At 40.6% G+C, this 144,179-nt stretch overlaps 4 protein-coding genes across 8 annotated transcripts in view; 1 reads left to right on the plus strand and 3 right to left on the minus strand.

The window, feature by feature from the left end:
• elovl6 (ELOVL fatty acid elongase 6) overlaps window positions 1-12,268 on the minus strand; it is a 557,878-nt gene extending 545,610 nt beyond the window's left edge. The window contains exon 1 of the mRNA XM_072435223.1: window positions 12,061-12,268. Within this exon, the coding sequence (XP_072291324.1) occupies window positions 12,061-12,143 (83 nt within the window). The 5' untranslated portion in view covers window positions 12,144-12,268. The remainder of the gene's footprint in view (window positions 1-12,060) is intronic.
• Window positions 12,269-41,285: 29,017 nt separating this feature from the next.
• Window positions 41,286-101,567, minus strand: fam13b (family with sequence similarity 13 member B). 5 transcript variants are annotated; one of them, XM_072435255.1, is made up of 25 exons: window positions 101,312-101,533; window positions 96,733-96,818; window positions 90,163-90,308; window positions 89,266-89,475; window positions 85,936-86,148; window positions 84,592-84,769; window positions 83,499-83,643; window positions 72,189-72,310; window positions 60,804-60,848; window positions 54,658-54,753; window positions 54,116-54,236; window positions 53,086-53,153; window positions 52,479-52,530; window positions 52,068-52,200; window positions 51,106-51,177; window positions 50,359-50,626; window positions 49,787-49,928; window positions 49,599-49,680; window positions 48,829-48,984; window positions 47,774-47,991; window positions 47,608-47,691; window positions 47,286-47,381; window positions 45,899-46,254; window positions 44,864-44,965; window positions 41,286-44,429 (listed from the first exon to the last, which is right to left on the minus strand). In XM_072435255.1, exons 4-25 carry the CDS (start codon window positions 89,429-89,431, stop codon window positions 44,306-44,308), a joined length of 3,039 nt encoding a protein of 1,012 aa, XP_072291356.1. In that variant the 5' UTR covers window positions 89,432-89,475; window positions 90,163-90,308; window positions 96,733-96,818; window positions 101,312-101,533; the 3' UTR covers window positions 41,286-44,305. The 5 variants fall into 5 exon arrangements, with proteins under 5 accessions (XP_072291356.1, XP_072291346.1, XP_072291364.1 ...); XM_072435245.1 differs by lacking the exon at window positions 96,733-96,818 and having other exon boundaries at window positions 101,312-101,567; XM_072435263.1 differs by lacking the exons at window positions 60,804-60,848; window positions 96,733-96,818 and having other exon boundaries at window positions 101,312-101,567.
• Window positions 101,568-102,476: 909 nt separating this feature from the next.
• Window positions 102,477-114,319, minus strand: cxcl14 (chemokine (C-X-C motif) ligand 14). Its single transcript, XM_072435235.1, has 4 exons — window positions 114,123-114,319; window positions 107,655-107,760; window positions 104,666-104,779; window positions 102,477-103,557 (listed from the first exon to the last, which is right to left on the minus strand). The coding sequence occupies exons 1-4, from the start codon at window positions 114,181-114,183 to the stop codon at window positions 103,542-103,544; spliced, it is 297 nt and encodes a 98-aa protein (XP_072291336.1). The 5' UTR covers window positions 114,184-114,319; the 3' UTR covers window positions 102,477-103,541.
• A 26,758-nt stretch (window positions 114,320-141,077) lies between these two features.
• The window catches only part of LOC140347613 (B-cell receptor CD22-like), a 3,237-nt gene continuing 135 nt past the window's right edge, over window positions 141,078-144,179 (plus strand). Inside the window, exons 1-7 of the mRNA XM_072434152.1 lie at window positions 141,078-141,117; window positions 141,201-141,587; window positions 142,048-142,347; window positions 142,602-142,862; window positions 142,932-143,022; window positions 143,809-143,848; window positions 143,922-144,179. The exon at window positions 143,922-144,179 is cut by the window's right edge and continues 135 nt beyond it. Of these exons, the coding sequence (XP_072290253.1) occupies window positions 141,078-141,117; window positions 141,201-141,587; window positions 142,048-142,347; window positions 142,602-142,862; window positions 142,932-143,022; window positions 143,809-143,848; window positions 143,922-144,137 (1,335 nt within the window). The 3' untranslated portion in view covers window positions 144,138-144,179. The remainder of the gene's footprint in view (window positions 141,118-141,200; window positions 141,588-142,047; window positions 142,348-142,601; window positions 142,863-142,931; window positions 143,023-143,808; window positions 143,849-143,921) is intronic.

Here is a 144,179-nt window from a genome sequence, read left to right on the forward strand (position 1 = left end):
CCTGAAGAGCCGAGGTAGTCTCATGCCATGGCCCCTTCACAGGACAGGGTAGTGATGCTGCCCCAGGACCACATTACATCACACAACTCACCCGTCTGGAAAGGTCAAAAGGTCACGCATGCTCACCCTTCTTGCATTGCACTCGGGGCTGGAGCACAGCAGCCAGAAAAGTGCAAGAATTAAATGAAAAGGAGTGGGAAAATAGTAAATTAGCAGTTTAATTATTCAAAAACAAAAATTATTTGGGAGAAATATACATTATCTCAATATATTAACCAATCGTTCAATTATATATGGAATAATAATGAGGTTCAACATTTATTGTCTATAGTCTTTTTTTTTGAGCAGTTGATTGCTAAGTGACTCATGCCCAAGTTTCACTTCATTAAATTTGTATTTGTTGCAGCTCGTGCTTTGTAACGACGCTGTATCCTGCTTTATGTGATAAGGACGTTCAATATTTGTACTTCAAAATGTGGTATTGTGACAGGCCCAGCAGTGACGGCGATCCAGTCTGATTACTTCAAAAATGGTATCATCCAAAAGTACCAAAAATGTCCTCAATATCCAAAATATCCTGAAACTGAAATGTATTCTGCACAAAAACAGCTGCTCTGAAATACAACATTTTTTGGTCAATTCTGAAACCTATTAAAACAATCGCAAATGTAATCACAATTGCAATTAGATATTTTTCTCAAATCATGCAGCTCTACAACATAAGTAAAAGAATACAAACATTTTCTCCACCAAATTCCTCGTTTATTCCTTATATCACTACTTAAAGTGTTATTGAGAGCACAACTCTTCTGCAGCAGAGATCCACGGGCCTGTCCGAAGCTGCTGCTGGGAGGGGCCCAGCCGCAATGTCCAGGAATCCATCTGAGACCTGGGTGTGAATTCACAGAACTCCACACAGATCATCTCCTGACACGTGAAAGGGTTTGGATCACCTCCAGCGCTCGCTACAGTCGGAAAATGGCTATGTCCTGCCATTATCTGCAGCAAATAACTGTGCTGTGACATACATTAGCTAGTGCCATAGTCTGCAAGGTACAAGCAGCAGTGGTCACAAGAAATCATTCTGAAATGTTGATAACCAGAAAACGACTTAACGCTAACCATTCTTTTATAAATTTGTAGTATTGTAGTGTCGTTTTATCCTGGGGCAGATTCTACCACCACACCAGGCAGTACACACACAGGGAGGAGGCATGACTTCAGAAGGGCCACACGTGGTATGGGTGGATCCCTTATTATCATACAGGCCCTGTACCATAGGACACGCCTACTCACCGGAGCAAAATAATCCCATTGGCTGCTGGACACATGACCTGGATTTACAGGCTTATAGTTTAGTATCTAGTGGCAAAAATCAAATCAATTTATTTTTGTAAGGCCCAAAATCACAACAGTTGCCTCTGAGGGCCACAGGGAGAAATGAATCAACAATGTCTGTGGTGGCGAGGGACAATGTCCCAGGGTCCTCGGTCCTTAGACTCTCCTTCTCGGCCAGGAAAAACTACAAAAAAAAACCTCTTTGGGAAAAAAGCGTAGAAACCTGGAGGAGTTCCAGTGAAGGAGAGATCCGACTCTCACAGAAGGACAGACGGACACAAGGAGACTGGAGCTGGACCCACTCTTCAGGCAGATGAGGGACCGTCGGAGTCGATAAATACTATGTAGTATGAGCAGAATTATGATGAGGTATAATTATGCAACATGACATCACAACGTACATACGCGTGTTGAAAGGAATTATGCCGATATAGAATTATTGTTTGCACAATTTAAAGATTTTTTTGTTAAATGGCACTGCAGAAAAAAGGGGGACAAGTTTCATGAATGTTTCAGAAATGTAACCTTGATGCTTTAAAATACATGAGTTAGGAAAATTGCCCAGCTCCATCATGTCATGTACTGAAATGACTTGCATCTTATCTCTTTCCATCTCCTGTCCTTCCGACTGATGCCTTGCACTAATAAAATAAAGCTCCTCTAACATAATAGAATCAGTGTGAAATGACATTAGTGCAAGTGGGTGAAGGCCCACTCACTCACAGACTTATCAGACTGGATTTACTCCCAAACTTCTGCTTATCCTGTGAAAAACCAAACAAAAGCCTCCGCTCCTAACGTCAACCGCAAACATTGCCCGACGTTACTGCCGTGCCCATCACTCGTATCGCATGTAGGATGTAGGGCACCCGGCCACACCCTCCCCCGCTGATAATGGGAGTATTTGCATTAGCCGCTCCTCTCCTCTAGAGCTCTACCTGTTACGCAACGGTGAGGATGAGTCTGCAAAGCTGTGCATTAACAAATTAATTAAGGTTGATATATGGTGACGGAAAGTTTCTAAAAGAGATTTATGTAAAGTGTGTTATGATGAATTGAATTTTGTGTTTACATTTTGATTAGATAATGTTGCAGTGTCGGTTATAAAAAATTATTTACCGTACTTGTGTTTTAAAGTCTGTATTGTCCAGATATTAAAATGAGACAAACATTTTTAGTTTCAGATCAAAATTTTTTTTTTTTTTTTTTAAATCAAATGTTTATTTTTTTTTTTGTACAATTAGTTAATCGTTGCAGCCCTAGTCTTCAACATAAATCGTTTTGAAATTTGTGATTGTGTACACAGCCAGATTATAAAGGCAAATGCCACATAAAAGTTGAGAAATATGACCATAAACTCTTGGAACTGCAGGTTTTATACATGGTTTAGTCTGGGATCAAGCCATTTGTGGGAGGTTGGCCGCAATTAAGGTCAATTACGGTAATTTGACTCATTTCTCTACAGATTATTGGAGTTTTAAGAATCACAAAATGCTACAGCCTGTATTTACACGGCATTAAGCATGAATGTAAACAGTAGAACAATGGGGAAGTACTGTGTTTAAGGCAGGCAAAGGCCCTCGACACAATGTTCTGATCCAAGCAGGCACTGACCGACAACAAGCCGTCTCCACGTGTGACCCATGCAACTGTCCAACTGTCTCAGCATCTACAAATAAGGACACTAAGAGAAAACAAGAGAGGCAGCAGCAAGTCAACCCTTTACATTAGGGATGAAGGAGTTTTCTTTCATATAATCAATCGGTTAAATCGATTAACGCATCGTTTTGTTTTTTTAGCCCAATGACGAGTTGTGTCATTGTAAGAATAATCACATAGCAGTGGAAAAGCACAACACAAATGTATTAAAGTAAGATATAAACACTGTTTAAACGTGGTGTTTAAGCATAGTTATGAATAAACCAATCTTAAATAAAGAGTGGGTGTAAAGTTGCTAGTGTTAGCTGCTTACCTTAGCTTGAGCTGTTAAAGATGGACAGATTCAAAGAGCTGAATTTGGTTTTCTTCACTACCATGAGATCCAAGTTAAATAAACCATGTAGGATTAATGTTGGTCCAGAAACATTGCAGAATCAAATCAGTTTTTCTGAGATAAATCCATCCAGCACAGGAGGCATCAGGCCCTTGCACGCTCTCTGGTGGAGGAATTGTGTATTGCAAGAAAATGTGCAAATTAGCTAATCAAAATGTTATGCTTAAGCTTTTAATGAATACATTGGTTAACCATAAAACTAATCTACATTTAAGTATTTTAGATTTACAAAGGGGCAGATATCAGAAAGATCCGTAGTGTTTCCATGAAGATGCCTGGAATGTTCCACAGTGACATTAAACGTATTGATCTTCATGGAGAAAAGTAATCCAGCAACGTTTTTTTTGCTTTTCCAATAAAAAAAAAGCCTGCAATTGAATAAATATAACAAACATTTGATATATGCGTGAAAATAATATTTTGTGAGTCCCACAGTAATCAAACAGAAATGTGCTAAAATATGTCTTTAAAAGCATTAGTTGAGACATACGATACGTAAAATTTGCCTCACAAGTGCAGAAATATTACTTTATACTCAGATTACAAAGTTTAAAGTCATTTTATCCATTTAAACAAAAATGTATCAGCTCTTTTTGCAGTATCACACAAAATATACTCTATTACACATTTGGCACATCTTCAAAACATCAAAAGTCACCACACCTCGTCAGCAAATGAAGCCATTAAAGTCTATCATCACAAACGATGCAATTAAAGCTTGGACAGGAAACGTTCTCATTTCTACAGCCCTGGCCCACATCCTGCTTTGTAGCCTCACCAGTCTTGACAATAGGAACAAGAGGAGCGTTCTAGAAAAGAAACATTTGGCCTGAGGAGGGTTGGCCTGGTCAGGAACGATTAGCATCACAATGAACGAGACGGCCCAGAGATCCAATCACTTCACTCTCCTGTGCCACATTTGCAAAAGACTATGCGATAATATCAAAACGCAAACATGATATTTTTTGGATCAATCAGGCCGTGTGTCTGGTCAGAACTCAGAAGATTATGCCACAGTTTGCCCAGCGATGAGGCAGCCTGGTTGCTTAATTTTGATATCAGATCTGTCCTGAAACCCAATTAAGTAACATGAAACTTGGCGTGGACTTATCTTTCGATTGATTAAATCTAGTAGTGGAATCGGATCTTCCACGCTGCACAATTACAGTCCACACGAGAGAGAAGTTGGCGGCTTTTCTTAAGGACAACAATAATGTGATGCGGGGGCAAATGAGCGGAGAGTGGGACCGCAGTCCGGGGGGACGGCATTCACCTCCGAGGCCGCTCAGCTCGTTCTGGACACCCTGCACAGCAAAGAGCATCGCTGACGTCGGCCTGAGCCTACGCCATGAGTCAGCTCCCATTAGGGGTGACCGGTGACATTTGTCAAAAAACATGCATAGAGCCCAAATCCAGTCAAAGGCAATGACTAGGGCTGAACAACTATAAAACAAATGTGCTAGTTTTAGTTTTCGATCACGTATTATATAAAATAGACTTGCTTGAATAGATAGTGGGCTTTCAATCACGTTAGAAGATTGTTCCCTCATCAAAAACACTCTTGTTTTTCTTGCTTCATTCATGCCTGTTTGTAAGTAGTCTCCTTAAACCCACAAAAACATTCCTCTTGTGCTGTTTGAAGTCCATAAATCATCGCTAGACTCCTCCTGAACATTTTGTCACCAAACTGCATTCATTACAACTGCATGTCTGCATTAGCAGAAATGCAAACATCCTCACCTTAGTTTGGTTTACAGAGAAGGGAAACATGGCAGACAGTGGCTCAAGTGGCAGAGCCGTCGTCTTGGGAGATTGGCAGTAGAAGTGCTGCAGTCGACTAAAGAAATGCCATGTGCCTCGATTAGACGACTACAAAGGGCGTGGAGCTGGAGCTCTCAAAACTATGAATTAGCTCTCTGATCTGACAAAGTATATGACCAATGTTTACAGAATAGTACTACACTAGGCAATGATGTGTGAAAAAGGCAGCATAAGATCCAATTTACTTCCAAATCCTTTTAATCCCTGTAAAATGAGTTGACGAACACAAATGTTGGTCTAAACGGGCTGTGTACAGTGGCACTCGGGCCAATTCTGTTACCTCACTGTGCAGTAAGAGACTTCCACTCCCGTCTGAACTCTGAGAGTCATTCATTTAAGAGTGACTTGGCAAAAACCTCAATTGTTTTGCAACTCGATTAGTCCAGCAATTCTTATTTTGGTTAATCGTTAGTTGTTCAGACTTATTATGGCCCGTCGAGTTTGAGATTTAGACTAAATTAGACTACGATTAAGCTTAAGTATTGAAAATTCAGGACATTCTGAATGTATTTTATACCTCAAACCACTAAAAATATGATTCCAGTGAGATTCTGTTCTCTCAGCTCATATTTTGGAGTCTGCAAAGGCTTGATAACAATTATTTGGTTACTCAATTAGTTTACAATCATCTCAATAATCAATTAGTTGCGATTAAATCAATCAATTTGTTTCAGCCCTAGTTACGATGACACACCTAAAGTAGCCAGCGTGCCATTGTGCACAGAGCTCATTAAAAAGGTGCTGGAAGCAAAGCCATTTTTAGTCTTAAAAACATGAAAACCAGAACTCGATCATATGAAACCATTTGCTAAAATGTATTGTTGCTCGGTTACCAAATGTATTCCTCACAAGAAAGCATTTCCACATGAAGCCTACACTTGAGTTGAAATTAGCAGGTTAGACTACTCCTTTCACGAAAACCAGTTCCACCAGTTTCCAGTGTACCCAGTTTGACACTTTGAGGTTTATCATTTTCTTTCCTAGTTGGATATAGATAGCGGTTTAAAGTTAACGGGCTAAAGACTGAAGATTGTAATAGTTTCCCTTTTTCCTCTCCAACATTTATCCACAGACTGCCTCTTGTCTGGTGTGAATCTAACTTATCCCTCTCACAAATGAAGCAAAAACTTCTTCACTTACTTTGAAATGTGGATAATGTAGTCTGGGCACTTCGCTTGTACAATTAAACATTTTCTTTTCCCCAAAGAGAACGGAACAAGACATTTGAGGAAATCATGTTGTATTTCTGGATATTTACTGACCGGAAAGGCTTGCACAGCTCCCCCTCACACTTGCACCATAAACAAACCCTGTGCTGGCCAGGCTGTGGTGCTGGCCAGGCTGTGGTGTCCAGCTCTGAGACAAACACGTGTTCAGTTCATTCTCTAGCGTCGCTCCTGGCACCCTCGTTAAAAGGCACTAATTATAATGTCACTCAACAATTTCAGCAAGACTTTCACCACCTCACATCACTTGTTTGTTTAGCCCTAAATGGCCCCAGGAGTAGGGTGGCAGCCTCAGAGGAAAGGAAATCTGTTTTCAGCTTAGACTGGCCTAAGAAATATGGCAAAAGTGTTCCTGCCAATAGGTTCCTGCGGCGGTCAGTTCTGTCTTGGTAAACGTACGACTCCGTGTATTCTTTAATGGCCGGGGCTGATTTACAATGAGCCGTTTGCAGTGTGCATTGTCAGGGGAAGACGTTAGATGTACCAGTCTGCGCTCGAGCTGAACACAATGCCACACAACATGGCCACAGAACACTTTGATCTGCTGGAAATACACTAATGAGTCAACCTTTATGTGTTTGACTACAGTGGTTTTCTCTTCTAACATCAACTATTTGGACCTTGAAGGAACCATTTGAAAAGAAAGATGTTTAGACTAACTTTTCACGAGTGGCACTGGTACGGTGCGTTTTATTTAATCACACTCAATATTCTACTACTAGTACACAAGTGGGTCTATTGTGTGCAAGTTAAAATGTTAAAAAGGTTTATAAACATTCAGGAATGTTTTACAGTCAGCATTATTTAGTCAATTCTGATTCATCAGGTCACAGTATAATCGTGACTACTTTATTCCAATGTATAATTCACAGTCTAAAAGTAAAGTACTGTTCTTGCCACATCACATTTACTTTGGTATTCAAGTTTGTGACCAGTTTTATGAACTTTCTGAATGACAATGTGTGGAAATTAAAGTAAATTAAATATTTGATTGATGTTTGGTCACCAATTGTGAATAAAAAAATTTAAGATTTGGTTAATCGATAAACGTGATTTAGATCACAATATCATTGGAATACACAATAAAATAATTGGGACTATTTTAGAAGCAAATATAACCATTTATCACTTCAATCTAGTCCAAAAGAAATACACCTAAATGTGATATACTTTTTTTCCCCATTAACTTCCTTCAGAAAGTTACATTTCTGTGACAGACGGATTCCACTCCAGTTCTAACATTTGCTTAATTTAGTCCACATTTTGCTTATTCCTTCTTTAAAACTAGTAAGACAAATGCCTAGACATCTTAGATCTACTTTAGAACTGGGATAATCATTTCATAGACCTGGTTTGGATCTGGTTCTACTCAGAAGGCCATGTCTGTGTGTTAAGAGGATGGGAATTAAAGAAAATTAATGTTTGGCCTCAGTAATCATGAATACGCTTCTCACAATAACAGTTGCACTAAAGTTTCCCAAGATGCATAATAATTGCAGTAAAATGCAAAGAGACAATGGAGAGAGCGGGAGACGGTTATCCATTACACAGACCCCTAATATCTATCTATATAGATATCGATCACTATAAAGTCTGATTAAAGTCTGAACTTGGCTCTGACCCCTTCTTTTGGCCGTTGGTTGCCCCTCTGCCCTGGGCCCAGTCTGCCATATGCTGCGGTCCACTGCTAACACAGGGAGAGTCAGCACAGATCTGCTGGCCTCTGATTGGCTGGTGCTCCGTCAGCAGACATCAGAACATGAATATAATTGGCTGCTTGTCAGAACTAGGGAATGGACAGCTCCTACACACCAAGGCTTTGCCCCTTTCCAACTCGCTGTGAAAATAAAATTGTGACTCTTTTAGAAAGAAAAACATATTAAATTCAGCAGTAAAACTACTCCTGTGACTGTCCAGGAGACTTACAATGTCAAGAAAATGTGGAATTCTAAAGAAATAAGTTGTGGCAGTATAAGATTTCTGGAGTTAAGATTAAAATGTAAATGTAAACAGCACGGACAGATGAGTAATGTGTAGCACATATAACCCAGGATACAAAAGGGATTTCTTTCTGATCATGGTCGCTCATATTTTAATGTTCATGTTAATAATGGTTGACCTTCAGAGGACGTGCAGAAGGATGCTGGCGCCTGCCTCTGACCTACATTCACACAGCAGCAGCACACAGCGTTAACCAGAGCCATGTTAGCTGCTCATCACAGCCGCGATACAGAAGCCTCAGAGGGGCTAATCTGAACCACTTGTGCAATGCCCCGAGGAAACCTGCCTTTGGTAAACACGCTCAGATGCCATGCCGTTTGACTGTAGACACAACCAACACAACCAGTGGCATTTATGGAAGGCGATTACATGACAATGTGCTGGCAGCAACTGACTCTGTGATCCATCAGTCTATATTTAGTTTAAATACAAATCTGGACTGATCAAAGTGAACACAAAAGTGGGATGAGGCCGTGTGTGATAAACAGGTTTGAATGCGTTTCTTTTTCTTAGTATTGAACGGTAAATATAAGTAGATCATCATTTTACAGTTTGATCATTTATCTAAAACAGCAGCTTAGTAACAGAAACAGGTCCATCTACATCCTGTTCAAAACTGCAGAACTGATAAGATTGAGTCATTTAAGTGTAACAAACAGTGTCATTTACATGTTGAAAGGTTATGTTAAAAATGTGGCTACGTGACATTTCACAACTCCATGTGTCACTTGTCAAACACAAGTAATTTTTCAAATAATCCAACCAAGTACAGGGATGTGGGCGGGGATAGGGGGGTAGTTGAAAACAGGAATTTTTTGAGCACTGGAGCCTCATTCGCAGGACAAAACAGGATTTACTGAAACATGCAGGAATCAATCACAAAACAAGCTCATTAAAGCTCATTTTTAATAATAGGTCTACTTTAACTTTCATACATAAGGGATGCAACAAACCCAAAATATCAAATCATTTAAGACTACCCTCACAATAAAATACATAAAGACAAGGCTAAAAAACAAACTACAACACAGGCTTAGCTTTCATATGTATGAGAACATGTGCATCATAAGCCCTGACGGAGTACACGTTTCCTCCATGGCACAATGATACCCTGTATGCAGTAACGGGAAACTTCTGGAAGCATTTCCCATGGGAAGTTAGAAAAATTAGGAGCTTTTCTAAAAGGGCAAATAGCGTCGAACACATCATATTTGTGCAGACTTTGGTTGAATGTCCATCACAGACCTTTTAAAGAACCATTTCAAACTAGCTCGAACAATTAAACACAAAGACAACATCACATTCCAACTCGCTCATACCATGAATACATCCGTGTGAATCTGTACAAACCGAAGCACAGAAGCATTTTAAAGCTTGAGAATGTTTCGTGTTAGAATGTTGTCAGCCCGGAGTGACATTAGTGGCTGTACCTGATTTGTTGTTTTGTGTGTAATAGTGAAATCGGTTTTGTCCAAGCACAGAGATACAGTAAAAGCATCTAATTCTACATCTTATGCATCTAATGTTAGCTTTAATGTGACTGCAAACCGCTTGCACACTCATGGCGGTGAATAACTAGGATGCAAGGAATACGCAAGGGAAGTGAACAATACATGTGGACTGCTGCAAACTGGTTTTCACATTTTTAAGACAGGGTGCAGCATCTTGTTTGACGATACCAAACTGTCATTCGTTTTGTGTGCGATCCCAAGGAAATGACCCCGTGTCCTCAGTTTGAGAATGTTTGACACCTGGGACACATCCATCACAGCAGGTGGCGTTTAGACACTTGGAAGAACACGTCTGTCCTCTTAAATTGTTGTTGGCCTGGAGGACTAAAATGTCTTTGTCGATGCTGCGATGATGAAAGATATTCTTCGGTTTGTGTTGCTCAGAGACTTTGACAACATTCTGCAACCTCAGGTCGATACATTTTAAAATCCTCGCACAGGTGTGGCAGACAGTTTTCTTTTCTCAGAAGTGAGCGCTTCGCATTGAAGTGGCGTTATGGCAGATATTGAATAAAATAGTTCTCTACATCTAAACTAGTCCAACCACAGGTAAAGATCCATTAGCAGACAACCTTTTAGCCATTACCGCTCTGTTGCGGCCCCCGTGCCGTGGTCATTGGAAAAATGTCTTACAGACTTCTACGTTCACTATTTTTCTTATTGTCACTTGATGTGAGCACTTTGAGAGTCACGCCAAATAACTTCACCCTGAAACACCGAGCGTGCATGTCGCCCCCCGCCATGGCTGCCAGTCTGCACACTGACCACATAGAGCATCTGCGCAGACGGGCCCAAACATGGATGCGCCCGTCAGAAGTGCAGCAACTTTCATGTCTTACAATCCCCACAGATGATTTTGGATTCGCTCTCACAATTTGACATTCTCGAAACGTACGGTCAGTAAATATGCACAAAAAATATATTTTGAAATCCAGGTCGGTCGGGTTACCGGAAACACACTTTTTTTTTTACTTCTTGGCCAGTGATGGGAAGAATACTTTGAAAATGTATGAAGTTACAGAATACACGCATTAAAATGTGTTTTGTAGCGCATTACGTAACCAGGTCTAATCAGAGTAGTGGATCCTGAATACTTACATGTTGAGTTATAATCATAATGTGAAAGCACGACATAGGATGAAACTGCTGTTTGTTTCAGATGCACAGTTTGTTATGCATCAATTCAGAAGATAAAAGAACATGATCAGAAATTAGAGAAAGAAAAAATCCCACATGCACTCATGCTCAAACACTGATGTTCCTCTGATTTTAGGAAATCAACTGGATCACCAAAGCAAAGCGTACTCTAAATTAGTATTCTGAATATGCATATTGGATCCCTTGATTCAGTTACTTATGGCTTAAATAGAGAAATGCTTCTGACAAGTAGGTCTGAGTAGCCACATGGCACCTGTAACTAGACCTGGGACACGCGTGTAGTAGAACCACTACAGGAGTTAATTTAAACAAAGAATCTGGTCACATTCTTTTTCTATTTGCACAGAAGTGTGTTTGGATGATGCAGCCGGTGGTCGAGTGCTTTAGGCCACGCTCAAAGTGTCGCGAGTACAAATCCTGACTCCAACAATTGACTGCATGTCCTCCTCTCTTCACCACACTTTCCTCACCTGCCTAATAAAGCCCTAAGGGAAGTCTGGATGACATCAATCCCGTTTAAAAAGGAGTTTGTGAAATCAGACCATCCTAAACGTGATTCAGCACAACGGAACGTGATACTAGGATTTCTCCTTCTAAAGCAGCAGGTGGTGCCTATAGTTTAAACTTGTGACGGGTCAATCAGCTGGACCTGTTCAATTAAGGAGGGGAAAAAAATGAAGAACTGTAAAAGTCAAAGTGCTGTAATCGGCCGTACAACCTCGCACAGGACCGTCAGAGCTACACGGGCCTACGCAACGTGTCCCGATCAGTGTCAGACGGGGACATTTAGCGATGATGCCGCGGAGGACGAGATAATGGGATCGCGGCAGCATTAACCCCGCCGGCGGCCGCTGCTACATGTGCGAGCCGAGTCACCGCGAGGTCCCCCCCGCCGCACATGGGCTCTCTCTCTCCCGGGGCACAGACGCGAGGGTGTCGGCGTGTGTCTCACCAGTTCTCCTGCATCCATCGGATAGCCTCGTCCTCGTTGAACTGCCGCTCGAACTCGTACTCCTGGAGGGCGAGCACCGACATGGCTGCGTCGCTGAGGCGGGCGGCGGTGAGTGGAGGAGGAGACGGGGCTGCCGAGGCTGGGGTACACGCACACGGGGCAGTGGAGGGGTCGTGTCCGGGCTGTGGTGGTTGAGTTCAGGCGGGTTTCCTCTCGCTCAGCGTCCCGGTCCTGCTCGCATCGCTTGTGCAGCCGCTCTGTTCGGGAGGAGCTCGCGGGGGATGTGATGTGGGCGCGCGCCGGTGCACAGAGCAGGCGCAAGCTTCCTCTTCTACCGGCGCGCGCGAGACTACGCCCTCCACCCGGCCCCGGGTCCTAGCGCCGCCGTGTTAAGGCGCACACCACTTGGTTCGGTAGTTCAAACAAAACAAAACCGAATGTTTTAATTTAATTGTGCCATAATTTTCTTTTTGTATTTTTATTTTTATTCTTTGGTCGTGTTCTGTTTGTTTTTGTGTTTTATGTTTAATTTAAAAAATAAAATGAAATAAAATGAAATAAAATGAAATTAAATAAAATTAAATAAAATTAAACAAAATTAAATAAAATACATACATACAAAATCAAATAAAGTTTAATTAAAAATAATTGACAATTAGGTTTGGTTGTTGGTCTAAGTGAGAGAAGCGCTCTGAGCAGCCTGTACCCAGAGCACATCAGGGCAAAATGTCAGTCAGCTTCAGTCTTTGGTAATATCTTGAATTGATTGTGCATAAGGATAGTGCAGTACGACCCTTATATGTTGGCTTGTGTAATGTTGAGTGCGGCCCAGACAGATGATGTATACTCAAAATATAATATTGCGCTTATATAATATATAGCACTGATCGGTGACAGAGAGAGAGTGTCTTCACAGGAGAAATATTTGAGATTCCACCTTTGTGTACGCATGCATGGTCCACTTGTTTGTCAAACTTGAGATTGTTGGTTATGCAGAAGCCGGAATGAAGATGTTCTTTGACAATTTCAATGGGAGAGTCTTTAAACCTGATATTGATATTTGGATATTTGATCAATCTCATCTCCAATAAATTTTCCCCCTAGACTTTCCAAAATGAAAGAGCATACGACAGGCTCTCATATTTTTTTAATTGTCACTATGTTTGGTGGGATTTATCACAGTTTTAAGTCAGTCAAGTCAGAGTTTGGGAAGAAAAAGTAAAAGTGAAATTACGTGTGAGGAATGAATGAGGAAGTGTGCTTTACAACAGATTTTTCAGCCAGTTTCAAATATGTCTGTGTTTTCAACAATTGCTTTGCCAAAATAAAGGTGCTGTATCAGGTATTGTTTGTAAAATCATAACTATACTGGAATTTATATGAATTATGGCCCTTGTTAGCAATACAGTTACTAAGTTGCGGTTGTGTCACATCTGCTGCTCATATCTAACCAGGAAGTACAATTATAAACGTCCAAGCCGTCCAGTTTAACATTTTGCAGAATCTTAAGTTTTAAATGTGTTTCATGAATCAATGCATTGCTGGTTAGTGTCCGTTTTCCTTTAAACTATTACTGTAAAAGGCCTTTTGAATTGTATCCAAAAGTCAATGGGGAAAAAATGAATGGGAAATATACGTGACAGCAGAAATAATTAGCTGCAGTTGTGATCACTGTGACAACCAGGTGAAAGGACAAACCGCGGCCTACGTGTTCGTATCTGTAGGTAAAAGTTCAGTAACATTGGCTTTTTATTGATATTACTTCATTGAACAAATAGATGTTAAAAATCTGTTCAAGTTCAAGCAACAAAAGGTCATCATCTGCACTAAATATAAGACTATACATCACATTTGAACATTCGAGTGTGCTAAAACTCATATAGGCTATTATGTCATTGTCTATTTTTTTAACATTCATATTTTCCCTGACCAATACGTCCACCTTAGTGTAATGGTCACTGAAATACTGGCTCCTCCCATCTGAGAGAGGGCCAATATCAGCAAAGACAAATCTTTTGCCACACTTACTGTACACAACACTTTTAGCATTTTTGATGAACAAACTATTTGATTTATCAGGACGACCTCGAGCAGTGTCATCTTAACTTGATCAGAGTCCAATTTAGTCCAATCTGATATTTACAAGCATTTCACATTCAAACAACTGCCGGTAATAGAGTAATTGAAAAGAATAATCCTAAGACGAATCCATTTGCAAATTGATTGCTTTAGCTGCAGCCCTACATAGCACGTTTCCACTGGTTCACTTTGAAAAAGCTTGGTACGGTCCAAAAGTGTCTCCACTGTCTTAAGTTAACAATACCGGCCCGTTTAGCCGATCTAAAGTGGGCCGTGAGAGGTCTGGATTCCAAAGAGGCCTGGATTTACTTTGGCTCCTGGAACACTTTTGAGTGAGATGATTGGACAAGAGAGAACGCAGCTTCAAGTGAAAACAAGACGACAAAAAGCAGATGTACAGTGAACAGAAAATAATAATTTATCACCAAACACTGACATGACGTGATAATGCTCATGTCAAGACCCAAAATATTATATTTCCAGTACATAATGCATCTAATACTATCCAAACCCAATGCTATACATAAAGAGATATACATTCAGAAAATGCTGACATTAAAACAGAATTTTTAGTTTCTTGTTTACCCTTATCATTAAAAGTATAATTCAGGCATAAAAAGAAAAACAGATACTAATCAAAACTAAAACAAGAATACATGGGTTTCGGCGATGTTTATAAAAAACATTGTGAGTTTTTCAAACTTTTTTCTGTTCAAATATTTTACGTTTTCATCATTTTAAAACCCGTGGATTGAAACATGATACTAATTTCAACACTGATAATGACTGAGAGCAGGCGGTAGTATCAAACACACTACTATTATTTGTGTTTGAAGATGACTTTCGATTGTGTTCAGCTTCTTCTGCCACGCCCAGTCTGACTCCCGCTCGCCTGCACTGCTGCTGTGATTCACATTCAGGTTAAGCAGGAATTACATTCAAGTCAGCCCTGTTTCTTTCTCTCAGTGTTTTTCGAGCGTGTTGTGTCGAGACCGCCCTGAGTAAGACCTTACAGCTGGGGAGCCCGGGATGATAATGATGAGCGCCCACGACATCTGGAATGAACTGGAATGTAAGTTGTATATGTTTAAATGGTTTTATTTTAATATTTTCATCACTGTGTTATTAAAATCTGTATTGTGTGCTGCCAAGTCTAACAGTTTGCTGCATGTCCTCCCTTCTCTCTCATCCCCATTTCACGCTTAAGATGTACTGTTTAATAAAGCCTACGAGCATAAAAATCAATCAAAACAAAAAAGCTGTATCTGTTCTGTTAAAATTAAAATCAAGTTAGAAATATTTGTATTGTGACAGTACAGGCCTGCTTTTTCTATTTTTTCTCACATTTTTCTGTCATTTTTAGGGATAAAAGAAAAGCGATCTAGCAGCCATTTGGAACTATTTTGAAGGAAGTCAAATCTAAGTGATCTATTTGATCTAAACAGATACTCTTCTTTTGCGGTGTTCCGTAAACAAAGTTACAAAAGCTGAAAGATTTGACAAGTTGGATAATGCTTGGCGTCAAAACATTCGGCTGTTATCAGACAGTGTGGTCGGCATGAGACCTTTATTACCTTCAATAACCTTCAATAATGTTTGGCCTGACAAATCATTTCACCTTGAGCAGAACATTGTTTAGATTTTAACCTGGATATGTTATTTTATTGGCTGCAATGACAACTGCATAATAAAGTTACCCTTTTTCCCCATAAAAATTAGGTGCCAAAAATGATTTAAAAGTATTGCCGCGTCAGACTTTAAACAAATACTAGTAAAATGAATACAGATAAGTTGGAGAAAGTAGTAGTAAAGTAATTGATTATGAAAGTCTAGAATAGTTTAGAATAACATTAAAAAGTTTGAAAATCCCTTGCTACACATCACAGATTAGAGAACGTAATATTGTGTTATATGAAGTTTTTTTTTCCTGAAATCTAATCTAGAGGGTCAAAGGCCCATGGGTGCACGGCCGTCCCACATCAGTGCTTTATCAATATTTGTAATCGTACGACTGTTATTTATCTGTTTGCAGAAGAGGGCTGATGCTGATCCAAACATGACACAGACAAAGCGTCACCAGTGAACACGAGGACGGAGATGAAGATGTGCTCTTTATGAAAGTATTCTCTATCCATGGGGTTCAGTCATGTGACCTACCGGTATTTGTCAATGTGTGACAATCAGGTATGGTGACTTCAAATACTCAAGGAGCTCTTAAAATACCAGTCAGGGTTACAAGCAGAACATTAGGGTCAAGGCTTCAACCTGCTCAACACTCTATTGCACCTATGTAAATGGGAAAGGACTCAAGTGACATTTTTGTAGGGAATAATACATGGAAAAGAGACAAAACAGACTGAAAAAACTACATATCATAATTAATCAACATTAAACCTACTAAAAGCCCATAATGTTCTAAACACTAAACACTGACTTAAATATATCAACATTTAAATTAAAAAAGGTCTTTGAATTATTCACATGAATGTGCAAAGTCTTCAATCAAAAATAGACTTTATTAGTGTGGGAAAAACAAGCAAATCCTGATATGTTTGTATTTTCTGAAACATGGTTCCAGGATGGGGGGTGCACGGTGTTGGCCACTGTCCAGGGTGTACCCCGCCTAAGGCCCGAAGTCACTGGGATAGGCTCCAGTCACCCGCGACCCCAAAAAGGGAACAAGTAGATGAGGTAGATGGATGGTTCCAGGATCATGGCTGCTAACATTTCATTGGATTCCAAAGTCTCCAAGTCAAAAAGTTTCGAATGCATACTAGAAGTGGGTTTGGGTCACTCATTGTTGACTCCTGTTGACAACAGCAGCGCGAAGCGCTGCATTCCTCCAAAAACCCTCCTGGCATCGTCCTGTACGCGAGAATCCATGCCGCAGGCATGGGCCATGCTTGTATCTGCTCAAATCAATGGAAGTCTATGGGGAGTGGGCGGGGCATCCCGACGGAATGGGGAGTGACGAGCGCGTAAGCGCTCGTAATGATGATTCCACCCCATGGCGGCATGGGGAAGGCTTAGAGCTTTCAAACGATGTATAATTTGTTGTTATAGTGGAAACGGCTATATTGTTTTTGCTAAAAATATTATTATTTTTATTTTTATTTTTCTTGTTCTTCTGCTTTTTGAGCTCTAATTTGACCCCCTGAACATGCTCAAAAACTCACCAAACTTTGCCCAAAATTCAGAATCGGCGAAAAATTTGATTTTTTCTGGGCCATTTTTTTTTTCGTTAAAAAATGGCACGACAGCGCCACCGACAAAAGTCAAAATACATTGCGCCTATGGGAGACGCCCCGAGGTCAACTTTGTCGTAAAGCTACGAAATTCGGGACACGCATTCCTCTCGTGAGGACAAAAAAAAAATATTATTGTGGCCACGCCCCCAGACTTACCCTATGGCCGCCATCTTCCTTTGAAAATGAAAACAAGCTGAGTTAGCCATTTTGTTTACGTCAAACTTTGACGAACTCCTCCTAGGGCGTTTTGCCCACCGACTTCAAAATCGGCGTACGTCCTCTGGACAAGTGGGACATCTAAAGTTATCCAATTTTTTGAGATACCTTTTACGGTCTGTGTGCGGCGCAGCCGCAAAGTTGGACAACTTATTTTGGAATATTGCAGATCTAAAAATTGCTCCCATTTGATCAAAACCAGTCCGATTAGGACCAAATTTGAATCAGTTGTTAAACTTTCTAGTTTGGACCAGTTTAGGCTGACAAAATTGAAATGGCAGTGATAGCGCCCCCTACAGAGTGACCTTTAAATTAACATTGAAGGTCAAAAATTAGTTTTACCAAAATTGTCTAAACTTTACCCAAAATTCTACTTTGCCGTCCCAATCACAAAAGCCAATCACAAAAATGCCTAATTTTTTACGGCGTAGTCGTAGCGATGACAGAAACCTCCCATGTTATCCCTATGGGAAAACCACAAAATCTCTCAAATTACCACATTTTTATGTTTTACACTTTAACGAAGTCCTCCTAGTGCGTTTTGCCCACCAACCTCAAAATTGGTGTACGTCCTCTAGACAAGTGGGGCATCTAAAGTTATCCAAATTTTAAGGATAACTTTTACGGTCTCTGTGCGACGGAGCCGCAAACGTTTCCCAGAATTCTGACTATTTGGCCTTCAGAGTGGTCTATAAACAATAGAGTTTTTCCAAATGACATGATATTTTGAACAAAATTCTAATTTGCCATCCTGATCATAAAAGTATGAGAGCCAAAGTCATATTTTGTACGGCGTAACCGTAGCGTTGACAGAAACATCCCATGTTATCCTTATGGGAAAATCGTAGAATAGCTCAAATCACCACATTTTTACGCTTCACACTTTAATGAACTCCTCCTAGGGCGATAGTCCGATCAAGTTCATATTTGGAGAATATCATCTACACAAGCGGGGCATCAAAACTTATCCATATTTTGATTCTAAGTGCTACGGTCTCTGTGTGGCGGACCCGCAAATATATGTCAGAAATGGGAAAACAGCGAAATCTCTAAAATGACCACATTTTTACGCTTCACACTTTAACGAACTCCTCCTAGGGCGATTGCCCGATCAAGCTCATATTTGGGGAAAATCATCTACACAAACGGGGCATCAAAACTTATCCATATTTTGATTTTAAGTGGTACGGTCTCTGTGCCGTGGAGCTGCAAATATACTGTCACAAATGGGAAAAACGCCAAATCCTTGAAATGTTCACATTTACGCTTCACACTTTAACAAACTCCTCCGTGGGCAATAGCTCGATCAAGCTTTACTTTGGGAAATATCATCTCCACAAGCGGGGCATCAAAAGTTATCCATATTTTTATTCCAAGTGCTACGGTCTCTGTGCGGCGGCGCAGCAAATTTGACTGACACTTGTGTTGATTTGCACTGGATTGGCCATGTCCAATGTGTCCCCGTCTGTCAAGTTCTTTTTTAATTCAACACACAATAAGGGCGCCATCTTTATCAAGTCGAAAGCGCAGAGTCGGAAGGCCGGCGGCCCGCGAGGGCCGTTGGATGCCGCTTGCGGCTTTAATTTTTATTATTTTTCTTGTTCTTCTGCTTTTTGAGCTCTAATTTGACCCCCTGAACATGCTCAAAAACTCACCAAACTTTACCCAAAATTCAAAATCGGCGAAAAATTTTGTTTTTTCTGGGCCATTTTTTTTTTCGTTAAAAAATGGCGCGACAGCGCCACCACCAAAAGTCAAAATACATTGCGCCTATGGGAGACGCCCCGAGGTCAACTTTGTCGTAGAGCTACGAAATTCGGAACACGCATTCCTCTTGTGAGGACAAAAAACAAATATTATTGTGGCCACGCCCCCAGAATTACCCTATGCCCGCCATCTTCCTTTGAAAATGAAAACACGCTGTGTTAGCCATTTTGTTCACGTCAAACTTTGACGAACTCCTCCTAGGGCGTTTTGCCCACCGACTTCAAAATCGGCGGACGTCCTCTGGACAAGTGGGGCATCTAAAGTTATCCAATTTTTTGAGATACCTTTTACGGTCTGTGTGCGGCGCAGCCGCAAAGTTGGACAACTTATTTTGGGATATTGCAGATCTAAAAATTTTTCCCATTTGATCAAAACAAGTCCGATTAGGACCAAATTTGAATCAGTTGTTCAACTTTCTAGTTTGGACCAGTTTATGATGACAAAATTGAAATGGGCGCGATAGCGCTCCCTACAGAGTGACCTTTAAATTAACATTGAAGGTCAAAAATTAGTTTTACCAAAATTTTCTAAACTTTACCCAAAATTCTATTTTGGCGTCGCGATCAAAAAAGCCAATCAGACAAATGCCTTAATTTTTACGGCGTAGTCGTAGCGATGACATAAACCTCCCATGTTATCCCTATGGGAAAACCGCTAAATCTCTCGAATATCCACATTTTTATGTTTTACACTTTAACGAAGTCCTCCTAGTGCGTTTTGCCCACCGACCTCAAAATCGGTGTACGTCCTCTAGACAAGTGGGGCATCTAAAGTTATCCAAATTTTAAGGATAGCTTTTACGGTCTCTGTGCGACGGAGCCGCAAACGTTTCCCAGAATTCTGACTATTTGGCCTTCAGAGTGGCCTATAAACAATAGAGTTTTTCCAAATGACAAGATATTTTGAACAAAATTCTAATTTGCCATCCTGATCACAAAAGTATGAGAGCCAAAGTCATATTTTGTACGGCGTAACCGTAGCGATGACAGAAACATCCCATGTTATCGTTATGGGAAAATCATAGAATTGCTCAAATCACCACATTTTTACGCTTCACACTTTAACGAACTCCTCCTAGGGCGATTGTCCGATCAAGTTCATATTTGGAGAATATCATCTACACAAGCGGGGCATCAAAACTTATCCATATTTTGATTCTAAGTGCTACGGTCTCTGTGTGGCGGACCCGCAAAAATATGTCAGAAATGGGAAAACAGCGAAATCTCTGAAATGTTCACATTTACGCTTCACACTTTAATGAACTCCTCTGTGGGCAATAGCTCGATCAAGCTCATATTTGGGGAAAATCATCTACACAAGCGGGGCATCAAAAGTTATCCATATTTATATTCTAAGTGCTACGGTCTCTGTGCGGCGGCGCAGCAAATTTGACTGACACTTGTGTTCATTTGCACTGGATTGGCCATGTCCAATGTGTCGCCGTCTGTCAAGTTATTTTTTTATTCAACACACAATAAGGGCGCCATCTTTATCAAGTCGAAAGCGGAGAGTCGGAAGGCCGGCGGCCCGCGAGGGCCGTTGGATGCCGCTTGCGGCTTTAATTATTTTTATTTTTCTTGTTCTTCTGCTTTTTGAGCTCTAATTTGACCCCCTGAACATGCTCAAAAACTCACCAAACTTTGCCCAAAATTCAGAATCGGCGAAAAATTTTATTTTTTCTGGGCCATTTATTTTTTCGTTAAAAAATGGCGCGACAGCGCCACCGACAAAAGTCAAAATACATTGCGCCTATGGTAGACGCCCCGAGGTCAACTTTGGCGTAAAGCTACGAAATTCGGGACACGCATTCCTCTCTTGAAGACAAAAAAAAAATATTATTGTGGCCACGCCCCCAGACTTACCCTATGGCCGCCATCTTCCTTTGAAAATGAAAACACGCTGTGTTAGCCATTTTGTTCACGTCAAACTTTGACGAACTCCTCCTAGGGCGTTTTGCCCACCAACTTCAAAATCGGCGTACGTCCTCTGGACAAGTGGGGCATCTAAAGTTATCCAATTTTTTGAGATACCTTTTACGGTCTGTGTGCGGCGCAGCCGCAAAGTTGGACAACTTATTTTGGAATATTGCAGATCTAAAAATTGCTCCCATTTGATCAAAACGAGTCCGATTAGGACCAAATTTGAATCAGTTGTTAAACTTTCAAGTTTGGACCAGTTTAGGATGACACAATTGAAATGGGCGCGATAGCGCCCCCTACAGAGTTGCCTTTGAGTGAACATTGATGGACAAAAACTGGTTTTACACAAATGTTCTAAACTTTGCCCAAAATTCTATTTTGGGGTCCCGAGCAAAAGGCCAATCAAACTTATGCCTTAATTTTTACGGCGTAGCCGTAGCCATGACAGAAACCTCCCATGTTATCCCTATGGGAAAACCGCTAAATCTCTCGAATATCCACATTTTTCTGTTTCACACTTTAACGAACTCCTCCTAGTGCGTTTTGCCCACCAACCTCAAAATCGGTGTACGTCCCCTAGACAAGTGGGGCATCTAAAGTTATCCAAATTTTAAGGATAACTTTTACGGTCTCTGTGCGACGGAGCCGCAAACTTTTCCCTGAATTCTGACTATATGGCCTTCAGAGTGGCCTATAAACAATAGAGTTTTTCCAAATGACATTATATTTTGCACAAAATTCTAATTTGCCATCCTGATCATAAAAGTATGAGAGCCAAAGTCATATTTTGTACGGCGTAACCGTAACGATGACAGAAACATCCCATGATATCCTTATGGGAAAATCGCGAAATTGCTCAAATCACCACATTTTTACGCTTCACACTTTAACGAACTCCTCCTAGGGCGATTGTCTGATCAAACTCATATTTGGGGAAAATCATCTACACAAGCGGGGCATCAAAAGTTATCCATATTTTGATTCTAAGTGCTACGGTCTCTGTGTGGCTGACCCGCAAATATATGTCACAAATGGGAAAACAGCGGAATCTCTAAAATGACCACATTTTTACGCTTCACACTTTAACGAACTCCTCCTAGGGCGATTGTCCGATCAAGTTCATATTTGGGGAAAATCATCTACACAAGCGAGGCATCAAAAGTTATCCATATTTTGATTCTAAGTGCTACGGTCTCTGTGTGGCTGACCCGCAAATATATGTCACAAATGGGAAAACAGCAAAATCTCTCAAATTACCATATTTTTATGTTTTACACTTTAACAAACTCCTCCTAGTGCGTTTTGCCCACCAACCTCAAAATCGGTGTACGTCCTCTAGACAAGTGGGGCATCTAAAGTTATCCAAATTTTAAGGATAACTTTTACGGTCTCTGTGCGACGGAGCCACAAACTTTACCCAGAATTTGGACTATTTGGCCTTCAGAGTGGCCTATAAACAATAAAGTTTTTCCAAATAACATGACATTTTGCACTAAATTCTAATTTGCCATCCTGATCATAAAAGTATGACAGCCAAAGTCATATTTTGTACGGCGTAACCGTAGCGATGACAGAAACATCCCATGATATCCTTATGGGAAAATCGTTGAATTGCTCAAATCACCACATTTTTACGCTTCAAACTTTAACAAACTCCTCCGTGGGCAATAGCTCGATCAAGCTTTACTTTGGGAAATATCATCTACACAAGCGGGGCATCAAAAGTTATCCATATTTATATTCCAAGTGCTAAGGTCTCTGTGCGGCGGCGCAGCAAATTTGACTGACACTTGTGTTGATTTGCACTGGATTGGCCATGTCCAATGTGTCGCCGTCTGTCAAGTTCTTTTTTAATTCAACACACAATAAGGGCGCCATCTTTATCAAGTCGAAAGCGCAGAGTCGGAAGGCCGGCGGCCCGCGAGGGCCGTTGGATGCCGCTTGCGGCTTTAATTCTGAATTACTTCTTTTAGGTGACATGAACATCGATTGGTTGCCCAAAACTAAAACTATCGTAATGAATAAAACCTCACACAGCTTTATATCTTCATAAGCCTCAGAACGATCAATGTAGTGGTGTCTTTCCATTTGATTTTAGTGACCACTGTCCTATTGGGTGTGTGCGGAACACAAAATGAATTAAATCCAAATCAAGTATAACGGTTAAAAGGTCCTATAAGCACTTTAAAGAACAAGCCTTTCTGTCTGATCTGTTCTATAGTAACACTGGTTATACCACTATTATTACAGAACTTTTCATTAAAACATTTTATGATAAAACTGATAAACATGGCCCACTTAAAAGAGTCAGGGTCAAAAATAAGAATAATCCCTGATTTTGTCCAGGCATCGCAGCATTATCTGGAGAGCGGGATAAAGCCTGGGCAGAAGCCAAAGCAACCAAATCAGCAGCAGATTAGCAATAGTTTCATCAAACACAATAAATATGTTTCTGCCTTTTGGTGTTTATAAGGTTCTACTTGGCATTTTGCCTGAAGATTTTCCAAGTTTATTGCACACCAGTTCAGGTATTTAACGTTTGAAGTCTCGGGATTGTAAGATAAAAATGTCCCATCATATCAACACAGAGACAGGAAAAAAGGCCTTCAACAACTTTGCTCCTGTGAAACAAAAGAGACTTTTAATTATTTTAAAGCACTGGTCAAGGACGACCTGCAGTGCCAATGCACTTTTTGGATATAATTTGATCTCATATTGTATGTATAAATGTGTTTTGGTTAATTGGATGGTGTTCTAGAATCATGTGTGTTTCTGGTTTATTTTGTGTTGTCTTTTCACAGGGTGCACATGAAAAAGAGAACTTCCTCTGAATGAATATTCACCTTGAATTTGTCATGTGTTCCGCCATTACCGGTATTTGTGTTCTTTCTTTTTTTTTTATGATTTATATTGAGCAGCAAATATAAGTAATTATACATAAACTACAACCCTGTTTTCAAGCCAGAGAATGGGTGCATTGTTGACTTGCTGTTGATGTTGATACACATGATCATGAGGTGAATATTTTAGTATTTTGAGGGCGGATTTAGTCCCATTAAAGAGCTATGCTAGCTTTGTGAGGAAGCAACATGTGTAATGACTTGAGCATTGGGCAAATCAGACTGAACATACTGCATATTTACTAGACTCATTCTATTTAACTTTACACACTGATGAAAAATTCCATAAAGTATGTTTAACATCTGGTGTGTCTCGCAGTGTCTGAAGTGAGCAGGTCCACGTGTGTTTGAAGCGGGGGTGGCTCTCACGGCACTGGGCTGGTCTTCAGTGTTCTGTTCACCAGGTCGCCGGACAGGTCCACCCGTTTGATCGTTTGATGGAGAACTCGTAGAAGCAGTCTGGGGTCAGGTTTTTTAGAGTACAGAACAGGTCCTGGACGACATTCCGCACATACTGGCCTTGTTCCCCCACAGAAGGGTGGAGAATCTTGGTCTGGATTTCCTAGAACAGGTTGGGTTCATCACTCTGTCCACCAGGGAGAGACCAGACAAGATGAACTGTGGTGGTCTTGGCTGCCGCTGGTCCACCAAAGGCAACACCAGCTTCTCCTGATGAAACGAGCTCCTGTGGTAGAGCTTTAGCTTCTCCTGCATCACCTGAGCACGCAGCATACAACGCAGCATCCAGAAGTGTGTGAAGTCTGCTCAAAGACGTAACCCATCACATCGCACAGTGTGTAAAAAAGTACTACACTACAACCACAGCAATCAGTTCGTTAAAGCTAAGTTACTTCATATAACATTAGTTTCAGACTTGACTCATGTACAGTACAATAACATTGCCAAACTCTTATCCACTCGAGTCATTTCAGTGCACACAAAACTGACCTGAATGTTGATCAATTATGTTGTACTTTATTTGATAAAAAAATAGGATCATTGTTCTTTACATGAAACAAAACCACAATTACTCTGGGTTTGTTTTTGGAGCCTTTCAGCAACATTATTATAATATCTATATTAAATCATATATTGTATTACATTACATTATATCATATTAGGGCTGCAGCCAACTATTATTTTAGAAGTTGACTAGTCCGCAATATATATATTTTTTCCAAATAGTAGCCCTAGTCAAACAAGTATTATATATAATAGTATATAATAGTATTGAGATTTTTTAAATACATTTTTTTACCAAATAAAAAAAAACAATACTGAAGGCTACTAAATAAAGTGTGTTATTGACGACATTCTGATTTATTGAATTATTTTCATAATGTCTTATTGCATGTGTGGATGGAAAGCCATTATCATAACACAAGTGCCTGTTTTACAAGTAGATTAGTCACAATCATTCAATTAGTCATTTAGGCCCAAAGGCAAGTTTATTTGTAGAGTAGACTTCACAAGGCAATTCAAAGTTCACACAAGAAAATCTTTTCAGTCATATGCACAGCTAAACTAAACTGTTTTTAGCTTGGTTTTGAACATTGTCAGAGTAGAACCTGTTTCATCTTCAGGAAGAATGTTCCAGATTTTAGCTGCACAAAACTGAAACGCAGATTTCCCATGTTTAGTCTTGACTCTTGCACCAGCAGGAGGCCGGACCATGTTTAGTCCTGACTCTGGCACCAGCAGGAGGCCGGACCATGTTTAGTCCTGACTCTGGCAGCAGCAGGAGGCCGGTCCATGTTTAGTCCTGACTCTGGCACCAGTAGGAGGCCGGTCCATGTTTAGTCCTGACTCTGGCACCAGCAGGAGACCGGCCCATGTTTAGTCCTGACTCTGGCACCAGCAGGAGGCCGGTCCATGTTTAGTCCTGACTCTGGCACCAGCAGGAGGCCGGTCCATGTTTAGTCCTGACTCTGGCACCAGCAGGAGGCCGGTCCATGTTTAGTCTTGACTCTGGCACCAGCAGGAGGCCGGTCCATGTTTAGTCCTGACTCTGGCACCAGCAGGAGGCCGGTCCATGTTTAGTCCTGACTCTGCCAACAGCAGGAGGCCAGTTCATGTTTAGTCCTGACTCTGGCACCAGTAAGAGGCCGGTCCATGTTTAGTCCTGACTCTGGCACCAGCAGGAGGCCGGTTCATGTTTAGTCCTGACTCTGGCACTAGCAAGAGGCCGGTCCATGTTTAGTCCTGACTCTGGCACCAGTAGGAGGCCGGTCCATGTTTTGTCCTGACTCTGGCACCAGCAGGAGGCCGGTCCATGTTTTGTCCTGACTCTGGCACCAGCAGGAGGCCGGTCCATGTTTAGTCCTGACTCTGGCACCAGCAGGAGGCCGGTCCATTTTTAGTCCTGACTCTGCCACCAGCAGGAGGCTGGTTCATGTTTAGTCCTGACTCTGGCACCAGCAGGAGGCCGGTCCATTTTTAGTCCTGATTCTGCCACTAGCAGGAGGCCGGTCCATGTTTAGTCCTGACTCTGGCACCAGCAGGAGGCCGGCCCATGTTTAGTCCTGACTCTGGCACCAGCAGGAGGCCGGTCCATGTTTAGTCCTGACTCTGGCACCAGCAGGAGGCCGGTCCATGTTTAGTCCTGACTCTGCCACCAGCAGGAGGCCGGTTCATGTTTAGTCCTGACTCTGGCACCAGTAAGAGGCCGGTCCATGTTTAGTCCTGACTCTGGCACCAGCAGGAGGCCGGTCCATGTTTAGTCCTGACTCTGGCACCAGCAGGAGGCCGGTTCATGTTTAGTCCTGACTCTGGCACTAGCAAGAGGCCGGTCCATGTTTAGTCCTGACTCTGGCACCAGTAGGAGGCCGGTCCATGTTTAGTCCTGACTCTGGCACCAACAGGAGGCCGGTCCATGTTTAGTCCTGACTCTGGGCACCAGCACGAGGCCGGTCCATGTTTTGTCCTGACTCTGGCACCAGTAGGAGGCCAGTCCATGTTTAGTCCTGACTCTGGGCACCAGCAGGAGGCCGGTCCATGTTTAGTCCTGACTCTGGGCACCAGCAGGAGGCCGGTCCATGTTTAGTCCTGACTCTGGCACCAGCAGGAGGCCGGTCCATGTTTAGTCCTGACTCTGGGCACAGCAGGAGGACCAGGTGAAAGGGGATGGGGGGTAGGTGGGGTGGGGGGGCTTTTATTGGTGTTGCAGGAGAGTTGGAATTCTTGTGGGACACAGTTTTGGACGGGGAAGAGTTGATCAGTGTTGACATCAGAACTCTTGATCTTGCTGTATTGGGCGTAAGTGGAGCCTTAAGGCCTGATTTGATCAGACTTTCAAGATGGCTGAAGGCCCCTGGGTGAAAGTGGAGATGGGAAAGAGAGTGAGGAATCTGTAGTGGGAGTAGATATTGTAGGGGGGGCCCAGGGCTGCTCTGAGGGCAGGGGCGATGACAGGGGCGATGACAGGGATGCTGTCGGGCCTGTCACAGATGGGTCAAAGGCCTTTGATGAAGACCCTGTGGGAGAAGGAACTGATGTTGGGCCTGAATCCTTCGACAGCGGCAGTGAAGGTTGTTGTGGTGCTGTTGCTGATGAGTCCTTCGCTGGAGGTGGTGGAGGTGATTGTGGAGCAGCTGGAGCTGAATCCTTTGCTGGTGGTGGTGGAGCGCCTGCTGATGAATCCTTTGGTGGAGGCTGAGGTTGTGGTGCTGTTGATGCTGAAACATTGGCTCGGTCTCTGGCTGAGGGAGCAGGAATTCTTCTCTCATTCCTCTCTTCTCTAACTATCTGCTCAGGACCCTGTCCAGGCCCAGTCCAATGCCTCAGAGCGTGGAGCAGGTTCTCTGTCAGCACCCTCACTCCACCTCTGCACCCTCACTCCACCTCTGCACCCACTCTCCACCTCTGCACCCTCACTCTACCTCTGCACCCTCACTCCACCTCTGCACCCTCACTCCACCTCTGCACCCACTCTCCACCTCTGCACCCTCACTCCACCTCTGCACCCTCACTCCACCTCTGTACCCACTCTCCACCTCTGCACCCTCACTCCACCTCTGCACCCACTCCCACCTCTGCACACACTCTCCACCCTCACTCCACCTCTGCGCCCTCACTCCACCTCTGCGCCCTCACTCCACCTCTGCACCCTCACTCCACCTTTGCACCCACTCTCCACCTCTGCGCCCTCACTCCACCTCTGCACCCTCACTCCACCTCTGCACTCTCACTCCACCTCTGCACCCGCACCGTCACTCCACCTCTGCACCGTCACTCCACCTCTGCACCCTCACTCCACCTCTGCACCCACTCTCCACCTCTGCACCCACTCTCCACCTCTGCACCCTCACTCCACCTCTGCACACTCACTCTACCTCTGCACCCACTCTCCACCTCTGTACCCACTCTCCACCTCTGCACCCTCACTCCACCTCTGCACCCACTCTCCACCTCTGCACCCTCACTCCACCTCTGCACCCACTCTCCACCTCTGCACCCTCACTCCACCTCTGCACCCTCACTCCCACCTCTGCACACACTCTCCACACTCACTCCACCTCTGCACCCACTCTCCACCTCTGCACCCTCACTCCACCTCTGCACCCACTCTCCACCTCTGCACCCACTCTCCACCTCTGCATAGGTGGGGGCCATTTCTCTTAAACAGGTCCTCTCGTTTCCAGAATAGATAGAAGTTCTCTCACTCTTTGGACAGCCATGTGTTTCTCCTCCTGTCGATGTTTGGAAGAGGTCCACTTCTGAATGTTTGATTTCCATTTGATCAACTTCACGTTGAATAACTTCAAGAAGTCTCTTTTCAAAACTTCAGTCTGTTCTCCACTGCACCATGTGCACAATCAGCTGTTTAACTCCTCCATGTTTAGCCAAAACATTAGGAAGTGATGTTATCTCAGAGACATTCCTCGTTCCTCACACTGATAGCTCATTCTCCAATCAGAAGCTCTAGTCTGACCGTCACATATTTTCTCTTTGTTCATGTATTTTGGTCTCTGAAAGTGGTCAAAGTTGTCTGTAGCTGTATTTTAGGTGACTTTACATTAGCTTTGTATTGCTTTGGCTTTGCACCGACTTTGTTCCAAAATGCAGCTGACTGATCTTCACACCGTTTTGGGAATGACACTAAGGCGACGTTCACACTGCAGGTCTTGGAGCTCAATTCAGATTCTTTCCAAATATTATCCATCCATCCATCCATCTTCTGCCGCTTTATCCGGGGCCGGGTCGCGGGGGCAGCAGTCTGAGCAGGGACTCCCAGACTTCCTTCTCCCCAGACACTTCCTCCAACTCCTCCGGGGGGATCCCGAGGCGTTCCCAGGCCAGCCGAGAGACATTGTCTCTCCAGCGTGTCCTGGGTCTTCCCCGGGGCCTCTTCCCGGTGGGACATGCCTGAAACACCTTGCGTCCAGGCCGGAACAGATGCCCGAGCCACCTCAGCTGGCTCCTCTCGACGTGGAGGAGCAGCGGCTCTACTCCGAGCTCCCCCCGTGTGACCGAGCTCCTCACCTTATCTCTAAGGGAGCGCCCAGCCACACGGCGGAGAAAACTCATTTCAACCGCTTGTATCCGCGATCTTGTTCTTTCGGTCACTACCCAAAGCTCATGACCATAGGTGAGGGTAGGAACGTAGACCGACCGGTAAATAGAGAGCTTTGCCTTTAGGCTCAGCTCCCTCTTCGCCACAACGGTCCGATGCAGCGACTGCATCACTGCAGCCGCTGCACTGATCCACCTGTCAATCTCACGCTCCATCCTTCCGTCACTCGTGAACAAGACCCCGAGATACTTGAACTCCTCCACTTGGGGCAAGGACTCCCCACCCACCTGAAGAGGGCAAGCCACCTTTTACCGGTCGAGAACCATGGCCTCGGATTTGGAGGTGCTGATTCTCATCCCAGCCGCTTCACAATCGACTGCAAACCGTCCCAGTGCATGTTGCATGTCCGGGTTTGATGGAGCCATCAGGACAACATCGTCTGCAAACAGCAGAGATGGAATCCTGTGGTCCCCAAACCGGACACCCTCCGACCCCTGACTGCGCCTATAAATTCTGTCCATAAAAATTATGAACAGAACCGGTGACAAAGGGCAGCCCTGGCGCAGTCCAACATGCACTGGGAACAGGTCTGACTTACTGCCGGCAATGCGAACACAGCTCCTGCTCCGGTCATACAGGGACCGGACAGCCCTGAGCAAAGGGCCCTAGACCCCGTACTCCCGGAGCACCCCCCAAAGGACACCCCGAGGGACACGGTCGAAAGCCTTCTCCAGATCCACAAAGCACATGTGGACTGGTTGGGCAAACTCCCATGAACCCTCGAGCACCCGATGGAGGGTATAGAGCTGGTCCAGTGTTCCACGAATGGGACGAAAACCACTCTGCTCCTCCTGAATCCGAGGTTCGACTATCGGTCGGATTCTCCTCTCCAGTACCTTGGAATAGACCTTACCCGGGAGGCTGAGGAGTGTGATCCCTCTGTAGTTGGAACACACCCTCCGGTCCCCCTTCTTGAACAGAGGGACCACCACTCCGGTCTGCCAGTCCAGAGGCACGGTCCCCGACCGCCAAGCGATGTTGCAGAGACGTGTCAACCAAGACAGTCCTACAACATCCAGATACTTTAGGTCCTCAGGGCGGATCTCATCCACGTCCGGAGCCCTGCCACCGAGGAGTTTGCGAACAACCTCAGTGACTTCAGCTTGGGTGATGGATGAGCCAGCCTCTGAGTCCCCGGTCTCTACTTCCTCTTCGGAAGACGTGACTGAGGGATTAAGGAGATCCTCAAAGTATTCCTTCCACCGTCCGATGACATCCCCGGTCGAGGTCAGCAGGCCTCCACCCGCACCGTAAACGGTGTTGGTGAGGCACTGCTTCCCCCTCCTGAGGCGCCGGACGGTTTGCCAGAATTTCTTTGGTGCCGACAGATAGTCCTCCTCCATGGCCTCCCCAAACTCCTTCCAGGCCCGGGTTTTTGCCTCTGCGACAGCACGAGCCGCGGCTCGCCTGGCCTGCCGATACCTGTCGATGACCTCCGGAGACCTACAAGCCAGAGAGGCCTGATAGGCCTCCTTCTTCAGTCTGACGGCATCCCTTACTTCCGGTGTCCACCACCGGGTTCGGGGGTTGCCGCCACGACAGGCACCGGAGACCTTGCGACCACAGCTCCGAGCAGCCGCATAAACAATGGAGGCGGAGAACATGGTCCAGTCGGACTCAATGTCCCCAACCTCCCCCGGGACATGGGAGAAGCTCTCCCGGAGATGCGAGTTGAACACCCTACTGACAGAGGGCTCCACAAGACGTTCCCAACAGACCCTCACAATGCGCTTGTGTCTGCCAAGTCTGTCCGGCTTCCTCCTCCGCCAGCGGATCCAACTCACCACCAGGTGGTGATCGGTTGACAACTCTGCCCCTCTCTTCACCCGAGTGTCCAAGACACGCGGCCGGAGGTCTGATGACACGACAACAAAGTCGATCATTGACCTCCGGCCAAGGGTGTCCTGGTGCCATGTGCACTGATGTGCTTGAACATGGTGTTCGTTATGGACAATCCGTGGCTAGCACAGAAGTCCAATAACTGAACATCGCTCGGGTTCAGATTGGGGAAGCCGTTCTTCCCGATCACCCCTCCCCAGGTGTCACTGTCATTGCCCACGTGGGCGTTGAAGTCCCCCAGTAGAACAACGGAGTCCCCGGTCGGTGCACTGTGGAGTACCCCTCCCAAGGACTCCAAGAAGGCCGGGTACTCTGCACTGCTGTTCGGCCTGTAGGCCGCCACAACAGTGAGAGACCTGTCCCCCACCCGAAGGCGGAGGGACGCGGCCCACACCAGCCCGCCGCCTCTCCCCGCGGGCAACACCAGAGAAGTGGAGCGTCCAGCCCCTCTCGGGGAGATGGGTTCCAGAGCCCAAACTGTGCGTTGAGGTGAGGCTGACTATATCTAGTCGGTATCGCTCAACCTCCCGCACAAGCTCAGGCTCTTTCCCCCCCAGCGAGGTGACATTCCATGTGCCCAGAGTTAGTCTCTGTGTCTGGAGATCTGGTCGCCAAGGCCCCTGCCGTCGACTGCCGCCCAGATCTCTCTGCACCGGCCCCTTATGGATCCTCCTGCGGATGGTGGGCCCACGGGAGGGCGACCCCATTGCCGCTCTTTCGGGCTGTGCCCGGCCAGGCCCCGTGGGGTAAGACCCGGCCACCAGGCGCTCGCCATCGAGCCCCCATCCCAGGCCTGGCTCCAGGATGGGGCCCCGGTGACGCCGATCCGTGCGACGTAAACGGCCTTGTTTTAGTTGTCATCATAAGAGGCTTCTGAACCGATCTTTGTCTGACCCGTCACCTAGGACCTGTTTGCCTTGGGAGACCCTACCAGGGGCTTGAAGCCCCCGACAACATAGCTCCCGGTATCATTCGGGCGCTCAAACCCCTCCACCACGTTAAGGTGTCGGTTCAAGGAGACTTATCACTTTGCAAATCAAATGTGTCTTAAATCATTTTTTTTTTATTGTGTGAACGCAAAAGCCCTAAAGTGTCTGATGTGGAGAAGAAACTGGACCAAACCAGAGTTGTTCTGTTGTCACATCATGAGAGACAATATTGAGGAAGCACCATTCGTCAATACAAACCTGTTCATCTTTTGTCTTATATAGGTAAAAGTTATGTTTTATTTCACAAAAGCAATTATGTTTAAAACGTGGTTGTTTGCACTTTCTAGCTTTGTTGCTGATGTCTGGCAGGTGTTTGAAGATTTAATCAGTTTAATTTCCGTCTTTTCTCATTTAAAAAAGTGTCTCTTATTTCATTTCAGTGGAAGTCAGATTCGTGTGTGTGTTCAGAATGCAGTCACTTTGCAGAAGATCAGATTCAGTAGATTTAGTACCACATATGAAAGTTTCCTGGGTTGCGTTTGAAAAAAGAAAATCGGGATGAAAAAATCCCATCCAAGTCACATTCGAGCAAATAAAATAAAATAAAATCAGATTCAACCTGCAGTGTAAACGAAGCCAGAGTCACTCTGGTTTGAGTTGAAAGTAGCAGGGTTTCTTGTAAAAATTGTGGACTTCTCACCACTGGATAACATTGAAATTGTATTGTGGAGTCCTTTTTTAGATTCCAAAGTGAATATCCGTACTTTTAACTTTGGAATTTCTTGTTGATGTTTCCGACAGCGTTCACTAGTTTGTTTCCCTTCTTCTCCCGGACATGTCGCTAGCTCGTCAGACAGATTGTTAAAACTATTAAAAAGCTAAATAAATAAGGAAGCAGCTGTAGAGCAAGCAAGGAAACATCAACACATAAATATATATTGTATTGTATTATATTTATAGCTCACTAAACATTTCAAGAAACCTAAAAACTTTAGGCCTACTTATTTCAACAATGCAATTTCTATCGTCCATCCATCCATCCATATATCCATCCATCTATCGTTCTCCTTTGAACTCCTTTTCCTATTTGAGCCCGAATGGGTCACGTCCTGTCACTGTGAAGGCTTTTAATGGCACACTGGATGGGCAGGTTCATCATTGGTCAGTTTGCTTGTGCTGCTGGAGTGTCAGATGGAGTAGAAAGCTTACAGCGCTCTCTAGTGACTGATCCCAGGACAGCAGGCGGTTTCAAAGCTGTATCTAAAAGAATGAAAGGGTTAATGATCCGCTCGTTGGTAATAGTTTTGAGATAAACATGGTCTTTTTAGTTACAACCTTTGACCACGGAAACACCAAACATTTAACGGGAACTAAATGCATTGCTTGATTGGGAGTAAAGTGTTCCAAGGGAGTTTAACCTATATGTGGAATAGTAACATGGTTGAATCTTTTGTTTGGAGAGTATTTTGTAGATATATGATAAATCCTTTTAATTCTGCAAAGACAATTACCAATCAATCAATCAATCAATCAATCAATCAATCCTTTTTTGAGTTAGAAAACTGATTTAATTGTAGAACCAGAATATATGTAAACAAGAGTTGCTGGGTGGAGAGGGTCAGGACCACCATGTGTGGAGGCAGGGCCGGCCCAGCCTATAAGCGAACTAAGCAGCCGCGTAGGGCCCCGAGGCGTTAATATCTGGCAACCCGTCTTATGAGAAGCGCAAGCGCAGCGTGCGCCACTAGTGTAGTAGCGCTGCTGGCGCGGCAGCGCACACAGCGGTAACATAACGCACAAACCGCATTTATTTGTAATGACAATCTGGCAACCGAGACATCAAACCTGCGCTGATTGGTCAACTTCATTGTGCACGAGCAGAACGAGAGCAAAACATAAACACAACACAACATGGTCCCTGCGTGGTCCTCATGTCCAGAGGAATATATCCCCCCGATGCCGAAAAACGAAAGAAGAAACTTCTTGACGATGTAAAGAAACTGCAAACTCAACAACACTCTCCAGGTATTGAACTTATCTCACAAAGAGACGGTTAATGCTGCTGTTTGAAACAACACGATTCTGTCACGTTAGTTCGCTCAGACTGGAGGCGACGAGAGCTCTGCCCCGCGCACAATAATATGTCTGAATGAAAGATAATAAGCTTAACATTGACACCAGCCCGTGTGAGCTGCGGAGGTGGCGTCTATGCCCGGGTCACTAAGAGGCGGAGATCCGGTCCGGACGAGCGCCGTCTCGTCCAGAACCTCTGACGTGAGACTTTGGAGTGAACAGTGTGCGGCCCCTGTCCCGGGCCCCTGTGCAGGGCCCCTGTGCAGCCTCAGTTAGAGATGAGCGGGTTTGAGTTTGCGTCCCTCTCTCTCACATCACCATGTGTGAGATCAATCGTGACTCGTGATGTCTGTTTTACTTTGACTTCTTAACGTGCAATAAGAGGAACGTAAAGGTTCATGCACGTAAGGTCCATCAGCCAATCACATCGCAGCATTGTTTCATGCAGGAGTTTTCTGAGGCTCAGAGAGAGAGGACTTACTAAACAGGATTCATGAATGAAGTGAAATACAACTCCAGGTATGTATTTAAAGAGGGAACAATGTTATAACATTTCTGTAGAACATTCGATTAGATTTAGTCCTTCATCACAAAGGCCAGATATAAGACACAGAAACAGCAGTGACAACCACAAAGTTAGAATTGCATCACTTCTGATCTTTCACTTCTGATGTGGAGGTCCTGCTCTGAAACCTCTGAGTCCAGCAACCAACAGACTCAATTTAATCCAGAAGATCTGCCAATGGTTGCAGTCAATACTTAATTAATAACACATTTCCCAATCTTTTCTGACCCAGATTTAAACTTTATACACAGATAACTGTTATTTTGTTGTATCTATCTTTGTGATAGTTCAAGCCACACGTAGACCCTTCATTTGTCATACCAGTTTATTGCTCAGCTTCTGTTTGGCTCTTGCTGGAGAAATGAGACAATGGGGGGTCGCTGTGGTCTTTTCTATGAATGAAACTTTGTAGACTGTGATCTGATCTCTATATTCTGTCGAAAAGGTTTTTACACATAATACATTGTTTTTCTTCTGTAGTTCCTTCCAAAAAACTAGCACACAGCCACAAGTAGATGATACAGCGGAGGCATCTGCAAGATGAGAGACACAACGCTTAGTTACAACTCATAAAAACATTAAACGAGAGCTTTTCATAGTTAGTTCTACCTGCAGCCGTTCTCGTTCCTGACATTCCCTATACTTCCTGCATGGGGGGATTGAGGCAAGTAACGCGAGATTTGGGTTAGTACGGTGAGATTACGGCTACCATGGTAACGGGGGGAAAACAATATTGAACTGAACTAATTCAGGGTAATGCACTTCATCAGCTGGGTTACAGGTACATAGTGTTACCCACAAACGTAATAAATCCCTACAAACCTTATACCAATTATGTTTGTGGAAAATTTGAATATTAAATTTTTGCTAGGAAATTAGATTACCTTTGTTGGAAATTCTTACGGGTGTGGATGTATTACAAAACATTTTATTACATTTGTTGGAGTTATGATGGGATTTGGATGAATATTTTAGTTTAAGACTTGCAGACCTCGTTCTGGTGTTGTTTTTTTCTATCAAAGATGTAAAATGTTATTTTATGTTCTTAATACTTATTTAAATTTTATAACGCTTATTTTTATTTTTATTCATTTTTGTCTTCCTATTTTTGAATTATATTATATACAAACCAAACTGCTATTTGCAAGCTGATTGGTCACAGAGCCGTGCGATGTCATAAAGCCTGTGATGTCATAAAGCCAGAGCAGCAGTTAAATAGCAGCTTGAACAACTTCTTTGCAGAATCACTTGAAGCGACTGCCACAAACTACAGGAGCAGAAACTCATCCTCAACAAGAGAAAATCAACTGGATCTCAGTAAGATGTCTTCAGTCCATCAGCGGAGACACCTGGGAGAAGAGAAGAAGCTGTACTCCAAACCAACAGTGAGGAATGGTACAGGCGTGACGGCTCCCAAACCTGCGCTCACTCCCGCTCAACCTGCTCTGTCCACCAAAAAGCAGACGATGGAGGAATTGATGTCTGTGACGGAACGGCTCACTATCCCTGAAGACACCAGTCTAAAGAGCAGCGTCAAGGGCTACTGGCCGAGCTGCCCAAAGATGGAGCGGAAAACAGCAGCACAAAAACCTGACTGGTTCATGGAGTCCCTGATCCATCAAGGCTACATCAAAGGCAGGCAGGATCATATGCAGGAAAATCAAGCCCTCAAGAGACCTGACCAGCAGCTGAGGACGGAGCCAAAGCAGGTTCAACCAGAGAAGAGCCCTATTGAGCAGCTGAGGACGGAGCCAAGGCAGGTTCAACCAGAGAAGAGCCCTTTTGAGTGGTTGGAGACTGAGCAAAGACAGGTTCAACCACAGAAGAGACCTGTTTATTCCAAAGATACCGTCATCAAGATTCAGTGCGGGCAGCAGGAAGTGAGAATCCAGCCCACATATGGACAAGCTTTCCAAGGTCGCAAAAGAAGTGGAAAGAGGATAAACAGTTTTGAGCAAAATTCCTTCCACAAGAACCACCAACAGAAGGTAGATGTGTGGCAGCGGCTCGGTTACAGTTTTGAGCGAAGTTCCTTTCACAAGAAGCACCAACCGATGGGAGATGTGTGGCAGCGGCTCGGTTACAGTTTTGAGCGAAGTTCCTTTCACAAGAAGCACCAACCGATGGGAGATGTGTGGCAGCGGCTCGGTTATAACCAGGGCAACGCCTGGGCATTCAGGGAGGAGGAGGAGACTGGTGTGACCCAGAAGAGACACTTCAAGACATACTACTAACTCTATTTTGTCATGTAAAAATTATTACTGCAACTGTAAATAAAATATTTTGATGTTTTTTAAAACAAATAACGAGTCAAATATTACTAATTAAAAAAAATAATTTAAATGTCATACATGTCATGTTCCATGTAGCGCTGCAGTGTTTTTAAAATGTTTTCCTCAATTGTTCTACTAAACATATAATCCTTATCATTATTCATCAGTATGATAGTGTATCAGTTTGTATCATAGTGATAGAAAAAGCAAGTAAGCTGCATCAGAGGAACACATGTACAGAAAAGTTCTGATGCCCTGACCCCTCGGGTCTCAGGCACACTCAGGCAGCACAATGGACATTCAACTTTTAGGGTCCTCTAGAGTGAGTCCTCTATATTGTGACATCTCTAGTTCTGATACTGATAACACTCCTGACAATACATCTTTATATACTTTTTATTATTTCTTTTCACACTTCAATGCATCAGCAAACCAAACTGATAAAGGCAGCGCATTCACTGAATCAAAAGTTGTTCAATACTTAGAAGTTTATGTTAAACTCAGAGGAAGAGAGAGAGTTCTTAAATTACATTGACCACAACAAAATGCATGTTGATTTGTGTATTATAGCAATACAAAACTAAAATATTTACAACATATTTACAGCCTCCACACTATGTGCATACGATGAAGATCCACAGTCCCAAAACTCAATATAGTCCACAATATAGTCCAATGCGCTTCGATTAAGACCACTTCAACAGACGGGAAACAGATGAGGGGAGCAGTTTGAGTGTGGAAACGTCCAGAATGCCGTTGGATGAGTGCGGTGAGGGTTGGCTGCAGAACTTCCTCCTTCACCAGCAGTACAACGTGGTGGACCTCTAGGAACCCATATGTTGTGGTCCTTTCTCCATCAGGTTCAGACGAGAGAATGAGCATGTGAATGAACCTGGCCGCCATAAAACAGTCACAAGTCAATATTTTGTGTACACATATCAAACACTATTTATCAAACACTATTACAATAAATTACAGTGGTACCATATTACATTAATGCATAATAGTAATACATTTCAGGTAAGGCTCAATTCGTTCAGAATTAATCAGCAATCAAAAAGACAATAGCCAAACCAAAGAATTCCACAATGAATGAATTGTAGCAGCTAATCAAAAACAATCACAATGTGGCAATAAGTATGTGCATCAACCAGGTTAAAACCACTGTGCCCATTTGCTTAGGAGTGAGTTAACTAGTCGGGACGCTAGTTAAGCGCAGTCAAATCCAAAGTTCTCTGACGACTCTGCCATCGTCGGACTCATCACGGACGACGATGACGCGGAGTACGGGGGACTGGCACAGGACTTTGTGGACTGGTGTCAGCGGAACCACCTCCTCATCAACACGGGGAAGACCAAGGAGATGGTGGTGGATTTCCGCAGACGTCACCCCACTGCCCCCTCACCAGTGAACATCCAGGGACGGGACATTGAGAGAGTGGACTCATACAAGTACCTGGTACCTCATACAAGTGTTCATCTGAACCACAAACTGGACTGGACTCATAACACAGACGCACTGTACAGGAAGAGCCAGAGTCGGCTCTACCTCCTGAGGAGACTCAGGTCTTTTGGAGTGACAGGGCCACTCCTGAAGACCTTCTACGACTCTGTGGTGGCATCAGCCCTCCTGTACGGTGTGGCCTGCTGGAGCAGCAGCATCACAGAGAGGGAGAGGAGGAAGCTGGACAGAGTCATCAAGAAGTCCAGCTCCGTCCTGGGCTGTGCTCTGGACTCGGTGCAGGAGGTGGGGGACAGAAGGGTCCTGGCTAGATTCACATCTATGCTGGACCATGAGTGTCACCCCCTGCAGGACACTCTGTCCGCTCTGGAGAGCAGCTTCAGTGAGAGACTGATCCACCCTCGCTGTGGGAGGGACAGGTTTCGTAGGTCTTTCCTTTCTGCTGCTGTCAGACTTTATAACAAACACTGTTAGTCCTGAACACTTGCAATACTGACCATGTGCAATTCCGTCATATGTGCAATTACTGTGAAATTCATGTGCAATCCATGTGCCGTCGTGACACATATTCATGTGCAATTACTGTCGTGATCACATGCAATGGTATTTATGTATTTATTTTTATCTTTATTATTTTTTCCCCTCCATCCCTTGTTGGGTTTTGTCTATGGGAGTTTTTGTTTATAGGAGATCTTCTACTGGGAGTGTTTTTCAAACTTCCTTTAAGTGATCTGTTCTTTTCTTCTGTATCTGCCTGCGTTGCATCAATGAAATTTCCCCATGTGGGACAATAAAGGAATATCTTATCTTATCTTACATACCAGAACCATACAATCGTTTGTGTTAGCATTTAGCATTATCGGCGGCTAGCGCCAGTTAGCATTAGGATAAACACTCACCTAGTTCCAGTGGCGGCTGGTGATTTTTTTTTTAGGTGGGGCTATTTAAACTTTTTAATTTCGTAGATCATTTCCTGCATTCTGGTGCATTTTAGGCATAGTTCTCAACCTATTTGTCATCCCAGGGGGAGATAACGCGTAGTAAAGTGGGAGATTCCCCCCCAGAGCGACCGCGGTAAAGTGGCCCGCACGAGAAAATCTGCTGCGCGATGTGGCTGTTAATTACGGTAATCGTAAAAAGCACGGCAGTGGTGTTTGGTAAAACCACACATAACTACTAATTTACCACAACAGTGTGTCATCCCAAACAAAAAAACGTATCAGCCATGCAATAGCATAGCGCTCAGTTAAAACTAGTGTGCTCACATTAAAGCTAGCTCGCTAGCCGGCATCACTTTCTTTAATCGTGTCACTCCGCTATTAACGGAAAATACCTTTCAAACTCGGTGATTGTATTCACAACTAATGTGTCCTTCATCCTACCAAATATAAAGAAACGGTATGTAGTATTGCACCCGTGAGCCAAGCGGGAGTAGAGTTTTGTTCGGTTATCCTTCAATCTACTCTATGTAAACAATGAAATCATGAATCCACATGGCTGAGCACAATACTAGAACTTCCTATAAATATCACAATTTCATCACCACAAAAAAAAAAAAAAATGATAGCCTACCTGATGTATGCTGTGAGTGAACCTCTGGGTGATCCTGCCATGAAGACAGAGTCCAACTATCACACGCACAATCTCGGGAAAAGGTTCTGGTGTATGTTTTCCCCTTTTCGCTCGTCTGTTGGGTCATGTTCACTTCTGGCTTGTCAGGTCCGAGTTGTTTTACAATGAGCTTTTCCTCAAAAGTTCTTCTTCAAAGTGAAGCAGATGTAAGGATTTGACTGAATTTGCGGCAAATTCATCCGACGTCGCCATTTTACACACTTTGCTGCTGGAATGAAAACATGTGTAAACAAGCAGCTGCAGCGGTGCATCTTGGTACTTTGGGGCGCTAGTCTTCAGCGCCCCAAACCCATAAAATTCCTCGACGATGATTGGCGGATATGTATTATTTTTTGCCTAGCAACAGGGGAGCCATTGGCTTAAATCAACATAATGGGGCTGAGCGAACAAGCGGCCCGGCAAGATAGCCTATTGGCTACTACACCAAACATGATAAGCGTTCACGTTTTAAACGTGGAACTTGAAAGTTAATGTAAATATAATTCTGGAGAGTTCTAAACCAATAAAGCAAAATCAATAGCATCTAATTAACACAGATTATTTTTTCAAAATGAGATTTAAAAAATAAAATAAAAACAGGTGGTCACGTAAGGTAGGGCGGCGCCCCCTATGGGCGAGCCGCCACTGCTGTACTATTAGAATACCACCACTTTTATAGTCAAGAGGTAAAACACAATGGATCTCAGTTAATTCTTAAAACAAATGTCTAGTGGTGTCATGTTTATCCAGGATGAAATCAACGCAACAACTGTCAGGGTTAAATCTTTTATTTTCATGTGTAAATGATTTTTTTTTTTTTTTCTCATCCTTGGTTAAACTGAAAAAAGCATTCACAAAATCAAATCATTTCTCTTGTAGATACACACACGGACAGTCATCACGTGTAAATGACCAGGTTCTAGTTGAAAATATTACAGAGTAGTTGACAGAGCACAGTGTTTGAAATGGAAAGAACAGAAATTATGAAAATATTCTGGATCAATAAAGAAATACTAGTTTACGTACAATCTGAAAGAGGTTTTTGATCATGGCTACGGAGACTACACGTTGATTAAAAATAGAATAGAAAGATAGATGTCGATTTTACCATTGTAATACAAGCATAATGACAATGCGCTGACAAAATATAAACTGGAATGTTTTTCACTGTCCTAATCGCTTTAAAAATGAATTTAGTTGTAGTTCCGAGCACCACCACACGAGGCATTATGCTTGTCACGGTGGTAAAACGCAACATAGCGACTTATACACACCAGGTTTATAAAGGTCCAAACAATACATGCTAAAAATGTTGTTATTGCTGCTTTTCATGGCACAAATGATAGAAACAATACATTGATATTTATATTTTAATGTCGCCATGCAAGCTCACTACGGTACTGTTTCTAGCTTATTTTATACAACGCAATCGACAAAAAAGGAACAAACGCATGGATTAGCGGCGTAGCGCTAATGCTAACTACAGTCAGTGAGTACAAATACAAAAAAAAAAAAAAAAGAGCACGTCAACAATGAGAGACACAGTAATAGCAGTATTTATAACAGTTAGAATAATAAAAACCACATTGTCGGTATCACATATGAACCAAAATGGACGATATTTGAAATAATTTAAACATTTTGTGACATTCATTCCTTCGGGTGGACTTATTTACAGTATATATATTTCAATAGGAGTAGTGCTTCTTTTTGGAAATGCCACAAAACCTCACGCAGGCTGCATTCTTCGGCGAACGCTGTGCAAGTAACGCCTTTAACATAGATCTGCCTCTGCGCCGACACGTTACCTCCCACTAGTACTGCAGGATATGGGTCTGAACTAGTATTTTATCAGTCAAGCTTTTCAACTGCTTGTCTAAAGTTAGCCCCAAAAATTACCCAAAAATGACACAAATAGACTTTGATATCAGATGCATGTGGACATATAGTTTAAAGTGGGATTAAACACTAAGATACAAATCATGTTTTGCCACTCTGTGCGTGGTGCTTTACTAGAGTAGTCTGCTGAGCCTAGTTTGTTTGTTTTTCTCCTATTTTAGATCAACTTAAGTTGATTTGCGTTCGCGGCCTCCCGTGTCAGGACGCCGGTGAGATCACCATTAGAAACACTGCAGGGAGCGGATTACTAAGTGTTTCCGCCCCCTTTAATAGCTATAGTTTTGGTGTCCAGTCCCACTTTCAACCAGGGAAATATTAAAAACTTGTGATTGAATTGTGATTTGATTTGACTCAGATTTCAAAAACGGTAAAAGCCTTGGAAATTCTAACCACGCATTAGTCAGACTTTGTATGTGGATACGAGTGGATATAGAAAATGTCAGAACAATTTCTCATTCTGGTACAAATGAACATCCATCGACTTAAAAGTGGGATTATTGGCATTGACCAAAGCGTACCCCGCCAGCAGGACATGACAACTGCAAACGGCTTCAGATTTTGAAACGTCAATTCATTCCATCATCTGAACCGCAAAGAATAAAAATAGCTCCTAGGGGTGGGCGATACACAGTATTTATATATATTATAATAATTAGAAATGTGTTAAAACCTGTAAATGTCTTGGCTCAAACAATTATGAATGGACTGCAAATTAAACATCTTTTATTTTTGCAGCTTTTAGACAGTTTTATATAGATTAACTACATTTTCTACTTCAACATATCTTCAAAACAAATATATTGATATAATGATGTAGACGATATATTGCCCACCTCTGGAAGCACAAAAGAGGAGAAAGACTATATTGGTGTTCTGAATCCATATCCACCTTTTGGATATCCATTTTGATCAGAACAAAAAAAAGCTATACTGTATTTTCTAAACTGAGCTCGAGTGTCATTTCATTCTGATTCGATTAAAAAACTGCTTGGTCTTGAAACCGTCTTTTCTTGGAGAATAAACAACGTTACCACTAAAGTTCGTCTCTTAAAACCTGTAGTGAAGACACAGAGAAGTACAAAGTCTTGCTGCCATGAAGTGAATTGCTTCAATCCCAAATGTTCAATAGTAATCAATAATGTGTTTTTCTGATTATTTTCAACAGTAAAAATACTACTACAAACCGACAAATGCAACCGTCAAAAAGCCCAAAATGCAACACCGTGTGATGAGAGTCTGCTTTGTGATTCTTCCACGTGTTCTTTGGACGTGAGTGAACGAGCGCAGCACCACACGCACAAGGAGAACACGGAAAAAAAGTCCCGATATTTCAGAGTTTATGAGAAAACAATAACAGTCAATGGGTCACAGTCTTTAAGAAAACCCAGTCTTTGAGCGGTCCATAAGATTCCTCAGTATGAAGAATAATGCAACTAAATCCCAAAGAGTTTTTCTTCTCAAAGAAATAAATCCACAGTTTTCAGTCGTGGGGAGTTTTATGAAAAAATAAATAAGTTGTGTGTGGGTAAAGAGGCAAACGTAGGATATGCAGAGTATTCAAAAATGGGCAGAAAACATCTTTGGAACTATGTCTTTTGGCAAAAGATTCCAAACAAAACACCACTTGTCAATCATAATAGGAGTTCGCGTTTAGCTTATAATCGATCATCAAGACTACATGGCAGATTTTGGCATATGATAGTACTCCAAATACTTCTATTAGCAAGTCTGAGGGATTGTATCGCTAGTTAAATTTCCAAGAGCATTTAGGTTTTATATTCATTTGAAGATTAAAAGGTTTCGTGACGAGACACTTGCCTCGTCTAAAGTGAGCTCAGTCTTATGTTGGTGTTGTGTTTGGGGGCTGACAGTAGAGAGAGGTGTGGACGCGGGTCAGATGGATTTGGACGAGTCCTGTTTGCTGATTAGGACCTCCAGCAGGCGCAGTTTGGCCTTGATCCTCTTGTACTCCCTGTACTCGTCCAGCATAGGAAGCCGGTCCTCCTTCTGCACGTTTCTGCAACACAAATAAAACTCCTTTAGTGGCTACTTTTCTATGAACAATTGTGCATCCTCCAGGGGACAATTTAGTTCCACAATAACCAAGCTTTGCAACTAAAATCCTTATTAAAACTGTTAAAGTTGGGAGCAGCAGATGGTGTACAGGGAGAAGAGTGGGGGGGGGGGGAGCTCCTGTGTGGGATGGTCTGAATGAGATATTCTTCACATGCCGCTTCAGTCAGAAACCGTTACAAATGTTGTCCTTATTTAGCCTTGTTTTAGCGCAAATTTAAACATATTTGACTTTAGATCTGGTTAAACATTTCATTTTTGAGTTTATGGTGTACAAAGTGTAATCAATTTATGTTTGCAGGATTTTATTTAAACATACATTTAATATTCACAACAGTCATCAAATGTGGCATTGTTCTCGCTGTACGCAACACCAACCTTCCATTTTGTTGATAGAAATCTTCCTCAAACTCTCGGATGGTCTTCCTCATCTGCTTCTTCTCTGCCCTGGTCTTCCACAGCTGTTCCAGCAGCTCAGGCCTGGAATGAGTAAATACAGTTAATATTCATTTACAAAATGATACATAAACTACATTTAGTATGATGGAGTCAAAGGGGACAAATACTGGAATAGCCTTTGCACTATTCCAGAGCTGTTTAGGGACACCAGATTGTTGGGGGAGTTCAGGGACAAGAGATTAAACAGGTCAGCCACTTTTAGTGTTCAGACTGATGCTGCCCTCTAGTGGTAGAAGAATGATGAACTAGGACCAACATTTAGAAATCATTTAGTTGTTCATCTATGTAAATCAATATAGGATATCGCCTGAATAAGACCCTGATTACACGGCAACTGTGATCAGGAAAACGCATCTTTCACGCATAATTTAATCTGAAGTTGGACATAAACCATGAGGAATTCTTTTAGATGTGAAAAGCTGCAGTGCATGTATTTGTCTGACACTGCAGAAATAGTAATAGTAATTTTCTGACAGTTTCTTGTGTAGATAAACATACAAGGCATACAGCTGTTCTATTTTGCAATCACAATTCACTTCCATGCTGCAACCAGACAGCCAATCACTGCACGGATGAGGGCTGTGCACTTCTTTCTCTGAAACCGGTTTGTCCGGTGTTCATGAGCTCAGAATGCCCTCCTGTCCCCAAAGAAACTACCTCTTACGACGTTAGCTGCGGAGCAGACTGAACGCGATTATTATGAACATGTAGCTAACAGATGAACAACGACATTATTCTACAAAGGCAAGATTAATATTCTTAGTTTGTATTTTTTGCAAAGCTGTAGTGCAGAAAATGCATTCAAATTATTGTATGAATAATTGATTTAACAATATTTCTAAAGATTAATTTTAAATGTTCACTTTTCCCTCTTACAATATTAAATATCAGGTGTTTTTATGGCTGAAAGACCTTGAAAACATTCTAAATGCATTATCCCTGTGTTGTGCTCACATAGACGAGGCGTTGGAGCTGGACAGCCGCAGGTCCATGGCCAGCTTTCCTGAACCCTCCTCTAGCTTGCTTCTGATTGGCTCGGATCGGCTCAGGCTCTGGTCTGATTGGCTCATGGGGTGTGTGAGCATGATGACGTCAGGGCTGGGCGTCTCTCCTCCGCTGCTCTCGCCGTCCTCCTCCTCGTCCTCCTCTTCCTCCTCCTCTCTCTCTTCCTCCCTCTGTTCTTCCTCTGTGGCCCCGCCTGCTTTCTGCTCCTCTTCCTCCTCATCTCTGATCTCCTCCCAGAAGTGGGCCGTTTCTCCCTCGATGATTGGCTGCAGGGTCTGACTTCGCCTCTTGCTGGAGGGGGAAACCTGCAGGAGACATGACCACTCGGTTAAGTCCCCTTTGACTCAAACTATTGTGATTTAGAAGTTATGAGGTCATAGCAATGATTTAAAAGACACATATTATGCATTGTTTAAATTGTTTTTGACCTTTAAACATTATCTCTTTGTTTTAGAACTTAAAATAAGAACTAAACTATTTTTATGTTGGTACTTATAAAAGGAAATACTATCTTTAAATCATCGTCATTTTAATATATATATAATGTTCCATCAGTGTTGCCTCATCAAAAAGATAACTTGAGAAGCATTTAGCTTCATTCACACTAGTTTGATGAATCCTAGTTAGAAAGTCCTCTTCCCTCCGAGTGTCAACAACACTCCATTTTGAATTTCCTCGGTGTGTGATGTGGCTTTGCTGTTTTTAAGTCCATAAATCATTGCCCGACTCGTTCTGAATCAGATTCATTATAACTGTGTGCTCACACCAGGAAGTTGGCAGACTGTCCAGGAAGTCAGTTTGGAATGTGAGTTTGAAACCTGTGTAATTCTCTCTGCAGCCAGTAGATGGACCCAAAGCTCAGTTACTCTGGAGTCTCCCAAGGCTGTGACAAAGTTATGGTTTTTTGTTGTTGTTCTAGAACAGGGGTGGGCAAACTAAGGCCCGCGGGCCACATGTGGCACGTTTGTCTTTATAATCCGGCCCGCCAAACATGCCTTAGGCATCTGTCTGCACTTGTATCCTTAATAAATATGACGTGAAATTAATTAAATAATAGATTCAATAGCCTATTTGACAGAAAAGTGATATTTTATTTCACAAATGTATTATTTTTTCCACACCAATGATCGCGGAATATGGCCCTCGGAGGAAAATAATTGCCCAACCCTGTTCTAGAACATTAAATGCAAAAGTAACGGTATTCAAGAGCATGTTTAAAGGCCAATGATGACACAAATAATACATAATATTTGTCCTTTAATGTAACCTGAAAATATATATGTCAATAGTTGTGATACTAAAACAGGATTGTCTTGAGTGTGTGAAGCAGACTTACTGTGATGGGTGTGATGCTGACTCTGGTGAGCATCTGTTTGACCAGTCTGTAGCGCTCGTAAAGGGGCTTCATCACCAAACGCTCTTCTCTGGTCACCTGCACGGCAACAAAAACATCAACATGGATCAAATACATCCATGTACTTTTAGTTCATTTTCAAATCCATGCTGTATAAAGAACACTTATGCTGTAAAAAAGCAGATTAAGAAAAATCAGTATGATGACCATTGGGATGTGTGTGTTTCTTGAATTCTGGTGGTTTTAGATGATGGAAGCTGTCAAACCAAAGCTATATATTTGATCAGGAAACCTCGGTACGTACAGGTCGCCCGTGGATTCCTTCATAGTGCAGCAGGTTCTTCTGTAGGACCGTTTTCTCACATGACAGCTGCTCCTTTGTCATTTTCTATAAACAAAAAACATGTATAGAATGAAAAACACTTCTACATATTCCAGACATGCACATGTGCTGGTGGCCTGGTACAGACCTTGATATCCTCAGGCCAGCAATCGTCCTCTCTTTTCCCCCGGACACTTCTCTGGATGAGCTCCATAGTCTCCTCTCTGGTGGGACGGGGGCTCTCCTCCACGATGATGCTGCTGGTGTGAGGGGCCTGGTCCAGGGTGGAGCCGAAGCTCTTGGGGAGAGTGTTGCTCCGTGGACGGGTCTGGGGGCCAAGCTCACTCTCTGCTCGCTGTTTGGCTTCTGAAAACACATCCAACAGAGGAGCACCAGGGGGGAAGCAGAGCAAAGGGGCCGTGAAAGAGGGGACAGGGGAAAAGGAGACAGTGGACCAAGGATTAATATGAATACAGATATTTCACAGTTTGGGATATTTAACTTTAGATATATTCAGGAACTATGTAAGGCCATAAAATAGTATTGTTTCCTAAAAGAAAACCGTTTATGTTTAAGCTATATAATATAATGTTTCAATACACCACAACCCTCTTTCGTTGAAACGCTTTTGTCCTAATATTCATTCCTGTCTGACCAATATTAAAAAGGGATGAAACCTTCCGCACATGGTCTTATTTGCATCAGCAGTGATTTAATTTACAGAGCCAAAAGGTTGCTGTAAATAAAATGACTAGCTGTACAACGTTTTCCTCATGTAAATGAGCAAAATGATTTAAAATATGATTCGGTCTCAAAAAGCAGTATACCTTTAACATATCACATGCCGTAAAAGACCAAGATTACTAACAAGAGACTAGCAAAAACATGCAGCAAGTGCAAAATGCCAGCCACATAGAAGCAGATGCACAGCTCTGTTATAAAGCGGTGTGGAGCTCAACAGTGCCACCTCCTGTTCTGGAAGTAAACTTACCATTCACTTTTCCATAAACATTAAAGACAGAGGCTAATGAGCTATGGAAATGAATGACGATAGTTTAATAGTCATTGATGATCCTGTAGCTGATTAGTCCCCATCAATCCTCAGTCTATGGGAATAAAATGGTGCATTCACTTTCTAGACCAGAGGGGGCCACCCACTTGGGAGCTCCATTTGTGTGTGGTGCACAGAGGGGTGGTACTTACTGAGGCCGAGCGCTCTGGGGCTGGGGGTAGGGCCGGAGTGACACAGGGGGGTGAGTGTGTGAAGGGGGGAGGAGGGGGGAGGGGGCTGACGTCTGTGTGAGTGCAGCAAAGCCTGATGCCGCAACGAGCTTCTGGGGAAAAGGTGGTGCTGGCGTCCTGGTGGCGGTTGCCCGTTTGGGTCAGTCAATCAATCGGCCGAGGGGAGGAGGAGGGAGCACAGTGTTATTGTTGATTTTTGGAAATTTTTTGGACTTGAAACAGAGAAATGTAGTTTTGGCCACGGAGGAGGTGAGACGTGTTGGTGGGGTTGGTTTCAGTGAGTTGAAAGAATCTCAAGAGTAAACAAACTGATGCTAAACTAAACTAATGAGACTTGTAAAAAATGACTTTTATCCGTAAACAGTGGAGTAGTGAAGAGCTCTAATAATTTGAGGTTATAGCTTGGTTTTTATTGACCTTGTTCAGCCAGTCAGCAATTAAGATACTTGTCTAAAAAGCTAAATTTCTAATTCAATTGCACACTTCAAATCACTAGTATCTAAAAATGGAAACCAATGCCTTTTATTTTAGATTCTGTTTTACGTGTGCTTTGCATGGCAGAGTAAAGAACTGTTCTTTCCCCTCACTGGAGCCGCCCAAACGTGGTGGATGTGGACAAGGACGCACCAGCACACTGGAGGCGAGTTAGACCAGCACATGCAGACTATGGTCACAGATGTGGGAGCTCGAGCTGTCCGGCAGAACAGCCTAAGAAACACTGCACTGTGTACCTTTAATCTGCCGCCGGATCTTGGTCAAGTCTGTCATCCATTTGAGGACTTTGGGGTTAGCTGCTTTATCTCCATGGGAGGGCTGCACAGACACAGGCAGGCTCATCAGGAAAATACATAACCACATAAAATATAGCTTATTTAACAGTAGAAAAATATAACATATATGCAAAGACTATTGCTCGTACCTTATAGTTTCGTTCCTTCTCAAAATGCTCTTCAAATTGTTTGATTTTCTTCTTCAGATGCTGGAGCTTCTTGGTGAGCTGGTGTGTGACAGAGTCTCCTTTCATGGCCTCTTTAGAACCAAATGATGCCCGCCGGGGTTTGCTAAACAGAACCATAGTGTAATAAACACACAAATCCATCACTTTTACAGACTACTTCAAAACAATGACCTGTTGTATTGCAGTGTTTGTGGTCTGAGGTAAATCCTGTGTCCTGTATTACCTGCCATGGTCGCTAAACTTTTACTGACACAATCAAACCTGCCTCTGAGCTCCAGTTGCATTTCCTGTTCGAGCTGTCCTGCTCTGCTTATGCTAAACTGACTAATGTCTGTGTGGCTTTTGACTATTTGTGCTTTGCTCCGTTTTCTGGCTCATCTGTTCAACCTGCCTTTGGATTACAAATGGAAATGAATCTTTGTGGCTAAATCTGACATATTTACATGGGATGATCATGTTAATGAATATGTACCGTTAATTTTAAATAAACAAATTAAAAAATGTCAAAGACAATGACCACTCTCCTCTCTCACCTGTGTGTTTTGGTGGGCGAGATGCTGTCAGGGTCCTGCTGGAGAAACCTCTGGGTGCTGTGAGCTCCAAAGTCCAGGAACCTTCTGGCCAGTACGTGTGGGTGTGAGCGGGCAGAGGAAGGAGACAGGTCCTGGCCAGTGCTCTCCTCCTCTCCCTCCTCGGCCAGCAGCAGGGGGGGCAGTGGCACCATGCGACCCGCCAGAGGGGACAGCTGGGCCTCGCCGCTCTCACTCTCCCCGTGCCACGACTTGAACGCCGGGACGGGATCTGCGCAGAGGACACAGCAGCAAGGTCAACTCAAAAGGCTGAGTCCTGTTTCTCCTTTAAAGACTTTCAGACACTTTGTGCTACTGTCAGCAGAAAGACAAAAACAGGAGGAAGGACAAGGTTGGACCGAACAGGCCCAAAGAGAGGCGATGACGGATCAATATTGAGGTTATTTGTGTGTGTTTTCTTTTTAAAGGAGCCATATTATGATAGGTGTGCAGGGTGGCAGAGCGGTTAGAGCTGTGTGGAGTTTGCATGGCCTTCCTGTCATTATTGGTGATAAAAATAAATAAAATTAAAAAAAAAACAGCAAAAAAAGTTAAATGTGTTTTTAAATTAGTACTACAACTTCAAATATTTGGCATAAAGGTTGGAATTGGGTTAGTGGTCCGGCACAAAATATGACAGTATTACTGTATTTGTTTGGAATGAGACAGAAGCAGGACAGAGTGTAGAGGGCTGGCAGATGTGACACTTACCCTGGCCTTCTTTCTGCAGGTGCATACATGAGAAGTCTATGGAAGGGAGGTGGACATGAGGGGGAGGCGGCGCTAACGAGGGGGGAGGGGGAGAGCGACAGACACCAAGGATGGAGGAAGAGGATGGAGAGAGACGAGCGGTGAGATCATTCATTCATGACAACTACAGCAGGGAAAGTAGTGTATTGTATAAAATGAACACAGATGTGTTTTCTCATAGGTTGTCTTTACATTCTACAGAGGTTATGCACCGACATCGATTCCATTTGGAAAATGCCCTTCAACTTTCCATGGCAGAACTATGGGCAGAAACTAATAGCCTGAAAGTAGTTTCTCCTTTGTTGCTCTGACTGTGCAGAGCTTAGCTAGCATGCTTGCTAACATCATATCCTCAACAAACGGACAAAGAAACCTCTTATTTAAGCACAGTGATCCTAAAGTATGTAACACTGATAAATATGAGCATAGCTGCAGTGTTGCTGTTGTGTATTTGATAGTCAATGGTTTACTTGACTTCTTTTTTCGATGTTGGTACAAAGTTGTAGACCTTCATATTTTTTTTATTAGACTGTAACAGCTCTGTCACATTTTAGTTGTGTTTTGAGCTCTTACAGGAGACAATGACAGTCACAAAAGTTTGCGCCCTACTGCTAAATCTCAGAATGTTGTGATGCCATCTGCATAACCTCTATACCATAATATCACAAACACAGACATAAAGCAGTGCAAACACTTAAACCTCATTCCTTTTTTCAAGGCATTTTTGAGCAGAAAATACACTCTGAATGAAATAAATGCTGAATATTGATGTATTTAAAGCCAGAACAGATCGTGTCAGTTGTTCCCCATAGAATTCTCATCTGCCCTCAATCTTAACTGTAACTTTACATTCTTTTGAATACTTTGATGTCAAAGAACCCATCCCCGATAACTGCAACGCTGCTATTCTAATGGCTTTGTACCTTCCCACTGGTCGTCGGGGAACAGCTGCAGATGAGGGGAGGAGCCGGTATGTGGTTGGCACGGTGAAAGGTGGTTTTGGTTGGGCTTGTTGCTGGTGTTGGCGTTCTGGTCGCACTGGCATGGATCCAAGTCCTAGACAAAAGGAGACGGACGGATAAGTATGTCTCTAAATCACGATTGGGGGGAAAAGACAGCAGGTTTTGAAGAATCGGGCTCAGTGGCTCAGTTGTAGACTGTTATAACAGGGTTTGAACCTAGATTGTGTCCCTGGGCAAGGCACTTCCCCCATCTCACCCGACATAAAAATGGCTTGGGAATGAATGTGGGGAATTGGAGAATAATGCTATGTAGAGCGTCTCTGAGTGTGCAACAGTACATTATTCATCATTCATGATTCAAAACAAACTTACGCAGCATCCATTGTCAGTTTCTTCCATATTATTACAGGTTTGATTGTCCTGCCTGAAAAGATACAGAAAATACAGAAAATTAAACCCAATTCACAAAGTAGGAACTCGCTTTGGTGATGTGGTGCAACATAAAACGATGTATAATAAAATAAATAAAATAAAAGGGGTGTATTCTGGGCCTCGAGTACCAAAAATACTGGTGGTCCGCACTACATGTCGTCTATATGAAATGTGTACTGTTACAGACTTTGTGAGGGCCCGTCCCTGCACTGGGCCCGGGGTAAATAAGTACCATTTACAGTTCCAGCCCGACGTCTCTGCAGGTCAGGATCAGATTTGAAGGGCTAATCCGTTTTACTTTGGTGGTATACTTGAATATGGAAAGGTTAAAAATGTTTAAAGATTAAGCTTTATGTAACCTGCAATATTTGTGACACTGTGATGCATTGATAGTGTTTACACAGATCACACTTGAGGATAAACAGGCAATGAAAATAGGTGCCTAAAATAGATGGGCCTGAGAAAGTTTTTTGAAGCTTTATTGATTTATTGGAATAGAGAGGATAACGTTTATACTTTAAGCTCACTCAGAGATGATGGAGCTTACCTGGCAGTGTTAATGTTGTTTTGATCCAAGTCCATCCCCAAGCTTTCCTCTGGGGTCGCCTCTGAATCCTAACGGAAAACAAAACATCTCTCATATTGGTCTATAATTATAAGATTGGTAGATATAAAAATGAAACATCTGTCTGCCATAACATAAATTAGTAGAGCAAATACAGGCCCATGTCTATTTAAATGTATGAAAACTAAAACATAAAAGCTCAGATTAAAGCGAGCAGCAAACTACAAACAGATTTAACATAGTCATATTTCAACTTCAATTAATTTAACTTTCAACTTGTACCTTAAAAGAAACATGTTATGATCGACCAGCAGAGGGCAGCAAAGTAAAGCGCAATAAAAAAAAAAAAGAAACAAAACCAATGGAAAATAAATAAATAAACATATTGCCACATTGAAGAGAAAATGTCTGAGATAATTGGAACATGAGGTGCTCATCGCTTTGGCTGTATAACCTAAACTTGTGAATGACGTCAATGCCAAATGTAAATGTCAAAGTAAAAATAAAGTATTGTATCTATGGCTTGGAAAAGATTTCAGGCCCTTTAAAATAAAACATAAACATATAAGCATATATTGTGCACACACATCATCTCTTATTCTTCACCGTTAAACATGCTCTTTAGCATATCTACTTTTAGAATTTAAAGGCATGTGTTTAATATGATGTCAGGCATTTCCCACATCAGGAATTGAGTTAGAGCTCCATCTATTGACTGCAGAGGGAATTACAAAGAAGATAAATAAACCTAGCTTGCCCAGACATGCTAATGCTGGCAGTGGTCATGAACATGTTTTGACGGCAGAAATGCTCAGAACGAGTCTGGTGACGACACATGAACTTAAAACGCTCCAAAGATCTCGGACGACTGGAACATTTTGAACATGGTGTTTTTCTGAGGCTCAGAGGGGAGAGGGACTTAGCGTGACGCTAAGTACAACTCTATATTTTTTGATGAGGAGAAAATGTAGTCTCATAAAGAGTCAGTTTTGCATAACGTGTGCTTTAATACCTCTTCATCTCTCAGACTTTGCTCAGCTGGGGTCTCTCCGTCTCCATCGCACAATAGATCTTCCGTTTCTGTTTGTTGCTCTTCGTCCCCATGGCGACCACATGCTTCTGTTGCACTAATCCTGGAAAAACTGACAGTCAGATATTCTGCAAATCTAATAAAGTCTAAATAAGGCTGTGTTGTACCCATGACATAATAGATCATCAAATAGATGCTTGGGTTTATCTTTTAGTGCCCGATCTTTAAAAGCTTGAGTGTTATTGACAGAGGAGAAAGTCTTTGGCATGTTGTTTTGTCTTGGGAGGTCAATCTGTGCTTGGGCAGCTGTTGCCCGCAGTATTTACAGTTGTCTTGTTACCAGTCGTGTTTGTGTGTAACTTGAGCTATTGACTGCCACATACACAATGTTCAGCATGAGAAAAATGTTTCTTTAGGAGTCACACTACACCGCTTTCGTGTGCAGAGGCTCGCAGGTCACATGCTGGAGCACATGCAGGTTTGCAGTCCTCATACGTGTGTTTGTGTGTGCTTTAGACCCTCACCTCTGCTTGGTGAAACCGCCCAGGTCTTGGTCGATGGAGGTCTTCAGCTCCAGGAGATGGTGCTCCACGGCCGCTCGGATGGTTTGCTGGATAATCCTGGGGGAAAAGAATATATTTTCCAAACATATCAAAACATTTGGACAGCTTTGCTTATTTATTAATGTTTTGTAACTTATAACTCTGTATGCAAGGTGTGGATTGAGGCCATATGCAGTAGTAGTTTGTTCTTTTTGTCCGTTTGAGTGTTTTGTGATCAAATATCTTATAGTATGTGTTCTACAGTCTGTATGGTCCAGATGACGATTATCACAAAACTGATCACAATTAGTCATTTAATCGTTGGGGCTCTAAATCCCATTTCAAAGATTTTCTTGTGGCTCAAAGGCCACCAGACAGAACAGTTGCAGCATGGAGGCGAGAGGGCACAGACATTTGGCAAATGGTCCCGGAATTGAACCCACCAGCGTGCAATAAATCCCATGCATGGATTTGATTGGATATTGCTGACCCCTAATGGATGGAAAACTAACTAAAATAACTACTTTGTATTTAAGTAAATAAACTAAAGCAGTGATGTTAGCGTTTGAGGAGTAATGTTGTGCAGACAGATATGTGGAGTCTGTCCAATCTGAGGTGCTGGAGATGAGTAGAAGTGTATTATGATCATAGCAATATTGGCTTGGCAAAAAGTATTTTCCTCAGCTGTTCCTAACACAGTACTACAGCAGGTCCCCAACCACCGGGCCGGGGCCCAAAACTACTGGTCCCCAGAGGCCAATGTAACCTATATTTACAATGTTTTATTATTATTATTTTACTTTTATAGTCTGTTGCTATGTTCCAATATTCAATGTGTTTTAAATGTCAGTAAAAGCATGTGGTTTGCAGCAGAGTTCAAGCTCTGGAGGAATAAATTAAACTATTTCAGGTGTAAAACGGCAATTATTTAAATGATACCACTGAAAGACCCAAGAGAGAGACCTAATGTTCACATGACTGAAAGGAAAGTAAAACGAGAAAGCACTCCTGGTGTTGTAACAGTCAGGCAGACGTCCGGGCGCCGCCTGTGCCACAAACATTTGTCCTTCAGGTGACTTTATTTGTCAGCGCAACAACACAGTCAGGTGCTGTTCCTGAACGTACTGTACGAGCACTCATCACTGCAGCGTGGACTGTGAGGGGATTTGTGTCAGCTGTTCATCAAACACCCCTCGGATACAAGCTGCGTGTGTGTTAATGTGTGTGTGTGTGTGTGTGTGTGTGTGTGTGCGTGCGTGCGTGTATGTGCGTGCGTTACAGTCTACAGTTGTAAGCTGTTTCAAATGCTAACATGTAATTTACAGCCTAAATTCAAATACTTTTGTTACATAAATCTCATCTGAAACTGTAGGTTAGTACTTTATTTAAATCTATAATTCTTTAATCTTGCATTAAATATTTACATTAAAAATATTATATTTAAGCACCATTTATGTCCTTGAAGCTAAAAATGTACTCCTCTAAAAGGTTTTTACAAAATTATTGACAGAATAATTGAAAAAAAATAATGGTTGATTGAAAATGTAGACTTATATTGTCATTCCATGTGCGTTTGTTAATCCTGTATGTGATTTGTGAGCTACTGCGCATTAGTAATTTCTCCAGTGGATCAATAAAGTTTCTGCAAGGTTAAGTTAAATACAGAGTATATGATATGAAACTGCAGTACTTGCATCACAGCAGAAGCAGACTTATTAGACAACAAGATGTATTGTGCTAAGTTGGAGCGGGGCCTGGGAAAGAGCCGACCTAACACTTTAGAACAGGACTTTAGGCTTTCCAACAGTGCACAGCTATTTCTTTAGGCACATGCTGCTGAAATGTGGGCATTAATCACACACAACCACCACGGCCCACAATTTCAAGAAATGTTGCCCACGGCAACGTCTGATTATTCACCAAGGTTACAAATGTGAATGTGTAACAATTTTGAGTAGGAAAAACAAGGGCACGTGGTGTTGAAGCAATTCAGGCTTTCTCGTTGATACACAAACAACAAATTCAGGCCCATCAGATTTTTTTATAAATAAGAAGTGAATTGTATTGATATTAGAGGGTGGTATTTCATGCTTGAGGTTTAAATACAACAGTTAATTGCAAAAGTCCAAGCAATATTCTCATTTTTTGGATCGATTTCTCACCATTAAAAGCAGGTGGAAAGTAACAAAGTACAAAAGTACCAGTACTGTAACATTCTTAAGTATCTGTACTCTACTCAAGTCATTTTTACAGTGGATACTTTACTTTTACTTCAGTATATTTGAGATCAGTACTTTCTACTCCCCTACATGTTTTGACTGGACTGAATAGTAAAAAGCTTTAGACCTGCTGATATGACAGAAGTATTTCTCAATCCTCATTATTATTTTGAAGCATCTTCATGGTGACATCCTACTGAAAGGTTGAGTTCAAGTCTTGGCTTTGAGCAAACAAAACTTTACAGCTTAAAAAAAACCAACTCTGAAATCATAAAGGGATTCAGTCCCTTGTTAAATGTTAAAATCTGCACAATTGTTTGAAAAGATCATTTAATTTCTGAATTGTCATCTAAAATGTGTTTTTAGAAAGTATTTTTCACAGATTAACACTTTTTTGCATCTGTATCTGGTACTTCTAAAGTACAATAAACATTTCTTCTTCCACCACTGACTAAAAGAACCTAAAAGTCAAAATTAGGGGTGCAGCGATAAAACGGTCCAGTATCGGTATCGACCGATATTCATGCTATTGAGTAATATCGGTTTCCGTCTAAAACTCCCGATACCAGTCCGATGTATTCCTTGGTAATTGAAGTTAAGGCAAGGCAAGGCAAGGCAAGTTTATTTGTAGAGCACATTTCATACACAAGGCAATTCAAAGTGCTTCACAGCAGGAAAAATGCATTCAAATCACAAAGAAATTACAGAAACAGAAATACAATAAAATTAACTAAATTAAAAATTATCAATCCAACTGATTTTCTAAACTAATAAAATCACAAACAAAAGAGAAGAGTGCAAAGAAAAAATCCTTTCAGTCATAAGCGCAGCTAAACAAAACTGTTTTTAGCTTAGATTTGAACATTGTCAGAGTAGAAGCCTGTCTCACATCTTCAGGAAGACTGTTCCAGATTTTAGCTGCATAAAACTGAAACGCAGATTCCCCATGTTTTGTCCTGACTCTGGGCACCAGCAGGAGGCCGGTCCCTGAGGTCCTCAGAGTCCGAGATGGTTCATATGGCACTAACATATCCAAGATGTACTTTGGTGCTAGGCCATGGAGAGACTTGTACACAAGCAGAGCTGCTTTAAAGTCTATTCTCTGAGCCCCAGGGAGCCAGTACAGAGACCTGAGAACAGGACTAATGTGCTCATACTTCCTGGTTCTGGTCAGGACCCGAGCAGCAGCGTTCTGGATGTACTGCAGCTGTTTTACAACTCGTTTGGAGAGGCCAGTGAGCAGGCCGTTACAGTAGTCTAATCTACTGGAGACAAACGCATGGATAAGTCTCTCTAAATCTGGTTTTGACACTATATTTTTGATTTTGGCAATGTTTTTTAGATGGTAAAAAGCTGCTGATGTTATTGATTTGACGTGGCTATTAAAGTTCAAGTCTGAGTCCATTATTACCCCCAGATTTCTAACTTGGTTTGTAGGTTTTAGAGCGAGACTCTGGAGGTGACCGCTAACACTTTCTCTTTGTTTCTGTGGGCCAAAAACGATTATTTCAGTCTTGTCTGAGTTCAGCTGGAGAAAGTTGTTTTGCATCCACAAACTGATCTCTTGGATGCAGTGACAGAGTGAATCTACTGGTCCATAGTCACCTGCCGATAGTGAAACATAGATCTGAGTGTCGTCTGCATAATTGTGATAGGACACATTTTCACTGCGTATCAACTGACCTAACGGCAGCATGTAGAGGTTGAACAGAAGGGGACCCAGGACTGACCCTTGGGGCACTCCACAGGTCAGGGTCATGTGGTCTGAGACACAGCTACTAATTTCAACAAAGTACTTCCTGTCTTCCAGATAGGACCTTAACCAGTTTAGGGCAGTGCCAGTGATGCCCACCCAGTCCTCTAGTCTCTGTAAGAGGATCCCATGATCGACAGTGTCAAAAGCAGCACTCTGAACTCTGAACTCTCCAGAAACAGGACAAAACCTACAACTGGAAAGAGGTTGCTGTATTGTAACAGAACAGACTGTAAACAAAAGACCCAGAAATGACAAAGTTAGACTTTAAAAAACTTTTAGACGAAACTTATCATTAAATATAAGCACGACGAATTCACTCATGACCTGTGCTTTTTTTTTTTTACTAGTTTTCTCCCTAAACAATCAGTTTGGACATGTTCACTCCAAATAAGTTTAGTGTGACAGGTTTAAAGGAGAACAAATGAGAAAAGAGGAGGCGGAGCAACACGAGGATGAGACTGGAGAGGTTCAGACACTTTAGTCTGAAAAATCATACAAATACAGGAAATCCACACAATGGAAAAGTGTGAAGGCTGATTTTACGCTAAGTGTAATCACATTATAGTCCAACTATATCTAAACGCAGTGCTACATGTACCATGTCAAACCTAAAAAAAAAAAGGTGTTCTAACTGGTTCTGCAGATTTCAAACTGGATTTGATCCTTATTTTAGACTAAAAATTAGTTTATAGCAAATATATTTATTTGATTAAAAAAAACATGTGTTTAAAACAACCATAACATTAGGAAATATTGGCTGATGTTCGGCCCTAAACCACTAGTCCAAATACAGAAGATGGCGGGTGCGGCTTACATAGGCTCCACAGCGACAGGTTATGCCACAATGTTGTCTCTTTTTTCTTTTAAATAGTTACGTTTGTTCCAAAGAATGTTATAAAGCACCATGTGCTTTTCATGCAACATTTTGTGTTTAGCACACCTTTGTTTCAGAGTGTCGTGCAGTGATCCTGCAGGGAATGACAGTCATGTGATGCTGGGATCACATCCTTGGAACTCAAGCGGCCCCCGGGGCCATGCAAATGCTTTGACTGTGCTTCTTGATCAGGAAACAAAAGTCAAACAGTATCCTTCAGACTCATAATCACCTCTGTACTATGCATTCTTCAGGATTTGTGTAGCCAGTTAACCTTGGGAGTTCCTTTTCTCAAATATAATGCCCAACTATCACAATTAGAGCTGCACATTACGACACAATAATCAATATTGTAATAAACTAAATATATTGCAATAACACCAAGGTCCTCCATCTGACAGTTTCATCGTTTTCCTGTTTAAACAGTTTACATTTCTGTCTGCTATTGTGCTTCGCTGGTGGTGCAGTGGTTAAGAGTGTAGCACATGTGTGGTGTGTGGGCTCCGGTCAGGCCCTTGATATTTGCTGTCTATACCTTCTCTGTGCCCCTTTCATGGTTTTGTCAGCAACTAATACATTAGGTCATGTACATGTGTTTTAATACAACTGAAATGATTGTCAAAAAAGTATATTTCAAATATTGCAATTGTATAGTTATTGCAGTCATTAACAACTATATCTTTTACCACAATCACTTCCAATATCACGCAACTATGGCAACTAGTGACATTTATGCTAAACAAAGCACATATGTATGGAGCGTCATGAAGTAGGGCTTATCATTTTTAACTTTTATTTCAACATTTAATAAACAGTTTGATTTTTATGTTAATACACACTTTTATAACATAATGGGCCCTAACGTGTCCAGAAAAAAATGAAAATAAAATCAGATCATCAAAAGCAAGTGGATTTTTAGAGTTACAATTATAGAAGGAAAAAATGGTTTTGAAAATATATTTCAATTTTTAACTTTTTGTTTTGGCCTTTGCCACATTAGTTTGCCCTTTTGGCATATTTTTCTTGTCATCTTTGAACAATGAGAACAAAATCGGGTAGAACTGTTTACATGACATTTCATTTGATATTTCCAGAATTAGGATTTTGATCAGATTTTTCTGAAGACAATAGACCCAAATAATAGTAGTGCTCCTGGTTTGGGACGATATACGCTTTACCCTGTTGCCATTAAGTCTGCATATTCAGCACTGATGGTAGTGTGCATGTAGTGCGTGATGTGCCCGTCACTGTTGATACTGTGTAGTACATGTGTACTTACTGCGCTGAGTCGGCGGGCAGGATGGATATAGGCGAGAGGTGGGAGCTATGGAGACAGAGAGAGGGCAATGTGGTTAGAACATCATGTTCCAAGCAGCTCCCTCCTCACAAGACGTGCCCATGCATTCAGAGTAAAACAAGATGAGCACACTTCAACTAGTCTAGGTAGCATTAGGGCTGCACAGTTTGGGAAAAATATAGACAGGTTTGTTGCGTTTGTTTTAATAATATTATTCTGTTCAGTTAGATTTAACGTGTCGAGGATAATTGACAATAAGACTAAAGATGGTGACTTAACTATTAAAAGAATCACATGCATTTCTAAACATGTTTGTACAGCTCTAACCTACAGTTTTTATTCAGAATAAGAAATATGTTGTTGTTTGTGGTTGCTATTTGATAATTGCTTCCATTAAAATTGTGATTTCCAACTTACAGCCCTAGTTACCACAATGATGACTTTTGACTAAATAACTATTACAATGTTGAAACTTTCATAGACAAATCCAACACCAATAAGCTTTTAGCCATGTCTCCTGGTTAATTAACACAAACAACTAAAAATACATAAATCTGTCTCACATGAAATAATAAGTGTGCCTCATTTATGCATAATATAATTTATGTTAACTTATACACTATTTTAGTGTTCCAATGATTTGAACACTAAAATAAACCATTGTGAATATTTATTTTAGTCTTGCTTGGACCTGTTCAAACCTATGGTAGTTTAATCCAAATTTAGACCTGGTGGAGTTCTTTTAGTTAGTTTAGTTCTTTTTATGTCTACTCTAGTGTAAGCAGAGTTATAATTTAAGCACATTTTGCATCATTAATTGGTACTTCTTTGGAAAAATAAGAAGTACCAATGTAAAAAGTACCAGGAACTAGTGTCACAATACTAACATTTCAAACTTGATTTCGATACCAAGGAATATACTCTATTCTTGATACAGAATTCTATATTAAAAATGCTGTTTTTAGACTGACATTTTCAACACAGAATAATAGTACCGTTTTAGGTTTCAAGTGTTCTGATAAAAACTGTTCTGTCGCTTAGTGTCTGATTTGTTACTTTTGACAACTCGACCAGAAACTGTAAAACGTTCAGTCTGGGATGGTCCAACATGTAAAATACCTCATTTCTGAAACCATGACAATAGCGAATGCGCGCGCTGCGGTTTTATTTAGACTACGCTATTGTTCTGCGATGTTCTCTGGTGCAAGAAGTGTGAGCGGTTAAGTCAGCCGCATCTCACATCTCGGCGTTTACGTAACTCAAGGTCATACAGAGTGGGCCGAAGTCAGATGTATGTTGCCGGAGCGGGGGGGGGGGGTCGCATTCATCTGATCAGAACAAACAGCAGCTGGACTTATGCAACGAGCATTTTGACAGCTCCAAGTGGGTCAATGACATCAATTATTAATTAAGCTCAAACAGGTCATTTCATTCCGTTTTAGCAAGGGTGAAATGCAACAGAAAACACAAAATATACAACTTTCTTAAAAAACCCAAACATGAATACACTCAGAATGAAGATGTGTTGTATTTCACCTGATTTATGCATTACTGCGACAAGTATGCAAAGAAATATGCAGAGAAATCATCCCCACTGCCTGATTCAGTACAAATGTTGGTTGGGACAAGGTTAGTTGACAATTGGGATTATTTAGGTCAGAATACAAATGATTATGAGAATTCTAATCATTTAAAAAAACAATTCCATCTACTGTTTACTCCAACTGCGTGAACCCAAACGTTACCATTCAGAAAATGAAAAATTAAAAAAATTAAATACATCACCAAAAAAAGATGTTGCTTCAAGATCGTTACGCCAACAAAAATAAATATATAAAATATTTACAATTAGATTAGAATTTTAACCATTAAACATGTGTTTTGGGACTGCTCTGTTGCTCATAAATATTGGACTGAAATTAACAATTTTGCCATTCCACTATATTTTAAAACTATGTACTTGGGCCTCAAAACTCCTGCCATGGACACAATAAATGGATACCGGCAGAAAAAGGCCATTACAAAGCAATGGATGACACAAGCCTCACCAGCAATCAAGACCTGGACTGACAGTGACAGACATTAGACAAATGGAATAACTGACACTCAGACTTAATTTAGAAATAATGATTATGAAAATGGCATTCTATTTGATCTCTGTTGTGGTATTGAAATGGGCATAGACCATCAAGCGGCAGTCTCGCAACAATATTAGTTTGGACAGGGAGGGCACAACATGTAAACATCTGCTAAAATCATTATGAGAGAAGCTAATTAAACGGAAGCTATGCGTTTCTATACACACTCTTTTGTTGTCCAAGCTTCCGCTGGACTTGTATTTGACACCATACAATGACATTTGATAAAAATATAACATAAAATGGTATGTTTCTTTTAAAACCCTAGTTCCAATATTGCCTTACTGCCTTTTTCAATCCAAACGTAGTGCTGTCCAGAGGGCTCCGGGCTGGACGACATTACATAACCCACACAAAAGAGAATATTTGATCTGGCTCCATTGTGCCTCTGCAGGCGGTGAGCTACAAAGACGTATGTGCCATGAAATCTAAGAGGATTCAAATGCAGATTAGCACCTTCTGAAAACCCAACTAATTTTTTTCAGGGACATTTCACTCGAGTTTCCATAGTGTAACTTATTCTACTACAACCTTTTGTATCCAGACATTCATCTACCTCCAAATATTCTGCGATTATTTGGCCATTAACATTTTAGATCCATTTTCAGATCTAAACTTCCTTCCCTTTATCTAGACGCTGAAGTTATATTTTAACTGCTCCAAGAGACATTCAAATTATGTTGATGAAGGTGATTGTGAAATAAATTCAGTATAAGTTCAATAAGATCAGTTAAATATTTAGGTTAAGTTGCCTGTTTTTTTACCTGAACATCACTTGCACTGATATTAATAGTTTAATAAAAATTATGCTTGGAATATTTCTTTCACCTAAAATATTTAATTTAAACTGCAATATACATTAACTTTATTGAAGTGTTTTGCCATTTTTACTTTATCATTGTTACACTTGATGTTTCATTGTATATCCAAAATACGTGTTATTTATATAATATTGACAAACAGATTTACAGCTATCTGGTGTATTTTGGATCAGCATGTTTCATCGGCATTACTCATCGGCTTACTTTAGCTTTGAATACATCAGACATTCTCTGTGGCACAGTTTCAATAAGCTTCTGCAAATATTAAAATATTTACTTCCATCCAGTGTCATTATTCCTCACACAGATCTTGTGTTGATGATGGACAGAGTGACCACTGCACAAAGCCTTCTCCAGCTCGTCACAAACACTCTGATTAGGTTCTGCTTCTCCTTAGATGTTTTCTCTGCTTGATGCCAATGATTTGACCCTTCTCAAAACACACTGACATCTTTTCCATGACCACAGGATTTGTCTTTCCACATGGTTGTTTCAGAAATGAGAATCTGCCCACAGCATCATTTGAGTTTAAATACCAAGTTGCAGCTGAAAGATCATCACCTGCCTAACCCTTCTCTAAGGAGTTGGACAGACAGTGTACATAGGCCAAAGTGAGTTTCAGATTAAGTAATGATTGCACTAAAGTCACCTGGTCATCACCGCAGTCTCCTCCTCACAGGTGTCTGCACAGATATGATCTATTACACAGTTTTCTTTTGGCCTTCTTGTCTATATTACATCAGATACGCGCACACTACAAATCTCCAGCTCAACGAACAGCCAGTCATAAATGCAGAAATATTATCATCACCACCTTTCTGGCGTCTCAACAGATTTGGAGTCAGTAAAACAGTAAACATTTACAGAGCTCCAGGCCAACAGCTTTACATATAATCCAACAGCTAAACAGTAGATTTAACCAACACAATACGAGGCAAATTCAAACCAGCTTAGGCTAATTATACAGCATGAAATTGTCCTTTGAGAGTCAGGTCTCGTAATAGAATCCGCACACTAATGCTGAGACCTTTAAGATTTGTCAATAGTCCACATACTTGTAGTTGACACCGCCACCTTAAGTTACATGATTGCATAAAAGAATTACCCAACAGCTATGGATGTCCTATTTACTGCACCTTTGATTGGACAGGACATACACTTTTGCAGCTTATATTATTACTAAAATGAGACTAAACTTACACATATTTGTACAGCATCCATACAATTTGTGTTATCTAAAAGGGACTTCAATGTCAGAGCGATGATTATGCCTCAGTCGCCCCCCTCAAGTCCGTGCCAAGTCCAGTCTGCGTTGGCTTGATTATTTCCACATCATGGTTTCATTAGTCTTGTTAGTATGCGTGTCATCAAAAGCAACAATTTCAACCTCCCATCTTGAATTACTAATCAGCCCAAACAAAAGTAGCAAAAAAGAATATCGGTAGTAATTAATACAAATAAAGAGTATCAAATCATTTTGGAAAAGTCAATGTGTCTATGAATTTAGTACATCATCTCAGATCTTAGGTAATCCAAAGACTGAGTAAAATATAATATAGAGCATCCACATTTCATTCATGTAAGCATTCTAGACAGAACAATCCTTTCATGACGCGTCAGTGTTTACCTCTGCAGCAGGATGTCACAGGCCATTCTGATGTGTGCAGATTGACCAGTTCCCTGCTTTGTCCTTCTGACTTTTTATCTCAAAATCTCCTGTTGTTTCCCTCCAGTGTCCGACATTTATTCTACGATATTCTCCAGGGAGCGTCTTGACTTGGTCTTGCAGCACTATTCCTTGCTTCCATGCAGTTGTGTGCTTCTCTTATCCTCAGCGTCCCTTCCAGTTATCCCAGTAAAGCGTCTGTGCCACTAAATCTTCCAGGGAGGCATTCTGGTAGTGCGAGCTTGTGTGTGCATGTTGGAGAGAGGGAGGGAGAGTGGAAGCAGGAAAAGTGCTGCAGTAAACATCCACAGCACTGCTCAAATATATGAGCTGCAGAGGTAAGCCTGGGACGGCCAATAAAAAAGGTGGGACAGTGGCCGTGAACCAATGGGGGAGGTGGAGGTGCCTCTCTGCCAATGGAGATCAAGTGCGAGGGGAGTTATGTTGGTCCACTCAGTCACTATGTGGAGAGATTGGTGCGCTTCAAATAAGCAACAATCTTATGTTGAACTACTGTTTTGACTCTTGCTGCAACATAATTCTAATTCCTGAAGGCAAAAGGGCATCAGTCTCATCACTTTCTCACTCAGTCAGAGACGAAGTAGACATTTACTAAAACAACACCTCATCTCGACTTTAAATCTAATATAGATAATAGCGATATAAAAAGGTTAATGCTGTAATAAAGTGTGTGTGACAGGAAAACTACATATTTACAAAGAGCGTTACACAAAACAAGAAGCAGCTCATCTCTTTATGTTCCAAGACAAGCTCTGGAGTTCAGGGTTTAAGCTACAGCCCAAATTAAATAATGACTATTATTTTATTTCTGTAAAATCCAACTCTTTTGAAAAGTTTGATGTCCAAGCAAGACAGCTTTACACAGCTTTCTTTTTTTATCTTAATAGTTAAAAACATACAAACATATAATAAATACTAATATAACATATAATAAAAAAATATTTAAGATGGGACAGTTACATAATTATCAAACTAGGCAAAGTAGGGCATTGATATTTTTTTTATCATGGCAAGTTTTGGTGAATGTGTGAAATAGGTTCCTTGTTGTAGAACTGATTTGTTTTGAATAAAAAAAAAAAAAAAAAAAAACTTTTATACAAAAAAAGCAGTCAAAATTTAAAAAATAAAAACATTGCAAGAAGAAAAATTGGATGAAGAAATTACGGTAATCTTTTTTTTACAGATGTAAATAAGAACTAGTGATGATAAATATGTTGGCCGATATATCGGGCCGATATTTACAGCTTTTTACATAAAATCTCCAACATAGGCCGATATTTTGTATGCAATGACCACCTGTTTAATGGAAAAAATATTAAGCTTTATTAAAACAGGATAGAAAACTTAGACTTTCAATAAGTAAACCAGGGTTTCAGCTGTCCATTATTTTCCTCATTTAACTTTAACTTTTACATAATAGTTAATCATTTCTAAATGATATATTTGGAGGAAAATGCTCATAATTGGCCTAAAAATATCGGCGAGCTTATTGGCCATCAGATGCTCTGGGTTCTAAAATATTGGTATCGACCATGCAACTCTATCTGATAGAAATATCAATGCTCCTTATAAGTAAATTTTTAGTGCCTTTAAATCAGTTTATTTCACACTTTGGCAAGGTAGAGAAGGGCGATCTATTTTAGAAAGTGGAAATAAAAGTTTCTTTCCCTTCCAATAATTTCAAAACTAAAATTTGATATCAGGGCTAAAATGCAACAGAACACCATGAGCCGCAACGCCAAACGTGATTCTAGTAAACAACTATTTGAAACCTATAAAACGGGCTTCCATCATCACCGGTATAGGAATGAAAAAGTTCCTGGCAACACCGAACAAAGAATTAAATGGTATTTAAAACAAAAGCGATGTGGTTCTTTTCAACACAGTTCCTTTTATTAGCCTTGATACGCTGCACAACAGTGATAACGATCTGGCACTTCTGGAGAATTAGGGCAGGTCAAGCCACACCAAGTGCAAGTTCTACAGCTCGGAAAATAAAATATGACAAACAAAATTAACTTAATGACACAAAAGGACAAAAAATACAAACAATAGTTAAACGATTTACTGTATATTTGCCACTTTAGTGCAACAAAACACAGAATAGCTTAAATCTAGAATTCAAAATGGCACCTACTAGAGGCATTTGTATTAATTTTCAGACTTCACTAAATGGCTTAAAATACAGATATGAGTAAACACTGATGTATCGAAGTTAGAAGTGATAATGTCTGTATCTGCTGTTATCTGGGTCACTAAGATATCTGATTACACATCGTACAAACCACAGTACCTTGGGCTGCATTAAGATATACTTCAAATATTAACATTAAATGTAGACTACTAGGACTATAACAGTAATATTTAATGTTGAGCAATAAAATAACATTTTAGCTGTGGAAAATTTGTCTCTGAATACACTTGAACATTTATGACATCGAGTAACGTTTTCAAAGAGATTGTATTGACAGTTTTATGGAATAATTGACACTTGGTGTTTCGACCTAGTTCCAAAAGTCATCCGGGCACCTATAAATGTCACTGTGCTGACCTACATTCTGTTTATGTCTATATGTTTCATAACACACTATACACCTGCTATGGAAACTGTTGATATGGACTACTAAAAACTAAAAACTTATGAATAAACGTAGCATCACTGCCAACTGTTACCAGCAGAGGATGCTAACCCTAACTCATACAATATATTCTAAAACTTTATTGAAAAATAAAAGTTAAAATGCATAACTTAACCCAAAGTTATCATATCATAGTCATCTTTCGTAAGCTAACCCAAGGTTAGGTTACTTTTTCTTTTTTACGACTAATGTTCGAAAACACAACATTTTGATATTCCAAAGGCATCGTTTGACCACCGCGATGTGCTCATAAACATCAGCCGCTGAATAATCTACACTCATCCACGTAGGACAGGAAAAACCTCCTGCGCAATCCCAATACATATTTATGTATATCCTTTTTACACCCGACTTCAGTTAGGCGTCATTACACACGGTCACTGAATTATATATAAAGATTTAAAGTTCAAAAGCCCAACAGCACAGACCGAAGAATCAGCGGAGTAATGCCATGATGAGGATCCATGTTGAGGTACTGGTCTCCAGGCGTATTTATAGATATGAAATGAGAAGTAGCTGTCAGCATGTAAACTGTGTCTGAGTAAGGGCTATTACGAGAGTAGTGCCCCAGCCACAGGGACACGCCGAACTGTCTGTCAAACTCCAGACAAACAACTCCCTGGGTTACCTCCAGTCACTGCGCACCAAGTTTCACCAGATCACTCAAGTCCTTAGTTTACTTTAGCAGAACCACGCTGAGGTTAAGGCAACAACACAGGTATGTGGCTAATAAAGAATAACCAACAGAAAGGTCTTTGCAAATTGACTCCTTTAGCTTTGATTACAGCACTCATTCTCTGTGGCACAGTTTCAAAAAGCTTCTGCAAATATTTATTTCCATCCAGTGTCATTATTCCTCACACAGATCTTGTGTTGATGGAGAGAGTGAACACTGCACAAAGCCTTCTCCAGCTCGTCACAAACACTCTCACTGGGGCTCAGATCTGGAGTAGATTAGGTTCTGCTTCTCTGCAGATGTTTTCTATGTTTGATGCCAAATGATTTGACCCTTCTCAAACACTGACATATTTTTCCATGACCACAGGATCTGTCTTTCCACATGGTCGTTTCAGAAATGAGAATCCGCCCACAGCATCATTTGGGTTTAAATACTGTGTAGCAGCTGAAAGATCATCACCTGCAGCAGTTCTCCAGGAGGAGGAGAAGACCTGTTTTCTTAGCTTGAAACCAGTTACACTTTTTTTTTGGGTCAGGCAGTGTACAATATAATATAGTCTACTTCGTTACATCCATCCATCCTCTAATAAAGCTTATGGGGGGCTGTAGACAAACAATTACAAACTATGTACAATCCATCTAATTTCATCTTCATCACTCAATAAATTAAGATGAAATAATACTTTTAATTTTAATTGAGTCAAGTTGGAGCTATACATGAATGAGCAGTTTATTTAAATATATTGCAAATACTGGAAATGTGATACGCATAATTTTTGTCTTTGTTTTTGAAATTACAAGTTTGCATTCAAGGTATGCAATATTTTTAAAAGTTTACTCCAAGTTGTATTTTGTTTCCTGCATGTTTGAGTAATCTAGTTTTAAGGCTCGAATACTCAGAAAATTCCCCATCCAATGTGATTTTTATTATTATTATTTGCGCAATTGACACATGCAGTTTACTAAAATGTCACGTAGCCACTAAAAAACACTTCAGCAGTTTTGAACAGGAAGTCAAGGGTCCTGTTCCTGTTACCGAGCTGCTTTAGATCAATATTGTGGTTTACAATGAACCAAATGTAAGATGATGATCTACTTATGTTATCGTTTGATACTATGCACCTGGGAAATGCATGTTTCAGTTTATTTTTATGGCTGTGTAGAATGATTAATCCAATAAAAAAACAAATCCTATGAAACACCATTTGTAAAAGTGAACCAAATGCACGTAATATTTGAGCTTTTAGCATCTACAAAGATATTAATCCCCCAGTCCAGACAGACTGGGGTAAATCCAGGTCACTCTCATGAAGCCCCACCAGTCAGGGAATTACCATCTAAAACCATCACCCCTCGCGGAGATTTCCCCCGGACGAGCCATGAACTCACACGGGAATGGAAAGACACAATGAAAGTCTTCAGTATCTCGACATTTAAGGTCGAGTACAGTCTTTTTCGACGCCACCGTCTTCATGTTAGTGTTGGATCGTAAAGGTGCTTGATGTGACACGAGTGTGACAGTGCATGAGTCAGGGTCATGTTGAACCGTGTCCCAATGGCCTTTAAGATGATTAAAGTCTAATCTATAATCTGTACACGCTCACACATGTTCAAATGGGTTAGCTGCAACGCACTGTGTAGACGCCGGCAGAATGTTTGGAATGTGTTCCACTGACTGCAGGTTTACAGATTCATGTCCATAACCTGGATTGACATGTTAAACGATGCATATTTTGCATAATTTGTAATGTTCTGCGCCTTTAAACACGACCTTGAGTGTGGCATGTTATGTTATAGAACTTATGAAGAAAAAGTATCAACAAAAAGCGCTTCATATTAGGGACGTCATAATATCAAATTTTAGTGTTACGATTATTGTGAGAAAAAAGTTTACATTTACCGTAATTTTTGGGATATTGAGTGCTCCTGAATAAAAGCCAGGGCAACAAAATGTACAAAAGAAAAAAGTAATTGTACATATATGGGCTGCAGGAATTTATTCTGTTGCAGTTTGAACGTACAAAGATCTTATTCATTTCAATTGTAATAAAAATGTTGCCAATTCCGCGAGTGTCCAGTCAGTTGTTACTGACCGCATGATCAGTTAAATGTTGCCTAGACTGGTCAGCTCACCTAAATCCCTCTTGGGTACTGTACACACAGCAGACCAGACCATGCTCTACCATAAACCTAAAGATGAGATCAATGCTGGGCTGTAAAATGCGAGACAACAAGTCACTATGGTGATAATAAATCATTTTTGATATTTTACCATTTCAACCAGGTATGATCAAGAAATAAATAGTTAATCTAAATTCAAATCTGTACCAAAACCAGAGGCTAAAACAGGAACGAGTTTGGACTAAATTGAGAACATTGTCATACAACCTCTTTTTTCTAAATTCCGGAATGGAAGCAGAAGTGAAAAAGACTGGGTTTAAATACATTTCCTATTATATACATTATATTTTTGGTTGATTTAATAGATTATAATAGGCAATTAGATTTTTTGATGAGTGAAAATCAAGTCCATATGACATTAGGCTAAAATTTTCAAGCAAAAAGGATATGATTATATTTAAGGTTTTACCAAACATTTTGCGTGACGTTTTGGTATTGTTTGACATGACCACTAAATGACATAGGTGGAGGTAATTCCACAACTGTTTAACAACTTTGACCCAGTAAACAAGGGTCAAAGTACAGTTAAATCATACAATATGTATGACTTGACAAATAATTACACCTGACACCACCTTTATTTTGTGAAATGATTGTTTAAACGGTCAAAAAAAAAGGTGTAAGTTAAGCGCAAATTGTCCCTGCAGTTTTGACGGAATGGCGCTTTTTGATGACATCACAGAAGTGGATGTATTTTGTTGTAGAACTCAGCAGTGTAATTTTCAACTTTAAATTGTCAAATCGTCTTCACTGCAACTTGACCGTTAAAAAATGATGATTATCATTTACCACAGGGACCATCTCACCAAACATCAGGATCACAAAACATGAGAACCTGGGCTTTAATGTTTAGGTTTTACTGGACAAATACTAAGAAATGTTGAGCCCACAATAGTTTTTCATCGTATCCATGTATACTTTACCACAAATTATACATTTGTGAAGCTCATATTTTTTGTTATAAAGACATAAAATCAACATTTGTATTTAGATCTGATGTTTTATGGTCAACTTCAGTTTTGCCTCCATTGCAAAATTGTGAACATTCTGATAAAATCACTCGCTTTTTAAAGAGTCTTTTTGACACTTTCTATTTAGCCAAGAGCTCACACACTTGCGGTCATTTGACTATTGCATCAGCTGATATTCCGACAACAATAAGTTAAGTGTGCGCTGCGCAGTATAGTCTCCGGCATCTCATTGGCAAGTCTGGGCATCAGTACCTGGAGGAGGCGTCCACTTGGGGGTTGTGGGGCTGTGGTGAGTCGGAGGAGCTCTCGTCTCCATCTTGAGGCAGATCTTCACACTCGGCTTCACACTTGTCGTCATCCAGCAGCTCTGTGATCTGAACAGACAAAAACAAAATGATAAGAAAGATGTTCAAAATATTACATTTTTAAAATATAATACAGAAATCTGGTTATGGGATAAATGTCTAAACTGTAAAATGTAGTCTTGGAGTTTTTGTTTATAAGAGGTTTTGTTTATAAGAGTTCTTCTATTGAGTGTTTTTTAAACTTCCTATAAGTTATCTGTTCTTTTCCTCTGTGTCCTGCGTTGCAACAATGGAATTTCCCAATGTGTGGACAATAAAGGATTCTTATCTTTAGATAGGTTAACATTTAAAGAACACATATCGTGCATTACGTGTATTGCTAAGTAAACGAACTCTCGAGTAACTCTGCTTTTGAGTCTCATGTTTTAAAAATAATGTATCTACTGAAAGAACACGGCGTTCCCTCATCAGGATTTGAGTTGGCACGACATTTACTGGCAGCAGAGGGAATTACCATGGGGAGATTAACAATAGATAGATTGATCCAACATGCTAATGTACATGCAGCAGTAGTAATGGACCCGATTTGATGGCAGAAAGTTTCCAAATGAGTCTGTCGATGATTTATTGGCTTAGATATTAAGAAGAACCAAATAAGAGTGAGAGAAGCCAAATACAACCCAGGTAACGATGTTGTAATATGGTTAAAAGCTCAAACAAGTCAACATGTGTCCTTTAAAGACCGTTTAAGATAAGATAAGATAATCCTTTATTGTCCCACATGGGGAAATTTCATTGTTGCAACGCAGGTAGATACAGAGGTAGATACTGAGGAAAAGAACAGATCACTTATAGGAAGTTTGAAAAACACTCTCAGTAGAAGATCTCTTATAAACAAAAACTCCTATGGACAAAACCTCCCATTTCCCAACAAGGGATGGAGGTTTACAACATAATATTGTTATTCATTTAGTTGTTTATTCATCAGGGGCAAAGCACATAAGAACATTGACCGATACAAAAGATCAAATATGTTTGTAGCATGTAAATGGCAAAGTTGTGCATTTCCACCTGCAGCGCTAGGACGATTATCGGCACTCTCTTTGGAAATCACCCACACGTCAACAAAGATTGTAGTATTTTTAAACGTGCCCAAATAGTCTCATCTATAATCACTGGAACATTTGACTAAAAATAAAAACAAACTTCCCCTTTTGAAAGCAATTTAGCACAACATGACCCAATAATGGCTTGGTGTTTTCAGTGATTGACAGTTCAGTCGAAGAAATTAACCACAATGACTTCATGTCTGGTTTAAAATCTCTGTTCAGCGAATACAGTACAAGATAAATATGCAATAATCCAGTTTGTTCTCAGATACGGCTAAATATAGAGATGATATATGGACAGCGTAATCAAAAAGAGATGCAGATATACACTGGGATAAAGAGTGAATAAATAAATTAGAGAGGAGGGGGAGTAGACTATATCATTACTGTGTTGACATAGCAATGTTCCACTGGGCGTGATAATCATTACTAATTATGTAACGAAGCAATGAAAAGCGGAAAAAATGTGACAGTTAAACACTACTTTCAAGGAGTGCCTTAAAGTGGCACTCCGCTGATATTTGTACATCTTTCAATCATAAAATATTATACAATTATGTAATCTTAAATTACATTATTAAATTTGATCATCACCACTAAGAAACATACATGTCATTAAAGGGGGGACTAAACAAGTTTAAAATAGATAAGATACATATGAGAAAAACAGTGCAATAAAAAATGCTAAATATGAATAAAAATGAATAATAAATTATACAATACATTTTTATTCATTTAACTAGTGTTTTTGACAGAACAGGAGGAGAGACAGGAGCAGAGAAGAGGAGCAGAGACAGGAGCAGAGAAGAGGAGCAGAGACAGGAAGAGACAGGAGCAGAGAAGAGGAGCAGAGACAGGAGCAGAGAAGAGGAGCAGAGACAGGAAGAGACGAGAGGAGAGACAGGAGCAGAGAAGAGGAGCAGAGACAGGAGCAGAGAAGAGGAGCAGAGACAGGAGCAGAGAAGAGGAGCAGAGACAGGAGCAGAGAAGAGGAGCAGAGACAAGAAGAGAGACGGGAGGAGAGACAGGAGCAGAGAAGAGGAGCAGAGACAGGAAGAGAGACGGGAGGAGAGACAGGAGCAGATAAGAGGAGCAGATAAGAGAAGCAGAGAAGAGGAGCAAAGCGCAGCAAAGAAGAGGAGCAGAGACAGGAGGAGAGACAGGAGGAGAGAAGAGGAGAAGAGACAGGACGAGAGCAGTAAGCAAGAGTTGGGAGCAGATCAGTCTTTCTGCTTTGCTGCTTTAGCAGCATGTTTAGCAACACATGTTTTTTCAGGCAAAGGCTCCAATATTATATTATATATATTTTAAATCAGGGGTGGGCAAACAACGGCCCACAGGCCCTTTCAATCCGGCCCTCCAAGTTATATTTAAAAAATAAATAATAATAATAATATCCCCCCCCCCCCTTTTTGCCCTCAGGCATCTGTCTGCATGTGTATCCTTAATACATATGACGTGAAATCAATTAAATAATAGATTCAATAGCCTATATTTGATAGAAAAGTTATATTTTATTTGATATTTAATTTTTGGGATTTCTTTTTTTTTCACACCAATGATGGCGGGCCGGCCCTCCGCTACCTGCCTGGATTCGAATATGGCCCTCGGAGGAAAATAATTGCCCACCCCGGTTTTAAATCAATGACAAATTGATTGTTGTCTAAACTCAGAAGCCTGGCTGGTACGGTAAATGAAAAACAAGGAGACCAAAAATCAATTGCTTCAATTAAAATTCAGTATATGAAATGATATGAACACATAAAATTTAAATCAATTTTACAATTAAATAGTGTTATCATCATGCAGCAGCCCAAAAATATATGCTTTTAAACCAGAACTGAAACAGGCCAATTTGAAGTGAAATGGAGCGTAAGCCTCGGCTTCGGAAAAGTATGTGTGGGACGTCCCAGTGTAACCGGGCCCAATTCAGAGTGCTAAACAAATCAATGTGGTGTTCTGCACATTTAGAAATCTGGACACACTCTCACCGAAGGCAGTCGGGAAAGGCGTAACGCCATGGGGAATATTTGAATCTGATTGGTCAACAGTGGAACAAGCAGAGAAATCAAACTGTTAAATCCAGTCAGAGAAAAGCACAGACTTCTCATTCGTCCTCATCATGCGCTTCTATTTGCAGGATTTAGAAAGAGCAAAATAGTCTGTATCTCTCCTAAAAAAAAAAAGCAGGCGTCTGTCGGCGTCACCTTGTTTGTTCAGGTTTAGGTTTGTACAACTCTTCAAGAGTCTATGAAACAAATATCACGAGAATTCATCTGGCTGGCCTGGAGACCCACTGAGACAGAAAACATTCAGTTACACAAGCATTTATATCAATATATGTACTCAAAACTAAGCAGACAGCAGATTGAAAAATGTATAACATTACAGTTGTCGTTTCATAGATATACTGTATATTCTAATTTTGCATATTGTTCATTATTATTCTAAAATAATACAGAAGTGTTTAGTGTATAAAGTAACTGTATGCTAAAATACCTAAATATCGATATATCATGATACTTAATTCAGTGATAGTTTTATATTGTCGATATTTGGTAACATATTTTCTAAAATGATTTTGTACCAGCAGTACAATTTTTGGCTTGTTTAGAGAAAGGAAACGTGTTTATGTACGATTCCTTGTCCTAGTATAGTGATGTTTCTTCACTTTGTGGTCAATTTGATGGCCCATTGTTGTGCCGCACTTGACCCTTAAAAGGCGCAATGGACGATTTTTCGGCGATTTGAGAACGCAGGCGGAAGTGCGCATGCGCACTCCCCCGTGCGGACTGATACAACACACACGTGTGTTTGTTTATTAGCGCAACGGATCGTATCGCATCTCTCGTCTCCCGTAGATTTACGTCTACTTCTGAGTCAGCTCGAACTGTCTTTCTCCGTCTTCATTTTGCCCCGTACACTGAGGGAACTATATTATGATAGATCAATGCGCTTAGACACGGGGAAATGTGGGACGATCCGCACGCGGCTGCAGGTGAGCGGTAGGTGCGTTTTATGATTGATACGTGGCAGGACTAATCGGCCGTCCACGCCAAGAGGAAATAAGACTCAGATTTGGGCCAAAAAAATCGTCCATTCAACCTTTAATCGAGGCATTTACACATTTGAAAACATCATCTGAAAATCGTTATCAAGGGAAAGCAAAGATAGTCACTAATTAGTCAGTCGTTTGGACCACACCACTGATGGCCTTGCACTATTTGTCGCTCTCTCGAGCTCAATCACCACACAGCCTGCTGCTGCTGCGGTGACATCGCTATGGCAACATCTCAAAAGCAAGAGCTCTGATTGGCTGTTAAAGACTTCTACCAGCCTCATATGTGCAGATCAGACAGGGATGAGTCACAAGATGCATCTGGGTTTGCAGGATAGAGAAATGAAATGCAGGTTAATGTGGGTGCAGCGGAAGAAGAAAACACAGAACAAACATTCCCTCAGATTTGATGCGTAACAAAATAAAAAGTGCATTCTTATTTCATATTTGTGTATATTCATTTCATATATTTATTTATTTCATATATTAATTTATGTTTCAAGTTTGTGTTGGTTGCGGTTAAAAAAATAATACTGTTGTGAAAATATATTTGGTTCTTAATATCATGTGTGATACAGGTGATGATTGAAATATTGCACGATATACATTATATGTGAGCCACTTATTGTGTTGGCTCGTGAGGGACCCTGTGATTCACAGTCCTAGTATAGGGATGTTTCATTTAGTCATTTTTATGTTTTGAGCAATAATTAAGATTTACAGGCATATTTTAGATCAGGGGTGGGCAATTATTTTCCTCCGAGGGCCATATTCGAATCCAGGCAAGTAGCCGAGGGCCGGCCCGCGATCATTGGTGTGAAAATAATAATAAAATATCACTTTCCTGTCAAATGTAGGCTATTGAATCTATAGGATACAAGTGCAGACAGATGCCTAAGGTAAAAAAAATATATAGATTATTATTATTAATTTTCAATATTACTTGGCGGGCCGCAGTTTGTCCACCCCTGTTTTAGATTAAATGAATTAATATTATCTATCGCCAATATCAGTCAAATTCCAACCAATATGACCTGGGCATGTTAAACTTTGTTATCAAACCAAGTCTCAAGAATACAACCATTGACATGCGTGTGCCTGTGCCTGTGCCTGTCTCTCTCTCTCACCAGCTGAACGCAGCGACACTCCTGTTTGAATGCTCTGACTGAGGCAGCGCTGGATTTGAACTCAGATACAAACTCAAGTATAAAAGTAAACACAGATCACACACACACAGAAAAAAAGTTTTTAAATAAGTTAATTCATGTTTTCAAATAAGTTAATTCAAGTGCTTGAGAAGATGCTGGGTTATTTCCTCACTACGGACAAATATTTGACACAAACTCTGCAATTATGTTTTTAAACTCACTGCTTATCCCACCTAAATTACAGACTACAAACTAAATTTCTCTTAAATCAAAAACTATCTATTAAAAAGCCCTCAAGTTATTGGACTAAAAGACCCATCAGTTCTCACTGCTGCAGAATCCTTACAAACACATATCTCAATTGGGACAATGTAATTAAACATGCTAATTTAATACTCTAAATGATATTTTAAAGGAATTTGTAAAAAGAGATTCAAACTGGAGCAGGTTCTGGAGGTGATAGTTCTGTGCCGTTTGCTTCTGGAGCGTGTCAGGTCTGAACAGAGCCTCATAAAAGAGATGGAACACTGGTTGCATTTTATAAGGCTCCAAAAGTGGTTGTTGGAGGGTCAAATATGTCACAATGGGTAACCTTTAAGTATTGAGGAGTTATTGCTTTAACTCCTACTCCGACAAGTGTACTTAATGTGCAGATGTGTGACCTTTGTGTGAATGTAGTGTACGGTTTTGTCCTTTAGATACTTTAATGTTAAATCAACATGCCCAGGGACTGACGATGGAAATGAGCCACGTTGGCTAGAATCTTTACATATTTCCATGCAAAATGTTCATTTAATATGTGTCAAAATAAATAATGGAATACAAATTTGGAGTCAGGATTAAATCTAATCTTATTTGTGAAGAAGTGTAATCTTAGAGGTTGAGTTGTAGAAAAAGCTTCAGTTGTAGTCATCTGGACTAATAGACGTTTCGACTCTCATCCAAGAGTAATTGTCTTCGAGAACTCCGATATTTGTACTATTCTGTGGCAAGTCCAGCCCATTGGGCGGAGCCTTCCTGAAGTGGAAAGAGGTTGAGGTTGAGTGCTGTAAATGTGTCCCTGTGGAGCTTAGCTGGTGAAATGGTACCACGATATTGTAAACATTGCCTGTCTGCTCTCACAAAGAACTACAGTGAAGTGATTATTGGCTGTTTATATTGGACTCATATAGACATGCAAATGAGCAGTGATAAGAGGCATGCTTTTATGCATATTAATCACAATAGTAAACTAGTGTTATAAAACATTTTCAGTCTTTAAAAAAAATTTACTGTAAGAGGCAGACAAACAATAAATGTTTCCTAAATAAATGCAATTTGAACGTATTTTCGCATAAGGCGCACTTAAAAAGCCTTTAATTTCCTCAAACTGTCAGTGCGCTTTATCATCCGGTGCGCTTACTATATGGATTATTTCTGGTTGTGCTTACTGACCTCGAAGCGATTTTGTGTGGTACATGGTGTATAAAGAAGACTCGGGAGAGACTCAGATGCAAGTCTAGAAGCACGTTTACGGTTCTCATTAACCAGAAGTCAAGGAGAACAAGGCTGGGAGTTGTAAATACGCTCATTAACGTTTCAACAATGTTGATTTGAATAAGTTGAACGCGTTTAATAAAGCTCAAACTGACTTATCTGTCCGTTTTGTTTCGCCTAATGCACTTTATAGTCCGGTGCACTTTATATATGAACAATTATCCATAACAGACCATTTATTGAAGGTGTGCTTTATAATCTCTTTTATAATCAGCAAAAATCCATTCCGGTCAAACATTTGAAGACTGATGACTAAAGACACTAACTAACCGCTATTCGTTTTCTCCTTCTGGCCACAGGTCAAGAAGAAAAACAAATCCCAAGGGCATCCATTTCCAGCAGTGTTGAGCTGGACTTCAAGTGTGGGCTGCAACACGGTCCGAGTCTTTAAATGTTACTTGCTGATTCACAGATACTGACACCATCCTCTCAGAATATTAAGTGAAGTAAAAATATCAACAGCCTAGTTCAGAATGTACTTTTGGACTGCCCGTTCTGATGGATGTGGGAGTTTGGACGCCGACACATCCGACACCTGCCCACATGTTCAACTGGGCCACATTCAGTGATATAGAGTCTGTCATTACAGGATTGTAGAAGGCAATATGTCTAACTGCAATATTTCTCAAAGTTGGGATAAGGTTAGCAAATTATTCGGTTCACAAAAGGCATATTTTAAAAAGTGCACCAGAAAATATGAATCTGCCAAACTAAAATTGAAATTCAAACGCTCCTCAGACTTTGGAACGCTTTGCCATGAATCACAGGATCGAGTCAGCGTTTGGCGAGAAATCATTTGCCGTTTGAATCTAATTTGCGTTCTCTTAGCCAGTTATCTCGCTCAAAAACTGACACTGAGCCAGACCACTTTGGGAGCTAGACCTCTCACGGCCCACTTTATATGGCTTGAATAGAAATGAACCGCTTCAAAGTGAAATGTGGCTGATGTCGTTTTTTTCAATTATCATTACGACAGCATTTGACAATATTTTTGCAATGAACTGTATCTGAAATGTGAGGAAAAACCTGCCTGTAAATGTCTTGGTTCATAAATAGCTCAAAATGAAATCACCTTGTTTGGAAGATTACATCATTTCAGTTCCGTTTCACATCCTCCACCACAAGTACAAACTACAGAGTTGTAAGGTTTATACATAACAGCCAATTCGGTCATCTTATATTCCACCAATTTGATAGATACGTCTGCAGTCCAGCTTTATATTACGTTTGGAATTCTCAGCGCTTTGTGGCTCCAGACATGTAAGCAGCAGCTCGGTTATCAAGGCTGCACTTACATAACTTCACTCATAACAGACATGTATATGGAAACTGTCAGCGAGGCACAACTACGTGATGGACGCGCTGTATTAATATGTACTGTGATGGTTCATAATATACACTGGTTTACAACAACGGACTCTATGAAGAACGAGCTTGGGGATAAGTAAAAGTAAAAGTATTGCCACCGTAATATTGACTAACACAATACAGAAGTTATCCATATGACAGAAATGAACCATTTTAGGAAAACATTTTAAAATTTGAAATGATTTGTTTGAATACTATGAACATTATTGGGTTAAAAAGTATATTTAAATGTTGCAATAATTTCCAATACCGTGCAGCCCTAGACGGAATAGTCATTTATGAAGGTCGATATTTATTCTGGATACTTTTTCTTTGTACTGGTGTTTTTTTTGTTTTTTGCTGTACTAAAATAAAAGTTACTTAGGGTTGGATAAATGACTTCTATGACTCGCTGTAGATTCAAAGTAACTAGTGTTTCATTCTGCCATTTATTCATTGCAGCTCATGTTTAACAAAATTGGATGTATAGAATAAATTAGTTTACAGGATAATCCTCTTTGGGGCCATTGAATCAGTGGCATAATTTTGTTTGTACGTCATCGTTTATAGTCTATATTTTCAAATCTGTTAATGTGAGAGGCCTATATACGTAAACACCGGTATCTTTTTTATAATAACTTCACCATTTAATACAACTGGCCGATCAAATGTTGTGATCAGTAACTAAGGACAAACCCTTCAAAGGAAGAGAACCCCTTCCATGTTGTAGTTTGAGGAGCTGTGACAGTTGTATGAAGGCGGTGTGAACATGCAGTATATTATGTACGTGCACATACAGACGGGTGGTTAACAGGATTATGTGTGAGCATGTATTTGAGTGCAGGTGATAATCCCAGAAGTGGTTGGAGTTACATCACAGTTCTTTTCTTGTGCTCTCCTCCTTAGAGTGGGCTCCTTGAAGCTGTGAAAGTCTCTACTTCCTTTTCTTGGTCTTATTTAAGGGTCATATATATGCTCCCATATTCTCACAAATCACTCGACAGTATATATGGTGTTGGATTACAGGGATGGTCCAGTATGGATTTATTTATTTGAGCCGCTGCAATTTCCAATATGTGTCTAGCAATTGTGATTGATGACAGATTTGTCAATATTTATATACGTTTTTTATTGCAAAACACCAATCTGCCAACAAAAACTGCTAACCCTTTATTTTAGATCTGTACAAGTATGTGATAATTGTATTAGTTTCTTACCACACATATGTCAATGCGTCCATATTCAGTTCATTAGACTCATTTCTCAATTAATGAGTTGTATTGCAATTAATCACAGCAATTTACAGAGAACACCTCTGAGTTGTCAGGTCGGGCCAAGAAAGTTTCATTTCAATGCGGTAGGTACTAAACGGCAGACCTCCATATATCACACGGCCGCGCTTCACGTTTGTCTTTGCGTTTTGCCACGTCTAGATTCACTTTGACTTTATTAGACTCATTTCTCCGTAAACATGAGTCTGATTGTAATAAAACACACAGCGTTTTGAAGCTTAAAATACGTCAGTGGACAGTACGATGTCCAACGATTGCGGTAATTGGTAATTTTATAGTCAATTCAGGTTTTTGTGCAATAACCTCAACATGGACATTTACACTTAAGCACATTCCTGAAGCATTGTTAAAATATTGTCTGAAAATCATTACGATTTTGGTCAATATTACCCACCCCTATGTACAGGCACATCTTTAGCTCCATTGCTCTTCTATTTACATGTTAAATCATAGGTTTGTTAAAAAAAGACACCAGGGAATGACATGTGGGGGCAGTTTAGAAATCCCATCAACCTCACAGATACTAATATTAGCACCAATCTATTCTCCATCTAGGTTGGATTGTATAAAATGGAATCTAATCTTGGCTAGTACTCCCATCTGAGAGTATAACATCATCCCATAGTAGACATGAAAACAAGCATGCATCATATAGGGGGCCGCCCCACACGCTGGCACACTCAAAATGCCATTTTCAACACGGGTTTCAAAATAACACACTGCAGGAAATTCTGTTGTGCATGATTAAAAAAAGACAGACTGATCCTTGACTTTATCATAATGTTCTGTTCTGTTCTGGTAAGTCAGTATTTTGGAGGAGTGGAGTGGGCTCACACTTAAACAAAGCGGGCAAACAAACGAGCAACTTCTTTAGGGAAACAATTGTACTTATGCAAACCACAAAGGGAACATAGCAGGAAAAGTAGCAAAAAAACAACAAAAATGTGTCTGCTTTTGTAAAATGTTTTGGCCAGTTTGTATGTTCTGATGTTTTGTAAAGGTTATGATGTAAATGTGTTTTCCACTTCTAGGTCACAGTATTAAACCCAATAAATTCCAAAAGTTAAACATTAGACCGTTTATATACAGAACCATCTAAAACACAAAGGAGCACAAATTATCCTTAAAAGTACACCGCCAGTATCCTTTAGCTTTAATTACAGCATCTGCTGTAGTTTTAATAATTTGCTACAGTTTCAATAAGCTTCTGCAATATCAATAGATTTACTTCCATCCAGTGTGTCATTATTCCTCACACAGATCTTGTGATGATGATGGAGAGAGTGACCACTGCACAAAGCCTTCTCCAGCTCATCACAAACAAACACTCTCACTGGGGCTCACATCTGGAGTAGTTTAGTTTCTGCTTCTCATTAGATGTTTTCTCTGCTCGATGCCAATGATTTGACCCGTCTCAAACACACTGACATATTTTCCATGACCACGGGATTTGTCTTTCCACATGGTTGTTTCAGAAATGAGAAGTCACTCACCGCATTGCAGCTGAAAGATCATCACCTGCAGCAGTTCTCCAGTAGGAGGAGAGGACGTAGTGGTTCCTTTTTTGGACAGGCAGTGTGGATCCGTCCTAATTTCAGTTTCTTATCATGACTGGTTATAGTTTTCCGTAATTATTTGTTTATTTTGGTCATGCCAATGCATGTTAATGAGCATACAGTACATGATATCCTGTACATGCTGACCCTAACTCTAACTTTTGATCCCTTGTGTAACTAAACTTAAATCTAATCAGAAGCTCCAGTGTACCTGTTCATTGATGGAGCTGTAGTCATTGGTGGTGGACACGTCCTCCTCATCCGAGTCAAACAGTCCCTCCTGGTTATCCAGCAGCTCTGCCAGCACTCTGCTCACACTCTCCTGCTCCCGGAGGTCCTCTGCATCTGTGGACAGACTGACAGCACAGCGCTACATTAAACACAATACAAGCCACAGTCTGCCAACACATGTCAGGAACAAAACAGAACAGAACAAATCCCTAGGTGATAAATTTGGTCATTCGTGTTTTGGCTTAATAAATGTGTAATATGAAGTAGTTATGTCTAAACGCAATATTGATTTAACTGACAATAAATGTGACAAAGGCACAAGTATATAATGCAAAATATAATTTGAGGTTTTAAGCATGTTCTATTATTATTATTACCTCATCAAAAACATAGCTGGAGTTGTATTTAGCTTCCGCCACACCAGTTTGACGAATCTTGTTTTGTAAGTCTTTTCGACTCTGAGCCTCACGAGCATCGGTCGATGCTGATCACTGCTGATACTGATCACATTGACTTTGATATAGTGGTGCAAAGTATTGTACTATTTGAAGAAAAAAAAACTATAGGCTTTTGATATGGAGTGTGACCAAAACCAATTTTGGTGGCAATTTTAGCAAATGATGTACAGCTGCACATTGATTAACTGACTAGTTTATTTGAATATGGAGCTGTTCATGTCTGCGTCACGCAGCTGTGCATCTGCCAAAGCACACGGCCAAACAGATTGGACATAAGTAACTTTCATCCTGAACAGCTGACAACATTTCAGGAAGGAAATATGCTGCCATTTAGTATAACTGTAGGTTCAAAGGGCACAGATACGGTTTCACAGACCAGATACAGCGCAGACATGAAAGAACACATCAAGAGCGCATTTAATGGATTTAATGGGAAGCGCAGTATCTAAACAGAAGCAATACACTGTATGCACGCGTGAGCATGTAAAGTGTGGATCTGATCATGATCATCAGAAACCGATCATGCTCATTTAGCCAAGATTGGTTGATCATGGTTGCACCTCTACAAACTACTGTGCCAAACAGTGACTCAGGAGCAGAGTGTAGCATACTCACTGGAATATATCCGGTCCGAAGACGGCTGCCAGCGCCCCCACGTTCCAGCTCTCAGACTGCAGAGACGCCACACTGGACAGGAACCGGCACAGGAACCTCAGCAGACCGTAGTTCACCTGGGGCAGCTGCTGGAGGAGGTACTTGAGCTTTCTACACTGCTCCTCCTCACTGCTGTAATCTGAAAACAATCAAACAACATGAGTGAGTAACTGCTACTGCTTAACATTTAGGTCAGTATATTCGTAACATTTATATCTTGTTGTAAAAATGTACACTTCACGATTGTGAACTCCATGCACTTGCCATTAATATTAAATGTTCTTTAGAGTCAACTTTCAATGATCATAGAATACAAAGACAATACAGGTGGAAGTCGGACATGGGACATTAAAATAATTGCATTATAATGAGAAAAGGGACTATATTGGAGGCTTTGGACAGTGACTGCCTGGTGCACTGCTGTAATCTAAATCACTATCGAGGGGATTAGAGGAGATGAGTAATGGACAACAGAAGCAAAAGAGCACTGGGGTCAGAGGAGGTCAAGTGTGGTTTCATCTAGGCCAGGGCAGAAGGGAAAATGTAACTGGGGCATTTACTTAAAAAAAAAAAAGAAAAATAGAGCCAACTTCATTGTGAAATAAAAAACAATAAGAATAAAATGAGAAAGGCAACTACATTTTGCGTGTATTCATCGTAGGGTGGTGCATTTAATCAGATTTTATGAGATCGAGATCCATTTAGTTCTAACGGTCAATGATCTGCTCTGGTCTTTTTAATCCTGAGGTCCACAGCCAATCCTCTGTCAGTAAAAGTATGGGATTTTGAACCGAAATCAGACTTTGGAGGAGGAAATTGGACTATTATTGTGTTAAATGACAATGATTAAACGTCTGCATTGTTTATGTTCAGGGAATTCATGTTGAAAGTTATTTTTACTTGTTTTTAATATGAAAAAAAAAGCAACTCATCAAAAACTATTGGATGAGGAGAACAGTGAGACACATTTTTTGTGATACCACCAAGCCTTCATTTATGGTCATAACCAGTCTGTGGTAATGAAAAACTAATTGATGATATTAGAATGTCACTCATAGAAGATAAGAAATCACCTTAATGACATTTTCCTGAACTAATTTAAATGTTTTGCTTTTCACTTTGGCCCATTGTTGGGGGGGGGGAAAGGTTATGGTCTCACCAAGTTTTTTTTTTACCTGGTTAAATAAAGGTTAGGCATTGTACCCACGCATTTAGTCACCCACATAAATCAATTTGTTTTGTATTATTTTGTGAGTAAAAAAACTGGGGTGAAAAAAATTGTGTGAGTAGTTGCCGTGGGCCCACCTTGGTGCAGCTGCAGGATGTGTGTCTGGACGGCGGTGGGGATGACGGGTTCGGGCAGCTCCTGGAGGAAGAGCCGGAGCAGGGACACGGCTGCGGCCAGGTCAGCCTCCCTCTGCAGCTGCACCTCCTCGCCGCTGTCGTACCTCTGACGAAGCCAGTCCACACGCTCCGCGTTACCGTTCACCAGGAACACGCCCTCTACGTCCAGATCACCTGACCACACCGAGCACAAAGGAAAGACGTCAGGAAGGATTTTGGAACGCTGAAGAAGTCTCATTTTACAGCGCACTTCATTGTCAGATTTTGAACACGCTGAGAGTCGAGTCATGCACTCCTTGTTTTTGTTCATATTAGTTCATTTTGTTTCCTTTTGCATATTTTTCATTTTTTGTCTCTCTCATATATTGTTTCTATGGACTGTGGTCGTAAATTATTTGTGGTGTGATTTATTTTATATTATCTTGTTATTAAGTTGTGTGCATATTTTAAACACATGGTGAGTCACTTTTAAGAGATGACTTAAAATAACAGTATGCCCCGCTCTGGATGTGGCACGTCAACTACAAAATTCCATGGAAATAGAAAGCTAAAACCATACTACTCCGGAACATTCTGTGGTGATAGATGTTTTTATTGCAACGAAAAATAATAAAACGTATCAATTTGGCTGAAAAGCTACGTACTTGGGCTTTTTATATGGTTTATAACACTATTACCACAACTACCAACTACAAATAAATGCATTCAAACATTTAGTTCACACAGATGGATGGACAAATCTGGATTGAGTGATCCCATAGAGCTTGTGTTTGCTAACAAACAAATAAAGTGTTACTGTTCTGTTTAGTGTAGTAAAGACTGGCTGTGTTTTTTTTTTTTTTTTTACATCATAAGGCGCTGGTACAGCTGGCAGCCCAGTGTAAACGCTCTCTCTTCTTTCCCACACTTATTGTGCTTTATCTCCTATATTTTGTAAATATAGTTAGTATATTTTTTCTATTTTACTGTACGATAGGGACACGCGCTGGAATAGTTTTTTAATTCAACTGTTTTTGACTTTTTTCGGCTGGATTTGAGCGTTTTTCGTTGTGTTGTTGTGACGTGAGCTAGCTCCGAGTGAGCCCACCAGCCCCCCCCGCGCCCTCCGGCCGCGCTAAAGTACGGCGTGTCGTCGGTACACGTTTATATACACGTTTATATGAAAGAGGAACTTCATGAACGATCGGGACACGTGCTGGAATCGCTTTAAATTAACTTGTTTTGACTTTATTCGGCTGGATTGAGTGTTTTCGTCGTGTCGTTGCGATGTGTCTTGGCTCTGAGTCCCCCGGCTCCGGCCCCGCCCCCCGGCCGGCGCCGTACCGCGTTTACACAAAGGAGGAACTCATGAAACTGCAGAGAACAGTCGTCTTACCCGGAGATCGCCACGTTATCCCGTCGCAATACTGACCTAACCTAATACTGATGTGCAATTCTGTCATATGTGCAATTACTGTGAAATTCATGTGCAATCTATGTGCTGTCGAGACACATATTCATGTGCAATTACTGTCGGGATCACATGCAATGGTATTTATTTATTCATTTGTCTATGGGAGTTTTTATTTATTTATAGGAGATCTTCTACTGAAAGTGTTTTTCAGACTTCCTATAAGTGATCTGTTCTTCTGTATCTACCTCTGTATCTACCTGCGTTGCACCAATGAAATTTCCCCATGTGGGACAATAAAGGAATATCTTATCTTATCTTAACAAACCATTAGGATATTTTCCAGGAAGGAGCCACAATGACAAAAATGTCACTGGTTTAGTTCCACGCCCACATTTGACATGATGTAAATCCAACCCTTTATCAGAGGTGACACCTGACATTCCTCTATCATAACCTTGCCTGACTTCATCCTTTAGTCTTGTCATCTCAACATGACATTGTCTTGTTCATACTGAGGATGGCTTCATTATGCCTTTTGTTTACATGATTTCACAGTGACTCCTTATGTAACGTGGGTTTCTCAGGAGATATGTGCTTTTCTCTGCCTCAGTCATTTGTATCCCGGCTGCAGCGCCCTCATAAGAGCTCACAACACACAAACACACACACACACACTTCCAGCAGTCCAGGGTCTCCGAATAGACAGCTTACTCAACCTAGACAAAAATAAAAGACTCGCTGCCATGTTTGAATCTGGTTTTATCAAGCTCTTTGTCCTCTTAGTCAAATGTTTCCTGTTTTGTCTGAAATAATGGCCAGGAATGTAGAGGAAGGTCCACTGGGGAAAGTAAGAATAGCCGAATCATGCAGTTGTGGTTTGACAAAGAAATACTATTGTTAAAATGTATTAATTCTTAAAAAATATATTTTAAAAATCCCACAGAATATCACATGCAATACATCAACCATGTGTTACAAAATTGTAATAGACTTGTGAGTAACGTGTGGTGTATTATCAAAGTAAGTCCTGATGGCTGTTACTCAAAATGTAACAAACTGGTCGATTCACAGTCATTTGTGTTGTCTTTTTGTGAACAATGTTTATTTTGAGCTCAGACACAAGTTACTCAACATTCAGCCTCAGAGATGAGTGAAATGAGCCGTCCATCCCAACCATCTAATGCACAGTATTTGTGTACGAGCGTGTGTGTGTTTGGGGTTGTGCAGTATAGAACCCAAAGTGTGTGTGTGTTCTGCTCCTCACAGCTGAGCCCCGGTGTGTTCATTAGACACTCTGTGGCTGATGGAGGGCTTATGTAATGAGGAGGACCAGTGGAGCATGGACTGGAGCCGTCTGCTTCATCTCATCGCACCAATGAGTGAGACATATTTGGTGTTAGTGTGATGTAACGCTGCCAGGTCACACATGACCTACACAATGGATTTAAGAAGCTAATACGTGTAAAGTGATCATGTTTTTTATCCTTGAAAGTCATTAACTTGTCTTTTTTATATATGAAAGATGAAAAACGCACTATATATTTTTTTTTCTTAGATTTGAGTACGTAAACTTCAAATTGATAGCACTAAATAAATGTCCAGTTGACCTGCAGTGTCTCGTGTAATGATTCATCTAGAAAGCCTAGTCACTTATTCATGCTTCAATTGAACTCATAAATAGTCAAGCTTTAACTACCTTTTTATGCTAACAAACTACACTTTCAGCTTCTTGTGTTATGTAAATCATTGTTCAGCTCGTTTTTAGCCCATGTGGGAGAAAAATAAGCAATGATGCACACAATATTCACAGGAAACAAATGAGTCTGTGTCAGTAATGTACAATGGTGTGTGAATGTTCATCTCGGCTCTGTCCGTGTTGTGAGAGGCGTGTTTCTCACCGTGCTCCTCGATGTAGTCTACGATGTGTTTGACCAGCGCTGGGACCTGGTGTCCGCCGATGGTGTGCGCGCGCGTCACCTCCTCTAACGGGACGCCGAAAACTCGGGTGGGGTTGCCCGAGCTCCCACCTTCGTCGCCTGGCAACGGAGACACGCCCTTCCTCATGGCCCGCTCCTCCTCCTCACCACAACCCCGCCGAGGACTGACGTCTATCAAAAGAAAAGGATAAAAAAGGATACAGGCTTAGCAACAATAACGCTAGCATTTTAAGGCACGCTAACTATTAAAATATATTCACACAGGGCTCGGCACAGTCAAGCGACACCTGATTGTCGCTACCCAGAAGGTGAAGGATCAAACATAACAAAAATCATACTCCTGCCTACAGTTTGAACCGGTAATGAAATGATTTTTTCACCTCAACGGGATTTAAGTCACGTGACTCGTTTGTTGCGGTTGCCATTTTGAAGACATCACCGTATGTTGAAGCCCATCTCCACTTCTGTCCTCAAGAAGGCAGTTGCAACAAGTCACGTCACTTCAGAGCCATGAAGAGGGAAGTTCTACAATATTAGTTAGAATTTCTGTGACAGTTTAGATTATGATGTTATTAATCTATAACAAATGTTTGGTTCAGATTGATACACAATGCAAAGTCCTGTTTAACAAAGACTTTTTGTTAACAAATTGCAATTGATAATTTGCTTGAAAATATGCACCGCTCTTTACCCAAACTTTACTATTGCTTAGTAACAGCCTCTGTTATGCTTGTATCATGACATTACATCCGGTTTCATGTTCCAACCATCATCAAAATAGACTGAGGAACTGCAGTCTGTGAAGCCTCAAATATGTTCCGTTTCCACAACACAAAGTGCATGTGAAAGTGTCCTTACCGTGTAGCAGTTAAAGTGTGTCCTAGCCGCTCCTCCCCACACCAGTGAAAGGGTAAAACATCTAGGGCTGCTTCAGGTTGTGGCAAAAGATGAGCCGGTAGTTCCTCATTGACGGTCCGCTAATCCTCTAGCAGGATTCTTTTTAGCTGGAAGAATAAAAGAAAATGTCAAATCAGATCAGTAGTGGGTGATTTTGATAGCGTGACGCAGTTAATAATGACGAAATGAAGTTCCTAAAGACGTTTAGTGATGTATAGAAATCTACAGCAACATAAACTAAATGAGTAAATACAAATAAAACAATACAACATGCTATAGCAGTTGTTTTCTTAGCTCAAGTGTACCAGACATGTCTGTACATGTTCCTTGATCATCCATTAGAGGGTGTGTTCATGTGAAGGCTGTGGTCAAGGGTCATTCAGCACAATGAGCTCTATTCATGTTTTTGGGACCATAGACTGACTTAATTCCAATGCTAACATTTTTAGCTCATAATGTAAACATTCAGACAAATAAAATGAAATCCCAAGACAAAAGTGAGAGGAAATCCCTGCATTGCACGCCAGTGAATCAGTTTACTTCTTATTTCTGGTGCTTGATTCTTGGCAGACTAGCAGACAGCCAACACAATGACACAACAGATTGGGCTACTTAGTTTTCTCCAAGCGCTTTGCCTTGTATGAAAACCAACCCTAAAAGGCCTCGGACTGTAATGGAAATGCCTGAAAAGAACCTCTAGGAGGTTTACCCAGTGTGTTCTAATCCTACTGTCATGGTGGGCAGCTTTGTGTTCAACAATACAGTGCACTGTTCACATGGAAACGGAGAAACCTGAGAAATGTTTGAGATGGAAACGAGTCAAAGTCAAAAAGGTTATCAGCGCAGACTGCTGCTTTAGGGCTAGCAGGATTCCATAGGAGAATTGCAACAATTTAAGTAACAGGAATGTTTTTATGTATTTGTCAATTCTTGAGGGATTACACCGACATTAGTCAATTCTGTTTTGCTCCAGGGGAGATATTGTATAAGTAACTCTTAGGGTCTGAATGAGACCACAGAACTTGTTCTACATCTAATAGTAGACTTCCTGATAATTGTGATCCTCAGGAAGTGCACTGTTGGCGTGCTAATTGTTGTTAGCTTTATAGTCACGCCAAAACTCGCTGGCCTTCTCTGAAAGATGTGAAAAGAACAAAGTACAAAGTCATTGCGGTGAATACTTGGGGTGCTCAAAATGCCTTATGCAAGTGAGCAATACATTTGGACAATTGCAAACAGAGTAGAATGCACCACTTCAACAAAAATCTTCAGTTACAGCACTTTTAAATGCTATGGATACTCCCTGTTCCAGATCAAATTCTAAATTTAAAAGAAAACATTTTACCATCCAAAAAATGCCCAAAAAGCCCATTTGTATCTGAAAAAGCTTTTTTTGCCAAATATCTCAGGTTCCAACAGAGCAAAAGATGATAAAATATTCACAATAGGTCATGAATTATACAGTGACTTTCATCTCACTTGCATCATGTTACAGCCCCGTCAGATATTCTGGTAGAGAAAGACCAAGGAGACGACCACAATCTAACATCGAATCCATTAACTTTTATTTTTGCACGACCCCTTGCCAATCAGAAAACACTTTGATGCACACATATTACATATGTGATATATTACATATCACATATTAAACTCTACTTGACTTATAAAGAGCAGAGTTCATGTCGAATGGTATCCTGTAATGTTTGGCTAACCATGTCTTTAGTAAACTGATATTTGCCTTTCTTTTACGTCAGGTTCTCACTAAACATACGATGGTCAAAGAGCGGGCAAGATCTTCAAACAAAATGAACTTGTTGAACTCTGAACTCTTCCCCACTGAGAGAGCGAACGCTGGGGAATGCATGAGCACACATGTGATGTGTGTTTGAGCACAGAACTAGCTTTGAGACGTTTTACCCATGATGACCCAGAGAGAGCACATGGGCGTAGTGTTGTGTGCAGGGCATCAACAAACCTGCTACAGCAGTCAACCCGGAATAATAATAATATAACTCCTCAAAATGTCCTCAAAGAACAGAAAGCTTAAGCCTATAATAGAAAAAATACTTATTTGAGGGGCTGTTTTACATTTCTACTCAAATCAGTAAGGTTTGGCCAATACTTAAGATATTAGAAGTACCTTTAGCTACATTCAGAAGCCACGTAAGCCTGACGTGTACGTTTTCTTACTTGTACCGTTTTTTACTATAAGAAGTCACAATGCAGGCACCACTTAGCAACGTTAGCCGCTTCTATCGTAAACACAAGCACTGCTGACATCCTATGGGACTGAAAATATCTGTAGGAGTGTTAAATGTTTAGGTGATTTAAGCTGAGCTTATTAATTGGCTGATGGTGTGCTTCTTCATGATGAACCCCTCACTCCTCAGAGCTCAGCTAAAAGATGACACGGCAGTTAGGAGGCATCGGCTCCACCAATGTTACATGATGCGTTTCATTTGATAGTTTTAAGAAATTTCAACTTGTACAAATAAAAGATTGGATACAACTAAAATTTTGTTAGGAAGCAAACACAAAAAGCTCAAAAGCACAGTCTCTCATAGAGCTGCAATTTCTATTCAAATTTAACCAAAAAGCTATTTGAATATACAAATGTAATTATTACTTAAATGGGATAGTTTTTCACAATATTTGCCAGATTATTTTCTTTAGATATTTATCCAAAACTGCCATTTGACCGAATGCTCAGTAATGTTCTCTATCAGTGATCTGACAAATGCATTAGTTTCACTTGTCCATTGTTTTGCAATCAGGCAAAGCAACAGGCACAAACATCCTGGTGTTTACCTCAGGTCACAGTCCTATGGGAATGAAGATATAAACATCATTAGATGAAAAACAGAGTATGGTGGATTAAAAGAGCCACAGGCAGCAGGAGAACGCACACGTGAGGTAAAAATACAGACATGAAGGGAGAGATGAAAAATGTTGTGAAGCCAGTCTCTGCCCTTGAACATGGCGGTGGCCTATTTTGCCGCTCCTGCCCGGCCTGCGCTGTCAGACTGAAATGAATAAGCTCATCTTTGGGGAACAGACTTGTTATCTCTTCTGCTCTGAGGAAGCTGTTATTAGTTATACAAAGAACAATCATTTTGAAAATGGAAAAACAATACAAAAAAGGGAGTGTCTACAGAGCCGCGGCGCGCGGACGAAACTGCCATGATATTTTGTGCCGCGGCTCCTGAAACTGCTGTGCTATTTGACCACGCCGTTTTAGACCGGGTTAGGGTTGGGGTTAAAGGTTAGGGTTAAAGGTTAGCCATGAGGCTATATGGCACTGCCGCGGCTCCTGAAACTGCTGGGCCATTTGAACGCATCGCGGCTCTGCAGCCACGGCCTACAAAAAAAAAGAGTTAATCAGCAACTAAGACATTTTCATAGTACCTAACTTTTTGTACTTGATTTGGGGAAATTGCTTTGAGGGTAATTCATCCAATTCTAATCCAGATTCATCTAATCATCAAAGATAAGTTCATTAAGACGTCTACAGCCAATGTTGTGGCAGTATGTGTTCTGGGGCAGAGCTCAGACTTGTCTTGAATGGCAGATCTTTTTGGTGGGAAAGTTGCAGTACGACATGCAGTAATTTTGATCGACTTCTTAGTACCTCTTAAGATAAGATAAGAGATATTCCTTTATTGTCCCACATGGGGAAATTTCATTGGTGCAACGCAGGTAGATACAGAGGTAGATACAGAAGAACAGATCACTTATAGGAAGTCTGAAAAACACTTTCAGTAGAAGATCTCCTATAAATAAATAAAAACTCCCATAGACAAATAAATAAATAAATACCATTGCATGTGATCCCGACAGTAATTGCACATAATATGTGTCACGACAGCACATAGATTGCACATGAATTTCACAGTAATTGCACATGAATTGCACATGAATTCCAACAGCAATTGCACATATGACATATCTTAGTACCTCTTAGTACCTCTTAGTACCTCTTAGTACCTCTTAGTACCTCTTAGTACCTCTTAGTACCTCTTAGTACCTCTTAGTACCTCTTAGTACCTCTTAGTACCTCTTAGTACCACTGGGCTAAAAATAATAATTCTCATGTTGATCAATCTCTATTTTCTATTAGATTGTATGGCTTTCAGTAATGATTTCATAAACATTGACTATACAGACTTTTAGACTCAGACAATTTCTGCCATTTAACACAAATATTACATTTTCTTCCTCCAAACTCTGACTTCTGCTCCAAACCACATGTTTTTACTGACAGGATTGACTAATAATTGATGATTTCATATGACCCGATCTCAATGACTAAAGCTACAGATTTGTGTGTCATTTCCTAAAAATCATAACTTATTAATAAATTCCCCAAATCCTTCAGGACAATAACGTGTGTGTGTTTGTTGTAGAGTAGGAGGACTGGTAAATGGTCAAATGCATTGTTTGTCTGCCTTGAGGTCACTGACTGTAGGCGTCCAGTGTCAAAGACAACGCAGCGCTCTGTAAAACCATGTAGGAGGCACTGCGCTCACTCAAGAGTTTGGCCTACTTTTCTGTTGTGCTGAACTAACTATCTATTGATGAATTTACCAGTTCAAACAGCCCATTATTAATGACATTATTAAATATGCTAAATTAAAATATAGAGCATTGTGTTCAATAACAAACTAATGTGAAGAGATAAGAAGAAATAGTTCAGTCTGAGCAGAGTTCAGACTTTGGAGGAAGAAATTAGACTGTGAGTTAAAGAACTGCCTATTTATGTTTGGGAAATTAATATTGAAAGCAATTTTATTTGTTTTGAAAGTTAAAAAAAATTGAATTGAAATTTGATGGATTGCCACAATATCAATATAAATACCGTAATTATGATAATAAAAATATATTTCATTTTCTTTACATATCATTTTGATCACTATTTCCAACCCCTCTCTAGTGCATCTCTAACAATAGAATAGCACTGTCATCCCAGTTGCCATTTCCAGGCAACGCTCAATTCTACATTCTAAATTCTCCATAAACCCTTATGTAATTCTCTATAAACCTTCGGAAACATTTCCCTTTGTTAAATGGTCATTGTTAAGCATTTTGTGTCGTAGTTTCCTCGGAGACGATTCCATTTGAGCCTTATTGACTTAGTATTGATCTGCATCACCTCTGTCTGTGTGTGGTCGGGCTTTGAAACTCATGGAAATTTCCAGAACCTGTGATTCAGCCAGTAATAATCTAAACCTGAAGGCTGAACAGCACAAACATGTTACATAACATACCCTTTCATTTCATAGACAGTGTCTCTGTTTAAATAGAAGTAGCAGGCGTAGAATGACAGTGCAGTTCTAGCTCTGAATATGACATGAAACGTCACGTCCACACTTGAATATCACATTTACTTTTGAGCCGTTCTGCAAAACATGTGGAAATAAAAGATCAAACGTTATTGTAGAATGTAGATTATACATTTGACACTTGCATCAATATATTTAGTCAATCATGGTGTAAATCAGAGATTCTTACTAATAACATTATGATGTTAAAAGTATTGCACAAATGTGACATTTGGCCGGAAGGCGGCAGAATGAAACTCTTGAAAGATACATTATACTAATAAAAGATAAGACATTTTCTTTAATTTATCAGATTATATTCTTCAATGCAACCATTTTGATTCCATCAAGTATAGAACATACTTCGGATTATCAAGATTATCATTATTAAGTACAACAGAAGGCATATTGCACTCCTGTAGTACAGTTAGCCACTAGAATCAGAACAATAACTGCCTGAATGATAAAAAGATGGCCAATATATGGTCAACAAGATTATATTGAAATCTTGAAAAAAAAAAAATGATAATGATAATACATTAGTTATATACAATAGTTATCATTTTAGTGTTTCATTTGATTGTCCAATCACTTTTTGTGTGAACCTAAACCAGTTTCAATGGAATAACAATTAGGGGTGTCACGATTCAGGACCTAAGATTCTTAAAATAATGAACGTTTCCATGTCATCATTCCCACTTTGGTGACGATATATTTCATATTCGGGCTTAATATTCACATTATTTCAGAGGCCCGTCTGGGCGCCGCCATAAAACGTAATCTTTCTTTCTGAGAGAGTAAGTTCTACACAGACTAAAAAGTAGTCTTCGGGCCGCCCAGGGAATTGCTGCATTGTGGACTTGTTAGTCACGTGATATTTTACACAAATCAAAGTACTTTATAGCATATTTTAGCGGCAAGACTTCCCTCATCCGCCATTTAAACCAATGTAGTTTCCGCTGGATTGGAAGAAGAATTACAATGAAAGAGCTGATCCAAGGAGGAAAAAGTGGGCGGGGCGGAATGAGGTCAATTTGCTCATCTTATTTTAGCACCATTTAGGCCAAATCTTCTTTATACGAGTTGAACTACTTGATACATTTAACCTGTGCTTACCATATTCCACGTGTGAGATTCTTTACTACATAAACAAGTGTTTGAGTCTTTACAGCGTTTTGGTGAAATGTTATATTTACTTGTTGGAAACACTCACACGCTGTTGACCTCCGTCTGCTTTGTCCGTGCAGCGCTTTGTCCTGGGCAGTTCTCAGTCCCTCTGTGAGTCTCTTGCTCAGTGCTCTGCTCTCCTCACACAAACACAGGAGGAAGTTTGAAGTGCAGAGAATAGTTTCTGACTCAGCGCATTGTCAAAGTCACGTCAAGCATGTTGTGTGCACAAAAGTATGAATGAGGACATGCGTTTGTCCGAATGACAGCGCCGAGATGCAGCGCCGCCACGTGGACTGTCAGGACGTGGCTGCGGTGCAGTTATGTCGTTTTTTTAGCGTTCAGCTCTCAAACTCACATCGAGACAGCTCGAGACACATGTACAATGCAATCGTAACCTTCAAAAAGCACAATAAATCATTACATGCCTAAATACTAGTAGTGTTGATACAAAGGAAAAGGTTAAATAATTATATCAATGTTATAGTTTTAATACAAGTTTAAGAATGGATCATCTGTGTAATGATAACTAATACTTGTCCTAAACGGTTTAATTCCCAGACAGATGTTTGGATATCCATTGTGTACAAGTCTACTGTTATTTTTTGCAAGTATTCTTAGAAAAACAAGCCGTTTCAGTTTGTTGTGTAGAGCCTGCTGTTATTTCCACCATCTTTGTTTACTCAGCCTGAGCCGGGCGCTGTGGGACACTGCCTTCAGTGTATTAGCCGCTAATGTACGCCGCAGGACAATTCTTCTTGGTTTTCACAGCTTCTTGTCACTAACTCAAATCTGTCCTGCTCCCTGTGCCGTGGTTAGAAATGCCACCGTAATCTGTAACTCCACTCGGGGCTGTGGCAGTAGATAAAACTGTGTGCAAGCCAATTACATGCGGTTATAAACTTTAAACGAGAGGTGGATTTGTGGCATTAAACAGATCTGGGCTGGTTTATTTGGCCCCCGTCCATGGCTGCTGACCTGCCGACTCTAATCCCACACCGTAGGCAGCTGGAAAAGCCAGGTTTGTTTTACAGACACAGCCCAGCTGGGCTGTTGAGCATAGTGAGACGTGCATACGTGAGAGAGACCACATCAAAGCCCACAGGCTCAGATTCAGAGTACTGCTGTGGACAGAGCACGATTACTACATGTTCAAAGTACCAAGCTCATACGACTATTTCTTATGAGTATAAAGCACTCGCTCTACAATGTTGACCGGAATTTGTGCTTTTTAGTATGAAGCATCTGCTTCCTGTGCCACAGCCGCAGTGATGAATGCCTAAAAAATGTTATTATCATTATAAAGGATTTCTATGCACAACAGGCTTAGAGTGGGTTGGCTGAAGTTTTGGGGTGAATTGTCCTGTTTAATCAGCCTCTTCACACATGAAAATGCTCTTTACTTCTCGGTGTACATATTTGTGCACAAGGCAAATTCTTATATTCATGAATCTGTGCCTGGGGGATGTCTTTAGTCGACTGCAGCTGTTGTATTGCATTCACAAGCTTGACAAGCCTCTCGAAGCCCTACAGCGTATGATGGTAAGGTACTTCTGTAGTCACAGCTGCCCTGGAGAAGGTGTTTGAACCTGTAAATATTCCTGTGAGAAGATTAAGAATTATCCTGCCTACCATTAAATACAGCAGATTATTTTGAAAATGAATTATAATGGCCACAAATTGATTAAATTATATACATTTAAGCTTAGTCGCACCTTATTGTAGCGCTGCGATACAAGCGACTTGAGATTAGCAGAGTCAAATTGAAGTTAACTTGTGTATATTTCTGTGATATCAAATATGAAGAGATATCACAGAAACGACAGCCAGTCAGTGGTCACATTTTGGCACACACAATTCAGGCATTGGTCGAGGACTCGAGGCACTAAACTCCCTTGTAATGACCACTGCCCATAGTTAACTTCCCAAAGAGGGCTGATGACAACATGAGAGAAAACAGAGTCCAGGAAAGAGATTTTATAAGTGCTGGGTCATTCCTACAGACATTGTGGGTGAAATGTCTTGCTCAAGGAGAAAACATCTGTTGGGATCAAACCGTTGACCGTCAGATTGGTGCGCAAACACACAAACCCCTGACCCACAATCTTCTCACATTATGCAAAGTTTAAAAGTGATTTCAGATACGTTCTTAGGAGAAAATTAAGAAAAACTGCCAAACATTGACCACCCAGATTATTGAAACATAAAGGATCAATCATTAACACCATCATCAACAACTTAATTTAGGAGTTTTCTTTACGACTAAGAAACTGACATGCATTCAATCACAACAATGCCATTTTTATAAGGCCATGGCTGCAGAGCCGCGGCGCGGTCAAATAGCCCAGCAGTTTCAGGAGCCGCGGCACGGCCATATAGCCTCATGGCTAGCCCTAACCCTAACCCTAACCTTAACCCGGCGCGGCCTAACCCTGCGTAGTCAAATAGCCCAGCAGTTTCAGTAGCCGCGGCACAAAAAACCCATGGAGTTTCGGCCGCGCGCCGCGGCTCTGTACACTCCCTTTTTATAATGGCCGTGGCTGCAGAGCCGCGGCGCGGTCAAAGAGCCCAGCAGTTTCAGGAGCCGCGGCATGGCCATGGCTAACCCTAACCATAACCTTAACCCGGCGCGGTCTAACCCGGCGCGGTCAAATAGCCCAGCAGTTTCAGGAGCCGCGGCACAAAAAATCCATGCAATTTCGGCTCTGTATACACTCCCTTTTATAATACTAATACTTCCATTCATTCCATAGCACACGACTCAGGACAACAGTTGACCGACTCTGAGGGACGCTTTGACAGCACCAGGCACACTAGGCACCCCAGGCACCCCGACCTTTACTCACAGCCTACTCTCTCCATTACACAGTAACCAGGAACTTACAAAACGTTAACTGTTAATCAAGTCACTGAGGTGCACACAAAGCACAATTTTTTCAGCACGTTCAGCATATTTGAATAGTTTAATTAGTTTACAGCTTGGACTTTAACAACAACTCTATGCATTAGAGATATTTAAATATTCAGCATGACGAAGACAACTATCCTGAGAAACCTTGGCTCTTTTATTGTATTGATCATGTTCAAGTTTACGTTTTGCATGTCATTATATTACCTGGGTTAGACCAAAGTAAAAAAGAAGACAAATAAACGCTTTTGTATCTGTTCTTTGACAGTGCATCGCTAAGGTTACCAAGTTCTGCTTTCAAATAATTTTGAAGAAAATTAGAAAAATCTGCCCTAAAAATATCATCAAGAGCTTATCAGCCATCGTAGCTTAGTGAAATATCAGTATCTTTCACTCATAAATAAAACATAACGGTCGATCTCTAGAATACATTTTGAATATATTGTATTTGTAGAAAAATATCTTAGACGCTTTGCACTACAGCACAGTCCAAAGAATCGTGAGATTTTTACAGTCAAAATGAAAATATAATTTATTTACATTTGTTTTAAATTATCAGATTTTTTTGTTGTTGTTGTTTTTAAAGCAAAAGCACTATAGTTGTCTAATTGGATAAAAATACTATTCCCAATACAAATTCATTATTTGAATTAGAACAGTGCCAACTGCACCAACAGCTTCAACATTAATATGTCGGAGACAACAGCTAACGTTCAACCATTTATTTTGCTGCTCATCTTTGGTTAAAATCTAACTTAAATTACACTCTCTTAACAGAAGCTTTTATTTTAATGATTCATAAGTTACAGAATAGACTTTCCTCCCCCTCCCTTTGAAGGAATGACACTTTCTAATCTCATGTCTATTACATTAGATTACATATTGACTATTACGTTACATCGAACTGGAAGCCCCACTACGTCCATTTCAGCCACCGAAACATACCATTTTAGCAATGCACACTATTCTACATTATATTTTCAATCTAATACAGACAAAAGCTCAGTCAGAAAACATTATGTAACGCACTGGGGGGAGTTACAAAGCCCCACTTCCTTTATTAAAACAACTGTCAAAAGTCACGAGAAATAGCGTCATCCAAGGTTATTATACTCTTAACAATGCAGAGTCGCCAAAGCACCAGAACATTCCGAGGCATCCTGGGGAAATCAAACCAGGAAACATTCATCTTAACGTGAAAAATGTTTCCAGCGTTTATGAGAAAGCGAAACTCCCGGGCTCTGGTGTTAACAATGGACAGACTGTTCGTAAAAAAAAATATAGACTTGTTCTTCTCACAAAACGTCAACGCCAGGTGATTCTCGAGTGCCCTATATTTAACCACGAGAATTGTCTTCGTGAACCATGACACTTAAGCTATTGTTTTAACCGGTGCAAACGTCCAAAAACATAACCATATCATTAATTTAACGTTTGAAGTTAGCTTGCACCTAACGTTATGTTGACCCTGCCACTGTTGATAGCTATTAGCCGCTATTAGCATCTATCAAATTCAATTATGAATTAACCAATTAAAGTAAAGTCTTAATTTAATTTATCGAAATGCATCCAACGTGTCATATGAATATACAGTTAGGTAATAGCTAAGAATTACGCGGCAATATAAAGCTCTCCGAGGCTAATATTGAGGAAGTGCCAGTAGAGCGTTAGCAGCGTAAGCTAATCGTCACGGGCAGCAGCGGCGTTAGCAACTTACCAGGTCAAAACAAGCCGCGACGTACAGCGAGATGCATCAATTTTGCGTCCTCGTTTTTTTCAAGAGCCGATGTCCGGATTCTAGCCTACGTCGACGGAGTTTAGAGCGTTGACTCGTGAACTTGTGTCGGTAACATGTCAGAAAACTTGCGTGTGGCGAAAGGCGCTTCGGTCGGCGGTAGCAGTCGGGCTCGGCTCGGCTCTTCTCGCAGGTCGCTGGCGCTGCTGGAGTGAAACACAGCTGCCGGAGCTGCCGGAGGAGGAGGGCTGGACCAGGGGCGGGGCCGGGGAAATAGTGATCCCGCCCCCGCGTAGTGCCGCGCGCAGAGGGACCGCGCAGCCGGAGAGTGACACGCCCCTCTGTAGCTAGGCAGAACTGAGACTTGACTTTACATCGGATGTTATTGACGTTCAGGTTTCCAAAGAGACGCGGCTTCTGGTTTGTTATGGCGGGCCAGGCAACTGTTTAAGAATCATAGAGTCAAAGATGAACGAATAAAGTTGCAAGAGTATGCAGCCTGCTGTTTAGACAAGTAACGTGTCAGCACGTTACTTGTCTAAAAGTGGATCTTGGTTTTAGGGAAACATGTTGAGACAATGTGTTATAACAATTTTGAAAGAAAGTATGGATGAATACAAGGAGATTTGAATGGACCAGGCCAGGCAACTAAAATAGAGCTCAGGGCTGATGTAAACTAATGAGATTAATTGTTTACTATATATGTTGGCTGGATGAAAAATATACAAAACTATAACTTACCTATAACTTGGCTATGTATACATTAATTGAGGTTGATGCCTTTCACTTCTTCTATGGTTATAGGCCTATGCAAGTGCAATACTAACTGTGAACCACCAGTGGATTTATACTGCCATCTAGTGGCCAATATGCTTCATAGCAGCATTACTGTAAAACCACTGCCAGACTTTACACAAAATGAAGCCATCTACAGGTTTTCTTTTCTTTGAAAACCATCTCTAGAGATGTAGCTTAATGTAAACTCATGCCCATACAGAAAACCTTACCATGGTTTGGAATACAACTAGTAAAGTTTAATGGTGAACTTATACAAAAAAAGTAAAAAAATCCAAGCTACTTAAGACAAGAGCTGTCTCCCATATCCAAGCTCTATTTTTAGACAATCACAAAGAGATACTATACGAGCTTTGATATGTATAGACACTTTATTGCTGTATGTTTTACACTCACAGGAGTGACATTTACAAAGGGTCTGGTCTATACAAATACTCATCTTCAAAATAATCAGTTACATACAAGCTTACAGTCCATTTACAAAATCTATAGCCATATTATATCTATAGCTTATATATAGGTCTATATTTAAAGTTTATTTTATAACTTCTATAAAATAAGAATAATGCAAATTCCGTGAAAATGTGTTGTGAATATAACAAAACCACACCCCATCACTATTACAAAAAGAGCACACACAGCATAATAGAATAGGTAGACTCTGTTATAGGTTTACCAGTGTACGGTAGCACTCAATAGCTTCGTCTTTTGGATTAGAACGACAGTAATAATAGCCTTTTGTTAGTTTACTGTAACTACAGCAGATATTGAGAGAAGTGTATCAAATCACAGGTGACTGCTTTGAATAGATTTAGGCAGCAAATCAGGCATAGCTAACTGTTTTGTACCATTCTTTGTCTATCATTAATTTTTAAACGTGTGATGTTAACTCCTACCACATCAAAAGAAAGCAATGTTTTCTAACCCCCTACTGGTCTGTTAAGAATGGCACATAGCTCATTTTGCCCTGAACTGTATTGTGTGTTAAGCCCAATTATGATTTATAAAAAACAAATGATTCATTACATATTAATAATGGATATATGGATTGCTATATGACACGGAATGAAAGCTGGAGCTCACAAATGCACATCACAGAACACGGCACTTCCAGATACAGCACTGAAAAAAACAGCATATTCTGGATCACGCACAACGAAAGAATATATGCACAAGTCCTTTGAAATAATACAAAGTAAATATGTATGTTTCCCCATGCCTTATGTAAGAGTAATATTGAAAACGGCTGAAAGAGTATTTTTGACAACATATGTTCATCCACAAATCCACTATATACGATTGATAGATGGATGTCAGGAACAAGAAGCATCGTTTGATTGTAGATTACTTCACATGTTAAGTTATATAGTCCGGCATGTTTCGTCATGTGATCCAGAAGTGATGGAAGGTTATGGTCTTAGGCTTCATACACCCTGCAAATAAAAGAAAAACAGACAATATTACTTGGAGCAGTTTGATTATTTCCAAAATGCTCAGTCCTCACTGTGTCATTGTTGATATGATATTGTATTAAATTTAAGAATGCACGGTGAGGTATTGTTTAATTAGAAAACAGGAGATCCTCTTTATCACCACGCTAGATTTGTGCCCGTGAACAAAATTCACACTTGTATCATGCTTTATGTATATGTTCAGAAATATTTTTGGAATTAATGCGATTGTACAAACAATCTTACATCAAAAACAACTGTTGTTTTCCTTGAAAATTGCATTAACCCTCTTTTGATATTGTTATGCTGTGAAAGATGAACAGCCTTTTTACTCTAACCTGTACACCAGATTCAGAAAACAGTATTTCCACGTGGGCCGGAGCTGTATAACTTGGTTTAGTTTTCCAGCTGTTATTTAGAGCGAGAACGGTGTACAGTCGCACATGTAATAATAAAAAGATTATTACATAAGCGGAAATTGATTGCCGCAGCTACAGAGCAACAGACTACAGAGCTTTATACCGGGCTCACACTCAGTCACGGTTGGGCAAGACAAATTCATATTTCCAGATGACTACTTTTACCCAGCGTTACTGTGTAAAAGTAGAGGATGTGTTAACCTGACTGCAGTTTTCGCCTCAAAAAAGGGGTTCAATACAAGTGGCAACACATTTATTTAGATTGGAGATCTATGAAATGGACGTAAAATAGCCAGCTGCTTATGATGGCTGAGCTCGGTTAATCAAGCCCAAAACCTTTACGTTCTGAGTCAGGAAGACGTTTCTCTATTCAGCACAGTCAGTGATAGATCTGCTGCAGGTGCTATCATGTAAGTATTCAGATCCGGCAACCCAAAGTCTGGGGCTCATCCTGCTTTCTGATATGAGAACCACAACACAAAGTAAACAAAATCCTTACAATCATTATCAGAGAGATCAATATTTGAATTTTGTGTTATTTTTCAGGAAATGTAAAATAAAAATCCGATACATTAGTAGACCTAAAAGGAAACAAGGCTTTTATATCTGTGCGTGAACGTTTACAGTGCTTGAATGTAGTGCAAAATAAAGTAAAGCATTATTAAAAATACCTGTGTTTGTCCTTCCAGATGCGGAACCACTTGACCAGGTTCTTGGTACTCTGAAGTTTAGGGTGAAGACAGTACTCCTGACCTTTGAACCGTGCCACATTCTCCATCGTCACACTAAGACACAAACATTTTACTCATTTTAGCCAACATTAAAAGGGTTTCCGACACAGTCAGTTGGAATAATGTCCTGCATTGTTGCTCAAAACCATTTGGTCCTATTTGAATGCTTGTCCGACACAAATGATTAATTGTTTTGCACCATCAAGTTTCCTAACAAAAGCACGTTGTCCATGTTGATATCCAGCACATTGAGTCAATTGGCCTGTCTTTAGCTGTAAGTGCAGGGAAACGTTTGAGACAGTCGACCTGCATGTGGCATATTCAGGCCAAACAAGAGAAATGTGGGAAAACACCCCCGCGCCGTGGGGCCTCTCTGAACAACCGGCTAGTCAAAAAGGCACCAGCCCATGAATGTTAAAGACACTGACAACAAGTGAATAGGCTCTCTCCTACATAAAAACTCTGTGTTGACTTGATTAAAAAGTTTGCATCCATTTTCCAATCCATTGAGTCTCTAACAAGGGTTCTCTCTATAGGTTTTGTTACATAAGAATTGGCCTTAGAGGCAGTAAGTGTGTATTCAACAGATAGGACATTTCCTGGAGGCTGAAGTCATTACAAAGCCTTCATATCTGCTTTGGTTTTTTGCCCATACAGCTCATCAGGGTGCAATCTAACCTAATTAGTGTGTTCATTCAAGCTTTACTTTCCCTCATTTCCATTCAGGCAGCATTGAGTCACTAATGTGGTTAGTGAAAGGTTTCATAAGAGGAGGAAACCCAAGTTGGGACACAGCAAGGGGAAGCTTGAATACAAAATATACTAAACGGTAAAGAAAGGGGACACTCAAAATAAATCAAGAGCAAAATGCAAACAGTTAAACACAAGATCAAGGAACATAAACATAATATGATTAATAATGTAAGTGTTTAAATATATTTCAAAATGTACAGTGCTACCAAACAACAATGTTAAACACTTTTGAAGAGACTAGATGTACAGTGTTATCTGCTATAACGTTGTATTGAAGACATAAGTGTGTAAAAACAATTCATTGCCAAAACACACTTTGATCTCCACTCTGCAGCTACAGCCCTGTTACACCTGCAAAACATTTCAGCTGCAAGGAAAAGAGTTGCAGTGTGTGTTACAAAGCAACAATGTAATGCACCTGGAACCTTTGAAGAGGCATTGTGTGTGATACCTGTTCTAACATTGTTTTAAAATGTAACTAACAAGTCCTCATGCTGTGCTGCTGTGTGTGGAGCAAAAGACTTTGATCTCCACCCTGTCGCAGCAGGTGCACACCCTGTTTCACCTGTGCATACAATTCAACTCTGAGCTAAATTTTTTCCAATGTCAATTTGTTATGCGATATTCCCATGCACCTGGCTCCTTCTTTAGTTTTTATGTTGTCCTCTCGTAGCTGCAGGCTACTCACATAGAGATACAGAGGAAATCAAACGGACAATTAACCTTACTACACAATAATAGTGACATATATCCCCATATATATTGTTACAGTAATACGAAGTTGACAGGTAGGAGAATTGTTTTTCCCAATGATTGTCCTGATTAAGGGCAGCCAGGGTCACAGAAGAGCTGAACTTAGTGGCTGCATTTTAAACCAAGCTCTAGCAGTAACTAGTGGCTCCTGCTCCATGCTAATATGATGCTAATAGGCTGGCGTGATTGTGGCTGCATGGAAAAGACTTGCATAAAGTGGATAGACCAGCATATTGAAATGTACTGAACTCCAGCAAAGTCAGAGACATTCTTGCAGATTAATGTCACAAGCTAAAGAGCATTACAGATTTTGTGCAAGGAAAGACAAAAACATTACCATCCAAAAATATTGACAAAAACCCCTCTTTATACAACTTGTTTATATAATGTATCATAAACATTCTTAAAATATTGTGTAATCCAAATATTTAAAAAAACGAATTCATCCCAACAGGCAAAGCACTGTAGAATAATATGATCTTTTATTCTTCCTGCTGTGTGTAAAGTCAGCGCCACCTGTTTCTGGCTGGCATATGTGTGTTTTGGCAGCAGGTGGCAGCAGAGTTCACTGTCTGGCTTCAAGCTGTATCCTGGGAAGAGGTAATGGCAAACCATCTGTTGTCTGTGCTGCAATAATTGCCAAATTGGATACCTATGTTCTTGATGGTGTCACTGTCCCAGATAGAGGCATGAGCTAGTATTCTTGTATTGTTTATATATTATTTGTAATGAGGAAATAAAAGGAAAACCTGAAACATACAAATTTGAAAAAGCATATATCCTGGTCAACCAAAACCACAAAATCTGCATCTTAACAACAATCAATTTACTTTACCTCCACTAAAATATTACAGGCTATTATATATTGTGTTACCATTAATTCATATCTTTGATATCAAAATTGCAGAATTGAAAGACACTTTTGGTAGATTCTAATTTAGTTCAGGTCATGTAATCTTGGCTTTTGGTTGGCAGCATGTGAGGAACAAATTGTTATTATATTTTATTTTTTGTGCATAATGTTGAGTTGTTTGCGTCTCTTTTCAATTGCACAATATAAGCATTGTTGAGGACACACATAGGCTATTTTGCTTTGATTAAATCTGGATGACAACACCAGTGATTCATAAGGATGGAGCCGAGAGCACCGACAGCAAAAATATAATACTACAGTTTATTGGTTCTGTGCACAACAGCGCTCTGTTAGGTCACAGTTATTCCTTACTTCTTGTGCTCCAATTAAATAAAATACTTGAATATCACGCAATAGACAGCGAGTTGCAAGTGGATATTGCTGACATCTTAAAGACTTTTGTGTTTGTAAAAGGTCTCAATGCAAATGTAACATTTTGCAAAGGTTGGGCTGATGGTTAAAATGGTCAAGAACCAATGCCATCTACTGTTGGTTGACTTATTGACTCACAAAATCATCTTCTCCTGACAGAACGGGTGCTTGGGTTTGATCTCCAGCTTCTGCACATCCTTGTACCGGATCTTTGGTCCTTTCCTGGTGCATCTGCACTTGTATGCTGTAAAGACAAAACACAGAAGGACAAAGTGAACTGGAGCAGAAAGTTTGTGAAAATTATGCAGTTTTCATATTACACCTCTTAAACCATTTACTGCTTTGCAACATTACACTAGGCACATATTAAGGATATATGGTATACTTACAAGTGGGCATATCATGTCAGCTTTAATTCCCCTTTAAACACGCTTTTGACTATTCCATGTTTTCTTTAAATAGTGTGGAAAACTATATATCCCTTTCCATCACGAAATTTAAGTGAAAAAATGATGACATGCTAATCGAACTGTGCGATCGTTAAACACAATATGATGGACTTAACAACTGACAAGAGATTTTTGGGTTTCAGATCTGCAATGCACAGAAAACGGAAACTGAGGGATTCAGATAAGATAAGCTCGTCAACAGGATAAATGAAACAAAGTAAAACTCACGGTATGTTTTTGATGAAGGGACAAAAACTTAGTAAAAAGCTTAAAAAGTCAATTTGACCTTTGATCAAGCTGTGTGAATGCTGTTCTTTATTTCTCACAAATTTGGGTGTTGGATTATCCTGTTTATAAGGTTTTAGTTTGAGGGCGTTAACAAAGCAACTCAACAAACACGACAAGATACACTTTTTGTCCCAATAGGAAAAACAGTCCTCAGCTTTTCGCCAAATACCTTCAATACCACTGGGGCAATCTTTTAAGACCTAGCTGGAATATTAACCTATTTACAGTGTTTTAGGTTGATGGGGAAAACAGACCGACTTGAGGAAATCCACCCGGACACAAGGAGAACATACAAACTCTATAAGTAAAACACAATATTCAAACGATGTTGGGAATTTAATCATGGGCATTTTTGTTGCGAGATGAGAGTGTTTATCATTACGCCGCCACATCTACTTTGCACCTTTTCTATGCATTCCTATGATAATCAAGGCATTGCAATGACGCACCAAGCCTACACAGAGAACAGATATATGGGGATGTTACATGTTCACAGATAGAATGATACGCCAAATTTACCGTGCCATGAGCAGCTGGGAGGAGGTGTGTGTGAATTAGACTCAGAGGTGTAGGAACCAACACGTCCAAGGTCTACTCAATCCATCAGCTCTGAGCCCTCACTAAATCTGCCACTACATAGGATCCAAACACACAGCTAAGGCCGGTAAACAGGTCAGTGTGTCCACAACCAGATCTCCAAAGATAAAAGCAGTCAGTATTTTCATTTTCTTTTAATCAACCAGAACAAAAACACCAAAACGCCATCTGTTCCAGAGTGTTGGAAGAGTGCTGCAAGAGTTATCACAATTTAAATGGCTGCAAATAACAAAATGTCCCGTCTCTTTGGGGTCATATTCCATCTAACCGCTTCTAACCCTGTAGTTTTCTTTAGACCTCCACAAACATGGTCTGAAATGCTTGGGATTCTTGTTTAGCAGCATTTGTCAGTATTAAGCACCCGTTGAATGTTTTTTTTTTTTTTAACTGAACAGAGAATCTTATTGTATGATGTAGAGCTAAACAATAATGATTTATACTCATACAGCATTGCTTTTTGAGATATTGTTACGCCCGGATAGCAACTTCAGCGGCAATGACGAGGACAGAGCAGAGCTGAGACGATTTTAGATGTTGCAGATCCACGTGCATTTTATTTACAGTGATTTACAAACAAAAAAAGGTTTAAAACACAGCAACATGTTCACAGATATGCAAAGTGTTTTATTGGTGATAAGCTATAATTCTGTGGCAGGAGTTGGCCTGGTGCTGATTGATGGACACGGCTTCTTCGACCACCGAAGGACGAAACGACAATTATGCACTAGTTGGAGCTGGAATCGGACCAACAAGGCTGCCAATGATCTTCCTGTGAGCCTCCTGATAGGTTTAACACCCGGTAAAATTCATGTGTCCGAAGTGATGCGACTACTGCCATCTTGTGATAAAAAAACAGGTTTCAAAGGAAAGTATTATTGTTCACTAAGACTCCAAGAAATTCCACTTTGCTTGTACGGAGATCGGCTGTGGACGAAGAAGCGTGATGTAAATGTCTGCTATTACTAGTTGTGGCAAGTTTTTGGTGATTTTAAGCATCAGCAAATTGCCAAGTCAAAGAAAAAGATCAAACCCCAAAAATTCTGTCTTCTTTACGTATCGCCCCTTTTCATTTTCAGTGAGATGTGCTATTTTTCACATTATCTAACAGCGAAGATAGGCTACACATACAGTGACATCCTCAAAAAGGCCACGACAACAAATAAGCCTACGCCACGTGACTGAAACCCATGGATTGATAGATGGGTCAAGCGTACAACACATTTTCTTCAGAGATCATGGTCGAGGACTATGAAATTCCTGAGTAAAATAAAATCACAGTTTTCAAGCATTATTTGAGTATTGTGTCAATGTAGAGACATAAGAAAACGATTCTGGAACTACTAACTAACAAGTTACAGGTCAGATCTGTGAAGAGGCTACCCTGTTAAGAATGAGCAATTCCAAGGTGTGTTTAGTGATAAAAACATCTGTTATTGAATAACTGCAAAATAGATAAGTTTAATGTCATATTGTGGAACATTCTTGGTATGATGGACGAGCAGGCACCAGAAAATCTACATAGTGCACCTTTAAATATAACATTCTTGGAGCTCCCCGATGTTCAGCTCAGCTCAGTCAGGTCTGTTGGGCTGCGATCGAATCCGTTAAACAACTCAGAAGATCAAAACCTAAATGTGGTTATAAAAGACTTTACTATTCCTCATACAGGGGCAAAACATAAGCGGGGTGTGGCCGAATCTCAAGCAGAACAGCCTTTGAACATATTTTTGAACACAAAGATAAAGATGGCAGATTTACACTGGTCTAAGGAAATATTAATGGGAGTGTGTTTACTTTGATAGCGGTATTCTCCACCAGGAAGAGACCCATTTTCTGTAAAGTTGTAGATCTGATTGCAAACTAGACACAAAAAGGCCCGGTCGGCCCGGGAGTCAAACCTGCAACCTTCTTGCTGTGAGGCAAGAGTGCTAGCCACTGCGAACGTGCCACCTGCAAACCTTAGATGTCTCAAACTTACACAAGTATCACAAATGAATACATAATATAGGGTTAGTCGAGAGAGAGATTAATCCTAATGTCCACCAATATACACTTTTGTTCAACCCACATAATGTCTTTACTTGAATAGACAACCAGACATTTCCACACCTAATGGGATGAATTTCCTTCATGACATTGGTCCAATGTCTGGATACAAACTGAATGTACAAAAAAATGAAATCCTCTCTTACTGGCGCTCTCCTCTGTCCTTTAGCAAAACCTAAACATTTTAAATGACTAACGAAATCCCTTAAATATTTAGGTGTGGTTCTCCATAAAGAACTATCAACAGTCTTTGAGAAAAACTATACTCCTCTTTTCTCCACTATAAAGAAAGATATACATACAAGTATATCTTTCAAGTCATACAAGTCAAAAGATTAAAACTATAAAAAGTAATGTTTTGCCAAGATGTTTTAAAATAAAACAATCTCAAGATTTGTATGGCAAGGCAAGAAACCTCAAATCCAATTTTTAAAACTTTCTATCAAAAGAAAAAGGACGTTGGGGTTCACCTTGACTGAAAGGTTGTAAATAACTTCATTTCAGCTCAAATCGAGCGTTGCTGCGTCTGATCAAGAGTATGAAGCTTAATGGAAAAATATTGAGATTAATGTTGTGCCGGGGATTCCTGTACAGGCCATACTGACAGATGACAAACCATTGAGTCATTTGGAGGAAGTTAGGAATCCCTGGGTAAAATCTGTTCTTACGTCATGGAAGGAGCTAATCAAGACATAAACAAAGATGTTAAAATCTTAATCTGGTTGGTTTATGACCAAGATTTTGTACCAAATAGGACTGACCTGAGATTCAAAGTCTGGATTACAAAAGGTAAAAACTTTTTTCACCAGATTATGAAAGATAATCATATGAAACTGGACTTTCAAAGGTATTTACAGTTATAACCAAGAAATTAAAGAAAGGCTTATAAATCAGAAGTTTCACGGGGGAATAAAATATGTAAATATAAATGCATTGCCAATCTGGACAGCTGCTCTACTAAATATATTAAAAACAAAAAGGAAATAGAAGGAAACCTTATTTTGACGGACGAAAAATGGGAAAATGTGTGTAAATCCCAGAGGAGGACCTCAAAATCACATGTCTGGAAGGAATTTAGCTTGAAAAAATGTCAAGTTTTTTCATAACGCCATGTCAAAGTGGGCATTATTATTATTTAGTGTTGAAGAAACTGTGGCAGCCTGGAGGCAAACAATTATCACGTGTTGTGGAACTGTTCTGTTGTTCAAAAATATTGGACTGAAATGAACAAAGCACTGTTTTTGATATTACCATCCCAGTCAATTTTAGAACTATGTACTTGGGCCTCAAAACTCCTGCTATGGACACAATAAAAGGGTACCTCCGGAATGTACTTTTGGCAGTGGGATAAAGGGCTATCACAAAGAAATGGATGACAAAAAACTCACTGATGATCAAGGACTGGACTGACATAGTGACAGACAAAGACAAATGAAAACAATGACATTCGGACTTCATTTGGAAATGGATACATTTCACACTATTTTTCTCACTCTATGAAACGCTTTGTAATCTCTACCTCTAAAGAATGAACTGAATGACTTTTATGTTATGTGTATTTGTATTTTCGCTCTCTGGTCGTGTTCTGTTCTGTGTTTTAAGTAAAAATAAAATAAAAAATCTACCATTCTCAGTTAATGTACGGCCACTATACTACTGAATATTATTTACAACAAAAAAAGAGTGACCATTGTGTAAAAAGTCTATATTTAGTATATCATTATTTCATTCCAGTGATTAATTCTGTGACTTCAGAAGCCACTTTTCAAAGTTCATGCTTGTTTGTCCATGTCCAAATGCGAGTGTGTGGAAGTGGCAGCATATGGCGAGTGTTGCTGGTGCCAGGCTGACAGCCAAGGAGAGGAACAAACCTGCTGCCAGAACAGACAACCAGAACGCTCAACATGATATTTTAGTCATTTTTCAGATGAATTAAAGCTTGCTTTCTTGTCATCTTAAACAAAGATGTTCCAAATATTTATCGATCAAAACCTTTACCCAAGGATTTTCAAAAATGTGTATCTGTCATTGTTTTAATTTCCGAAGAAAATTAATGTTAGCTGTTTAATAAATGTGCACTTTGTTAATGGAGACTTTGCCTGACATGTTTCACAGTATAGCATTCATTTGATCTATCTCTGTCTACAGAAATAATACTTACATAAGTCTGTTTTTCTTACTTTGAGCATTAAAAACCCAATGTATCTCCTGCTTCTTAAAGGTCCAATATGCCACTTTTCAAACTGAGGATCTGCCTTCTTTTCAACAGCAAGTTGTGATTGCTTTACCTTGAATGTTCCGCAGTATTCCACTAAACTTGCCAATCTTCTGCTTATTATTATGGTACTGTTGCTCAAAAATACCTTGAATAACATGCCTTGTAGTGTTAGCGGGGTTGCCTGTACACAGATCTGACCTGTAACTTAGCCTGGTGACATAACATCCTTGTCTATGGTGATACTTTAGTGGAACATTCCAGACAAAACAAAAACATCTCAATGGAGAAAAGTAGAAAAGTGATATAGTGCACCTTTAATCATACTTTACATTTGCAAAGTGGCTCTCAAACTACAACATTAGAACATATTTTGATTTAGCATTAGTCTACCACCGGATCAGGACAACACATACCAGGTCTAAAATGGGATGAAAAAATGGGTTACGTGGTTCTAATGTAGGACAACACAAATGAGGACAAAGTAAAGCATATTTTCTCTAAATAGCTGCAGGCCTTTTAGTATGATCGGAAGCAGCACTGAAGCACCGCAGTTTGAGAAACAGTGGTTTAAAGCAGATGCCTGTGTCCCTGCCTCAATGAGTGAGGGGGAAATGGGACACAGTTTGTTTTCAAAGTCACATTCAAAGTTTGTAACTCAAGAAATGTACATTATTTCTGTCATTTAACGAAAACAACAACAACAACAACAATAAACAACCGTTATTGTCGTCATGTCTGTTACAAAACCAATTAATAAATAAATGACAAAGGAATTAAACGTTAGATTGTTGTTTTTTTTCTTTGCCTATATAAGGACAAAGATGTATTCAGTATAAAGAAAATTCAACGTGAACAAGTCTACATAAATATATTTAAGATTGCATAACCAGTTAAAGTGGAATAAAACTGCAGAGTAACTACAACCAAAATAACGTGTATTCAGTCCTATTAAGTTGGTATAATGATTGAGTTTATAGAGATGTCAGCACCTGTAAAAAACTCACTTACCTTCTGCACTCAAGACGCACACAGCCAACGCCAACAAAAGTAGCGTCACGTAGCGACTCATGGTTTCCTGGACAGTCTGCGCCTTTTTTTTCTACAAAACTCTCCGCTTTTTGAAGAACACAGCTCTTTTCCGTGTCTCCGGGCTCCTCTGTGCGCGCCTGGTTACGTGCGTCCCGAGTCCGACCCGTCTCCTCGGACTACTTCTCTCTCTCTCTCTCTCTCTCTCTCTCTCTCTCTCTCTCTCTCTCTCTCTCTCTCTCTCTCTCTCTCTCTCTCTCTCTCTCTCTCTCTCTCTCTCTCTCTCTCTCTCTCTCTCTCTCTCTCTCTCTCTCTCTCTCTCTCTCTCTCTCCCTCTCTCCGTCTTTTAAAAGCAGCCCGCTGTTCCTGCTCATTAATATGCACGAGCAGACAGCGAATCAAGCACTCGTGTGCAGAGAGGGGGAGCAGAAGAAGTGTGGACCGAAGTGTGGGAGAGAGAGAAAAGGAGTTTGTGCAGGCCAGAGGTCACTGCTGCGATGACTGAGGATGAAGCCAGTCACCAGCCACGTACCGGAAACGTTAACAATGTAATCTTTCATGCATCATTTACCCTTCAGAAAAGACAAAAGCGGAATTGTTGAAAATAGACTGACAAATGTTCTCTTTTTCATAAAAGATTTTCTGTCCGGACCATTGTCGTATAGACATACGGTAAGGGATCGAGACCGGGAATCAAACCCACGCATTGGTGGCAAGTTCAAGCGTATATGAGCAATGTTGTTTTTAATCTTAAACCACTGCGCCACCAGCAAGCACCTGACCAAAGGTTCTAGGGGTTTCAGATGACATCGCAACATTCCATATGTAACTCATTCATTAGGCTAAATTGGCAACTCTAAATTGGCCCTAGTGAATAAATGTGAGAGTGAATGGTTATGGCAGGGGTGGGCAATTATTTTCCTTCGAGGGCCATATTCGAATCCAGGCAAGTAGCGGAGGGCCGGCCCGCGATCATTGGTGTGAAAAAAAAATATCCAAAAAATTAAATATAAAATAAAATATCACTTTTCTGTCAAATATAGGCTATTGAATCTATTATTTGATTCTTTTCACGTCATTTTTATTAAGGATACAAGTGCAGACAGATGCCTGAGCGCAAACATTTTTTTTTTTTTAAGTCCGTGGCTGCAGAGCCTCGGCGTCGTCAAATGGCCGAGCAGTTTCAGGAACCGCGGCCTCATGGCTAACCCTAACCCTAACCCTAACCCTAACCTTAACCCAGTTTCGGCTCTGCAGACACTCTCTTTTTTAAAATATTACTTGGACAAGCTTTGCAGGCCGGATTGAAAGGCCCGGCGGGCCAGATATGGCCCGTGGGCCGTAGTTTGCCGTGCTGTGTTGGCCCTGCGACGAGTTGGCCACTGTCCAGGGTGTACCCCGCCTAAAGCCCAAAGTCACTGGGATGGGATCCAGTCACCCGCGACCCCGAAAGGGAAAAAGCGGTAGAAAATGAATAAATATTATAGGTCTATGGAATGTTGTGATGTCACGTGAACACAAACCTATTTGTGGGTTTCAGACGACATCACATCAGTCTATAGACCAATAATATTCAATGCAGATGGGGGCCCAACTCTCTTGGGTTTTGTTTTTGGATCAGAAGTTTGCTCAGGACATTCCAGAATGGTAAATGATTCAATTCAATCTCAGTGTGAATCCGTTAATACACATTTTTTCAAGGCCTGGCAATACATCACAGGACGTAATACTATATTTTGTGGCCAATATTTAACATACATGTTCTTTGCAATAGTGTATTTTTTTTTGTAATATGATAAAACAAGATGGCTAATTATTGTTTCATTCAGCTATTTATTTATACAGCTCCTTGTAACAATACTGCATATTTAAAAAAAGGTTTTCTGGTACTGAGCCAGTTCTAAAACATGACATAAGATACCAAAGCAAAAGCACCGATTTACCTTATGTAATATACCTTTTGTTGATAACAAAACATTACCTAATAAGTGTCCTTTAACATTTGACTTGTATTTCCTGCTCCGTTTTGTTTGGAGTTGCATTATTTGCATGTAATAATGCAAATATTAGAATAGACTTCCATGAAAGCCTTATTTAGAGCTGTAATCCAGTCCATTCTTTCCTAATCCCATCTGTGCACATGAATAAATACTGCCTTTGTTCCCAATGATGGCAGAGACCTGAATTTAGCCCGTAAGAGATAGCCCTGAGAGAAGGTCTGACCCCACCCACCTGGGATGCCCCGGTCGGCACATGAAAGCACCCCTATCGGCACACGGTACGGAGCTCGACGTTTGCACATTAACCTTGCCATCAGTCACACAGCGGCCATGACACGTCACTCCGCCTCTCTCTGTGGAGGCCGTGCACTTTAGGCATCACAGATAAAAGTGCACGAGGATGAAGGGGAAAATAAAGAGCATGGTGGGTTTAATCAAAGCTCAAAGTGAGTTTGAGATCATAAAAACAAATCACTCAGTACAGAGCGGTCATCTATTTGCAATCATTGCTTGATACTTGGAGCAGTGGTCCAAATACCACAGCTAGAACATAGTCGTCTTCTGTGTAATGGGTAAGTGGGCCGTGAGAATAGTACATTTATGTTTGGACCTGGCTCAAAACTCTCGATTTCTCCCTCATACCCCTTAGATCCGGCTAATTAAGTTTAGTCAGAAGTGTCAGACAGAGACAGGGACAGAGGACGGATCACACATCAGTCTTACGGTATAATACAAGTTGTTTTTCCCCCTTATAAGAGTTTATGAAGGTGAGTGGGTTGTTTAAGATCTCTTACATGTCCTATTTGTATTGCCCATACACTAAAGTCAATTTTAAAGTACTACATCCAAACATATGTATCTATGAAGGGGATTTCAAACTTCATTTTCTGTCATGTGCTTGTTGTAACATTTGGGTTTCCCCTGTTGTGCCTCTGAAGGAAGCATTTAGAGTTAGTTCATTTGTGGAGGGATATGTAATTTGTATTTTGCAATTAGGGTTACCAGATGTTCTACTTGTGCAGGTTTATCCAGTGTCTCAGTATTTATACTTATGCCATTACAAATACTATCAGACTTACTGTGGGGCTCTGATTTGTACAGTATAATGTCCAATCTGCAACATCAATATAAATATATAGGCTATTTCAAACAACTTCCAACACTGTAGACCCACATATGGTGATCTCAAGTCTAAGAGAACTTGTCCCAGCCTGACCGCCTGACCGCCTGTTCAGCTCTAACTGAAACATGGCTTCAACAAGACGACTACTAAATGAGTCCACCCCACCCACCCATGTTAACTTTCAGACTGCCAGGAGCACAGGCCGAGGTGGTGGTGTGGCAGTGATCTCACACTCAAGCCTACTCATGAGCCCTAAAACTAACAATGCATTTCACTCATTTGAAAGCCTTATGCTGTCAATCACATGTCCAAATATGAAAAACCAAAAAGGAGTTTTGTTCATAGTTATCTACCGACCTCCTGGTCCCTATTCAGAGTTTTTAACTTTATATCAAACTTTATATCAAACTTAGTGTTAGCCTGGGATAAAATAGTTATAGCTGGAGACTTTAATATCCACGTGAACATGAGCGATGACGCTCTCAGTAATGCCTTCAGCGCCTTGTTAGACAGCATTGGTTTCACTCAGAATGTAAATAAACCGACTCACGGTCATAAGAACACTCTGGATCTTGTCCTAACGTATGGAACAGAGATTAGTGACCTCATTGTCCTCCCTCAAACCCCTATATTGTCAGATCATTTCCTAATTACCTTTCAGTTTATTCTTAAAGATCATCCAGTCCCACAAAATAAAGTTATAATGAAAAGGACAATATCTGAAAAATCTATCTCAAAATTCAAAGAAATAATAGAGCCAATATTTAGTGACATGTCATGTGATCCTGCTGAGAACAGTTTTAGTCCCAATATGAGTGATCAATGTGTCGACTTGACCATGAAGTCTCTGAAGTCTGCTCTTGACGTTGTAGCGCCGTTAAAACAGAAGGTCATTAGGCCAAAGCGCGCCTCCCTATGGTACAACCAAGAATTGCGTTCACATAAACAAAGAGTTAGAAAGTTAGAGGGATTATTTCGACGCTCTCAAACAGAAGAATCCCTAAAAGCATGGAAAAGTTGCCTACTGTCCTATAAGCAGGCTCTGCGTAAGGCCCAAACCAGATAATATTCAAATCTAATAGAAGTTAACAAAAGTAACACTACATTTCTTTTCAGCACTGTAGCTAGGCTAACAAACTGTCACAGTGCAGTAGAGCCCTCAATCCCAGCTACACTTAGCTCTGATGATTTCCTCCTATTTTTTAACAATAAAATAAAAACAATCAGAGATAAATTAGATGAAATTACCCCCGCTATTAGCCCTGAACTAGCCCAAGCTGTAAATCTAACGTCCCATATAAATCCACCTGTAAACTTAGAAAGGTTCACAGCTGTTGATCAAGCAGAGATAACTTCAGCCATTATGTCCTCTAAAAGCTCAACTTGTGTCCTAGACCCCATTCCAAGCTCCTCAAAGACATTCTCCCCCTAATTATAGACCCTATTCTTAATATAAAATACTTCACTCCAAAGTGGCTATGTTCCACAGTCCTTCAAACATGCAGTCATTAAACCTCTTCTGAAAAAGCCTAATCTAGATCCCGACCTATTGGTAAACTACAGACCTATTTCAAATCTTCCCTTCGTCTCTAAAATCCTTGAAAAAGTTGTAGTAAAACAGCTTTGTCGCCACCTGCAGGACAATAACTTATTTGAAGTTTTCCAGTCAGGGTTCAGAGCCCACCACAGCACTGAAACTGCACTAGTTAAAGTCACAAATGATTTGTTATTAGCCGCTGACGATGGACTGGTCTCAATCCTGGTCCTGTTGGACCTGAGCGCAGCGTTTGACACCATTGACCACAACATTCTACTGCAGAGGTTAGAATGTGATGTAGGTGTTGGAGGAACAGCCCTCAGCTGGTTTAAAGCCTATTTATCTGATAGGTACCAATTTGTTAATGTAAACCAGAGCTCCTCACCTTGCTCTAAAGTAATTTACGCTGTGCCACAGGGTTCGGTACTTGGTCCAATTCTGTTTACTCTTTATATGCTGCCATTAGGCAACATTATCAGAAAGCATGGCATTAACTTCCACTGCTATGCAGATGACACTCAGCTGTATTTATCAATGAAACCTGATCAGAGCAATCAAGTAGACAGACTTAGTGCTTGTGTGAAGGATATAAAAATCCGGATAACACTTAACTACCTGCTTCTTAACCCTGAAAAAACCAAGGTCATTGTGCAGGGCCCTAAACATCTACGAGACGATTTATCTGAGCAGATAGTCACACTGGACAATGTTAGTGTAGCCTCCAGTTCTACTGTAAGAAACCTTGGAGTCTTATTTGACCAGGAGCTCTCATTTAAAGCTCATATAAATCAAGCTTGTAAAACAGCCTATTTCCATTTGCGCAACATAGCCAAAATCAGAAGAATCCTGCCTAAAAAGTGATGCCGAAAAACGTATCCATGCATTTGTAACGACTAGATTAGACTACTGTAACTCCCTGCTTGCAGCGTGTCCTAAAAGCTCCATAAAAAGCTTTCAACTGGTTCAAAATGCAGCAGCAAGATTACTAACAGGAACAAAAAGAAGAGAGCACATTACGCCGGTGCTGGAGTCTCTTCACTGGCTCCCCGTCCAGTTTAGAATCAAATTTAAAATTCTACTCTTGACCTACAAAGCCATAAATGACATGGCCCCATCCTACCTCAAAGATGCTATAGAACCATATCATCCAAACAGAGCTCTTCGCTCTCAGAATGCCGGCCTTCTGGTGGTCCCAAGAGTCTCTAAAAGTACTGTAGGAGGTAGAGCGTTTAGCTACCAAGCTCCTGTGTTATGGAATCAGCTCCCGACCCATGTTAAATATGCTGACACAGTCTCTTCATTTAAGTCCAGGCTTAAAACGTTCCTCTTCGAAATCGCTTATGGTCAGAGTAGTTAGGAACAGAAACATAAACCCACAGCTTTAGCTACGCTGCCCTAGGAGTAACTATGCTGGGGGAAGTATGACAGCTCGAGCACTATCCTCTTCTTCTGACTACTTATGCTATCAAACAATATTTATTTTTTAATTCCACTTGCAAACTGTTCACCGCCTTCTTTTTCTTTCTCTCACTCCTGAGGACCTGTGGACCCAGATGTCCCTCCCCTGGTGAAGTGGTCCCTGCCCTGTGTGGACGGTCCCTCATCTGCCTGAGGAGTGGGTCCAGCTCGCCTCCGACGGTCCCTCATCTGCCTGAAGAGTGGGTCCAGCTCGACTCAGTCGGTCCCTCATCTGCCTGAAGAGTGGGTCCAGTTCGCCTCAGTCGGTCCCTCATCTGCTTGAAGAGTGGGTCCAGTTCGCCTCAGTCGGTCCCTCATCTGCTTGAAGAGTGGGTCCAGTTCGCCTCAGTCGGTCCCTCATCTGCTTGAAGAGTGGGTCCAGTTCGCCTCAGACGGTCCCTCATCTGCCTGAAGAGTGGGTCCAGCTCCAGTCTCCCTCGTGTCCGTCTGTCCGTCTGTGAGAGTCGGATCTCTCCTTCACTGGAACTCCTCCAGGTTTCTACGCTTTTTTCCCAAAGAGGTTTTTTTGTAGTTTTTTCTGGCCGAGAAGGAGAGTCTAAGGACAGAGGACCCTGGGACATCGTCCCTCGCCACCACAGACATTGTCTGACTCCCTCGCCACCACAGACATTGTTGATTCATTTCTCCCTGTGGCCCTCAGAGGCAACTGTTGTTGTGATTTTGGGCCTTACAAAAATAAATTGATTTGATTTGATTTGACACCTGCAGACCTCCCCCCTCCTAAAGCCACTGCACTGGCCTGTGAACTGCGTCTCAGTCTGTCAGTCTGCAGCCCTGAAGTCCACTTGTGAAACTCTCTCACCGCCCATAAACCTCTGCTCAACACTGTTTAGTCTGGCCCCATCCATCCCTCTAAACTGTAAACTTGCCCAATTGTATTTTCAACACATTTTTACCATAAAAAGGCATATTGTCTTTTTAAGTATTTGGATTGGGAAGAAAGTGTTGTGCCCAATGTGGTATTGGACGTATTGGAATTCACTTTGTTCAGCTAAAACAAAACAAAAAAAGGTATTTGTATAGTTTGAAATATCCAGTCTTTTGCTAGGTTGACTTCTTTGAGCTTCCAGTCCTGTTATAATGTTGTTGCCTAATTTGTTTTGTTTAATTTACTTATTTGAATTATCGACATGCTCAGGCCATCTCCTGAGCATTAAAAGTTTTGTTACACCTTGGGAATTCTTTAGGTTGGAAGTCAAGAGCTTCCCAAAGTCAATAAACATTGATTCATTTGATAATTTCAGTACTCTAGTTTTATTACCACATACCACATTTAAAACTATAAAATGTGGAATACTGTCCAAAGGTCCATCCAATAAATTGCCTGCTGGAAGTGACACACATAATGTACCTGGTGCTTATGAGAGCCCTACAAATGATGTATCAATACTGCAGAGAAGATGAATTAATCCCATGTTTTGAGATTTTCAAGACTGTCTGATTGCCCAGGTCTAATGGACAGTAACTGGACAGTTACTTATTCATGTCTGACCAGTGTGAGCGCAACTGTCACACCACACAGAGCACAAGACCTGCCAACACCATCAACAATGAATGAAGGTACTGTGTGAGATTCCAGTCATTTATTCTTTAATTCATACGGTAACTGAAAGTAATTCTAGTGTTGCGTCACATGGAATTCCGCTAGAGGAGCTCCACAGACAAAAACAAGATAAAAACAGCAAAGAAAGGCTTGTTATCATTTGTGCGTCCTCTCTGAACATTAGGGGGCGTGAATGCATGACCTTCAGGCTGTTACTGTATTAGCATGTTGTGTCATAGCATGTTTTATTCTAATCCTGGCATTACAACAGAAAGTCTGTGTTAAACTTCAGAGACAACAGTCGCTGGTCTGTTTGTGGTACAACTAAATCGACAATTTCTTTTTGTTGTTTGTGTTCTTTAAACTTTAGTTTCGGTAAGCGTGCATTATACAATCTTTATGTACTAACCTTAAAACCTAACTGTTATTTGGGTAAATATGATGAATTCCCTAACCTTAGGGAGGTGCAGGTGGAAAGGCCAATCTTACATAATGAAGGCTCGGCTGGTTAACAGGCAGACATGTGTCCCAGACATGTAGGGACAGCTCAAGTCTTCACAGGTTTGGTGTCACGACTTTAGAGGCCACAGGCACAAAGGTAGAATGTTTACCCACCTTAAAAGTTAATCAAATAATGAACCCAATAAACCCATTAGAAAGAGGTGAAATGTGAGTATTTGTGCATTTATATATTAACAGAGCACAACTCCTGTTCCAACTTCAAAATGTGTTCACTTTAACCCTTCTGTTACTCTTCCACCATTCTAAGCTTCATCTGCTGGTTCATAACTTAAAAAGTTTGTTTCAAACATTTCAAAGAAAGTTTAAAAATGCATCTAAAATACATAAAGAGATATAAAAAATAGGGAGTGTCTACAGAGCCGCGGCGCACGGCCGAAACTGCCATGTTATTTTGTGCCGCGGCTCCTGAAACTGCTGCGCTATTTGACCGCGCCATTTTAGACCGCGCCGGGTTAGGGTTAAGGTTAAGGTTAGGGTTAGGGTTAGGGTTAAGGTTAGCCATGAGGCTATATGGCAGTGCTGCGGTTCCTGAAACTGCTGGGCCATTTGACTGCGCCGCGGCTCTGCAGCCACGGCCTAAAAAATACTGCAGGCACTATGCACTAATTCCTGAAGCTGCTGTCCTGAGTGAGAGCAGGTGGAGGTACGCTACAGCCTGTGCCTAAGCTTTTGCTTTTGTCATGTTTGCTTATCTTTTTAAAACATGGAGCATCAGGTCAACAGCGTGTTGGTCACTGTACATTTCCATATTAAAGAAGGGCAGTTTTCCAACACTACACTCTAAAATTTAAGCTTCCTCTTGCTCATATTTGTGCATGTGCAGCTGCGGCTCACTGGTGCAGAATGTTCGTGAGAACGTCCAGCCTCAGACCTGCCATTACTCGCTCGGTTCTTTGTACTGCACAGCTTTGTGTAAACCCTGGACTCAAGCAGACAACACTAAACAAACCGGTTTTATGTTGTACAGAATTACTTTAATTCTACCTTTGTCAAACCAACTCTGATTTCAACACTATTGCATGGACCATCTTACTGTTAAGTTCTCCAGTGGCCTGCTCAAGTCTTTGAGTGTATGCCAGTACAGACGGATTACTGCATTCCTCACCATTGAGTTCAGTTCAGGACAAAAGTCTTTGGGTTAATACTTATATCAACATGCTTTGGCTTGTTTTATCACATCCCAGAACGTCTAGGAACCTGAAATGCCCACTGTTCTTAGATTGACCTGGTTCAATTAGGGTTCAATTAGTTGTAATGGAATTTGAATCCCAAAAAGATGCATTCAGCAGCACAATGACCTGACTCATGCAGGTTTTGGTTCTTCTGTCACTTGCTTGCTTATATTTCATTGTTTTGCTATGCTACTATCCATACTATTAGCACATCAGTCACGTTGCCTAATTACTGTATTTATTTATTTTTTCATTTCAGCAAAGGGCGCTCAAATGCCTAAATATTGTGTTTGGAAATGGAGGTATTGTTTTTGAGTGTGTTTTCCAAAGTAGATGTATTTAAAAGATTTGAAAACATGACATAATAATGGCAAGGTGACCAAAAGCAGAGGGCAATTAAAGCTACAGGAATGCATAAGTCCACTTTAACTAAAATCTCACATGATTGAAAGATGGGTTGCTTACAGGAACTAAAAAAGCCCAATATATTTAATTTGAACAGAAAGGATGAACGTTAGCTTGTTCCGTCACTAACCACTGCCCATTCCTCTCTGTTTTCCATAGATACCTTTCACAGTTTGATGTTTCACAACTGTGCGCTCAGATTCTCTCAGTATAATTATTTCCAGTAATGACAGGCTGTGGTTTAGTCCCATAATAACACTGACTTGAACAAGAATCCGCCCTTTTCTAATGACTGCCGTTGGTTACCGTCACTGCGCTCTAAGCACATTCATCACTTCTGTTTTCAACTAAATTGCACCAATTAGAATGCAGCGTCTCCAGGGGCTGTTGACAGCGTTTGCGATTAACAGAGATCGGGATCTTGTTATCCAATAGAGAAACCAATGGAGATTTTAAGATGCTCATTACTAAACATAGTGTTCATTCAAAAATACACTGACACTATATTGTGAAAATATAAATATAAATGTATTGAACAGCAGTTTGTCTGGTTGCTCCACAGCTTTTTATATATTGTTTTGTCTAAAACAAAACAAATCCCACCAGCTTCCACTAAACGTATGGAGCCACGTTTCGACTGGTCTAGACCCACCAGACGTTTGCTCTGGAGAACTTTGGGACGCTTCTATCCATGGTGAAGGCCTGGCTCCAGGTCCAGTGGCAGAGCTTTTAAAAAGATCAAATCTAAATTGTATCTGAGAGATACCTTTTAATCATGAGGTCAGTCTCAGGAATTCGAAGGACAGAAGGATTAGTAATTCTAAGTCTGTGGTGCTGTGAGGAGTGGAAGCTAGCGTACAAGAAACTACTTCTGCTTTATTATCAGTTTTTTCATCCGGTGGTTGTGTAGCCCAGAAGTAGCGCCAAGTGAGACTCGCTAAATATTATGAACCAGAAAAAAGTTCATGACATGAAAGTTGCCACAAAATCTGACCTTTGTTTGAGCTGTAGGTTCCTGTCAGCTGAACACCAGCACTTTGTTTTTACATTGCTCTTTGGGGAAAAAAGCTTTTTGTGCTGCAGTTCCAATGGGCTATTTGATATTTGAATAGATCCATGAAGATGGCGTAGGCTACAGTAGAAGAGAGAATAATCAGCAGAACAGAGGAGTAGGGCTTGGTAAGAGAAAAATGGCAAAAAAGAAATTGAGGTGAAATCTCTACATGTAACTATTTACCCGTATCTTGTGTCTTGTACTTCACAACGTATTCATTAGGTCACTGCGCTAATTCAGAAAAAGGTTTGTCAGAACCCCAACACCCCTTATAATACTGGCAGATCTAACAAAGTAGTTTGCAAGCTGAAAAAATGTTGATGATCATGTATGGCAGTCTATTCTGTGAGGTTGATACATGAGGCGATGAGCGAAGGAGAGAACGAGAGTGCCGCTGATGCCCTCCCTGAAAGAACTGAAGAAAAGAACAAGGGAGAAGCAGAATGTGCTTTTTCTGCATTTAAAACTCCAGGTTCAAACTGATTTTTTCAGGCCCAATCTAAACTCGAATTCGATGTAAAACAACTATGGTCAATGTAAATGAATTTCAAATGAAACATACTTTAATTGTGAAACTACAGCTTCTTCTTTATTAACAGTGCTATTTTTATATGATCCTGGGCACATTATAGTCTAGGTGGTGTTTTTTTTGCTAAATTGCATATTAAATAATATACAACCACTCAAATTGACACAAGCGATTATTATTCCTGGAAAAATAAAGCGCAACTGTCATTTTCATCTCAATTCCACCCTGACATATTTGCCAACATGTGACGGATTAATTATTCAACAACAAGTCCTCTTTCCATGAACTATCGGCGTACTTTATCTGCCACTGGTAAACAAGCGTGCTATTTTAGGCTATCCAGTGTTAGGACTAGTAAACACGAGTAGGTCACTGCGCTAATTCAAAAGGAAGAGGGAAACACCTGTCGAAACGTGACGACACATCTCAATTATTCACACTCAGGTTTATTTACTCACTACAGGCCTGAGAGTGGCAAAAGGCGACGCAAAGGATACCGGACACCATCTGATCTAGTTGTTCACAGTAAGAACTTGAGATGCTTGCAGACCGCTATGCCATGCTAGTTTATGCCCTGATTTGCTAGCGTAATCCAAGATGGCTGATAGTCGCGTAATTATCAGATTATCCGGTTACCTTCTATTTCCAGTCAGCTCTTGAGCCGGAGAGTGATTGGAAGTGACCTCTCATTTGGCCTGTGGCAGAACAATGACAGAGACATTGACACGCCAACATGTGAGGAGCGCTTCTGAGGGTGTGTTTTCCGTGAGGTCACAAAAAAGGATCCATCTTGTCTCTAGGGTTAAATAGCCTGTACCTGATATTTTTAAATATTGTAATAAAGTCAAATCTGTTTTGCCCCGGCATAGTTATATTGTAAAAGCATCTAGTCAGGTGAGAATGCGATCACAGCGCTTTCTCTGTGTCTAATTATATAGCGTTTTATTCTTCGAGAAGCAGGAAGTGCGCCGTTAGCATGCTAATGTTTGTTAGCTAGTGTCGTGGCGAAACTCGCTCCGGCCTCAGAGTTGTGAAAAGTGCTTTTTAACTCATTATGGTGAATATGTTCAAATGTTGTGAATGCATCAAGTAAGTTATACACGTGGACCACTTTAAAGAGTCTAAAATGAACTGGTTCTAGTTTTTCATGTTGTTTACATTAAAAAAACAGGTACAGCTTTACATTTTCTAGTGTCTTTGGCCGTGTTTTTTTGCAAATGTGTGCAAAGGTGTTCTGCTTTTGAAGAGTGTGCAAATTGTTAGTGATTGCCTTTCTAAACCAATCTTGATCACATCCAGGGCAGCATTACACACAAACCTTTAAAATATTCTTGATAATTCCTCAATATATTCCAAAATTGGGACTAAACCCCAGAACTAAACCTTGACCAGGGCAGGTTTGAATCAAGAACCCGAAAGTGGAAAATGTTCAGGGTTTCTGTGCCAATGTTTGTGAATGAAACAAAAGCCCTAGACATAATATTTTAATTGATTAATAATTTTTTTTTTTTTTTAAAACTACTAAATAACATATAGTGTCAAAAGTAATTTAAAGCAATTTAAAACAACACCGTGTAACTTACTGTAAGTGGCACTTGTGTCACCTGAATGATTCCATGAAAATATTAAAGGTGGAATGGACGATTTTTTTGGCCCAAATCTGAGTCTTATTTCCTCGTGGCGTGGACTGCCGATTAGTCCTGCCACTTATCAATCATAAAAAGCACCTACCGCTCACCTGCAGCCGCGTGCGGGTCGTCCCACGTTTCCGCGTGTCTAAGCGCATTGATCTATCATAATATATAGTTCCCTCAGTGTACGGGACAAAATGAAGAAATGAGAAAGACTGTTCGAGCTGACTCAGAAGAAGACGGAAATCTACGGGAGACGCATGCGCACTTCCGCCTGCGTTCTCAAATCGCTGAAAAATCGTCCATTGTGCCTTTAAGTAAACCCATACTCTGTAACATGGAGATAAAAAACCCATACCTAGCATGGAGATGAATACATTTTATACTGCCATACTGTGTAAACTTGAAGCCAAAGGAACCATGGGAACAAGCAGGAGGCTCCTCCAGACCTAGTAAAAGTCAGGTTTATGAAAATGCAAGCTTTCACTCAGTGTTTTTGGGTTTTCCAAATGTATTTTTTAATTTAAGTAAGAAAACATTCAATATAAAGCAAAATGCCCATAATCGTGTTAACGTGCTAGACATGTAAATCTTGTTGGTGACTCAGAGGTCAATATGCTGCTTCTGTGTCTGATCTCCTGTATCTCTAGAGAATCATAGCTGCATATGTGAATGTCCATTAAGTCTGATTCACTGTAAGCGACATGACAAAGAAAGTTTTGTTGAACTGAATTTGACGTAAATCCACGCCTTTTCTCCACATAACTTAGCATGACACACTTTTAGCTCCCACCAACTGCAATGTTTTTATCGTTGAAATCATCAGCATGAGACAGTCTGGTCATCAAATGAACAAGGGAAGTCTGAGTGGAAGTCAGCCCACGACAACATGCGGTTTGGGAAAAGAGCTCTATGAGTTCAGGCGTCAAGAATTTCACACAACAAGACACACAAGATGCAGTATTAAGAAGAATTACCATAAAAAAACAAGAGAACAAAAATGTGTACAGTATTTTTTAAAAGAAACGATCTAATCTAATATACACACTAGCTGACACCTGTATAGAGAAACAGCTGGAGAAACCACCAGAGGGGAGTATAGGGCAGTTTTATTGTGCTCTTCTAAACAGAAACAGATCACAACACACAGTCTAAAACATTCTGGTGCATCACAAAGTTACATTGTTGGAGTAGTGGATAAAGAGCTGTAGTGTGTGTTTGGATGTTTGCGTCTTATGCTGCAAAAAAAATGACTTGAAAATAAACAAAACATTCAAATATGTTTTTCTGTTTTTGAATCTAAAATGAAAATCATTTGAACAAATGATACATGGACTTACATGGAGCAAAATCAGTGGTGCCAGAATAGTGTAGCCAAGAAATTTATATCAAATAAATCGAAATAATATCAAACCACATTTCAAGTAATTTGATGCCTTTTTAGCGTATTTTTGGTAACGTCGTCAAGATTGATTACAAATACTCACAGTTGATATTTGATTTGGTGAACCAGCTCTGAATATTATAGATTGCACCTTTTAAAGAAAGCATTTTTAAAAAGTGCAATCTATGATCCAAAAGTGGTCAATGGTTAACAATTCCGTTGTGTTGGTCACCTCCAGGGGGCACCAAAACAAAACTGGCCAACCACGACTATGAATAAAATGAGCTAAAAAGTAGTCAAACATTCATTATTTCATTAGTTTTAATGTTATTAAGGACACAATTACAGACACATGATTCATAGAACTATATCTAGATTAATGAAAAAGTAAGAATCCTGAAATTGTAGTTATTTCATTGTGTGATTAATTGTAATTAATGAATTCATATATATAACTTGCTAAACTCGACAAAAGCTAAGTTTTAAACTTACTTCTGGTCAGTGGGTGAGTCAGCTCTTCCTGGACTTTGCAATGGCCTTTTGCCCCTTCTCTGACACCGAGAGACAGCAATGTGTTGTATGGATCCAAATGAGATTCAATGGAGATCACATTTGTCTCAGATTCTCCTGGCCTCCAGTCCACAGCTTCAGCTGGTTCAGGGTCAACAAAGAGTTCATGAAGGTCAAGTCTACAGCTTCATCCTCAATGAGACAACCCAAGGAGAGTATTTCTGTCAAGCCAAGAATGCTGCGGGTAACATCAGATTATTTATCTATCATTCCTCCTATTTCTAAGTAATGGAGGTTTTAAATAAGAAATAACTAGTCCACGCCTCAAAAGGGGTTTCATTTGCTCCACTTCCAAATTGCGCCAACTTGTTGTCAAAAAAGTAATACATGTAAGATAGTAGTGTCACAAACCAAGTAATAATCCATTTTATTAAGAAATAATACCAATACACAAAATATAAATCATCTATGATGCATTATTTTTCCACAACAACAGATGTCACATGGTACAACATCACATTCTCCTGCTCCCAAGATGCAACACCAGTCAGTCACACAGACATCTATAGTAGCCGTTTTCATATCAGTATTTAACTATTATTTCATTGACCACAACATTGTGATAAGGGAAATTAAACTTTATTTTAATTGAGAAACGTTTTAACGTCAAACCATCTCCAACCAAAACAAATGATTCATTTTGAGCTTTCCCAGACCCTGCCCCGGTTTATGAGACAAACCGTTGCTCTATATTAAAGTAATAAACCTGAAATACTAAACTGAACTGTTATTCTATCTCTTTACCACTATCTGACACTGACTTGCAAAACTACTAACCTACGACGCGCCGCGAGCATTGTGCGCTTTTATTTGAAAGTGACACTATACTGAACTAGTCACATGACCAGTGACAAAAGTGAAGCCTCGCTTTTACAGATCACGTGTTTTTTAGCAAACGAACACAAGCCTCGTGGCAGGGCTTCATTTGACACACCCCATTTTACTCAGTACAAGCCTCGGTTTCAAATGACCCGTCACTAGCAGTGGGTAAAGCTGTGTCTGAGGAGAACGAGAGGAGACAGGTGTTTGTGGCACTGCAGAAGGGCGACGCATCAAGAGGAAACCTCAGAGGATCTATCCTCCACTTGCCAGTGCGTCTCCTAAATTCAGCAGGTGCCCCATGATGCACTGACACAGAATCACTGTGTCATGTTTAAAGGCTGATAACGAAACAATAATGCAGAATGTGTTCTTAAAAGGCGCTGTGACTTTTTCCCCGTCAAGTTCAGGAAAGTACTCTTACTTCATGAAGTGTATTGTAGAAGCAGGAATTTGTGAGAATCATATGGAAGCAATCTTGTCTAATGATAGTGTTGGGACCTTCAAGGTTAAAGAAAACAATATAAATGGTGATTATTTGCATACATTTAGAACAAAGGCATTTTTATAACACACATGGCAAATATTCCAAACTGTGTCAAATTTCATTATTTCCTAGATCTCATTGTATAAGCCTCTGCTTCCTGCTTCCGAAGAGTGCACACGCTTTTTTGCTCGCTCCGCTTGCTATCGCTGCTTTCCTTATTTATTTTGCTTTTTAATCAGTTTTTGTCTTCCAAACATTTTTGCTTTAGACTTTTTCAAGTAAACCAAGGATTTTAAGAACATTTTTCCAGTTTTAACGACATATCTGACGCCAGCGACATGTCCGGGAGAAGAAGTGAGAAAGACTGTGAACGCTGTCGGAAATATCAACAAGAAATTAATGAGCTGAAAACACGGATATTTGTTTTGGAATCTGAAAAAGTTCTTCACGATACCATTCCTGTGTCAATCGACGGTAAGAAGAGCACACTTTTTACAAGAAAAACTGCTACTTTCAACCTAAACCGCAGTGACTCTGTGTCGTTTCCAAAACTGTCTAAAAACCAGAAAGACCAGGCTGTTTCTTGGAACAAACTTGGAGCAAAGCCTAAACGATACAAAGATAACGTGAAGTCACCTAAAATACAGCTCACCAGCAGATTTTTACCACTTTCAGAGATGGAATTAAATGAAAAAAGGAAAGATGACGTGGCCAAAATACAGCGAGGAGGATCTGTGCCAGGAGCCAAGGTCAAGATTGTTTGAGTTGGGGACGGCGCGATAAGTCACATGACGCATGAAAAGATAAACACACATTCTTTTCCAAGCGCCACTGTTTCTGAGATAACGTCACTCCTTCCAAATATTATGGCTAAGCATGGAGGAGCTAAACAGCTGATTGTGCACGTGGGTGCAGTGGACATGCGGCGGGAACAGACTGAAGTTTTGAAAAAAGACTTCTTGAAGTTATTCGACGTGCTTGATAAAATGGAAATCAAAACTTTCATAAGTGGACCTCTTCCAAACATCGACAGGAGGATAAACAAGTTTAGCCGGCTTCTTCAGCTGAACACATGGCTGTCCAAAGAGTGCTCCCCGAAAGGAATACACTACATTGAGAACTTCTATCTATTCTGGAAACGAGAGGACCTGTTTAAGATAAATGGCCCCCACCTATGCAGAGGTGGAGTGAGGGTGCTGACAGAGAACCTGCTCCACGCTCTGAGGCATTGGACTGGGCCTGGACAGGGTCCTGAGCAGATAGTTAGAGAAGAGAGGAATGAGAGAAGAATTCCTGCTCCCTCAGCCAGAGACCGAGCCAATGTTTCAACATCAAAAGCACCACAACCTCAGCCTCCACCAAAGGATTCATCAGCAGCTGCTCCACCACCACCAGCAAAGGATTCAGCTCCAGCTGCTCCACATTCACCTCCACCGCCTCCAGCAAAGGAACAATCTTCAAAGGCCTTGGACCCATCTGTGACAAGCCCAACAACATCCCTGTCATCGCCCCTGCCTTCACACCAGCCCTGGGTTCCCCCTGCAACATCTACTCCCACTAAAGATTCATCATTCTCCTTCTCATCTCCACTCTCACCCATGGGCCTTCCCAGCCATTTTGAAAGTCTGATCAAATCAGGCATTAAGATGGCTCCACTCACGCCCAATATAGCAAGGGCTATGCCGACTACACCAACAAAAGCCCCACCACCCATCCCCCCCTCACCCAGTCCCAAACGCTCCTTGGCTACAAAAGCCCCACCACCCATCCAACCTCGCCTTTTACCTGGTATCTCCCATAGCTAGGATGCACTGGGTCTCAGCGTTGCCGGGACTTATTGTCACATTAAAAATCAAACCAACCCGGGGCCCTATGTAAAAAGAGCCCCCCCTAGTGCTATTTCTGTAGTCACATCATCACACAGATGGAAAAACAAAATGCGAGTCAGGCCCAATCTGAGAAATGTGATTCATATTCCCTGTGAAAAGATAAAGCCCAGTCCCACTGAAACTAGTCTGAAACTTGCTGTGCTAAATGTCAGATCCTTATGTAACAAATCTCTCTTAATTAATAATTTTATTTCTTCTTATAATCTTGATTTTATGTTTTTAACTGAAACATGGCTTGACAAAAACACAGGAAATGTAGTTCTGATAGAATCTGCTCCACCCAACTTTAAGTTTGAATCTGAAACACGAGAAAACAAAAAAGGGGGTGGAGTCTGTGCTGTCTTTAGAGATGAAATAATTACCCGCAGGTTGTCTTTTGGGGTGTTTTCATCATTTGAGTATGTATCCTTTAAAATGGAGCTAAAACGGTCTCCATCCATTCTCTTCATTGTTTTATACAAGCCTCCCCAGCACTGCCAAAGTTTTATTGATGATTTTACTGAGATGCTTTCAGTCATATGCACAGACTTTGATGGTTTGGTCATTACAGGTGATTTCAACGTGCATGTTGATAATGTTTGTGACAGAAACGCTAAAGAGCTTGATGCTGTCCTTGAAACCTTCAGTCTTACTCAGCATGTGAGAGGCCCCACCCACAGCAAAGGACACACTCTAGATCTCATAATTACAAAGGGGGTAAATATTTCAAATGTTAATGTGATCGATGTTGCTCTGTCTGATCATTTCTGTGTCTTCTTTGACCTGTCTGTTTCTCCCAAACCTCCGGTTGGTCCTGCAGTTGTTCAGAGGAGACACATAAGTGATGGCACAGGTGCACTGTTTATGGAAATGATAAACTTTGAAAATGTCTCATGTTCTAATGTAAATGATTTGTTGAACTCTGTTACATCTAGTGTTTTGAATGTTCTGGACACCATCGCCCCTATAAAGGCTAAAATGGTTAAAAATAAGCAGAAGGCGCCGTGGAGAAATTATGATTCGGTCAGGGCACAGAAAAGGGAGTGCCGCAGGGCCGAACGGAAATGGCGCAAGTCAAAGCTCCAGGTTCAAAAAGAGATTTACAAAGAAAAGCTGAACATGTACAACCTAATCTTATGTAGAACTAGGGAAAGATATTTTTCTGAAATAATTGGAAGCTGCAGTAACAACTCGCGTGTCCTGTTTGCCACAGTAAACAGATTAACAAACCCTCCAGCTCAGCTGCCGTTAGAACTCATTTCCACATCCAAGTGTAATGAGTTTGCATTATTCTTTAATGACAAAGTTCAGGGCATTAAAAATGCTATAAATCCCACAATGCAAAAAATTACCCTAAAACCACCAAGACACTTAGAGCTAACTCACTTTGCACCAGTAACTGACAAAACTGTCCATGAGATCATCACCAGTCTGAGTTCATCTACATGCTGCCTTGATGTGTTACCCACCAGATTTCTAAAGTCTGTGCTGAACAGTTTGTTAGCACCATTCACTCACATAGTTAACATGTCGCTTCAATCTGGAACATTCCCAATGTCTTTGAAAACTGCGGTCATAAAGCCTCTCCTAAAGAAGAGCAGTCTTGATGCCGCAGTACTGAGTCATTACCGGCCCATCTCTAATCTGCCATTTTTGGGCAAAGTCCTTGAAAAGGTTGTTTACCAACAGCTCACAGATTTCCTCTTAATAAACAACTCATTTGATGTTTTTCAGTCAGGTTTTAGACCTCATCACAGCACTGAGACTGCTCTTGTCAAGGTGACAAATGACATCCGCCTGAACACTGACACGGGCAAAGCCTCAGTCTTAATTCTGTTAGATCTGAGTGCTGCTTTTGACACTGTCGATCATGGGATCCTCTTACAGAGACTAGAGGACTGGGTGGGCATCACTGGCACTGCCCTAAACTGGTTAAGGTCCTATCTGGAAGACAGGAAGTACTTTGTTGAAATTGGTAGCTGTGTCTCAGACCACATGACCCTGACCTGTGGAGTGCCCCAAGGGTCAGTCCTGGGTCCCCTTCTGTTCAACCTCTACTTGCTGCCGTTAGGTCAGTTGATACGCAGTGAAAATGTGTCCTATCACAATTATGCAGACGACACTCAGATCTATGTTTCACTATCGGCAGGTGACTATGGACCAGTAGATTCACTCTGTCACTGCATCCAACAGATCAGTTTGTGGATGCAAAACAACTTTCTCCAGCTGAACACAGACAAGACTGAAATAATCGTTTTTGGCCCACAGAAACAAAGAGAAAGTGTTAGCGGTCACCTCCAGAGTCTCGCTCTAAAACCTACAAACCAAATTAGAAATCTGGGGGTAATAATGGACTCAGACTTGAACTTTAATAGCCACGTCAAATCAATAACATCAGCAGCTTTTTACCATCTAAAAAACATTGCCAAAATCAAAAATATAGTGTCAAAACCAGATTTAGAGAGACTTATCCATGCGTTTGTCTCCAGTAGATTAGACTACTGTAACGGCCTGCTCACTGGTCTCTCCAAACGAGTTGTAAAACAGCTGCAGTACATCCAGAACGCTGCTGCTCGGGTCCTGACCAGAACCAGGAAGTACCATCACATTAGTCCTGTTCTCAGGTCTCTGCACTGGCTCCCTGTGGCTCAGAGAATAGACTTTAAAGCAGCTCTGCTTGTGTACAAGTCTCTCCATGGCCTAGCACCAAAGTACATCTTGGATATGTTAGTGCCATATGAACCATCTCGGACTCTGAGGACCTCAGGGACCGGCCTCCTGCTGGTGCCCAGAGTCAGGACAAAACATGGGGAATCTGCGTTTCAGTTTTATGCAGCTAAAATCTGGAACAGTCTTCCTGAAGATGTGAGACAGGCTTCAACTCTGACAATGTTCAAATCTAAGCTAAAAACAGTTTTGTTTAGCTGCGCATATGACTGAAAGGATTTTTTCTTTGCATTCTTCTCTTTTGTTTGTGATTTTATTAGTTTAGAAAATCAGTTGGATTGATAATTTTTAATTTAGTTAATTTTATTGTATTTCTGTTTCTGTAATTTCTTTGTGATTTGAATGCATTTTTCCTGCTGTGAAGCACTTTGAATTGCCTTGTGTATGAAATGTGCTCTACAAATAAACTTGCCTTGCCTTGCCTTTGAATTTTTAGAGGCATCCATCGGGATTGGTCTTTACACCACACTGAAGACATGTGGGCTTGTTGTGCTCTTCAGCGCTCTGCTCCTCATTGAGTGGTGAGACACATTACCGTCTTTGATAAAGCCATTTCACCAGGTGACATATGACAATGATAAAGATGATGTTATTTGTGTTGCAGTTACTTTGCTAAAAAACGTGTGACGCAGCGGCGACAGGTAATTCTGAAAGAGCTTAAAGGTGAACATGATGAGTTGTTGTTGGCAGGATGTGATGGACATGACTGCAAACAGCTACCTCAGTTCATTGTTGTTTGAAGGTCGTTTGAAGGTTCTGATGTCGTTTGAAATTTACAAGGTTCTGATGTAATGTGACACCCAACAATATATTCTACACTCTTATACCTGTCCTTTTGTCTTTTCACAGACAGAAGAACCAGACTATGTTAACGCTGTGGAAGAAAGTCCACTTTAAAGAAGACATTTTACACATTACCACAATGTTATTCACATTTTATCGTGACAAGCAGCAGATTGTCATTTACTTGTTTTTGTGGTTGAAAAAGGGCTATGTGTAATTTTTTTAACCTTACTTGTATGATCTGGAGTCTTAATTTTTGGAATAATCCCAAAAAAATTCAGAGAAGTGGAGGGAGAGAGGGGGGGGGGGGGGGGGGGTGTGTGTGTTTAAACAGACTTTTTCTGAGCACTCAAGCTTCAAATGCAGGACAGTACAGGATCACTAAAACAGGCAGGAATCAATCGAAATACAACTGTGAGTACGTTCATGATGAGGGAGCACTGTTCACTCATTATTAAACGCTCATTCAAGTCAATTTACATAATAAGTCTGCTTTAAAGAGAAACCGCAAGGAGAAGCACATTGAAAGTGTGTATATGTTCACCACTTATGGGCGTCAGATAGAGTTTATTCTTCAAAGCTGTTGGAGCGTCACTTTGGCAGCAGACACGGTGAGTGGAATCCTTCAGGCAGGTGAGGGCTTATGCTCTGATGCCGTGTTTATCTCTCAGTGCGTCCTTTTTCTTGTCCTGTTATATCAATACTACTCTAAACTATTATACATGGAATTATATGTACAATTCGTTTTCATTTTGCTTTCTTATATGTTACTTTTTAAGGAAACTATGTGGAAAGCTCATAGTGAATAATGTATAAAACAAAAATGGCAATGACTTTGTGAATACATTTAATGTTATATATACACATATATACAGTATTTCTACGTGCAGCTGTTTAGATATGGAAGAGCACTGTAGGGTGGAATTTATGGTTTCTTTTAAAATAAACTGTATTCATCTTTAATCCGGTTTTGTTGTCTTTATTCAAACACATGTACACAATGGTTTTGGTATTGTAGAAAAATACTCAGTTGTAGTCATTTGGTCATCTAAGAAAAACAAGATGTCATTCTCAATCTGCAGATCTAGTATGAGAACTTGGACTAGATCCCAGACTGTCCTGACATAAATAAATAAGTATGCACTCCTGCAGATCATTTCCTCCTTACTTTTTGCTCCAAATGTGATCTACTAGAGCAGAAATCTGCACAAATGATCACGCCTCTTCCAAGCCATCATTTCACCGGCCGACTTCTTTGGAAAGTGGCCGACATTTCTATAATATGGCTTAACACAGTGGAATGTGCCTGATCACCATTTTGGCCAATCTCTAAGATGGCCGAATATTATTTTGGCAGATTTGTAAAGTTAATACAGTACCTCACACTGTTATGACCACCTAGCTCAACGGCAGCCAAACAAAGAGGGGAGTCCACACAGCACTAACAATAATTGATAGTATCTTTTATTATAATAATCAGGCCCTGACAAAAGAAACTAAAGTATCACTGTAGATGGCAACTAACTAAGTGTAGCGTGATATGTATTGTTGCAATGAAAATGTGCAAAAATAAACAGAAGTAAAACTGTGCTGCCACACAGCACAGCAACAGTCTTGGGGCGTGGCGAGAGAGAGAGAGAGACTGCTCTCACCAGCCTCCATTATATCCAGGCTGGCTCCACTCAGGCCAAACCATCCTCAGGTGTGTTAGGAGGGACCTGCAGTGGAGAGAATCACCTGGCAACCAGGAGAGGGTGCTGACTCCCACTGCCCAGGGAGCTGACACCCCTACAGAACCCCTAGGTTTGTAACAACACATAATGTGGCAATTAAGCTCAGTAAATAAAGCACTGCACTGCTGCGTGAGGAACTGGGGCTCGAAACCAGATCCTTCATCTTTCCCTTTTCAGATATCTACAGAAAAACTACTGAATTAAAGTGTTATTTTAAAGGCACATTTAATCAATTAATATGCAAATGACATCTTCATTTGAATCTTTCTTTGAAAACATTTTTTTTTAGTTCTTCCAAAATTCATGACATATTGCACAATATTCTATTTTGCTGTCCCGATCCCAAGATTATGTCAACCAGACGCAGATAGAGCATGAAAGTGTTTGTCATTGTAAAACTGAAAGACAAGTAGAATGAATATTCAATTTACCGTTCTTTTCGGACTATAAGGCGCACTTAAAGCCTTTAATTTCCTCAAAAACCGTCAGTGTGCTTTATAATCCAGTGCGCTTAATATATGGATTATTTCTGGTTGTGCTTACTGACCTCGAAGTGATTTTGTGTGGTACACGGTGTATAAAGAAGACTCGGGACACAAGAGACTCACGTCTAGAAGCACGTTTATGCTACTCCGGAAGTCCCGGAAATCCTAACATGTTTGCAAAGCATTCTGGGAACAATAGTCCACCGCTACACACGGCGCTCGCGGTGCTCAGTGAAAATGTAAACTACATTATACGTCAGGAACAACGCGGACACATAAAGGACCCCGAATTAAGGACCCCAAGATGGCTCCTGCCAAAAGACCATGGATCTATTATATTATCACAAGAGACAGGCTTATGACGCAGACTTTAAACTCTGGGCTAAAGTATCAGTCCCAACTGTGGTCTGAGCTTTCACGAAGGCCGGAATCATCAGAAGGTTACAGCGGCGACACTCGGATAATGACGAAATGGATCCGGGGATACGGGATGTACACGGCGGCATCCGGCCCAACTGTTAAACTCCGACACTGAAGATGAAGAATTTGTGAATGAGAAATTAACTGAAAAAGTGATTGTTTTGTGTTGTACTTTACGTGTTATAAGTGAGCAAGTCTGAGAGTTGTTGTCAATACGCTAACGTGTCTGTTAGCGATATCAGACTGTGTTTTTTTACGTGTTATAACTGAACGGTTTAATAAAGCTCGACTGACTGACTTATCTGTCTGTTTTGTTTCGCTTAAAACACTTTTATAGTCCGGTGCAATTTATATATGAACAATTATCCAAAATAGACCATTTATTGACGGTGCGCTTTATAATCCAGTGTGCCTTTTTGTGAGGAGAATACGGTATTAAGGGGAAACAATCCAAACCTACATGGCCCTGTGTGAAAAGTTAGTTCAGTTCCTCTTGCCACACACAGGCCTGATACTGATACCTGTTCTCAATCAAGACATCACTTCAATAAGACCAGTGCATTTTTAATATTACATGATTATGCTACAGCTTTGACGTGCATGTGGACAAGTGCAGCTTTACTCAAATGGACAGCCTTTAAAAAGCTAACTAAGTGACCACTGGCCCACAAAAAGAAAGAAAAGAGGAACAAGTAACTTAAACTTTGCCTGTTTTTACAAGTTACAGCTTGTATTTGATAAAATGCTGTTATGGTGTGACTTTCACTCCAGCGCGAGCGTCTCATGGGTCTATTATATTAACGGTGCAATCTCACTCAATAAAGGACATTTGATTAAGCAGTTGCATTTTCTCCAGTTTAAAATGTTTGCTCTATTGATATATAACTGTATTGTAGGGTTAAAAAATGTCTGTAAGTGAATTACATTAATATAATATATATTGATAACCTTATTCATGAAAATGGTTTATATATGCCAATTATAGGTAATTAACAAATCAAAGTGCCCTCCATTTTATAATAAAAATCTATTCATTAAATTACAAATTTAGTGTAGGCTTGTTTTAAAACATAAACCTAAATTTGTCTTGAAGGTTTTGTCCGTGCTTCAACCTGCACTGTAAAGGTGAGCAGTGAGGAGAGGGGGCGCTCCAAACCAAATGATGCTCCAAGGTTTTTGTGGATATCACTTAATTATTAGTGGTAGAAATATTTAAGCGTGTTTAAATCAAACGTGCAGATTAATTATTAAGTTGAGTTAAAGAAAAATCCAAAAATGACTAAATACAGTACATAGTACATTGTAATATCTGGTGTATTCCTTGATAAATGTGAAATTTGACCAAGAATTTGATTTGAAGCATCTTTGACAACTTTGATTTATGTAGCCTTTATATAGCTTTACAAAATGTAAAATAGAAATATGAACTTGAACTACACATAAAACACAAGTTGCGTAAATATTACAGTTTTTTATCAGAAACATCAAGACAACGATTTGAACCTGTCTGACTTAGATCCAGAGACACGTTTGTAATATCTTCTGACAGATGCTGGTGGGCTTCAGTTATGTCTTTTTGTTCACCGTCTGGTAAAAGATTTCCAGCTTCTAGGCTGCTAAACATGAAAAGAAAGCCATAACGCACTTATTTCCAATCAAGGTCACTTTGGAGCGCAAATCCACAAATAAAGAAGCATAAAATTCAAAAAGTCATTTTACACATATTCCTCTATAAATCCCTAAACCTGAGTTTTTTCTTGTCTTTACGCTTTAAAATAGGAAACACCAAAAACCCATCAGACCTTTCCTCCAGACACCAGCCTTACTTCTCCTTATCTTTACCAAAGGTGGGATTAAATGTCTGAGGTTCCTCTGTAGAGCTTGTGACCACGTACTGTATAAATAGAGTAAATCAGAGGCAAAACTAGGGCTGTCGGCCTATTCAACCAAAGTTTTGATTAGGCAACTAATTTGTTTATTTAGACTATAAGGATTCATCTTGAGCTATTAGATTTGGGAGTAAATCATGATTTGCAAATCTGCCTTTTACTAAAAAGCTCTTTTCAGTCTAAATAAAATGGTTCAGTTTGGGTCAGATACTTGGTCGGGTCATGACACAGAAGCTGAACTTTTGCCAGTTTTGCTCCACTGTCTTGTCAGATGTCTTTAGTCGACTACAGCCTTAAAAAACTACAGTGTCAGCTTCACAAAGAGTCCAGACATTTGTTTGTATTCCAAAGTGTTCATGAACAGCTCAAGTTTGAAGTTGGGCTCATTTTAGTCAGGCATTTTAGGTCAAATCAGCCCAAATGATAAAGGACTCATTTAAATGCACATTTCTGTTCAATGCCAAAAAGTGAACAGTTTGTACCACTCTCATCAGCTCAGAGGCCAATTAAAATGTATTAAAAATGTAAAATATACTTTGTTTTGCAGTATATTTGTGTGGATTTTTCTCTCAAAGTCCAGAATGTTCTACAGACCAATTCGTTAACGCCTCAACACAATGAGCAAGTGAGTGAGAGGAGTTGTGTAAGAGGAAGTCTAGGCTAAGTCCACCCATGCACATGTTAAAACTCCAAAACCAAATTGTGAACGAAGTCTGAAGCATGAATTTTGACTGATACAGAGACAAAATGAGTATCGTGACAGCGATGTGTGTGAAAATGCCGACACGTATATTTCTCATTCTTCTGCTGAGTTCAGGTGAGTTCTTACCGTTTGTAACTAATAGGAAAAAGATCAAGTGTTTTATACAGCATTTAGAGAATTATTAATGTATGTTTCAGGTGCTTCAGGATGTCCATATGCTCAGAACCTGTTCATCTCTGTACCAAAGCTGGAGGCCCTCAGTGGATCGTGCTTGCTGATCCCCTGCACATTCAAACCGGCTCCTGAATATGAATATCTATTAGACCTGACTAAGCCTGTTGAAGCAATATGGAGTAAAACATATCCCTACTTAGGCAACCCTATCATTCCAATGTTTTTCCACAGTGCTAGGACCAGCCTCACATCTCCTATGGAAATGGTGGGAAACCTGAACCAAAAGAATTGTACGACTCTATTTTCTAATATAAATACAAGTCATTCTGACACGTATTACTTCAGAATAGAAAACCACAAGTTTAAAGCAACAGGACTTTGTGAATCATCCCTTCAGATAAATGTCAGAGGTAAGAGACTTGTTCTTTTTATTTATTTTATTTCAATATCTTTCATGCTGAATTGTCAAATGATGGTAAAAACATGTTTGAGAGTCTTAGTTATGAACTGTATATGTAACAATAGCTTAAATATTACAAAACTTAGCTCTAGTTATACCATTCCTTTCACAAATGGTGTTTTGGGTGAGTTTGTCCCTTATACTGTAAATCTTGTGTACACTTTAGATTTTCAGTCCTAAATAGTATGTAATTATAAACAATTATACTTTCACTCCAGAGGAAACAAAGCTTAATGTTTAATTATTAGCATCAAGGATCATTACTCTCAGCACTGCACAATTCTTGAGTCATTAAAAAAGGAGAACAAAGTTGTTTCTCTATTACTGTTGGTCAGGTTAAACTTTAAGCACAACTCAAATGGAAAGATTCCTTAAACATCTGAATAGTCTGACTCGTTTGTTGTGTGCAGAGTCTCCCTGGAGTCCTAAGGTGCAGGTCGATGGGACACAGAGGGAACAGGAGACAGTGACTATAACCTGCTCTGCTCTCACTCCCTGTCCAAACTCTCCTCCTCAACTCACATGGAACCTCCAACCAAAGCCTCCACAGAACGTGTCCCAAAACTCTGATGGGACCTTCATCACCTCCATCCAACACAAGATGACCTTATCTGAGAAGCAGCATGGCCTTGAGGTGCGCTGTTCTGCTGCATATCCTGTGACAGGAGGACAGAAGAGGGCAGAAGGAGCCGTGTCTCTGAATGTGCAGTGTAAGTGTGCAGCCTCAAAACATTTGGACATTTATGTAATAATGTCAAATGTGTACACAATGTTTCAAGACTGAGAAATTGTATTATTATTACAATTGGCATGATGAACAAAATTAATTCTATTTGATTGTGAAGTACCAAAAAAAGCAGTTCTTGAAATCTCATTGTATCTTGAAATGTGTATGTCTAAATTCAAAATCACAATTATATTTCCAGCCCAAGTCATCCAAAAACATTAATCACATTTGTCTCAGATTCTCCTAAAAACACAAATGTGTTGCTCAGTGTTATCACTTCCCTGCCTGTGGGACAGGCTGTAAACCTGAACTGCTCCAGCAGTGCCTGGCCTCCAGTCCACAGCTTCAGCTGGTTCAGGGTCTCCTCACAGGGTCAACAAAGAGTTCATGAAGGTCAAGTCTACAACTTCATCCTCAATGAGACAACCCAAGGAGAGTATTTCTGTCAAGCCAAGAATCAAATCGGGGAACAAAACTCTCCTGCCATCAAAGTACACGGTACATTTCAGTTCAATAGTATAACAATTCAATACCCATTTCTGCAACTTGATATTTTTATGTAAACAGGTGCGGAGGACAAACCACCGCTACCATGGAAACCCATTGTTGGAGCGGGTGTTGGTCTCCTGACACTCATCTGCGTCGCTGTCTTTATTTGGTGAGAACAAACTCAATGTTATCCATGTTTCCGTGTCTTTTTGCCTAAAAGCTTGTTAAAACTGTTGGCTCTCAGCATATACTCTCCCACCTGACAGCCTCAGTGAGGGTCTGAGAAAGTCTCGATAAGGGTGTGCATTAAGCAGCCTCCTCAGTACAGGTGGTGTCTGTGCTCACGAGGTATTGATGGTGTCATTATAGACCTCTATCATGAGAACTGGAATAGTGCACATCTCAGAGTGCAAAGTGCAGCGTGATCCATAAAAAAAAAAAAGATCATATTTTGTGATAATATTAATGGTAAACTAGTCAGGTCTACGCCATTTACATGTATTGAAGCTACTTTGACGGACATGTTAAAGTTTGTAAAGCTGCTCAATCCATCCAAAGATCTAGTCAAGTTTGTTACTAAAGTAAAAGGTAAATAATATTGAAGTACCTATAAAAAATCTGGATTAAGTACTATTTCATACATATTTTGAGAGCTATTATTGTGTCAAAAGTTATTTTTATATATATATTGTGTCAAAACAAATATTAACTCAAATCTTAAGGCAGGATGTTACCACGCCCATTTAAGATCAAACCCTACAGAAAAGTACTTTACTTTACAGTCCAGTTAAAATATGTAGTGTAGAAGAAAGTACAGATACCTGCTTTCAAATGTAGTGAAGTAAGTAAAAAGTCTCCAAGGTAAAATAAATACTTACATCCTTTTTACTTTGTCCGCTCTATTTATAACAGATTTTGTGTTTACATATCTTAATAAATAGTAAATACTTTTCAGGTATCTCACTTCAAAAAGCCGGGCGCCAAAGGAAGAACAAGTGAGATATCGTAGTAGCCTACACTGTGTAAAAAAAAAACATGTTTGTGACAGTTTGGTTTCTTATTTTATAGACAAATGCGACACATGAGGAGGTGCACAAAGAAGCAGAGACTGTTTTGTACGGACAACTAGTGTTCTCTAAGTCTGCACCTCACAAGTCCAGTGCTACAGTTCAACATGCAGAAGACCCAGAGGAAACAGTCTACTCGCAGGTCCGAGTGTCCAAGGCAGCAGGAAGCAAAACCCCGCCCACAGAAGATCTATATGCGACAGTTAACAAACGATGAGTCTGCAGTATTTTATTAACGGTCTAAATGCAGAAGGGAACA

Source organism: Eucyclogobius newberryi, unplaced genomic scaffold, assembly GCF_026437365.1.
Source record: "Eucyclogobius newberryi isolate DKJ021-1_F unplaced genomic scaffold, fEucNew1.0.hap1 SCAF_11, whole genome shotgun sequence".
NCBI classification, from domain to species: domain Eukaryota; kingdom Metazoa; phylum Chordata; class Actinopteri; order Gobiiformes; family Gobiidae; genus Eucyclogobius; species Eucyclogobius newberryi.

Bases quoted from the DNA above. Each gene is read 5' to 3' on its own strand.
- fam13b (XM_072435245.1), bottom strand. From the start codon at position 89,431: ATGAGGAAGGGCGTGTCTCCGTTGCCAGGCGACGAAGGTGGGAGCTCG. The intron at 47,992-48,828 runs GTAAGTACCACC...ATGTGTTTTCAG, and splicing joins CCCCAGAGCGCTCGGCCTCA to AAGCCAAACAGCGAGCAGAG. The intron at 46,255-47,285 runs GTAAGTCTGCTT...TGTCTCCTGCAG, and splicing joins TCAGCATCACACCCATCACA to GTTTCCCCCTCCAGCAAGAG.
- cxcl14 (XM_072435235.1), bottom strand. From the start codon at position 114,183: ATGAGTCGCTACGTGACGCTACTTTTGTTGGCGTTGGCTGTGTGCGTC. The intron at 107,761-114,122 runs GTAAGTGAGTTT...TTGTCTTTACAG, and splicing joins GTGCGTCTTGAGTGCAGAAG to CATACAAGTGCAGATGCACC. The intron at 104,780-107,654 runs GTGAGTCAATAA...TTTGTGTCTTAG, and splicing joins TGTCAGGAGAAGATGATTTT to TGTGACGATGGAGAATGTGG.